Here is a 109,606-nt window from a genome sequence, read left to right on the forward strand (position 1 = left end):
AGCACCCTCTTCAGCCAGTCAACATTCATGGTGTGGACATTGAGGTGGTGCAGACCTACAAATACCTGTGCATCTGGACAACAAGCTGGACTGGTCCTGGAACGCAGACGCCCTCTGCTGGAAGGGACAGAGCCAGCTCTTTTTACAATTCACAATTTACAATTTAGTTATTTGGCAGACGCTTTTTGCCAAAGCGACTTACAATCAGTGCATCAGTTGGATTTCTAATACCTCGTGAGCAGAGATCACAATAAGACTGAGCATCAATTTGCCCCTTCGTATTGCGCCCCTGGAATATTTTGACAAACACAGATACAAGACAAAGTTTTTGTTCCACCACCTCGGGGCAATGGCAGAGAAGAGACGTGGTCGGGAGGAGCAGCTACCGGGTTCCCGAAGTGAGGGGACCGTTAGTTGTCCAGAGGTCGTAGAGCGGAGGGTCCTAGTAGGGGTATACGGAGTTATAAGAGACTGAAGGTATGATGGGGTGGAGCCTCTTGTGGCCTGGTAGGCCAGCACCAGTGTCTTGAACTGGATGCAGGCTGCTACCGGAAGCCAGTGAAGCGCAGTAAGCAGTGGAGTGACATGAGAGTGCTTAGGGAGGTTGAATACCAGGCGTGCAGCGGCGTTCTGCACGAGCTGGAGCAGCCTGATGGCGCAGGCCGGCAAGCCAGCCAGTAGAACGTTGCAGTAGTCCAGGCGGGAGATGACAAGCGCTTGGACCAGGAGCTGGGTCGCCTGTTGTGTGAGGAGGCTTTGGTCATTTGATGTCTGCAGTGACATGCTGCTCATGTTTTACCAGTCGGTGGTGTCCTCTTTTATGCTGCGATCTGCTGGGAAGACGGCATGAGGAAAAAGGACACTATGCAACTGGACAAGCTGGTAAATAAAACTGACTCAGTGCTTGGCAGGAGGTTGGACTCACTGGGGACTGTGGTGGAGAGATGCACACAGAGTAAGGTGCAGGCAATCCTGGACAATAACAACCACCCCCTCCACAATATCCTGGCAGGCCAGAGAAGCAGCTACAGCGGACGGCTCACCTTACTGCGCCGTAGGACTGAACGGTTCAGGAAATCCTTTGTCCCCACTGCCATCAGACTGTGTAATACCTTAGGAAATGGACAATAGCCAAGAGCCAATAGCCGATGATTACTTTTGCTGCTAAACAATTGCACTACTTCCTTTGTTGTGTACTACCTCTATTTCTTACCTTATTTTGTTGTCTGTGGTATTTGGATATTGGTACTGTTTGCTGTTTTGTTGTGTACTGTCTTTAATCTATATTGTGTGAGCTACAAGACACTAGAATTTCCTCAACAGAATGAATAAAGTACCTATCTATCTATCTATCTATCTATCTATCTATCTATCTATCTATCTATCTATCTATCTATCTATCTATCTATCTATCTATTTCTACTTTATCTTATTTGTTGTTCTATATTTGTTTTTTTAACCTATTTATTGTCTTTTCTGTAGCACTGAGTACGGAAGTTGGAACTTAATCTCATTTTACCGGTGCAGTGACCATTGTACTTGTGCAATGACAGTAAAGATATTGTATTCTATTCTATTATGGCTTTCCTCTTCCTGAGAACTAGATGAGCCCTTGTGACATCATCCCCGGGAGAGAGGGAGGTGCCTGTTGAGGTGAGAAGAGTCTTGTTAACTCTCGTCTGACGATGGTGTCGCCAAGCCTAATGGGAATAACCCTGTAATTTTTGGCCACCCTGCTGGCCGTTTTGTGTATTGTTGTGCCATGTGCCTTTGTTTTGGTTTTGCCATGTGCTTCTGCTGTCCCTGTGTACTCCTGTCCCCGCCCCCCACCTGATCCTTATTATTACCTGGTTTGTCTCCTCCAATAGTCTATCTCTGCTGTTTATTGTTCTGTGCATTTAAGTCCTGTGTTTGTGGCTGTTCCTTGTCAGATTGTGACCTTTAGTTCTTTCTGCCAGTGGTCCCTTCTGTGAGTTGTAAGTTTGACCGTGTTTACCTGGAACTGTTTTTGCCTAATGTTTTGGATTTGTTTGCCCTGTGGATCTCTGGCTTTGACCTTGTTTGTACCCTGTTTTTGACCAATCTTTTGACCAACGATTTGGATTTGTTTGCCCTCTGGATTTTTGGATTAGACCTTGGACTGGACGCTCTTAAGTTTGTTGCCTGATTTTTTTTTTTTTGAATAAAGAATTTAAACCTAATTCTACCCAGTGGGTCTGTGGTTGGGTCTTGATCTGTCAAAACCTCACAGTACAATCTGACCATTATGGACCCAGCAGACCTCGGTCAGGTGAAGACTTCTCTGGAACAGCAGGGAAGAATGCTGGGAAAACACCAGGCTCAGCTGGATTCACTAAGCAAGATCCTGGACTCGCTTGCTGATAATATCGCAGACTTGACAACTAGTATCCAGCCCCTCCAGCTAGCCCAGAGCAACCCACAAGCCCCAGCCATGTCTTTGCCTGATACCCCAGCACCGTCGTCTTCACCCTCTCTGTCTGTCCGTGAGCCTCATCTGCCTCCTCATGAGAAATACTCCGAGCCCGGCACCTGCTGCTCTGGTAGAATGTGTGCAATTACTCCATGGTCTTGTACACGTTAGTTTAATTTTGTGGGTTATGGAATTTCCTCTCAGCTCAGCATAAGTGTTGATTTTATCACCAACATGTGAAATTTCCAACGCGTGGCGAAAACATCTTTGGATCATGCTTACTCTCCGTTCAGTCAAGCCTACAAAGCCTTCCCTCGCCCAGCCTTCGGCAAATCAGATCACGCCTCGGTCCTGCTGCTGCTGAAGTGAAGCAGCCCATGACGCGCACAGTGCAACGCTGGACAGACCAATCAGATGCCGTCCTGCGGCACTGCTTCTGCACCACAGACTGGGATGTTTTCCAGATCACGTCTAACAATATCAACAAGTACACTGAGCACGTAACGGGCTACATAAACAAATGCGTTGATGACGTTGTACTGCGGAGAACTGTATGGACATATCCCAATCAAGTGACCTCTACAGTAAACTGTGAATTTAAAAAAAAAAAAAATTTAAAAGGGTTACATTAAATCATTAAAAAAATACCCTGATTCCAAACTTGAGCATTTTCGGACTCTAAATTATTCAGTTACATGGCTTTATGTATCCCCTTCACCCTTGGTGAATTCTTTTAGTCTACGGTGCATGATCTTTTATCAGCTAATTTCACCACTTCAGTATTATTTGTTTACCAGTGTCCAGTTCATCAGGGGCTTATGTTTTGTTATTTGCTATGTCAGGTAGAGGTGTCCTCAATATTCAGTGCCCTGTTGCAGGATGTGTACTGTGTGCTATCAATGGTATTTTTCCATATAACCCATGAGCCCTTGTTATGTAGTGTCACACTCATGTTCAGTTGAATGTGTTGTGAATAGTAAGAGCTGACACACTTTTTTTTTTTTTTTTTTTTTCCCCCCTCCCGTTCTAAAACATTAACTTCATTAATACCCATCCATATTCTTCTTTTCCATATCAGTGATACATTTTTAACCTCAGCTTTACAAAGACTAAGCCAAAGTTAGTTGATCATCAGAGTGTCACTTGTGAGAGCAGATCATCTGCTGATGGAATTCAGGATTTAAGGGACGGATGTATTCGGACTCTGTGGGAGAGAGGAAACAGACTCAACAGGTGAGATCAATCTGTATTACCCACATACTTGGGTATTCTGATACTCTCATGTTTTGGTGGCATACATCGCTAACATGCACATCTGGAGTATTTACACCACTGGTCTGCATGGCGACCATATTGGTCAACCTTGACCCCAAATTCTGGGATAAGGACTTCAACTAAGATGACCACAGTGGCATCTGTACAATTTCTGTGGGTTATGGAAAACAGAGGGTCTCCTGCTCGCTAAGCAAAGGCTCCCTTTGTGTAACTGTGACCTAGTCTAAGCTTCAGGAGAAATCCCAGTGGACAAACAATTACGAGAAATGGAGTCTCCATTGTCCTCAGTGTCCCAGAGGCTGTAGCCACAGCATCAAAAGCATCAATAAAAAGCTGCTTTTTAAGCACACTTTTGTATTATTCTCTTGTTTGGTTTAATTTGCTCCTAGGTACAAAGTTAAAAAAAAAAGGCCTATTAGTAATAATTCCAGTCATCAAGTTAATAACTGCAATATTGGGAGTGTGGACAAGGATTCCCATCACAAGATTCAGAAATCATTCAAAAGCAATGTCATAAGCACTGGACTTTTTAGAGTGTACAGGGAGTGCTCAAGTGCATTAATGACTTGCGTCTTGTGGACTCTTGTCTGACGATGGTGTCACCAAACCGAATAGCAATAACCCTAAAGTTCAAGTTCACTGAACTTGTAACTTTTCTTTATTTTACCATGTTTCTTAAATATTAATCCAAGTACTTCAACATTCCAGCAGAAAGGAGAGATTATAGGATTCAGAAGCATGGCCTGAAAACAATCCAAAATAAAACTCGACTATAATCTAGGGGACAGGCAGGGGGAAAAAGCAAATGTTGTAGAAGCCAAACTTCCAAAATAAACTGACCTTCAAAGCAGGTATTTACATTTACCAAACAAGTGCCAGCAGTAAACAAGTGCAATGCACTGAAAGTCAAATCATCTTAATGGCCAAACTAACCTGTTCATCTTCTAATGGGTATCATAGAGTGTAGATGAATGTTTAATCTGTTTTACATTTGGAAATCATGTTAGCCATTAAGGAATATGATAATTTAGCTACATATCTCTACATAACAATTCACACCTTTACATTTTTTTTAAATTTGGATGAACACTGACACCTGTTTATCTATTGCACTCTATTGATTACACAGGGCATCATTAGAGCAATTAGACCTTAAGGAATTCCATAAAATCAATATCATCCAAGTACCGTGGGGGGGGGGGGGGGGGGACTTTCGAAATAATAATGACCGTAGTTCCACATTAAGCAATAATAGACTTTGAACGGTCTCTGAGACATATATATATTGCTGCTCCAGTTTATGCTTGTGTTAAACTTCTCTCAACTGGATCAAATATACTAGATTAGGACAGCTCACACCAGGGAAACTAGTCATTTCAAAACAGCAGTGAAATTTTGGACACAAAGTGACAGAAACAGACCAGACTCCACAGGTAAGACGTCTCCCATTACGTTTTATGATTCACTTTTGAATTTTCAATCGTTTGGTAGTTTCCCAGACTCTCGCAGAAATAAACCAATTATTTTTTCTAATACATGTATTTTCAACAAACTACCACCAAAGTAGTTTTTACTGTGTGTGTATCCTGCATTTGCCTTATTTGTCGAGACTTGCATTGTGATATTCTGACTAATGAGTAATAACACACCCTGCACACCTTTAACTCTTTGTTTATTCTCTTGTCCTGGTTGTTGTATTCTCTAATAGAGCTCCTACCAGCACAGCTATGACTTTAAACCTGTCTCACTGCATGTACCTGTGTGTTCTAATGCTGTCTCACCTGTCGGTCGCCTATGGCTCCCACCTTCAGTTATGGGGCTTTCAAGCGACTAACCTTTGGGGTGATTACTGGTCTGCACCTGATCCCTATGTCATGGTGTGGTGTGGCTCACGTTTTGGAGGAATGAGTGAATTTCTTGCAAACACATACAACCCTTCGTGGTCAGTCAGCTTTAGCTTCCCAAACGCCAATGTCGGAGACAACCTGAGAGTGGAGGTTTGGGACAATGACCTTAACTTTGACGACTTGCTTGGCAGCTGTACCCATCCCGTGCAAAAGGGGAACACAACTATCACCTGTGCGCTAAATGCAGGGACACTGACTTTCAGCTATAAATTTGAATAAACTCTGCTTTTGTCCATAATTCTAACCAAGCAGCCTACAAAAGTCACCCTCTTTCTTGCTCACCCTGCCTTGTCTTGGAAAGTGGATTCACTCTCTGTGGAGAGTCAGACGTGATGCAAATATTTACTACGAAGGGCAGTGATTTCACCATCTCTCTGAGTGTATATCATTTTGCATTAACTGTAGCATATGCAAAAGTGACATAAACAAAAAGGCTTTTTAAAACTGCACATTCGTCTGTCGATGTATTTCCCTCTTTAGCTTGTTGTAAAGTAAGCCATATCAGCACGTGTAACACATTTATACATGTTACATCAACAGTGACAATGTTGTGAGCATGGACAAGAATCTCCATGACAACAGTGTTAAACAATCAAGAAGCTTTCGGATAGTTTTTCTTTAAGAACAACCTTGTCAGTATCAGGAAACCAAACGGGTTTATAATCATCAAGAAAAAACAAAAACCTCACTGAAATATCTGAGTATCGTTAAATGTGGTCATGTTGAAACTGCAATGAAAGAAAACTGTTCAAATGAGATTTTTCAAATATGAAAATAAGAGTGATATGATTCAGAGAAAAGGAACAGAAAACACATGAAAAGCGTTGCAGTCTGCTGAAAGCTGAGTGCTATAGGAACTGAATCCAACTGAACTTTAGTACATAACAGTGCTTTAAGAAATATATACATTGTAGTTTTCTTGTTTGTTTTTAACTAAACTAAGTCATTGCCTCTTTAGCATATCACCCCTTGAAGACGTTTGTAGTCGGAAGTGAAAGGGTTTTTTTAAAGTACAACATGGTTCCACATCTTAAAATAACATAAATTTCAATCAGAAGTGACACATGTAAACACAACATAAGTGTGTCCACTCATTATGAATCACTCCTACACACACACACACACACACACACGGTGTCAGAAGTATGTGCACCAGTTGCTGTCGTCATTTGGCATCAGCACTCCGGTTATCAGCAGAATCAGATCCACAAACCACCAAATGCCCAAACCACCCAGTGTCAGGAGCTTGCCCACAGCCATGCCTGTGTGGCCGGGACAAAATCTGTCCACTCCAAAACAGCCCAGGAAATACGAATACAGCAGTGTGGTGATGAAATAGTGTCCAGTGTATCTATGGTGACAAGACAAACAAACACATTCACAGAGACCACTCAGCATCTAATAACAACGGCTTATATGACAAGTTTTCCCTTTAACTCTTCATTCATGTTCAAGTCTAACACTTGAAGATCACCTTTATTTATTTATTTATTTATTTATTTATTTATTTATGTTACTTTTTCTCAGTTTGATAGTGTATATTTAAGACATACTCAGTTGGTCTCACTGGGTAGAAAAGAAAGAAACAGAAGGGAGCTGTTGTGTCTACAGACATAACTGAGACAGACTCCAATACTTCAGAATGTCATAGGTACTACGCTCCCTCAACAGCAGGTGGCGCTGTAAGATAGTGAATAAAAAAAAGACAGCTGTAAGAACACAGAAGAAGTGAGTGAAGTATGCTATGCGATGTACGTGACCAAAAGTTGTTGTTGGAAGTACAGTAAAGTACTCAATGGTTCACTCGTCTCCTGTGACTCAGTACCAACATAACAGGAGCCACTTCATAGATTTAGGCAATAAACTGAAATCAGGCTTCTTCCCATTCATTTGTCTCCGCTCTCGAGAGATTGCTGTGCCCACACCAGAAAATTGTATGGGATTGAATGCGGTCTGGTGAGAATAAACATCTAAAAACATGTACGGTTCACGTTTTAATACGTTTGTCCCTCAAACCGCAAAACCCTCAAAAAAGACAAAGACTTTTAAAACACAATGCAATGTCACAGTCTTTCTACTGTTTCCCACTAATGGCAAATGTATCAGGATCAGTCTCGGGCATCAATAAGGCTTATTTATCATATACTAAGCACTTTTGCGCTGTTATACAAACCTATAACAAGCTTAGAATTGCTAGCTTTGCAATTGTCTTGGGAAGCTGTCTTGGGAATCTCGCTGATATTGAGGTCCCACCTACATACTTCTTCTGATACACTTGCTTTAATTCTCTTAGAATTGTTTGTACTGCAAGTTGTCTAGGAAATCTCTAAGTGACATATTTGGGGATCAGTACGCTTGTGGGACAGCCCCATTACAACATATTTTGGAGGTTTTACTGAAAATCGTCTGTTATAACTGCTGTAATTCTGTGAAAATTTTTAGCATCATGTCAGCACGAAGTTGCAGTAACTGATTCAGTAATCAGGGAAATAGTGATGTACACAAGTACACTATGATTGAAGCGAACTACTGCTGTTTCCTGTTTATGCCACCTGTTAACTTGAAGTGCTTTGTTGTACCCCAGAAAACAGCCTCTTGCCATGGATACTTTCCGCTGTTATCAAGTAAAGAAGTAAGGCCCTTTCCTGCTGCCTTATCACCTCAACAGGCACCCCCCTCTCTCTCCCGGGGATGATGTCACAAGGGCTCATCTAGTTCTCAGGAAGAGGAAAGCCATAATAGAATAGAATACAATATCTTTACTGTCATTGCACAAGTACAATGGTCACTGCACCGGTAAAATGAGATTAAGTTCCAACTTCCGTACTCAGTGCTACAGAAAAGACAATAAATTGGTTAAAAAACAAATATGGAACAACATTATTGCTAACATTATCCCATTTGATCCCCTTAAGGAGGACTACTCTGTGGACTTATATCTAAAGTTAGTTGCTTATGTTACCTCTGCATTGTGTTCTTACAAACACAGTCCCGCACTGGACTCGAACCAGCAACCCTCAGGATGGGACGTGGGCGTGCTAGCAAGGAGGCTAAAACCCATGGGCGCGAGTTTCAGTCACCTCTTAACAAGTTGGGGGAGTGAGGTGTACTCACTGCGCAATACTCTACTTGTTGGCTACTGTTACACTTATGCTTCCTTCCTGTGGTTGAGGACAGATGAAGATAAATTTAATCTGTTGAGGCAATCCATGACCTTAGGTCCTAGAATCTGGGCTATCAGCTACCTCAATAATTACCACCCACATTTGATGAACTGTGTCAAGCTCTCCAGAGCAAACACCAGGCCCCTACCAACTTCCTGACCAAAGCAAGAGTGTTGGCACGGAGGAAACAAGGATGATATGAGAACCCAAGGGATTACCTAGAGGCCTTGTCAACATTTATCAGCAGGACTGCTGCCCCCAAAATTATAAGCAGAACCTGCGGACTGCTTTCTTAGAGAACCTTCATGATGATATTAAATATATCGTCACTGAAGTAACAAAAGTAGCAGCCATGCTGCTCCCTCAAGTAGTGGACACTGCCGAGCGCATATGGCACAGCCTTCTCCATAAGAAAATAGCAACACAAAAGCAACCAGAGGTGTTTGCTGTTAATGCTGCAACAGTATGTCTCGCCAGACAGCAACCCGCCTGCCGAGCCAAGGCAGCTGACAAGCCTCACAGCCCACTTTGAACAGACTAATGGATGCAGCCTCCTAAGGACCACTATGGACAGCCCCGCTCACTGCAGTGCAAGCGCCCAAATAACTGCAACCACCACCCTCAACAAGAGATGAGATCTCACACTGACAGACTGATGGCAATAGAGGTGTTACTGAGAGCTCCGTCACCTGGTAAGTCTCTTGGGAAAAAGAGGTCACCCAAGAAAAAGACTTCAACAGTTGAATCCAACTCCTCACAAGTATGGTTTCCAGCCTCTGCAACCACTGACACCCCCCCCCCCTTTGGATTCCTCAGGGGCTGAGCTGCCCCTGCTGCCAGCTAGAAATGGATTGATCCAGATTTGCCCACTGATAAGAAAAGGTCCAGCTAACAGACTGTATGCAAAGGTGAAGTTAAACAATGCCATGGAAGTGGAGGCCTTTCTGGACAATAGGAACAGAAGCCTCCTCCGTGACCCACTCACTCTTCAGTGAATGTCAAAAACAGGCACATGTCAAAGGTCTACCACTGCAGCTTCAAGCCAGTGATCTGAACTTCACAGCCTTTGGCAGCACAAAGTCACAACCACTCAGGGGTATATTTCAGCCCGAATTAACACTTGGGCAATTTTCAGTCAAGCACCGTGTCTATGTGTCCTTCCATGAGGACACAATGCTTTTGCTCGGCATGGACCTCCTAAGCCGTTTCCAGGGCCTTTTTGACTGCCATGAAATTGAACAGATATGGACAAATTTGTTGGTACCCTTACAGCTCATTGAAACAATGCTTCATTCCCCCTGAAAAGTGATGAAATTAAGAGCAGTTGTCTCATGTATACCTGCATGGCTTTGGTTTGTCAGAGTAAAGCAAAGAAAGTTTGGCCTGGACAGATTTGTTGGTGCCCCTAGAAAAGATTATAAATAACCAGATAACTGTTTTCTTTAATTAGTATCACACGTCTTCAGTCTCGTAATCAGTCATTCAGTCTATTTAAATGGAGAAGAGTAGTCACTTTGCTGTTTGGTATCATTGTGTGCACCATACTGAACATGGACCAGAGAAAGCAAAGGAGAGAGTTGTCTGAGGAGATCAGAAAGAAAATTATAGACAAGCATGTTAAAGGTAAAGGCTATAAGCTAGTCTCCAAGCAGCTTGATGTTCTTGTGACTACAGTTGCAAACATTATTAAGAAATTTAAGGTCCATGGGACTGTAGCAAACCTCCCTGGACGTGGCTGCAAGAGAAAAATCAACCTCAGATTGAAGAGGATAGTACAACTGGTAGACAAAGACTGAAGGAGAACTTCCATAGAGATACAAGCTGAACTCCAAGGTCAAGGTACATCGGTGTCTGATCGCACCATCCGTCACTTTTGGAGCAACACTGGGCTCAATGGAAGAAGACCCAGGAGGAGTCCACTGTTGAAAGACACAACAGCCAGACTGAAATTTGCTAAAATGCATACTGACAAACCACTATGCTTCTAGGAGAATATCTTTTGGGCAGATGAGACAAAACTGGAGCTTTTTGTCAGGTCACACTGTGTTCACAGACAAAAAATGAAGCTTTCAAAGAAAAACACCATACCTACTGTGAAACATGGAGTAGGAGTCTAGGTTATGTTTTGGGGTTTCCTTTACTGCATCTGGCACGGAGTGCCTTGAATCTGTGCAGGGCACAATGAAATCTCAAGACTATCAAGGCATTCTGGAGCGAAACATACTGCCCAGTGTCGGACAGCTCTGTCTCAGTCGCAGGTCATAGGTCCTCCAACAGGATAATGACCCACAACACGCAGCTAAAAGCACCCAAAAATGGCTAAGAACAAAACATTTTGACTACTCTGAAGTGGCCTTCTTTGAGCCCTGATCTGAATCCTATTGAACATCTATGGAAAGAACTGAAACATACCATCTGGAGAGAACACCCTTCAAACCTGAGACAGCTGGAGCAGTTTGCTCAGGAAAATTGGCCCAAACTGACTGTTGACGGGTGTAGAAGTCTCTGAGAGCTACACAAATTGATTGTCTGCAGTGATTGCCTCTAAAAGTTGTGCAACAAAATATTAGGTTAAAGGTCTCATTTTGTCCATGCTGTTTTCATTTGTTTTATTATTTAAAATGTGAACCAAAAGCAAAGTCTGATTTTTATTATTTATGGAATAAACAATGATGGATGCCAATTACTTTTGTCAGTTTCAAGTTATTTCAGAGAAAATTGTGAGTTCTTTTTCTGTGGCAGGGTACCAACAAATTTGTCAACGTCTGCAGTATGGGGCTCACAACCATCCACTGCCTTTCAGGGTATTTCCCTTCACTCACATTCCCTGATGTGCAAGCTTAGAGTGGTATCCTCCAAACAAACCACTCCAATTTCACACTGCATAGACACTGCTGTAATTTTCCAAGGCTCCTTTCCCCTGAGGACTGCCGGTGACAGTTCCATAACAGCCAACAGGTGCTTCCATCACAGCATGCCCCAGCCAAGGATGCCAAACACCTCAGAAGAGAGGTGAAAGCAGAAGAGACTCTATAAAGAAGGGATTGCTCAACTGTTCGCCCGCGCTCAAGGGACTGGCCAGTCACCTGCTCTAGCAAAGAAAACTGGTGACCAACAGCTCCACTACTAACTGTTGCTTGCCCTGGCAAATCAGCTTGTCGCTAATTTGCCAGGCCAAAAGGAGGGAGTGTCAGGCAACAGTTGGGGAGATTTTTTACATTGCACTACATGGGCTAATAAACGTTTCATTGATTCTTAGGTCAACCATTGCACCGACTCTCCCCATGTCCCCCCTGTTCTCTCTCTCTGACCCTCTCTTCCTTCCCCTCTGCTTCTTTGACCCTTTTTGTTGCCCAAGCCTCTCTGTTTTTGGGACCAATGCACACAAAAGCAAAAAACACTCACCTTAACACCTTAACAGACACCAGGCTCAACGTTTTAGAGCAACAACCCCTGTTCCAATTGGTCCCAAGTTGATTAAAATCACCTCAGAGGTTAGTTTCCCATGACATTGGAATTCAAACCATTCCTTCACTCACTCACAAACTAAATAGAAGAAAAGAAAATTAAACTAACCTGTATAAGACTATGGAGTAATTGCACATATTGAACCAGTAATCAGTGATATAGCTGTAAACATGCCATAGGGCTTTTAGATAACCACTGGCCAATTGATCAACAGCAAATTCTCCAGTTGTCAGCAAACCTTGAGTAACTGAGGTTGACTGTAGGGTTAGACCGTGAGCGAGCAATCATATTTGATATTGCATGGAAGCATAAAATATGATGGATACAAATAGGCTAATATAATTTTGGTATTCCTTAACTGGAAAAAGTTATGTAAAATTATTTAAACTGAGCTCAGATTAACTTCCCAAATTTCAAGGAGTGTCTCCTCCCTCTAGCTAGAGACACCCCCGAAAAGATAGCAGCACAACCCCATTTCCAAATCAGATACAAGGCCAGACCCCCTGGCCCCCTCTCACAGTTTAGCTCTGGGTTCAGTTCCAGTTGAGCTCTGGTTGTGTCAGCTGTAATGTAAGTCCGTCCGTTCCATCCTGCTCGTCTCTGCAAAGAATCGGCTTCGTCCCACTACTTCGCAAGATCCACAACGCTAATGGAGTCTCCCGGCACCAACACGAAGTCTCACTCATGGTCTTCTACTGTTATCCTCAGTAACTCTGGTCTCTCATACCTCAGTGTGGCTGGGCCTGCTGTTCTTCTTCTTCTCCTTTCTTCTCTTTCCCTCACTACCATTAGTGTAAGCAGCTCCACTAGAATATCCCCCGAATATATTCTTTTGGTTAGGCGTCCTTCTGCGTGAATAAGACTTCATACACGCATAGCTGTTCAGTCGTACATATTTAAGGTAGCAAGGATACAGTTACTGTCCACTATTAGTTGTGTTCTTGTGTGTAGTTTAGACACTGTTGTGTGCCTGTTTGTGTGTGTGTGTGTGTGTGTGTGTATAGCAGATGTGCCTTGGTTCCCAATTTATTCAACATTAAATTCATTCTGCACCACTTGAATGTCAGACTCCATGCTTCTCCAGATGTTATAGCTAGCACAGTTGCTAACATTATCCCATTTGATCCCCTTAAGGAGGACTTCTCTGTGGATTTATATCTAAAGTTAGTTGCTTATGTTACCTCTGTATCAGCATTAAGTCTAATGTTCACAGTGAACCATTAACCAGAATTTCTCTATACCATAGGCACGACAACCTGTTAAGAGCTGGGCATTTTGACACAATGTCATGAGCTCTGGTCTGGGTTTTTGAGGTGACATAGTACCATAATCAACACTGTGTTATGCTGAGCTGAGAGGAAATTTCCATGTTTTCTTTCTTATGAGTGAACCATCTGTGGAAGGGGATCCTTACCAAAAACCAGTGACTCTTCATCAAGTGACTATCTACAGTAAACTGCAAGAATTTAAACCTCAGACTTCAAAGAGTTACATTAAATCATTAAAAAAATGCCCTGATTTCAAACTTGGGCATTTGCAGACTCTAAATTATTAAATTACATGGCTTTATGTATCCTCTTCACCAATTTTTTTTTTTAGTCTAAGGTGCATGATCTTTTATCAACTAATTTCACCACTTCAGTATTATTTATTTATTTATGTTTACCAGTGTCCACTTCATCAGAGAGGGACTTATGTGTTGTTATTTGCTATGTCGGGTAGAGGTGTCCTCAATATTCAGTGCCCTGTTGCAGGATGTGTACCGTGTGCTATCAATGGTATTTTTCCATATAACCCATGAGCCCTTGTTAAGTAGTGTCACACTCATGTTCAGTTGAATGTGTTGTGAATAGTAAGAGCTGACACACTTTTTTTTTCCCCCTCCCGTTCTAAAACATTAACTTCATTGGGACCCATCCATATTCTTCTTTCCCATATCAGTGATGCATTTTAACCTCAGCTTTACAAAGACTGAGCCAAAGTTAGTTGATCATCAGAGTGTCACTTGTGAGAGCAGATCATCTGCTGATGGAATTCAGGATTTAAGGGACGGATGCATTCGGACTCTGTTGGAGAGAGGAACCAGACTCAACAGGTGAGATATCAATCCATTCAATCTGTATTACCCACATACTTTGGTATTCTGGTACTTTCTCATGTTTTGGTGGCATACATCACTAACATGCACATCTGGAGTATTTACACCACTGGTCTGCATGGCGACCATATTGGGCAACCTGATCCTTACATCAAGATCTGGTGCGGTTCCACATTTGGTTGGATGTCAGAGTGTTATAAAGACATGGCCAGTTCCTCTTCCCCAACGTCAAACATTACGTCAACTTAAATCAAATTCTGGGATAAGGACTTCAACTAAGTTGACCACAGTGGCATCTGCACAATTTCTGTGGGTTATGGAAAACAGAGGGTCTCCTGCTCGCTAAGCAAAGGTTCCCTTTGTGTAACTATGACCTAGTCTAAGCTTCAGGAGAAATCCCAGTGTCCATTGTCCTCAGTGTCCCAGGGAGGCTGTAGCCACAGCAACAAAAGCATCAATAAAAAGCTGCTTTTTAAGCACACTTTTGTATTATTCTCTTGTTTGGTTTAATTTGCTCCTAGGTACAAAGTTAAAAAAAAAAGGCCTATTAGTAATAATTCCAGTCAAGTTAATAACTGCAATATTGGGAATGTGGACAAGGATTCCCATCACAAGATTCAGAAATCATTCAAAAGCAATGTCATAAGCACTGGACTTTTTTGAAGTGTACAGGGAGTGCTCAAGTGCATTAATGACTTGCGTCTTGTGAACTCTTGTCTGACGATGGTGTCACCAAACCGAATAGCAATAACCCTAAAGTTCAAGTTCACTGAACTTGTAACTTTTCTTTATTTTACCATGTCTCTTAAATATTAATCCAAGTACTTCAACATTCCAGCAGAAAGGAGAGATTATAGGATTCAGAAACCTGAAAACAATCCAAAATAAAACTCGACTATAATCTAGGGGACAGGCAGGGGGGTAAAAGCAAATGTTGTAGAAGCCAAACTTCCAAAATAAACTGACCTTCAAAGCAGGCATTTACATGCACCAAACAAGTGCCAGCAGTAAACAAGTGCAATGCACTGAAAGTCAAATCATCTTAATGGCCAAACTAACCTGTTCATCTTCTAATGGGTATCATAGAGTGTAGATGAATGTTTAATCTGCTTTACATTTGGAAATCATGTTAGCCATTAAGGAATATGATAATGTAGCTACATATCTCTACATAACAATTCACACCTTTATATTTTCTTTTTTAATCTGGATGATCACTGACACCTGTTTATCTATTGCACTCTATTGATTACACAGGGCATCATTAGAGCAATTAGACCTTAAGGAGTTCCATAAAATCAATATCATCCAAGTACCGTGGGGGGGGGACTTTCGAAATAATAGTGACCGTAGTTCCACATTAAGCAATAACAGACTTTGAACGGTCTCTGAGACATATATATATTGCTGCTCCAGTTTATGCTTGTGTTAAACTTCTCTCAACTGGATCAAATGTACTAGATTAGGACAGCTCACACCAGGGAAACTAGTCGCTTCAAAACAGCAGTGAAATTTTGGACACAGAGTGACAGAAACAGATCAGACTCCACAGGTAAGACGTCTCCCATGACGTTTTATGATTCACTTTTGAATTTTCAGTTGTTTGGTAGTTTCCTTATTTGTCGAGACTTGCATTGTGATATTCTGACTAATGAGTAATCACACACCCTGCATACCTTTAACTCTTTGTTTATTCTCTTGTCCTGGTTGTTGTATTCTCTAATAGAGCTCCTACCAGCACAGCTATGGCTTTAAACCTGTCTCGCCGCATGTACCTGTGTGTTCTGATGCTGTCTCACCTGTCGGTCGCCTATGGCTCCCAACTTCAGTTGTGGGGCTTTCGTGGGGCAAACCTTAAAGGTGATCCCCTTTCCCCACCTGATCCCTACGTCAAGGTGTGGTGTGGCTCAAGTTTTGGAGGAATGAGTGAGTTTCTTAAAGACACATGCAACCCTTCCTGGTCAGTCAGTTTTAACTTCCCCAACGTCAATGTCGGAGACAACCTGAGAGTGGAGGTTTGGGACAAAGACCTTAACTTTGACGACTTGCTTGGCAGCTGTACCCATCCCGTGCAAAAAGGGAGCAAAACTATCACCTGTACGTTCAGTAAAGGGAAACTGACTTTCAGCTATAAACTTGAATAAACTCTGCTTTCGTCCATAACTCTAACCAAGCAGCCTACAAAAGTCACCCTCTTTCTTGCTCACCCTGCCTTGCCTTGGAAGGTGGATTCATTCTCTGTGGAGAGTCAGACGTGATGCAAATATTTACTACGAAGGACAGTGATTTCACCATCTCTCTGAGTGTATATCATTTTGGATTAACTGTAGCATATGCAAAAGTGACATAAACAAAAAGGCTTTTTACAACCACATTTGCCTGCCGATGTATTTCCCTCTTTAGTATTTTGTAAAGTAAGCCATATCAGCACGTGTAACACATTTATACATGTTACATCAACAGTGACAATGTTGTGAGCATGGACAAGAATCTCCAAGACAACAGTGTTAAACAATCAAGAAGCTTTCGGATAGTTTTTCTTTAAGAACAACCTTGTCAGTATCAGGAAACCAAACGGGTTTATAATCATTAAGAAAAAACAAAAACCTCACTGAAATATCTGAGTATCGTTAATTGTGGTCATGCTGAAACTGCAATGAAAGAAAACTGTTCAAATGAGATTTTTCAAATATGAATAATAAGAGTGATATGATTCAGAGAAAAGGAACAGAAAACACATGGAGAGCATTGCAGTCTGCTGTAAGCTGAGTGCTATAGGAACTGAATCCAACTGAACTTTAGTACATAACAGTGCTTTAAGAAATATATACATAAATTTTTTTTGTGTGTGTGTGGTTTTTTTTTTTTAATTAAACCCAATCATTGTCTTTTAATATATTACCCCTTGAAGAGGTTTGTAGTTGGAAGTGAAAGGTTTTTTTTTTTTAATATACAACATGGTTCCACATTTGGACTGTCTTAAAACAACATACATTTCAATCAGAAGTGACACATGCAAACACAACATAAATGTGTCCACTCATTATAAGTCACTCCCACACACACACACGTACACGCGCACACACACACACACACTGTCAGTAGTATGTGCACCAGTTGCTGTCGTCATTTGGCATCAGCACTCCGGTTATCAGCAGAATCAGATCCACAAACCACCAAATACCCAAACCACCCAGCGTCAGGAGCTTGCCTACAGCCGTGCCCGTGTGGCCGAGACAAAATCTGTCCACTCCGAAACAGCCCAGGAAAAATGAATACAGCAGTGTGGTGATGAAATAGTGTCCAGTGTATCTATGGTGACAAGACAAACAAACACATTCACAGAGACCACTCAGCATCTATTAATCACAGTTTACATGGCAAGTTTGCCCTTTAACTCTCAATTCAGTCTAACATTTGGATATCACCTTTATTTGTATTACTTTTTCTACTTCTCCTCATTTTGCTGGTATATACTTAAGATGCTACTCAGTTAGTCTCACTTGGTGGAGGAAAGAAACATAAGGGAGCCACTTCATAGATTTAAGCAATAAATTGAAATCAGGCATCCTTTTCATTTGTCTCGGTCCTCGAGAGATTTCTGTGCCCACACCAGAAAAGCGGGCCAAATCATGTTTGCGATCAGTACTTCTTACTTTATACACGGTTCGTTTTCTCTGAAGAACTCTCGCGGTCCAGCGCATTCGATCCCATCCAGCGCTGTGCACAACACTCGAGTATGGTTCACGTTTTTATGCGCTTGTCCCCCAAACTGCAAAACCCCCCAAAAGACAATAAAAATTCAACATGTCACAATGTTCGTAGTGTTTGCCTCTACTGGCAAATGTTCGTGATCTGTCCCGAACATCAATAAGGGTTATTTATTTTGTGCTATAGTACAAAGTAATATGACACATAGGTATTGATTACTAACCTTCACACATCCGTGTCCCATTTCCGAAAGGGCAGTAATATTTCCGTCGTGAAAAACCGGTTCTTGACAGTACACGAACTCCTCCGGTCTAAATTTAAGAAGAGTAACTAATTATTTTACTTACTAAAAGAACTGCTATAACAAGCCAAGACGTAGACCTTTGGTGACTGGATGCTACTTTCGTTGAACATCTCAGCACAAAGAAGAGTATGAACCTACTTACAAATAATTGCACAGAACAACCGGTGATGGTGGATTGTATTCAAATTGCTCGGAGTAATTTCCATGGTCTGGAGTTATGGGATTAAATGTCACGGTTTCTTGAGTTTGTTCGCTAAACGCAGATACTGTTGATGTTGCTGTTGTTACCACTCTGTTTCCGGGTGGCTCTGACGAATTTTGGGAATGAATCCCTTCCAAACATTGCAAAAGCAACACCGTAACAAGCAAGAGGAATTGTCCACATAATAAAATGTAGTTCACAGAAATGCGCGGCATTGTGATGATAACAAAAGCGAATGTATTGATGCACTTACGACAGATGCTACATAATAGAGTAAGCGTTACACTAGCTAAAGCTAGTTATTTTGTGCCGAGCGACGACACGTAAAGTATTCTAATTTGTTTCAAGATATTCCAGGAACTACTACAGCATCTTGAACTAACAACAGCTCTCTTATAACATCTTCGGGTGTTGGACGAACTTGTTCCTTACTGGCCTATTTATGACTATTTTATTTAGACAATCCATCCATACTGTGTGGCGCACGTACATGACAACCAAGGAAAAATACCCTCTTCTTCTTCGTTCGAATGTGTCGCCTGAAACTAAGACCGCCGCCAACTGGAGCGAACTGTGAATTACAGTTTAGTTTGGTAAACGTCATTAGAGAAGTCTCAGCGCAAACGGCCGTTGTCGAAAATAAAGATTAAAGCACAAAATTAATTTTATAAAACTTCATATTTGTATGAGTTAATTCCATCAGACTTTCTTTAGATTAGTGTCTACATTAAAACCGCCACATGAGAACCGCCACAACAACAGTGCAGCTTATGTGCAACATAGATTGAATTAAGTTGAAAATGTAAATTAACTGATAGAATTAAATATAAATTAATAAATGAAAGATTTAACTAATTTGGAGCAAATAATTAAAGAGCAAACACATGTGAATTATAAAGTTGTATGTATTTTATTTGCATTCCAGAAATACGTCAGACACGTCAAAGTTTTCCATTTAGGGATTTTTCTTAAAATGTTTTTTTTTTCGACTCTGTCTTTACATGATTGACACTATGATGAATGACATATAGATGTGACAAAATGTGTGATATGATCCATCGTAGATTTTGATGAACATAAATTCTGCGAACTACAATAAACCCCATGCGGCCAACACCCAAGTGTGAAATGGTTAATTGCAGGATACTGTTCGTCTGTTATTTTATTCCTTTTGAGCACGTGGTTATTTCAATGTAAGCAGAATCTGACAGTAAGGGACAAATTGCAACAATTTTTTTCATGCATCATTACACACATTATCCAAAAAGCAGTTACAATAGTTACAGTTGATAATTTTCATACATGTAATTAATAAATAACTTATAGCCACAGCTCCATATACTTTATAGAAAGTTAAAAACAAACTGTCTAGTAACGGATTAATGCCTTACCACAATCCGAGCTGAAGTTCGGGTAGCAGGTAGTTTCCAAACACTTGTCAGACTAACAGATTTAAAAACAACAACAGTTCAAAGTTATGAAATTTGTTTCTGTTTCCAGTAAATTGTTCACGTTGGTTTTATTTTTGTTTTAGTTTTCAATGGAAAATGTGTCGGTCGCTGAGATGAATTGCGTTGCAGTTCGCCAGGGGGTCTGAACTAGGCCTGCTCTAACTTGAGTCCGGAGACGGGCAGCCCAAACGTGACCCAGGTGATGATTTTTGGACCTCTTTCCTGGGTCCAAATCTCGCTGAATCCGGGCTCGTTGTGTTTGTGTCGGCTTCCATGTCAGTCTCGCATTTTGAGTAATTTGCTGCAGTCAGTGACAGGCCGTTGTCATGTACCCGTGTCGGTGGCGAGTAGGGTCTGCAGCGGGTACGGTGCCTGGCACTGATGTGATGACGGTGAATCTGGGCAGCTGTTGGACTCACATAGTTGTATGGATATGAGAAAATGCTTCCATACGGAGACACCATTAAACCCTATGGAATCAGTAACAGACTATTATTAGGCAAATGACACAACCTGAAAACATTCGATTAAATAAGCAGGCCTGACAGCCCTTGGCGCGAATCTCCACATTTTTACGCATATCCACAAAATCCAGTGGTCAAACTGTGTTACGGAAATGGTTAGGTCTATAAGTTATAATGAGGTGCTGTAGCTACATACCTGTGAAGGGTGTTGCGGGAAGTAAAGAGGAGTGAAATCCGACGTTCCGAGGAATCCTAGAGGCGCGGATGCGACTACACCTCTGTCCACGTTCTCCCCATTTTGTACACTTGATAACCAGGGACCCACCGCACCAGCCAGTATAGGAATATTTCCCATAATATTAAAACGATTTGGATTCGGCATAAAAAGTGGAGCACTTCTTATTGAATGTATGGGGTGGTGTCCGGATAAAGCAGATGAAATAGTATAGTTTGGTAAGTAACAGTGTCGCAGTTGAGTGTTACTAGTTGAATGAGAGCTTTCAGCTGTTAATTTAGGCGATTCCTCATTCCGACTGTAAAAATGAGGGTTATGAGTACGTCCGCTTCCATTCTCGCGGTCTAGGGATCCGTGGTCTTTTTGGCTTTTATCGAGCTCCGTTTGATCCAGCAGTTTTGTTTTGTCCGATAGCTCACAGGTGGTCGTGGAGATTTCTCTAGAGTCCGCTTCATCTTCGGGGATGAACTTTTCGTCTTGCCCAGTGCCATCAACATCACTTTCACCTGTCTCTGTCAAAAGAGTGTAACTAAATTAACTAAATGGACCAAATATTAATTAGCGAACTTTACAAATGCATTTCAAAACGATAATACGGTGATGTCTAAAGGCATATTATTATTATTATTATTATTATTATTATTATTATTATTATTATTATTATTATGGGGGAAATGCGCTAAATACTAAACTTAATGAATTATAAAAATGTATCAAAACCTTTTGATGTTGATGTAACGATTGTGGGTACTTGAATGAAATAATTTGATGAACTCTGATCGCTTGAAGAGTCGTCCGAGGATCCGAGATCTTTTTTTGATTCCGCACCTTTTGACCCCTGTAGGGACTGTTGCTTCCTTGGCATAACAGAAATAATAATCATACATGTTGAATGTTTCTATTTTTTTTTTTTTTTTTTTTTTTTTAGATGGACGTGCAAGCTAAGCCAGTTCGGATCTCACCTTTTCTCTCGTCTTCCATTTCCAGTATCTCGGAATCCCTTGGCGAATGGATTATTATCTATCTTTAACTGAGTAATCTGAAAAATCAGAGCAAAATAATTAAAAGCTATTTAAGTAAAAAAAATAAAATAAAATAAAATCCACGGGTTCTTTTATTTTCATAGCTGGCGCTGTAATTTTGTGTAGAAGGACTCCAGCTTTTACTAAACTTTATTGCTTTTTACTTCCAGCTTTTGATTATTTTAAAAGTTCACATATTCAATCACTTCACTGACTTTTTAAAAAATGATAAAAGAAAATAACGCTGCCTATTAAAACATGTATACATATGCATATATATATATATATATATATATATTACAAAAAATATTAGAGTTAACGTGCGATAAAACAGTGGGCATAGTAGAATCATTTTAGGCCTTAATCGAGTTGGCAAGTAGACTAGGCTACAAGTAAGCTAATATTACCAACTGAATGTAAACCAGAAAAAGCAGATTCATCAGCAAAGGAATTTTTCTCATACCTTATCATTTTGGTACGCTGTGACAGCAATAAATTCTGTTTCGGGAAATACGTAAGTCTTGAACGTGCTGTACGGAAGTTTGAGGATATCATTGGCCCGCACAATGTGAAACCTCGGCTGATATTTGTGCATGGAATTCAGAATTGTCTGAACAAAACAGAATACAACATTTAGCGATTTTGCCCTTAAGTTTAAAGCAAGTTTGATCGTATGAACGTGTTTATTACCATTTTGTTAACTTGTTGTGGGACTGAAACAGCTAACCAGTTTATCAAAATACTGTTTAACGTTTTGCTTGAGTAGGCTACTGGGCTTTCAAAGCTGCCTAGCAAAGTGAACTCTGAGAGAGAGAGAGAGAGAGAGAGAGAGAGAGATCATTGTTCCAGAACCCAAACTACAGCTAACATACCAAAATGATATGTAATTGACTTAATTCAGCTAAAGCGCGGTGACAGAGACGGTGGCAGAGACATGCATGCCATATGCCACCGCACTGCAAGTACAGATTCCAAAACAGCAACGTAGGCAGTTAGTCAGCAACAGTAAGAAATATCGAGGAGGCATGACTTACAAATCCATGTTTGTCTGAAATATTGTTTGTCAACTTCAGTTTGTGAAAATTGACAATTTTGGACATCCACTGTTCTCCAGTAGCGGGACTGTCAGGATGAATGTACATCCGTTTTGGCATCTCGGGGTCTGCCTTTCCTGCCACTATCCAGCGGGAGTTGTGGAACTTGTATCTTGAGTCGTCCGCTGCCACTATATCCATCAGCAAAATGTACTTTGCTTTCTTGTCAAAACCTGTACACCGCACTTTGAAAGGTGGAAACATGCGCCTCGGAGAAACGACACAGACAAACATTTCTTCAGTTCTCTGTAACAATGGCCTCTATTCAAAACAATATCAACAATATTCATAACAACGAAACTCGACGTTACTCAACAGAAAAAAACTAACATATAAATAAAGTTTTAAAAGTTAATGTCTTCAGGCTGGAGAAGCACAACACATACCCAACACTTTGAACGTGCCTTTCCACCTAACCTCGGTTTAACACGGAGCAATTGTACTCACTTTACCTTCCAGATTTAGTTATCACCATCTCAGTGCCGCTCCTGTGAAACTGTTCCCAAAGTTCTTTAGCTTCCAATAGAACGACGGGATCATCTTCAACTCCGGTTTCTGGCTCTACTGTTTTCAACCCTCTGATCTGGTTTGTTGTGGGGTTGTCTTTGACCCCATGAATGGATACGCTATATGCGTTTTCGCTAGAGCTCACTAGCTGATCCAGAATTGGTTTTCCACATCCAACCACCGGGAAAAACGGAGGCTGGTGTCCCAGCATTGCGCCCATGCTGAAGTCCGAAGCACTGGTAGGTACAAACGGGTGATAAGCCATTGATGAGTCTCTCGTTTAAACATCCGCAATATGCCGATAATAAACCTTTAATTAGTTTCAGAGTGAAATCAGTTGTCTACTGTCGACAAGAAATGTAGAGGATACTCCCGATAACTTTCCAAATTCATTTCACCATCTGTCTAACATTCTCCACTGTGACACCGTGAGTAACAAATATCGATATTTGCTCCAGTTCATGTTTTGCGGATTTTCTTGTTGCGCTCTTCTACTTTTCCTGTAGTTACAAAAACAAGCCGCGAGTTCGCCTATGTACGACGAGAGCTTCTTGCATTGCAGAGCTGAGATCATTCAATCAGTGCCTCTGCCTTGAACATTCTCGTGTTTGACAGCATGGATTGAGTCCAAACGGCAGTGCCCAGGTTTTGCTGATTGGCTCGATCGAAAGTACAGAACCAATTCAGGATGGCTGTGGGCGGGGTTTTTAAAAAATTAGTGTAAACTAAAAACTTCCAGGCGTTAATTGATCAGGTTGCTAACACGACTCTCTCTCTCACACACAAATGACAGGTAACGTTGTGTAAGCAAAATACACAAGACCCATATGGCTTTATTTACACAAATCAATCTCGTGCACACAAAATGAAGTCTGTACACTTAGAACATTGGGATTCAAACAGGCACAGTGCTTGAGTTCAAAAGCCATACACTGCAATATCAGTAGCTACCGATTAGGCCTATAATAATCATAATAATTGTAATGTTTTCTTCGCTGTCTGTTAGTTTGAACTGTTAGTCAACAGTTTCAGAACTGTAAAGAAGCAGATTATTAGTTTATCAACCTTTTCTAAATACAGTTATTTTAAGCTCTGTTTAGGATATGTGCTGACGAATATCTGTAAAATCAACTGTAAAGTGTTCGACAGTCACTTATAAACGTGTTAGTAATTTCCAGGCCGTCAATCATTCAATTTAGTCTCTGACATTTCAAATGAAATCTGCGAAATTTTCCTGAGGCTGCTGTATTCTATCTCGTAAATAACTTAAAATACGTCACCTTCTCAAAATAAAGTCACTTCTTGATGCTGCGAGTGTTTTTTTTTTTAAGGCAGAGATAAAATGCCTTTAAGAGGGGAAACTGCCACCTCACAGAACCACCACCACTGGGTTTTATTGCAACTGTATTACTGGCTAACACTGGGTACTCTGCTGAGTTTGTACTTGACTGGTGGATAAAAGAAATCAGCATTGTCAACTATGTGCTGTAATTTAGCACTATCTCCATTGTTAAAATTAAGTACTTTACAATGATAGCCCCAGTGAAAGTCAATTAGAGGATTATAAACTGGAATTACTCCTCCCACTCTCCTCCCACGACTCCACCCCCAATCAATCTTCATCCAGTTTGGTATAAACAACTCAGCCTGTATAAACCTATGATCAGTCCCTCTGTATTAACCGATTTAAGGGGCAAGATCATCTGACATAGCCATGTCTTTTAAACGTAGGTTGAAAATATGCTCTACAGTGCTCCGTTATTAAATATTTCTGTGTTAAGTGTAGTGCTTCACTATAAAGGATGAGTGCAACCACTTTAACGTACACACTTAACACCATAAACCGTAACAGTTCTTTCAGCGACGAAATCTATCACCACAATGATATAGATAACAGTTTCATTCTCTCTTCATTTCTTGCCGTGTGTCTCACTTTCGCAACTGTTAGTGGGGCTGTGTGACCGTGTGGAAGTCATATATACTCAGAAAAACTATTGAACTCAGATCTGTCCTATTGCTTTTGGTGGCAATGTGGTGTTATGTGTTTTGACGTAAAATCCAGTCACGCATACGTTTGTCATCGAGTGATGAGTCTCGTTTTGAACCCAAGATTGTGTGTGCTACCCATTACTGCAACATATTTTGTGTTGTTGAGGTCTGAACAGCTAACTCAGACAGGGTGGTTTCTCCTGGGAGAAAATTACGTGGAAAAATGTACAATCCCTTGGTACATTACATTACATTTATTTTGTATTACCTTTGTAGTTTGGTATTTGATCATTTCCCTGCTTTCGGTGATTTCTGTGGCTGTAGGGTTGGGGAAAACAACACTTGGGTCACGAATGTATCTTGTTGTCCAGTCTAGGACATGTCTTTCTTGCATTTTCTCCTTACCCAGAGACATGAGAGGCGAGGGGACGATCCACAGGGAATCTGTGGCGCAGAGCTGATGTATGCCAGTGATTGTCCCAGCTGGATTAGTTTGTGTATTCGGTTACTGGTTTTTATTGCGCGAGAGTTTGGCTGCGCGCTCCGCGGCGGGTGAGGAACGCCACTGTGGAACCGCTCCCTGAGTGAGAGCGGCAGGTTCAACACGCACACGCACACGCACACACACACACACACACACACACACACACAAACACACACACACACACACACACCACAACCTGTCTCCAGGGATTCCACTTTCAGATTCGGACAATCAGCTCCACTCTCATTAACTTCGACCAGCTTTGCTCATTTCAGCATTTACGTCTTCTCTGTAAGACAGACATATATTCCACAAAATATTTTAATGTCTTTGATCTTTAATGCTGTCACTTTGAAGGCGGTGGCCAATTTGATAGTCTGACTGGGTAAAGTCTTGTGTTCCACACACTTACAACTCTGCCCGTCGCAGATCTATTACAAGCACCGCGTATTCATCCACGCCTCTGGGCCCATCTGGGAGTCCGCCTGGCGTCACCTTTGTGTTGTTGTGTTTTTTTGTACAGTATTCAGATGAGAAATGCCTCGCAGCACAGCGCTCAGTTAGATAAAGTGACCCTGACCAAGGAGGGATTTAGTTACGTGTGAGCTGCCAAACGACCCATAGAACGCTTCGCCTCTATTCAGGAACACAACTATCGGTATGGCAAAAAAAAAACAAAAAAAAACAATATTAGTGAAAACAAGATAAACTCGGGTGGGTTTTTTTTCAGACGTGTGATTTGATAATGAACAAAAAACCCTGGTCCAAATATTGAAGATGAAAGCTAGGCGTGACAGTCTTTGGTCCACCTGACCCTGAAATGCAAATAATAAATCCAAATATTCAGTCGAAAAGTACAGCTGAGTGTTTGGAGACACACGAGTTGGGACGAGTTTGTTTCCGTGTGATTTATTTGTGTTGATTATTTCACGCCCAACCTATGTCAGGAATAAATCTAACAATTCACAGAAATGTCCTGTAGAGAGGGCTATATGTTCTGTAGTTCTCCTCACGGAGATTCGCGTGAAGAGAGCTTCATGGGCACGGGATTAGCAGAGATGCCGCATGCCATCTGCAGCACGACACTAATGATGACCCAATCGCACTCTGGCACACGCACACGGGGAAACCCCGCCTGTCCGTCAACCAGCTTCAAAGCAGGCCGATCGAAATGTGACTCTAGCTAGGCAGAGAAAGCCAGAGAGACGCCGGCGGGGTAGTTATTTGGGAGGGGGCTTTCAGAGGTTCTGAGTTAGCTCGCGGATTTCGACAGTGCCACCGCCCTAGTTCTTCTTAACGTCCATACACAGAGAAACATCTTATCTATGTTGCAGAACCTCGCGAGCAGGTTGGCCATGTCAGTAGAGCCACACCTCCTGTAAGTGCTTTAAGTAACATGTAAATGTGTGGCTATCTGGCACCGGACCTGGAAATCCTCAGGAAATCCTGTTACTCTATAAAATAAACCTGCTGTAGCCAACAGTTGGTGATTTCCAAAACTGACTGACAGATTAATAGATTCCATTTGAGCTCATGTTTAATGAAACAAAAAACATTTGGTTTAATGGAACAAACTAACATGGCATCTGGCTCAGAACACAGTAGACGTGGACAGACCACACAGATTTTAAGCTCTGAGCTCAACTCTCACCAGATTCCTGTATTCTTAAAAATAACTGAACTATAGATGCCTTTGTCAAGACCTTGAGGTCTCCTACCAACCTCACAGGGTGGATTCCCCCACCTGCCCCCTTTCCACGTGGACTGTGCAGCTACTGTACAATGGTGAGTCTTCAAACTGCTGTAAGGGGGCAGAGATGGCTGTGTAATTTCCCAAACACCTCTGCTGTTTGCACAGAGGAACAGCAAAGAACAGTCACCACTAGCAGGCTGGTGTGACTGGACATGTTTGGACTTCGAAGGTGGGGGGAATGTAGTTAAACAGCACAGTGCTGGAGGTGTGAGTGGAGAGAGAGAGAGAGAGAGTGAGAGAGAGAGAGAGAGAGAGAGAGAGAGAGCGGTTTCTTTCAATACTGCCATCTTGTACTGAGAGTGAAGATTCATCCAAGGAAATTGTAATGGCTGAGATAAAAATGCCCAGATGTGTTATCTCAAATGAAACATGAAAAGCTACAGAAAATAAAAACAGAAAAAAATATATAGGGAGATATAAAATATATAAGATATTATTCGTGATTCGCCGAACAATTATGACAGAATCCTGTACCCAAGGTCAAGGAACACAAGGGAGTGTAAGAGTATCAGACAATTTAACCTATTCATTCTGTTCCAGGGCCAATGAGGCTGATTATCTTGCTTGTTTTGATTATGTTGGAGGGCATGAAAGGAACCCTCAGGTTCCTGCCAGATTTGCTGAAACCCAATAATGTACAATAATGGATGCTATACTCTCATGTTAATATGTGGGAACTGAAGTGTTTCCTCAGACGGCAAGAAAAAGTAATTGAATTTTTTTACAGGTTTCTTAAGCTCCAGAGAAAAACCAAGGTAAAAAAGAAAAAAAAGAAAAAAAAAAAGGAAAGAAAAGAAAAAAAAAATCTTGTCAAAAATAAAAGACGCAAAAATGATGAAATGCATATTGAAGGATACGGTGAAGGGCTAGTGTTTGACCTTGCTATGAAATCAGAGAGGTCACTTTATAAGGACATTGTTTGTGCGGATGCTGTTTTCTACTCAATGTTAGGGAAGCTGAACAGAAGCTTACTGGACTCTCAAAGCTGATAAAAAGAAATCAATTTCTTACAGTTCTTTTACAACACTCCTTTATAAATATATGTATAAATATATATGTGTGTGTGTGTGTGTGTATGTGTGTATATATATATATATATATATATATATATATATATTGGGCTGGAATGGGCTACTCAGAAATATATTCACATGAGGAACAAACAGCAGACATTTATTTATTCTATGCCATTCAAGCAGTGCGGTTACTGCAGTAGAAACCATAAATAAAAAAGTGCGTTTTGTTTGTATGTTGTTTTGCACATTAAACTCGTACAGTCTCTTATCCTAAATGAAACTAGCCATTGTAAGCCTGCTGTGAGGTTGCACAGAATGTCTGTACCATACATTCAGCTCTTTCTGCCCAATCAGAAACCAGTATGAAGAGTCAAATGCAATGTACTGCCTGCGCTACCTCACATTAAGTTCAAGTTAGCAGTCGGTGCACTGTCATTGCCTGCTCTTCGGCAAAGGAGAATGTGTCGGTTTCCTGTCACCTCTGAGAGTTTGAGAGGGGCCATCGAGGGCTCCTAGGGGCCAGAGAAAGAGAGTCTTAGCTTCACACTCATTTCCATCAGGATGAATGGGGTGTTGGAAGGCAATTGTAGGTTGGATGATAGATTCACAGACAGACACGAGAAATTCCAAACGTTTTCTCAAGTCTACCGCTTGTTAACACAGAGAAATCCAGCAGTACCTACACATTATGCTTTTCTCACACATTGTGGGATGCACCCACTCACACCCACACACACACACACATAGAAACACATACCCTGAGTTAAGAGAGTTAAAAGGTGTGAAGAGGATACAGCCATTTTTGGGGTACCACTATTAGAAGTCAGTTCAAATGATGTTGCACACATGATTCAATCAGTCAGTTGTTTTGACATTGTTTTTTTGTAAGAGCTGATAAGCCAGGCAACAACAGTCAGGGTGACTAGCATGACACCTGACACACCTTCAGCTTTAACCACAACTGACTTTTAAAGGTCCAAAAGGCCTGAATTTACTTGACAGAGATAGAGTAAAGACTCCCAGACAAATAACACAGATAACTCTTTATAGCAAATAAATGTTCGGTTTAAGATGAACCTTGGAGAAAAGCACAGACACTATTGATACACATATCTTCCCAGTTCTTACTGCCTTGCTACGCTGGTCTATTGGCTCAAGCTGGGTTTGAGAGAAACACAATTCAGCAAATACACACGCTGTGGACGCCACATAGCTCACATAAACAAGACGTTTTATTGCCCTGCAAAATCAATTGGGACTTATCAATAACGAGGGAATAAATCACAAAGTGAAGGAGAACAGAAATACAGAAAAAGAATGAAAGAGAGGGGTGGGGGGACTGGTGGTGCACACAGACCTCCAGGTCCCTAGAAATCAATTTTCACACATTAGAACTATTAGCTTATTGAGAGTTGGGTGAAAGATGGATAGGGCTAACCGTTACTGGGGCTGCACCAGTAGAAACATCTCCTCAACTGGACAGTTGTTTCATGGAAAACTTCTCTGAAGGGAAACTGGAAAAATTTAATATAATATATGATCCTGTCTGGTGTTGACAGAATGGTTACAGAATGTGAGGTATGTATACAGCATAAGAATACTGATACAGAGAGAGAATAAGATAGAAGGGATGAAGAGAGAGGATTGTCGAGAAAATAACCGCTTGTTCTTCTGTGGATGAAATCAAGGGTCACATTTTTGGATTTTGGAGACCTCACTGACAACTTCAGGTATATTACAGAGAAAGTGTGTTTCCTTGGCATCTCAGACAAGTTTAATTTATAGAGTAAACAGCTAATAAACTTAATGAAGTAATTTAAGGGTGTGCAATAAATGAAGGTGCTATTGCTCCAAATGAGTCAGACCCACAGATGCTGTGTAAGCTCCCCTTGCCTTTTGCTCTGTCTGTCAGATTTAAGAAAAAGTGAACTAAGAATTTTAACTTTCCTCTTATCCAAAGTTTTCAGAAAGTGCATCTGCAGAGCTCTTGCCATCAGAGGCTGAGGGAGTTCCGTGTTACACTGAAACCCGCGACCAGACATGAAATATTTCCAAAACATGCTAACGCCGATTACGCGAGTTCCAAAAATAAACAAACACATACATCTAATTTAAAGAAAAGCCTATTTTATTTTACCTCTCTCTGTATTCATTACCTAGATTCATGTTTAATACTGAGAGGAGTGCATTGGGAGCCTTTAATCACCTTTTTACAGAGTCTGGCAAACGTTGCCCAATCTACCAGAGTAGCTTTTCACTGCCCTGAAAAAGTCAATACTGTCTTTTTGGAGTCTGAATTCAGAGGATTGGTTATGTTCAAAACATGATTTGACCCCAGAGTCCAGCACTGCTTCCCTGACCGCAGTGAGAACATACTAAACTATAAGAGACATGAACTGTGGTCAGATTTTAGTTTTAGTTTCAGTGTTGTGTAAGGGAGTCTGATGGTACCTTGCTGAACAATTGCCCCCCCCAACAAAACTCTCCAAAAAACAAGAAACAAATTAAGCATATATTGCCTCAGGTATCAGGTTTAAGGTTGTGGGAATGTTCCTATACAGTTTGGGGTGTTATGGGTGAAAGATATTGTCCATCTGGATTTTAGTGGAACACTGTAATGTAAGTAGAATGTTCTAAGGATGTTAGAGAGAGAACATTTCCATAGACAGCTCCACTGAAACATTATGCAATGTGTATTATAATATTTAGCATGAACTTTAAGACAGACTTCCCAATGTCTTAAAAACTTTCCCTGTTAGCTGAGACACTGCTTTGCGCATCCCAAATTTCTCAGGTGTTCATTTTAATACAGATTACCCACAGGGATGCCAGAATCACGATGATGTTACATTAGCTAAGAGAGATTCAGCACTGCTCTCATTCGTAGGATTGAATAAATAAATAACCTTAGCCTAGCCTAGTTAGCTCTTATGTTAATGAGACCCTATTGATCACAGTCAGCGGTAAAAATCGACAGGCAGATAATGTGTGAGTGGGAGCTTCCTCTAGAGCAGTAAATCACCAGCAGAGTGAGTAAGGGCTTTGCCTTATTAGGATAAGATGATTCCGGGCCAAGGCAAACCCTATACGGCCATGCACTGTGACCGTAGCTGAACAAGACCTCTTCTGTCTGCTTACGTTCATATGTATATATATATATATGACCCGTTTTACCGCAGCTATTAGTGTATATTTGAAAACTGTAAGCCTGGGACAGAAACACATGATTCCGTGATTGATGTCCGCCAAATGCTTTGGCCAATCACTGGGCACAATGAAGAAAAATGCACAAAGATGGATGCACTGCGGGTTTATCAGACTACACACAGAAATTGAAAAATTTTTAATGTTTGTTTTTTTTTAATAATCTTCCATTACCTATATATATATATATATATATGTGTGTGTGTGTGTGTAATATTTGCTATATATGTGTGTGTGTATATATACACGCTTTTTTCCAAACTTGAAGGTCCTTATTAATCATACAAAAAAAAAACGTCCTTGGTTGTTCTACATCAAAACCCTACACACATCTCTGAAATCAGTGTCAGTGTGAATTATTGATTTAAGTGCCCAGATAACAACATCCTTAATGGGGATTGGTTTGGAAATGAGCTATTCAATTAAGGAGATGTGTGGGGATTTTTTTTTTCTTTTTCATCCTCTCTACCCTCTTGTATTCTTTTTTGTCAGCACAAACAGCTGCGGAAGAAGAGGCCTTTTAACGACTTCCAGGGCCGCGCTCACCCAAGGTCTGTGATTTGAACAGCGCAAGTATTTATGTCCAAAGGTGTTTTTAATGTCCGCTGTCTACGATGAGACGGACGGGGCGGTTATTGCGGCTGTAAGAGGCGGTGGATTAAATGCAGTTTGATCCGCCAGAGAAAGCATTAAGGCGTCTTCATTATCTCATTATTTACAAGTAGACAATGACCGATGTGAAAAGCGGGTAATTTACAGCCAGTCGGATTTAACCCTTTCCTGTTTCCCTAATTCCGCAGAACTTGTATGCAACTGTTACACATTTACGCGCATTTTGTTTCGTCTCAACGTTGTAGCTTATGTGCGCTTCTTTCCCTCAGCATCTGAGACATGAAAACAGGCCACCCCTAACATGTACAAAAGGAACGTATTTGATATCTATTTATTCAAAGAGAACCCCTCCCAGATTTCACGTTTGCCCGTGGGAAAAAACCCCAAAACAAAACAAAAAACAATGGCTGACCGCATCTTAAGAATGCGTCTGCATTCAGTCAAATCCTGTCGCTTACCCACACATCTCCGATGAACAGGTGCAGTCTCACAATGTCCAAATGTCAGTGTCAGTAATGGATTGTATATTGGGAATGATCGAGAACGGGGACTGTAAACAGCAGGCGATCCGCAAACTGCTCAGTTATGGATTACATGAGCGGGCGCAATAAGAGCAGCTGCGGAAGGCCCCCCTCTCTCATCACTGGGACAGTGACACAAAATAGGATGAAATACAGCGTGTGACTTTTTTTCTCTCTCATAAGCAGCTAGATACAGTGTTCAACACTTTAGGTTGATAGACAGTGAACTACGAAGTCGGAATGTCCCACAGACAGCGTTTCCACTTACAGCTGTCTAGTCAAAGTCCGCAGCTTCTCCGGTGTAACCTATATTCTGCCCCATGGGATGCCTATAAAACAGAGGAAATGCTGGTGACCAAAAGGAGCTCCAAAAACACATAATCTATGGCAGGCTTTGCAGCTCCTAATATTGTCGCTCATTCTGAAGATATAGTTATAGATAGACAGACAGACAGACAGACAGATAGACAGATAGACAGATAGATAGATAGATAGACAGATATCTTTGCATTTCCTCTGTATTAACTTGTTTTCCTTAATATTTGGGATAAATTAGAAAACCTGTGCAGAGAAAAGGTTTAAAAAGGAACAGAAAAAACATGTGGGACTGTATGCTTTTGTAAGATACCTATGCATGCATAACTAATGAGATAAATATGGCGCAATAGTCCACATGGATTGTAAACTAACAATCCTCTGTCTGATGGGACACTGTCTTCTGAGTCCTATGGGAACACTATGTTGTAAACATCAGCACAGCATAACAGTGCCCTCCAGCGTTGAGAACTGTTACTTTGCGGTAGGTAACGACAGATTGAGTAGTGACAGACCAATTCCATCACTGTTATATTACCACAGAAACCGACTTGTGTCTGAGGATGATGTTTTACGGCTGTGTAATTAATCAGCAGCATTTTTCAGAGGAGTATGGTTAAATTTAACACATAATGTACCCTCAAAACCATTGCAACCTGCGAGAAGAAATCATTGTGGGAACGGAAGGGAGTGTAACCCGAGCTAGTGTCAACGGTCTCTCGGTCTCTGGGGTAATTTGGCGTGACAAGCCTAAGAGAGAGCAGATTTTTCATGGTTACAGCGCTAAAGAGCTCGTCAAAACTTGCGCCACACTTAACTCAGACACGCTCGATCGAGGGCGACCTGCCACTGTATACGGTTACGGAGATTGGACTGAGTAGAGAAATCCAATAGCAGTACTAATACCCATGAGCCAGACGACAAGTTTTAAAGATCTTCTAAGGAATTAAGAAGGAACTGAAGGTCAAAAAGATTTTGCAAACGTAGACTAATAAAAAATGAAGCGTTTCAGCTTATGTACAAAAATGAATTGCACGGGATAAATGAAGGATAGTTGTGCGCTATTCATTACTCCAGTGTCTCGATTCCTCTCGTATTAACTTTTACCAATATAATTTATAAAGGGTGGTAATAAGAGTCTTCATATCCAATTGCCAGTGTACGTTCGTTTTGATAAAAACATTTGCTAATATCATTCCTCTCACATAGCCCAAAAAATGCGGTGAACAGGTTACTTGATAGAAAAAAAGAATATAATTGTTGATTGACAACTAAACTGAAAGTTGTTTGCAAATGTAGGATCAGCTCATTAATGCATGCATGGATTCAAACTCAGCAGAAATAACCACATTTGAAATGAACAGAAAGAAAGAAAGAAACCCGATAAATAAATAAATGACCAACCACCAACAAACCCTAGAGGAAAAACATTGAGGACATGGAGATCGCACGTGACATTCCGCGCAGTTCTGCTTTGTGAAGATTGAACATAGATCCCATAGTTTGAGTAGCGTACAGTCTGGCTGTTTTAAATATCTGTGAATACGAAAAGCTATTCAGATATTTCTGAATAGGCTATGTTTGTAAAAAGCAGCCTCCAAAAAACCCAAACTTGAAATGGTTTCAGTGAACTGACATCTGTGTTTTGTCATTTCAGTTCAGTTCTAATTCTGTATCGTCAAGATGTCAGTTCCTTGCGATTTAAAAGGAAAAAAATAACCAGGAATTTTCAATTCAATACAGAATTTAAAACAACCTGAATCTTTCGAAACCCTGTCTTCTTACCGGGGCTTTTTTACCCATATGAAAGTTTGGGGGCCTTCCTTGCTGTAGATGGTATGTAATTGGTTAAGAACTTGATTGGCAGTAAGTACAGCAAATCATTGCTGTACGTGAAATCAAAAATCCCAATAGGAAATAGGGGAGGTTCTATTTTGAAGTAGGAGGAGTAAGATGGCCGCTATAATGAATAGGTCGGGTTGGAGTAGTAGTTCGGTAGTTCGGCAGTTTTTATTTCCGTCAATAAATTATATTAAAAAACAGCTTATTTTGGCTGTATTAGTTCTCTTGACACATCTGTGTCTGGGAAATAATGATTACGAATTGGACGAATTTCTCAAGCGGGAGTTTTCGCTGACCAAGCCCTACCAAGGTGGGTAACTAGCTCTGTTTCGCTAGCAAAGTTTTAATGGTCCCAAGCTAAGACTGACACCTGTTTGGGTAAACAAAGTTCCGTTACTAAATCAAATTTAGAAATAAACTGATGAATTTGCCGTGGATTTGCAATGAACTTACGTTTCAGAGAGTAGAGACCACATCATTTCCGATGAAATAATATTAGTACAGCTTTGCTAGCATACTGTCACTATTAAGAAAGAGTGATACTCCGTTGCGCAATTGTGGCGGAGCGGAAGCGAAGGGTAATTTTTAAAAAGAATGAAGATTAATAAAAAATTAAACAGAGCACGAAAAGCATTAAGTATACCTAGAAATCGGCAGTGAATGGTGTCCCCCGGTGTGATATTTCGTGAACACAGTAATTTCTCTCTCTCTGGGGTTTTAGGAGTGGGGTCTTCCAGTTTCTCTCATTGGGATTTAATGGGCACTGCCATGATAACTCCAGAATGCGTGCGCCTGACTCCTGACATGCAGAGCAGACAGGGAGCAGTTTGGAGCCGCCTCGTGAGTCCAACAGAACCTCTAAACCATCACAACGATGACTACGGTCAAACACACACGTTACGATTTATACACTTGCCATTTCTAGAACAACTACCCTGTCGCTATGACAGCAAAACTGACACATTTTCAGCACTGACAGAACTTCAGGGAAAACCAGTTTTCTTCTCGAGAATCCACTCTGCTTTTGGACTCGTTCCATATTCAGTCTAACACACCCGACTAATCTCATCACAGTTTAAGTAGCGTGTGAATACTTGAACAAGGGAGATCAGGACTGGTAAGAAATCCTAGAGGGAGAGCAGATCCCTGGGAGTGTTACACACACACACACCCTACCATTGCAGCACCACACTCTGCACTGACTGTACTGACTGGATTTATTGTTGCAGTGTTGACCAGTGTGCACTTTATCTGTCTAGCCCTGTTACCTACGAGACTGGGAGCTGAGAGTCCAGTTTAAGATCCACGGCCAGGGCAAGAAGAACCTGAATGGAGATGGAATGGCCATATGGCTGACCAAGGAACGCATGCAACACGGTACCATAACACACACACACACACACACACACACACACGTGCATGTATGTTGTGTGTTCCACCTCATTCTATACACATGTAGAAGTACATACAGGTTGATCATTGATTAGATTAACTGGTGGGGTTTGAAGCAGTTTACCAGTGAGAAATGATTTACTTTATTACGTGACTGTGTTCCTTCAAGCTCTCACAGGAATGAAGAGCCAGTGGATACAATGGGATGCTATGTAGCAGCTGCTGTCATATTAGTGTAATTGTGTTTGTGTTCATTTTGAAAGGGAGGTCTGTGATTGTTTGTACTGTTTGTGTGACTCTTGACAGGCCCAGTGTTTGGGAACATGAATCACTTCACTGGATTGGCTGTTTTTGTTGACACTTATCCCAACGAGGACAAACAACATGAGGTAGCTCATTCATATTCTTATCACACACACACACACACAAACACACACACACCCCTCTTCTGTAACTACACATAACTGGCCTGACCATCCTCCCTTTCCCCACATATGAAAAACTTGATTATATTGTTGTTCATGCTGGTCAGGATGTGTATGTGAATTGATGTTGTGCTCCTGTGTGTTGAATGCACCGTACGGAGCCAGGCACAGAAGAAGTACTCCAGTGGAGGGCAGGTAGCCTCCTGTTTCTGTCAGTTACATGCAGTACATCCACACCACACTGTCCTCAGAGTCCTGATTGAAAGCATTAGCGCTGTTGTAGGCAGTGGTCTGTCAGTTCTGATAGACGTGGTGATTTTAACTGGTGTAATGTCGTGACACGTGTTGCTCATAGCAGCTTCTGAGATTTTACTTTAGTTTAGATTTTGTTCTTGTTGTTGTTGTTGTTGTTGTTTTTCTTGGGGGGTTTTTTCTTCTCCCATTTGGTTCTTTGTGTTTTTACCATGTTTTCATCCCACTTCATTTTTTCACGTCAGCCTTTTACAATTTATTCTCCACCACTTTCCCCCCCCCCCCTTTCTCTTTCTCTCTCTCGCTTTTGCTTTCTTACCCTGGATTAATGTCTCTGTGTGTGTTGGACACCTCTTTTTCGTGCTCTGGTGCTCTCTCTCTCTCTCTCTCTCTCTCTCTCTCTCTCTCTCTCTCTCTCTCTCTCTCTCTCTCTAGCGGGTTTTTCCGTACATCTCAGCGATGGTGGGGAACGGTTCTCTGGCGTACGATCACGACCGTGACGGCCGGCCTACGGAACTCGGAGGCTGTAACGCACTCGTGCGCAACTCCAACCACGACACATTCCTGCTGATCCGCTACATGCACAACACACTGACGGTGAGAGACACTCACACACACTCACACACACACTCACACACACACACACTCACACATTCACATGAAGGTGAAAATACACATGCACAGCCCATATCAAAAATGCAGACTTCATTGTGAGAATGAGAGTCACATGTGCTCGTACACTCACACAGACACGTCTGTGACTTCTCAGTATATTTCTTACCTCTTTTAAAATATTTTATGTAATATTCATAGTATCACTGTACTTTGTACAGCTTTTGCACTGTTTTATGATCCTTGTTTGCTTTTCAGTACTTGTTGCTTTTATTACTCATTGTACTTTAGTGTTGTATTTGTACGGGACACCATCATACCAAAAAAAAGTCCTTGTAGGGGCATCTTATTTGGCAATAAACTAAATTCTGATTCTGTAATCAGATCCATTAATCAGTTTGTTACATTAAATGAGAACTGAACTGAAATTTAAAAAAAAAAAGGGAAGGTGATTGTTCTCTCTCTCTTTCTCTCTGACACCCTCTTTGATGTGTGTGCTGTGTGTAGGTGATGACTGATATAGATGGGAAGCAGGAGTGGAAGGAGTGTTTGGAGGTCCCCGGTGTCAGAATGCCTACGGGATATTATTTTGGTGCCTCCTCAGCCACTGGAGACCTGTCAGGTCAGAGCCGCTTAAAGCTACGAGCCAAAGCAAATGAGCTTTATGCTTGTTTTGGTTTTGGGTTTTGGCATGTGGTTTTGAATGATTTGAATTTGAATATTCTTTGATGGAGCAGTGAGGATCCGTGTTGACAAATTGTTATGCCTGAGGGAAAAATGAGCATATTTGTGTGGATGAATGGAGTTAAAGAGAGTTGTTTTGACAGAGTTGTGCTTTGTGTCTGTGCAGATAACCACGATCTGATTTCAATGAAGCTTTATCAGCTCAGTGCGGAGCGTAGTCCTGACGAAGAGGAGGAGGCCATCTCTCTGCCCAGCGTGGACAACAGAGCACAGTACACAGGTACTACAACACACATACACATGCACACGCAAATACACGCACACTCAAACAAACACACATGCACCAGCACTAAGCATGGTTACACATGATGTAAAAAGGAAAGTCATTCACATTCTTTACCACAAATTCACACTAATACAAACACACACAAACACACCATGCAGAGACAGAGTTTCTCTCTCTCTCTCTCTCTCTCTCTCTCTCTCTCTCTCTTTGCCCCTCCCCTCCATGCCAGCCATACATACATACATACATATGTGTAAACACACACACAGAATTTGCTGGCAGTTGTGGAGGTTTAGGAGTGATCACTTAAGGGTTTTTTTTTTTATTTCCCATCTCTTTTGTTTCTTCAGTGGACGTGGAGGAGCCTGGAATGAGTGGCGTTACTCTCTTCTTCACCATCCTCTTCTCCATCATTGGCCTCTTCGTGCTGGGCGTCGTCGGCGTTGTTCTGTACGGCCGATGGCAGGACAACCGCCGCAAGCGTTTTTACTGAGGAGAGGACAAAAAAAAAAGAAAAGAGAGATTCTACCACTGAGAGAGAGAGAGAGAGAAAGTTCTGCAGCTGTGGGAGATTTTACTACTGAGAGAGAGAGAGAGAGAGAAAAGAGGAGTGTAAGCATAAATGAGTATGAGTGACAATGTTTATAAACAACTCTGAGATAATCTCTGAGGTTCCTGACTGCTGCTGAATCCGAACACACCTGACTGACCTCTGACCCTGAAAGAAACTGACCTTTTGACCTTCGGACCTCTCTAAGAGCCATACGCCATCAACATCATGAGTCTAAACCTGTTCAGTCTGTGCGTCTGTCTGTCTGTCTGCCTGCCTGTCTGCCTTTCCAACTGGCTGTCTAGCTGTCTTTGTTCTCCTAAATGTCTGTCTGTGACTGGTTTGGTCACTAGAGGAGCTGATTTTTGTCTTCTCTCAGTCTCTGTAAAATCTGTTGTGTGATTTCTTTTAAAGCAGCTCTTTCTCATCCTGCTCTCTGATGTGTGGAAGTTGTGCACACCTAAATCTCACTTTTTTAGTCAACAGGGATATTTTCTTTATTGTGCATCTTCTCATCTAGCAATAATTAGTTATGTTTAAGAAATAATTTTTCTTTTCTTTTTTTTTCTTTTCTTTTTTTTAACTTTTGTACTGTAGATGTTCTGATGTCGTTGCAAAAATCAGGTCCAGATCTGTGTGTGTGTGTGTGTATGTTTCTCTCTCTCTCATCTCTGGAGTTAGAAGGTGCTTGCTAAAGTAATTTAAACCAGCCATGTTTAACACCACATAAACAGCAAAATTAAAATGTGAAAGAGGCTCCCGCGGCCTAAGAAAATTTTTCAAAAATCTAGGTTTATATTATGTTCTGAGTTTATACAGACTATGTTGTATTTTTTATGTTTGAGATGGAAAAAAAAGCACTAATCTGCACAGCGCTGATTGGGGCTAACGTCAAATGTATTCACAACCTTTTCAAAATTAGCCAATAGCAGAGTCCCAGCGCTGTGATGCGTGGGCGAGGTAGCCAATCATTTCTTCGATTCATGATGCATTGAGATACAGTTTAGACCGAAAGCACTGTTTCAATCATTTGTAATAATAACTCTTGTGTGAATCTGAAGTCTCTTTGTGTGCTGTTTTGAGTACGCAATGTGCTTTTTTTTTCTGAATTCATTCACATTCTCTAAACCAGGGTTTTTTTTGTGGGTTTTTTTTTTTTCAAGCCCCCCGCTTGTCTTGTTTGTCTAAAGCGTTTACAAGAGAAAACCAGAACAATTGGTGTTGACTCTTCATGGCCTTATTTTGATTCTACACAGACACATCAGAGAGAGTCAAAACATTTTTTTTTTTTGCTTTGTTTTTGATTAATGTGCTGTTAATTGTTGCTGCTTAATCAGTGTTGTTACTTTGTGATGAGTCTTATCTAACATGCTTTTTTTTTTATGGTGCAGATTTGCTGAAGCCTTTTTTGGACTCCTAAATGTTTTATGGAAATACTAACTTGAAGCCAGTAGGTTGAATAAAAGGTTTATATTAGACAGAGATAATGTTACTGGTTTTGCTTGGGCGGAAGGCGTTGGTAAATCTGTCCTTACATGCTGATGAAGGACTTTTGAGGTTTCGTTTGCTGGTATTGAGCTGTTTTGAAATTTTACAGGAGCTGTTTTTGGTTTTGTTTTGTTTTGTTTTGTTTGCTGTAAAAACTTATTAGTGTTACTGTGATCAGATAAACGTGTTTTTGTGAATGTCTTTATCAGAAACAACATGCCAGCCTAAATTCGAAATTCTCCCATCGTTTCGTCTGTCGTTAAAGTCTCCTGTTTTGTCAGCTGGAAAGAGACTCAAATTTTCTCCTTCTGTCAAATCCCCCTAAGAATAAAAGATTCTCCAATGATTTTTGCACAACTGGAAGCGTCTCCATCTTGTGTCTTCAAAAAAAAAATACATTGGTATTAACAATATTACATTGATTGATCAGAATAAGGTTTTTGTCAGGAAAAACAACTGTAGGCACCGCATTGCTCTCGTGGCTTAAACAGAACTGAAACGAATGTGGAAACCATCACGGCTTGGCTTATGAGCAAAGCTCCTGCAGTTGTTTGTCATGTTCTCCAGCCTAAACAATTCACTGTGTTTTTGTCCGAGCGACAAGTTTACGTTCCTTTTATTGTCTGCATATTGATGAAGTACTCTCTCAGATCACTCAGCCACACACACACACACACACACACACACACGGGTGCTCTGTATCGCTGACAGGTAAGTGTGAGAGACCCTCCCATTCTAGTGTAATTTCCATATGACTGGCAACTTGTCAATGCTTATTGTGTCAACGCTTGCCGTGATATCACTGTGACACACTGTGTAGAGTTGCTAGTCTTTCAGAGAATCGATTCATGTCAGAGGGTTCTGTCCTCAGGCTGTTTTCTCTCTCTCTCTCTCATAAGACACTTTAATGGTTTAAACACAACACAGGGGTCCGCAGATGTTCCCCATGTGACGTTTGGAGAGGAGGAAAGAGAGGGACAAAAAGGAGGACAAGTGTTATCTGTGTCGTGTTTTCTCCTTCGCAGTTACGTGCTCTTACACTCCACCATTGTCCTGGCATTAAGCAGCTTCTCGTATTGAGCAGGCGATCTCCAAAGAGAGACAGAGAGAGAGAGAGAGAGAGCGCGACAGACTTACTGACGTGTACTAGGGATCGTTTTCGGGTTTCAACAGTTCCAAAAAAAAATCATATTTAATAAGGTAAGTTTTTCAAAATCTCTTTTTTTCTTACAATATCTTCATTATTGTTCTCTTTTGCTGTTGTTTGGTCTCACATCTTAATTGAGGAATTTTCCCAGAATATTTTCTGACATTAGATGATCCTACATGTTTCAGAAGATCTGTAACAAAATTGCAACAGTTCAAACTGGATTGTAGTTTGTGATAAAACATTAACATTTGTCATTCAGATTCTAACATTTGTTTCAGTGTTTCATTGTGTATGTGTATGTATCACAGTGTTTCTGTGTGTGTGTGTGTGTGTTTGTTCACTCTTTTTTGAGACGGGGCCTAGTTTTGTCTTGATGATTTGGGCACTTGTTCCAGTGTTGACATATCAAACAGCTCTGTGCCATAAACATTACTAGCACGTCACATCTCTGGGCCCCCTCTCCCTCTTAGCAGGCTTCTCACAAAGTTCTCCAGCGCTTAAACCAGTTTAGACAAAATACAAGAGTATTCCCTCGGTTTAATCGATATCGTTGTTGTGATTATTATTATTATTATTATTATTACTTTCATTTTTATTTTCTGCATAAGAACAAGGGTGGCTGGGTGAGACATGAATCGTTCGTGCGTAAGCTGTCTGAAAACTTTGGTGACTTTCCTTCACTTCATCTGCTGGGTAAGTTACTGGAGAAATCAACACAGCATCACAGCTGCTATTGTTCGCCGAATGAACAAAATCACAAGGACTGCTGTTGGTCAATGGAAACCGATTTATGTAGTTTACTAATAATACCCTCACTGTCATAGGAGTAAACTGATTTTTTTTTTTTTTTTTTTAAATAAATAAATAAATAAATACGTGGCTTTGATTGTAACACAAACCTGTCCAGTGAGAATGCAAGATTAATTTAATCCAGGCATGTATAGCGTGAGCTGCTGTATTGGATTTTTATGCATAAGATGTGTGTGATTTATAAAGCCTAAGGTTAGAAAACAAACAAATAAACAAAAAACACATAATCAAACACTTGCTGATTATAGAGTAATCATGAAAAAACTATTTGGGGTGTCTATTTGGATATGAATCAAGAGTAATTTCTTTAACTGACGTTCAGTCCTAGACCTGTTTTTATCTGACAAACTAATCATATGCATTTAGTACTCATACTGTACCATGGCAAAACTATGTGTCAATGCTTCATCAACTTGTTTGTTACTCTGTGTGTGTGTGTGTGTGTGTGTGTGTGGGTCTGTCTGTCCATCCGTCCGTCCGTCTGTGTCTGTATCTGTGTGTGTGTCTGTCTGTTTTACAGCTATGCGGGGCCTTTGTGCAGGCGTTTGGTGTTTTCGGGATGTTTAAATCAAAGTTTGGCGCTGTGATCACCACATGGTGGCCTAATTATGCCTCAAACACTCTGATAGTTGTAGGAGCACTAGCATGCTGTGTGTGTTATCTGGGAATTCTTGGAGGTATGCAAGAGAACTATTGTATGCTAATCTCGGTGAGTCCAACAGTTTTTTCAGTATTTCACACACACACACACACACACACACACACTCTCTATCTCTGTCTCTCCCTCTCTCTGTCTTTTGTTATCCAACCCACACTAACAACTTTTACCACACACATACACTACAGAATCTGACACATTATATCACTTATTACAACATAGGCTCAAATTTTGCAGTTCTTGTCAGGTGAGGTGATACAAATAAAGGATAAAATTGTGGTCGATTGATTGGGTGTACTGGTGTGTTTTATTACAGTTTTATATCACCCTGTTTCTGCTTATGCTAGTGGAGTTGGCTATGTCCTGCATTTTCCTGGTGGTCGAGAGAGAGGTAGGAGACAAAACTTTGTTTGAATGAAAGATCAAATCTGTACTTTATTTGTTTTATCGGTGACTATGACATGACGGCTTATGTTATTGAGGCCTCGGTGTAAAAGGTGTGACACCGAATTTACAGATTGACCGTTATTTTGAGACGGACATGGTTCGGGCCTTCAACACGTACAAGCAGTCGTCTTACGGAGGAAACCAAACCGTCAAAGATGATTTCGACGCCATTCAGAGTATCGTGAGTGTCCAAGTCACGATCTTTTCAGCAGTTACTTTAGTAAAGTAGTCTACCTCTTGAAATTAACGTTGGTTGCGCTGTGTTTAGTTCAAATGTTGTGGCGTGTATGGAATCGGGGACTGGGAAGGGAACGTGCCGATCTCCTGCTGCGTTGAAGACCCTTGTAACATCTTTCCACAGATAAGCTGGCAAGGGGTGAGTCTGGCTAAACGGTAACGCTAAATGTAACGACTCATTTCGGCTGCTCTGACTAAAATTTAACGTTACGTTTTGGTTAGTACAATGCGTATGTTGGCAGTTATTCGTGATCAGGTCTGCGTATGAACATGTTAAAGAAGTTAGGCCTACTATACTGAACTAACAGACTGTGAATATTCTCTCTCAATTTTTTGGTCCTTTTTCTTTCCTTCTCTCACTCTCAGGGTTGTTACACGAAACTAAGAGCTTGGTTCAAGATGAACTTTCTCAGTCTAGGGGCTGGTGTTGTTTCCTTGTTCATACTGCAGGTATGTATTCAAATTTTTAATTTGATAATAAATATCTTTGACCAGTTTTATCCAACCCAGTTCTAGACTGCCATATTGTGAAAATTAAATCCTCTGCCCATATATATCTAGATATAGATATAGATAGATAGATAGATAGATAGATAGATAGATAGATAGACAGAGATATATACATATAGACGTGTGTGTGTGTGTGAGAGAGATTATTCATTTATTTATTTTTTCCATTTCTCAGTAGCCTATTAACTTTCATTATGTTTTGTTAATTAAGGCAAAAAAAAATTTTGAGCAGTGCTTGTCCTTTCATTTCTTGTAATGAATGGGGTATTGTTTGTTTTTCTTTCCGTAGTTCTTGTGTCTAAGTATTTCTGTTCCCATCTTCTGGAATTTCAAAGTTACTGGTCGTGGATACAAGTGAAACCAGCAGAACCAGAACAGCTGCACGGCTGTCAAAGCTCTCTGTAGACTAACTGCTGGAAGGGATGAACAATAAGGTCTTGTTTTAGGAATATGTTATCCGAAACAAATGTATAAACATTGAGTTTTTAATGTTTATTGGGAGTGGCTATCATCGAACACCTCTGAATCTTTCAGTCTTTGAACATCTTATGTATTATCCTCATAATCATTAAACCCCAATTTAACAATAAATGCGCTTTATGACTGATTAATTCAATTTGATGTGGTTTTCTTTTCTTTCGTAACAAAACCCGCCACTCCACTAACACACCTACATGAAACCTTTCTTGTCATGTAACTGATGTCAAAAGTGGTTGGGATCTTTTTTTTTTCTCTTTGTGCCCCCTGCAGTCCTCACCAAAGTGCATATCAACTTCCCCCCCTGTGGTTTCCTCTTAAAAATGAACTGCAACAGAAATAGATATGTTTGCCTATTGCTTGCACTATACTAAGTTAAAAGAACAATCCCTCATGGACAATATGGAAATGTATTGTAAATGTTGTATGCTTTTATATTGTTACTTTTACTAGAAATGATGAATTGCAACCAAACATGTTTTTCCCCTGGGGTGTCACCGTGGTATTTTTTCTTTTTTTTTGAGTTGATCTTTTGCAGACAATGTGTCATCTTTTGTTTGCGAAAGAGGAAGTGATGTGAACTGCTGTTACACTCGTGGCACTTTACTGAGATAACCAAATTGTCACAGCCGAGAAGAAGTGCTTCCACACTCCGTTACTGTGCACGGGGATTGTTAACGACCCTCGGAACCGAACAAATTAAGAAAGCGTTTGAGCTGAACTAAGGTAAGAAACCAATTTCAGTGACTAACTCATTTACTGTAAATGTTTGGTGCCCAGATCAACCTGTTTGTTTCCGGCATTCTGATATCCTGTATAGTTTGGCTCTTGATCAACATTTGCTGTCTGTCGAAATGATACATTTCTCTTCGAAAAGGCCCAACAGTATGAGTAGAATAAAACAGTTGAGGAGGAGATTTCTCTGGAAAGTTCGTCTTTTTCCAAAATGGAGTCGTGTTTTTTTTTGTGTTAACGCTTTCATGGTATTTCAGGAAGGAAGATTTGAACCCTTTATTTCCAAAATAAATGAATTTTGATTTGAATTTGGAGTCAAAAGGGAATTGGTAGGCGAAGCTTTAAGTAAGTATTGTAGAGAAACGTAAATAAGGAATAAATGGAACTAAATCCTGTAATGTAAGAATTAAAACGGATTTTTTTAATCTACAGTGAAAATTCTAAGCGTTTGGAACCGTATGATTAAGATTTTTGCATCGCCGATCTTATGATTTAATTTAACATCATGAGTTTATGTTTAAAATAATACTCAGCAACACAGATCTCACCAAATAACCTAAGAAAATGTTAATCAGGAAGGGTGGCTTGATTTTCTGTTCCACATTAACCTTTTGAAAGCCTATAGAAAAACCAAAAGAAAGAGAGAAGCGTACGTCATATAAAGCCTCTCCACCCATGAGCGGTCACAGAGAGGAAATAAAATGTAACTCTGTTTTTACTCTGTTCTCCTTACTGATGGGACTGCATTTAAGTGTATTTCTGTGATGTAATGGGTATATGTTACATACGTTTCAGAATGCATGTTATATTGTGTGTTCACAGATCCGAATACCACGGGCAAAGATGTCTTGCCTCAAGATTTTGAAGTATACCATGTGTGTGGTGAACTTCATTTGCTTTGTACGTATGATATGCTACATTTACACATACACGCAAGTTATATATTCAACCATTCTAGCAGAGCAGAGAGACTGTTTGCTTATCAGTGTTGCACAGCGATTAAAAGAAATAATAATCGCTTTGTATTTAATAATGTTTACTTGGGTGTCATCTGACATATCTCCCCCTCTTGCTAAAGATGAAGCAAAAAGACAGTGAAATAAATAGTAGAACCAGTGAAGAGTGTCTTAAATCATATTAAAATTGTAGTTAAATGGGTTTTTTTTCTACGTCAATAGCAAAATAAGTTTTTATAAAAATGATTTAAACCTTTCAACACATGCATTACCCCCCAAAAATGTTATATATATATATATATACATACACTCCCCTCTTTTGAGCACCCAGACCTGCAGTTCTCAGCTGTCCTCTGTGGTGTAGGCCACAACTGTTTAACAAAGTGGAAGAATCTTCAGCCATTATTGCATATCCTGAGCCGACAAACTTTTAACTTTTGGGTCATGTTTGGTCTTTGGCTTAAATGGTTTAGCGTTTTATCCGGCTGACGAAGTTAGAATTTAGATGATGCTCAAAACAACCCTCGGAACTAGCAAGTATAAAACAACTCAGAGATTGAGCATCATATCTGTATTTACCATTTTTTATATAAATGATGATTATATATATTATGTATATTGTCCCATGGCTGTTGCCATCAGTAACTACAATCTCTAACAGTGGGTTTTACACACGCACACACACGCTCATATGTGTGTGTGTGTGTGTAAAATATAAAAAATATATACATGTATATATGTATAAATATATACAGTAGGCGATTTGTAGGGGATGAGGGGTAATGCCATCCCCCTTGTTAGCAAAATGACCAAAACGCATCCCCCTTGTTAACCTGTCATCCCCTTCTATACTCTATAGAATGGTGTCAGTGACCATTGACCATTCAGTGACCATTGACCATTCAGTGACCATTGACCATTGGGCCATCTCCCCTGTTGGCCACTGGGCCATCGTCCCTGACAAAAAATAAAAAAATCACCTGTTGTATGTATATGTGTGTGTATACACACACACACACACACACACACATATTTTCACAGTAGCTATGAGGTTCATGTCCTTCACTCCACATTCAAACCAATCACTGGGACCTGGAACACAGGACCAAACAGCTCTGTTTGATTTGTCTCATAACAATATCCTTGCCCCAGTATCCAATGTCTTCTCCTATGTTTTTTAAATGTCATCAGTAAATAATATAGAGAGTGCTTGGGTAGTACAACAGAAAAGACACTAGGTCACCATAGAGTAGTAGAATGGCAGCTTAGCCTGGCATCCATAGAAAGCTGGTTGGGGATTGAATCCCCATTGCTGCAACTACAGCTCCCATGATTGGTTGGGGTGGGCGGAGAATCCGGGGAGCGTAGTGTGAACCTCTGTGTGTATTACAGTCTCCTAAAGAATCCCTCCATACTCTGGTGAGAGAGGTGGTTGGTGACTTTATGTGTGTGTCAGAGGGGACACACCGTAGTCTGTAACCCTCCTCAACCAGCAAGGAGGCTCTGCAAGGACAGAAAAGGAACTGCAAGGGAATTAGCAATGACTGAATTAGGGAGAAATGCAAAAAAAAAACCCAAAAAACAAAAAGTGTACTAGTTTTTTTGTTTTTTTTTTAATAAAAAAAGAATATAAAATTCTTAAATGTTTTTTGACTATGAAATACGAAACATAACTCATTACTGTTATTGATTTTACACAACACTCCTCTGCTCACCTTTGTTACAGGTATTAATGATTTTTGAGAGTTTCATAAAGAGTACAGGATATTAAAAAGCAAACAACCAACCAAAAAAAATGACTTTCATTCTGTGGCAATGAGATGTATACGTAAAGTTGAATAAAAGGTGGTTCATAAAATAGGCTTGTTACTAGGGTGATGATTAATTAACTGACTGACTGCCTTTATCCAATAACAGATATGCGGTGTAGCAGTGTTTGGATTGGGGATTTACATGATGATAAATTTCAAGTTTGCGTCTCTGATCCCAACCCTCCGGGACTTGAACATCGCCAACACCCTCTTCATCATCGGTATCATCATCACCTGCGTGTCTTTCCTGGGTTTTATGGGCTCTCTGAAGGAGAACCGTTGCCTTCTCATCTCTGTGAGTTCGTTAACCTCCGAATACCTTACATAAACAAATAGGTTTCTTGACATGTCATGTTGTTGTTACTTGACACAAAGAGTAAGTGTATGTTGAATACATCTCAAACTGTGCAAACTTGTGTGATTATGAGCAACAAGGTTGGTTTTTTTTTTTTCTTTTTTTTTTTTTTTTTAAATGTGCTGAACTGGGAAGAATGGAGGGGGGGTGGGGGTGGTGGGGGTGATACAGATGGGCCATTTGACCCACCCTAAAAATCAAAATACCCAAAAACATCATACTAACAGCCAGTTCAAATAAAACACTTAATACTGAAAAGAATCACTTTTTTTGGAAAAAGAACACCACCCCGTCTAGGAAGCTGGCTATAGCCCTGTTAAACATCCTATTTTTCCTCTGGGTTTGTTTTTTTTTTTTTGTTTGAGCGAGAGAGAGAGTTTGTTGATGTTTAACTTTTCTGAAAGTAGTGCTGAACTGATTTGTTGTTCTCTTTCAGTTTTTCAGCCTGCTCTTCCTTCTCATGCTGGCTGAGTTCACCATGGCCTGCACTCTACTTGTCTATGAGGACAAGGTACATAGTGGTTCATTAAAGAATGACAATGAACATAAAAAATTGGACAGTATTGGACATTTTGTACATGTTTTTTTTTTTGTTTGTTTGTTTGTTTTGTGCTGTCAGGTGAATGAGTTCCTTCTGACCGACCTCCAGAAAAGTCTGAATACGTCAAAATCTATGGGTGGGAGGAACAGGACAAAACATGACTGGGACATTCTTCAAGATAAAGTATAAGACTTATTCAAGATGGGGGTTTTTGTTTGTTTAGTTATTTCAATATATATTTGCAGTGGTGGCTTTTATTTTGGGATGATTTGGGATTCGTTTAAGCCTTATATCGTTTTTTGGGTGTTTTTCCCCATTCACAGTTAAATTGCTGCGGGATCCAAAACGTGACCGACTGGAAGCTGAACATCCCTGACTCGTGCTGCATTAGAAACGACTGTTCAGGCTCTCCACAGTACAAGACTGAGGTAAAGAACCACTCTTCCAGTTATCAGATGAACCGGCAACAGCTGCTACTCACAGCCATCACTTTGCTTAAAAAGAGAACAGGCCCAGAATATGGAAACCTTCAAGGTTATTGGAACCAAGATGTTGGATTTTGTTGTAATTAATGTGTGTTTTTTTTCCCCCCACTCATAAGGGCTGTTACACCAAGGCACAGAAGTTCCTTGAGGACAACCTTCTCAGCATAGGCGTCGGCGTGATTGTCATTTGCAGTATTGAGGTACAGAGACACTCTTTTTACATGTTTTTTTAGATGGCAACTCAACTGTGACTGTATTGGTTTTAAAAAAAAAAAAAAAAGGGTCTGAAAATATGAGTGAGTTTTGGTGACTTGGTAAGGTGGCCATGTTCATATTTAAATATCTTTAATTTGCAGATGAATGAGTATGTAGTAGATGAGGTGGTGGCAGGGTTACTTATTGGGGATATCTTTGACCTATGAAGAATTATCAGAAACTTCAGATCCTTGAAACTGAGCAAAGTCACATAATATTTCTAACAACATTTTGCAGTAAAACCCAATGTGTGTGTGTGGCAGGTGCTGGGCATGTGTTTTGCCATGACTCTGTTCTGCCACATCAGTCGAACTGGTCTTGGATATAAGTGAAGGAAGAGAGAGATCCAGTTTTTCTATTAAATCATCAAACCTGAGCACCATCAAGGCCGGACTCCGAAATCTTCACATGTAACTTTCATGTTCACATTTTAAAAATGTTCTCTCTGTAATCCCAAGAAACATACATAGACCTACAGTGTTATGTTATCAGCCACGATATGTTTTATCTGCTTTGCGGCAGGCTAGTCTTTCATAGATCCATCATATCACACCTTGTCGGTTATGTAGTGTTAGCTAAGCCATAGCATGTAGCAGTAGTATTATTTTAAGAGTATCATCACATTCGACCAAACAAAATCATTTAACTAAAGGATTGCAGTGAAGACGACAAATTATCGAGACCTGTTGCTTAAACTGAGCTAAAATTAAAAACCACATGCTATGTAACTTTGTGGACCAGTGTTATACACACTGAGGAACAAGTCGTATGTATCCTAGATGTAATGCATCTTTACCTATAACAGTATTTCCTTCTAACAGTTGATTTTTTTTTTGTATAGGAATGTTTTGTTGTTTCTAGTCTTAACCATTAGATTAATATTGGTTGTATCCTTAATAGTATTGTACATAGCTTGAGAAGTTATGCATTATTAAAACAACTTTGTGGCATACACCGTGTTAAACAAAACTGACTCTAGGGTGATGTCTAGTTCTCTCTCTCTCGCTCGCTTTTTTTTTCCCCCGCCTCTTATGTCAAATATAGGTTGTGAAAGTCACTTATAATAAGTCACGTAGTTTTAGCACCTCTCTGCCTGTAAGCATTTCTGGTTTCTTTTAGAAAGCATTTGTTGGTTTCACTTCAGTATGAAAATGCACTGCACCGGACAGACAAAATGGTCACAGGTTACAAGTCGGAAAAAAGGGATTTTCACAAATGTGACAACACAAAATTCAGCTGCACACAAACATGTGGAGCTGGTCTGCTGCTGAAGGCTGGAGAGACGCCATAATGAGTGTTCACAGAAACTAGACCTTAATCTTTCAATCCCGTCAATAACCGTTTTTTTTTTTAATCTCATTATAGAATGTGAGGGAAAAAAACAGAAGTTTCAATGATATTTAACGCACCCCAGGCAAGAAAAAGAATAAGGAAGACAAGGAATGTGAATTCATGTCAGAAATTCCACAATTTTATTTTAAGAATAAAATCCTGTCTCCTCATTTTATAACCAAAAAAACAAAACAAAACAAAAAACTAAAAAAATACTAAGATTTCCTTTACATTTTTAAAATAATTTTGTTCTTTTTGAAACCATCACACAAAAAATAGAAACAAGTACAATTTTGTCATTTTTTTTTAAAAAAAAAAATGTAACTGTACACAGCAGAATATACCATGTATTGCAAATTGAACAACCCCTTACACCACTTCAACTACGCGCACACACACACACACACACACACACACACAAACAAACACACAGGCACGCACGCACACACACACACACACGATTTATTGCAATCCACCTAAAATACGCAGATCTATCTCTTTAAAAAAATTGATCACCCCCTGTTTTCACAGAGAAACAGACAGTTATGAATTTGCCTACTCCACGCCTCTCTGCAGTTCCCCTGATGGTTGAAGAGAGTGTTTTATTGTTCCTCAGTGTGACTTGTTCAAAGCCTTTTAGTCAAATTCTGAATAATTTTACAGAAAAAAAGGACCGCTTTAAGGAAGAGAGCTGCTTTAGGAATAACTGCCAAGTTACAACATCTGTTTGTTTGGCGAACCCTTTAAGACTAATTAGTCAGCAAATGTCACAGACAATAGTCAATAACCTGTACTACATCAACAAGTCACTCATACATGAACTTTTCCAAATTTGATTTTGTAACTGTACAGGAAACATGTAACTTGGATAAGTCATCATACGTTAATGTGAAAGTTAAAAATCACTGCCCCGTCAATACATCCCTCACGACAACATAAACCGACCGTAAGTGAAAGTGGAGGGATGAAAAAAAAAAAAAAGAGTTTGTGCAAGTCCTCACGACAGGCTATGTCATGTTTACAGTAACATTACCACTTCACCAGAATTTTTCCTGTTCAACTAGTCTTTCGCTCTACTCAAAGTAGAAAGAAGAAAAAACACAAAATGCGCCAACGTACAGATTCAGCGTTCCCTCAGTCTTATGCCCGAGAATGGACGTCTTGGATCTAGACAAGAATCTCAAAGACTTTTCATCTCTTACAAATCTTAGAGCACAGTGTGGAGATTGTATGGCTATGAAAGCACTTTCAACAGAGTTTTACAAGAATGGACAAAACCATGAGGACAGTAAGCAACAGTTTTGCAGCTATTAGTATCTATTAGCCACGCCCACTGACCTCATTCGCACCCTCAGTAAGGCGATGCCAATGCATCGGTCAACTGCCTAACCACGTTTAGTTGTCATTTTAAGCCGTGAGACGCACTTTCCGGAAAGTACCATATCAACACGCAAACCGTAGATATTAAAATCCGCTGGCCACATGTCAGTTTTCGACACTAGCACACAGAGGGTAAAGAAAACTCCTATGATATGCAATTTCGGTTTGCACTTACTGTAATATAAAACAAATTAACGTTGCCTTTAATGACCTCTTTGTAAAGTGCATGAAAGCGTTAGAATGGCCGATTTCTGAATGGTTAGCGTATTCAACTGATATGTACACATCGGAAGACTCCGGCAAAACTAAACAGCTCCGAATCGGTCCAATAAGGCTGGTGTAGGCCAAAAGTGATCCGTAAACAATGTCTGCTTCTCTCTCTTAGATGCCAATTATAAATGATTAATACTTCAGTAAGACACTGCACTTATCGACCACCTCACCATAAACACAAGCATACGGTTTCCAGTAATTGTTCTTTAAATTACCTAGGCAATTAATTAGAGTCGGATCACGCGGCAACACGTCAGTGACTAGTTTTGGGTTCTGACTATTTCCATACTGATGTGCCACTTCCAAAACGTTTTCAATGCTGATTTGAGCACCTAAACGATAGTTATGAACTTTATTTATCTATTTGTCAAAATACATTTCTGCTTATTCTTAAAATCTGTCAGATTTATAGTATGACCACCGCATAATAATCTACACAACACTGAACTCAAAAACATCACAATTAACTAATTCCTGCTGATCTAAAGAGACTGCATGCTTTCCATCTTCAGTATACACGACTACTGACACACGATTCTGATTACTCAGAGTGTCTTGAGTTTGAGTCTTGAGTCAAAGAGTGATAAATTCAAAACTTTATCAAGTGCGTCTGAATCTGGGTGTTCTGATTTGATCGACATATAAGTTTTTAAAAAAATCAAACAGCAGGAAGCACAGTTACTGTTAAACAATGAGCTAAATCTTTTTTAGCAACCTGGACGCAATAACATCTCACTCAAGCAGCTTCACACCTGACATTTGATACTGCCCCCTGTGGACAAAAATGGCTTTACAGTATGCATCTCAACTTCCGTATGATCTGTCAGCAACGTTAAAAAAAACCCTCGCGTCATTTCACACCCCACTCACAGCAGCGTTGACACAGCAAAAGCTGCAACGGCACCAAAGACATACAGAAACAACATCGTTTGAGCTGGGACCAAGTTTCATCAAATATTCTTCACCTGTAAACTGTAAAATTGCTGTTCTGCAAAATGACTGGATTTCATATGATGGTGGCCAGACTGAGGGAACAGCTTAAAAATCTCTACACCACACAAAACCCACTGGTCCATTTAACAGGCTGTAATGTGAAAGGTGACAGACAAATGGAGGAGCATACGAGTTCCCCCCCATCAAAACAAAACAAAACAAAAATATGTTACTTATTACAGTACTGGATGCTACTGAGATTACTAAGAGAGGCACTAAAACTGTTAAACGACCTGATTCTTCCCTGACAATCACTCTTCCAGATGTGATGAGAAAAGTGAGACGTCAACACCACAGCACAGACTCTTGGGTTTTGTTTAAATCATGGTTTGCTGCAGTTTAGAGTCGGGGGGGGGGGGGGGGGGGGGGGCAGAGTTGAATGAGCTCTGAGAGAAAAACAAGGGAACTGCATATTTGCTGTGTGGCATGACCTCCTCGCAACGTGTATCTGAGGAAATCACTCTGCATCTCAGAGAACTGTGATTCCATGAGTCCCCTCCAAAAAAATAGAAAACTTTTGTCAAACAGTGATTGCTACTTTGTGTGGGATACCAACATGTGTTCATCTGTCAAATATGAACATATTTAGAGTTAGAGACTATAAACACTAAACATGCTTGTTGAGGTTAGCAATGGAAAACTCAATAGCAAAGATCTGAAACATGACTGCAAAACAAAACAAAACAAAACAAAACAAAAAACAAACAAACAAACAAACAAAAAAAACCAACTGTTCTTGTTCATTAAGATACGACCAATGTTGCGGGAGGGGGCGGGGGTGTTATTCTACTGATTGTGATTCCTCCGTTTTAGGTGAAAACAAACAAAACAAACAAAAACGGTTTGAAGATTCACCAAACGAACTGAAAAAGATCCAGGAGAAATATCCTTCGCTTACAGTGACGTACGTTAGAAGCCTCGGAGTTCAAAGTCAAGTGAGCGTGTGAAGGAAAGCATAGTTTGTATAGATAACAGTCTACTAGTGCTTTCGGGAGCATCCGTCCATCACCGTCCACATACTGACGTGTTGTCATTAGGGCCACGATTCGCTGCAGTGCACACAGGAGAGTCTGAGTGCAGAGGGAGAGAGGGACGCCTAAATGGACTGCCGGGGTGGGGGTGGGGGGGTCCACTGCAAGAGATCAGGGGTCATTTGTAATGGGGAGGGGGAGGAGACATCACCTGCAGGAGTCAAACGTCACCTGGGCGATGTCAGGGGGTCAGAGAGGAATGTTTAGACTGTGGGGCAGTATTTGGGAAACACGGTGCCGGAATGCCAGAATTCAGGGGGTTGTTTGGGGGGGTGGGGTGGGGTCAATGTTCAGGTCACAGGGGCATGAGGCGGGTGGTGTGGAACAGGAGCGGGTTCAAGTCCTCAGCGTGCACGGCGCGGTGCAGAGACGGTTCCGAGGCACTCCTCTCAATTTTTGGCAACAGGTCCTGGACCTGCTCGATACCCACCAGAATCTAGAGGAGGGACAAATAAAAACCCCAGCAAGTATTAAAACACTTACCTCACAAGAGCATCAAAAAACAAAACTCCCTGCAAGTGCTTAACACTGACTTGCGACATTAATCTCCAACCTAATTCAATCTTCACACACTAATCTCTTAAACATCAAACAATTATCAAACATCAAACCCTGACCATTTGCATGAGTGTGTGTGTGTGTGTGTGTCCGCTCTTCAGGCCAATTACACATATGTCTTGACACCCCCCCGCCCCCCCAGAGGAGAGGACTGTAGCGGTACGCGGCGTGACCTCTGACCTGTGGAAAGAGGGGTCGTTCATCCCGTTTGAATTTGAGACAGTCGATGATGAGCCTCTTCATGGATTTGGGGCAGTTGCTGTAGAGTTTACTGAGGTCTGGAGACAGATACCCTCGTCCCACCATGAAGATTATCTGGGGATTAACACAGGAGCCACAGTGAGCAGCATTACACGCCACCGATACGCCGTGACTAAGAGGGCATTACTCTTTAATCATTTCATAAAGCTGTATTTAATAATACAATACAATAAAAAGATGTTAGGTAATCCGGTTCCATTGTGCAATGTGTGTAATTTAACGTGTCTGAGGCAGCTGTGCGCGTGTTTGAGCAAGCAGAGGTTCCTCGGGAATTCCTCAATGCTGTCCCACCTGATCCCGGTTATTGATGTTGGAGTAAGGCAGCGTTCCAGACATGAGCTCGAACAGAACCACACCGTATCCGTAAACGTCTGACTGGAAAGTGTACGGATTAGTGTCCTGCATCCGGATCACCTCTGGGGCCTGTGGCAGCATCCCAAGAAACCAAAGAGTTCATTTGTCACTGAGACACGAGTGCCAGTGCCTCTCCATCCACCGCATGTATACAGTCTGTATAACTTATGGCATTTATGGAGAAAGCAGGATAATTATTTGTTTGATGGTTTAAGTTCAAGCAGTCTCTGTTCTCACGTTAAAGTCCAGATGGAAAAATTACACCTCCAAGTAAAATGGAAATAGAAGTCTTATTTCCAACACGCTACATTAAGGCTAAGTTGATGTACCTACAAGTACTTTAAAATGGATCAGTGTGTTGGGTTGGTCGAGTCAGAGTCAGGGTAACCGTGACAACGAGAGCTCACCATCCACAAAATGGATCCGCTGGGCTGCTCGACCTGCTGAGAGCCGCTCCAGCGCGATTTCACCGTTGCCAAACCAAAATCACCGATCTTCACCGTCCAACCCTCATGCAGAAAGATATCTGACAGCAGAGCTCAGGCAAACAGTGTGGGAATACAGACGTTGAACAAACAGACAGGTCATTATAATCTCTATGGCTCTAGGCTACATTTTACTTTATGTCTATTGCCTTGGATCTAGGGGGTGTAACACTTCGCCAATACGATCAGCGATTCGGTTATAACGATTCGGCGATTTGATGCAATCTGACACAGTTCTTCACATTTGTTTAATGCAGACATTCATTTTCCTTCCTTCTTAAAAAAGATAAAATGTCTTCCAAATTTTAAGTTTTAGATTTGATGGTGCACTGTAAACTGTGTCTGCATTGTCAAACATGTTGTTCTTGTTTTTACCCTGCAAGCAACACTAACATGACTCTCAAAAGGTAAAAGGTGAAAGGTGAGACGCTGTGCAGATTGATTAGCCAATGAGAGGCGGTCATTATTATTTTGAAAGTAATGTGACTTGTAACGTTAGATCAGCGAGTCCCCCACAGCAGCTTAGTTTATACTAAAGTACAATTAGCAGTAAAGCTTCAGTCAACCAATTTTAACTTGAGAATCGGGCCATCGACTGGTTCACGCTACATTTAGATCGATCCAGGGGTCCGCGTACTGATGTAGTCATGCCAGTTTCCGATTCGTATCGATAAATCGTTACACCCCTACTTGGATCACTTTCAACCCTGTGACCAGGTAGGGCCTGACAGATGATTGACAGTTTTAAGGCTCCTATCCACAACACTGAACATTAAAAAATCTAATATAAACTTTCTAGGGAGTGGTTCATTACACTGGTTTCTCCCTCGACATCCCTTTCCACTCACTCACATTAAAAAGCTGAGGGGCACTGGACATCTTACACTGGCAGAAAGGATACTGTTGGATTTCAGGTCTCGATGAATGATATTCTTAGCATGCAGATAACTGCAAATGCAGACAAAAAAAAAAAAAGTGTGTTAAAATATGTTTACAATACAGACAAAGATTCTTGCACCATTTCCCCAACTTACCAATGATATAACAGAGTTCCAAATACCTTATTAACTGTTTAAAGACCTAAGTACATGTGGAGAACGGGCACCATGTTTATCTCTTATGGTTAGTGATTTTCTCGCTATGTCTGGATGTGGCATAAAAGCTCAAACACTTAGTAATAAGTAATAATAGGCGTCTATTATACACAGGTAAAACTCAACACATTTATTACTCTATGGTAAACTCTTACTCTGCATCTTCCCAGTTAATATAGAGCTTTTTAACTCTATTATTGTACTTATAGTCCATGCCTTCTCATTTGTATGGTATGGAAAAACTCTCTTACTCCATGCCCTGGGCAGTCTGTCTGGCCACGTCGATTCGGCGCATGGTGTCAAACTTGGTCTCTGTGACATGAAGATGGCGGTACAAGCTGCTGCCTTCACACCACTGAGTGATGATGGCGAAGTTGGGCTTCGTCATGAAGCCCATAAACAGGAGGATGTTCACGTGGCGTGTCTTTCTGAAATTGAAAACGGGACAATGAGCCCCACATCAATCACACAAACACACACACACACACAAATGACACAATGAAAACATGTGATGCGCATCTTGTGGACAATTAATTGACACCTAAGTAAAATGGTTCTTGTATGAACATGCAGGCATGTGATTCATGACTCTAGTGTCTTCAGTGGGAGTAATCTGTTTGCTAGAAGAATCTTCACAAACACTGTACGAGCATGTACGAGCGATCTGTCGGGGTGTGTGTGTGTGTGTGTGCGTGTGAGAATATTCAATATGCGTCTTCAGTGGGAACAATCCATTGACTCACCGTAGAACCTGCATTTCGTTTTTGAACGCCTGTAGCTGTTCTGGCGTGGGTTCCGTCACTTTGAGGATCTTGATGGCGACGTCCCCGTGCCACTTGCCTTTAAAGACCGTCCCGAACGAGCCGGTGCCGATTCGCTTCAGTATCGTGACTTCTCGAGAGTGGACCTCCCAGTAGTAACTGGAATCCCTGTAGCCGCCGCGATGCTGAAGACCAGAAAACCCAGTATGGAGGAATGAAACCATCTTAGAGAAAGCACTGTTACTCTGTCACTAATGTCATGTCGTTTAAATCTACCAACAAGCTAAACGAGTCCCCAAGTATGGGAGAGCAATCCCTCCTGACTTCCTTTACATCTAAACCCCCCACCCCATTTTGGCAGAGGAATTACATTTTAATGCAAGACGACGCAGAACACTCACCACTTTCTTTTTGTCGTCTGAGGATGAGGAGGGCTTACGCTCCTTTGGGTCTGAGGGAGATTTGGGCGTCCTGCGACCAGGGGAGCCCATCTGAGGGGGGCTGGTGGAAGGCTTGGGGGAGGGCTCCGGGCCTATGAACAGCAATGCACCCGCCCTCCCATTTAAAAACAGCTACCAGACACACTATTGGGTTTTGGGTGGCTGAGGCGAGTTTGGAATAAGAGACCACTGGGAAGTGTATATGCACATTCCGACGAAATGACAAAATTGTGTCGAACATAATAATGTAAAATGTAATAGAGACAATGATTAACAATAAGAAAAATGTGTGGGATAACAAAACCAAACCAAAAAAAAACTTACCCATTGTGTTGTTGGTTTTTAATGCCTCCTGGATGAGAATGAGAGAAGAAAAAGTATAAAGGAATGGACATAAAAACTAAATAAAAAAAAAACTGAAAAGGTGTGAGGAGAGAGATGAAGGGGTAGACTCCTCTTAAACACTCTTGGGAAGAGAAGACGACCGAGAAAGTATAAGTGTGTATTCAATGCGCAAAAAGACACAGACGTGACAAAGTGACTACAAAGCGTGTATGGCACTTGCAAACGTGCGAACAAAGCACGGTCAAGTGATCAGCGGGTGTATGCGGACCTCGATGATGCCAGCAGCTCCCGGCCCCAGCGTGCTGACCATGTGGACGTTGGGAGTGGAGGTGGAGCGGTGCCTTTGTAGGGACTGGCCGTCCGCGCCAGGCATCGGAAAACGGAACGCAGAGGTCGGGGACAGAAGGTCCAGGCTGTAAACAGAAACGCGCGTTAAGACGCAGAGAGAGAGAGATACGGGCCTTTGTAATGGCACTCGCAACGCGCTGAGGTGAGACAGGTGTTAACGATAAGGTGGACAGGATGGAAGATGAGGGACAGAGTTTAGAGAGTCGGTCACCTGGCAGGCTCTGGTGTTAAGGCAATGTCACTCTGTGATATGGAATTGGTCTCGGGCATCATCAGTATGGGGATCTGAGGATCATCTTCCGCAGGGCCACACCTATATGTGTAACACACACACACACACACACACACACACACATGCACACACACGCACACACCCCCACAGGCAGACAGCAATCTTTGCATCAGTGATCCAAAAATCACATCACTGGTCATCAAGAGTTACAGTCTGCGTCACAGTATTTTATTTATTTATTTTTTAAAATGTCTGTACATGGAGACTCCCAAACCAGGACTTGGCTGTGTCTGCAGTACAAATCTGTCCCCTATGAACGACTGTGCTTACAAATCAGTGGGCTTCTCATAATAAACATTGCCTGGGTATTTAAGAGCATGATGGTACAGCAGTGCATGCTGATTGGCCAGAGGTTACTGAACGTGGGTATATGTCGCTGTCATCCCTGCAAAGGTCAGCTGGCAAAGACAGCAAAGAGAACACGTTCAGACACTCTTTCCCTCTTTTCCCTTGAAGTTTTCTCAAACAACAGTGATCCAGGTTTCCTTAGTGATCAGGTTACCCGCCTGTCTATTGATACTCACACAAAAGGTTAACGCTATCTTACACTCTGCTGTTGTCGCGGTCCATTGTTTTGGGCTAAGTCGATTTTTCTTTCTTTTTTTTTTTCTTTTTAAATCAGCAGTTTAAGAGGGCTTGCTCATTATTTTAGGAAGCAGAAACTCTGGAAGACTCAAAAAAGCGAATGAATATAGAACTCTAAAAAAGAAAACCTGCAAATTATAAACTAGGAATCAGACTGATGGATCAGTGTGAAAAAAATGACAGCAGTGGAAACAGCATTTTCCCATTACTAATCATCACAAGCCTGACCCCTGACACCCTCAGGTTTCAGCTCAGATACAAAAAGTTTTCCATTCGCATGTGACTGATTTGCGCTGAAATTTGAATCTGTGTGGTGGAATTTGTGCTTGAGCTAAAGCGATACTGACCGTTTTGTCATCGTTTCCATGTCCACACACACTGTAGGCACTTTGCTACTGCAGTGCTGGTGGAATTTGTAGCCACATGTCTGACACCTGAAGCCATTGAACAGAAACTTGTGGCAGAAGTCACAGTACGCTAACTTAAAGAAGGTTTTACGAACCTGAAAGAGCACAGAACACACACACACACACACACACACACACACAGGTAAGCATTTCATTAAGAATTCCATATAGCCTTGGTCATCTTTTCAATCACTTTAGGAACTTCCCAGGAGCTGGAAGGCTTGTGACACCCAGGTTTTTTTAGATGATTTCAACAAAATGATATTTCAGTGAAATAAAAGTAATCGGGCTCAAATATTTCGAAGGCACTCGGGCGAGCTGCATCCTATTACCCCCTCACCCCAAAATGATTTACCAAAACCCTCAAAATATCAACTAAATGCCATTTAGCAAAGCAATGTCTATCTTTAAACTCCAGTATACTACCAAGGAACAACCAGAGTGCCATATTTTATTGCATCTCCTGTCTTACTTATGACACGTCTGCACTGGGAACTCACAAAGTTGTGCATGGTCAGAGGAACATCGTCCAGCACTTCCACCAGCAGCTCTTCCCCCACCAGGGGCGTGATGTCAGTGTTCCATTCTGTCAGTCTCTTACGACTGCGTGCGCGCACACACACACACACACACACACACACACACACACACACACACACACACAGGACACACAGATACAGCTCAGATGCACTTCATTGTGTCAGTAACCTTACTGCGATGGCTTAACTCACATGCAAAAGTGGTTGTTAAGCTTGACATAAACCACTGTGACGTCTGAGATGTGTGGTTGTAAGATGATAAATCTTGGGCAGGCATTGCTCTCACGTGTTATGATGTGGACACTCACCCCTCGAGCAGTCTAAAAACCGCACAGCAATCTTGACTCAGTCCACGTACTTTAAGGGCTTTATCCAAGCTTTCGTAAACCGTCTGTCCTGGTCGCACATTCACCTGAAAACACACACCCCCTTAGTAATCACTAAACCATAGCAGATGATAATACACTGTACTGACACAGGGACATAGAGTGTTATGTGTAAACAGACAAAGGCAGTTTACAGGTCAATAAACCTCACCACTGTGCGTTGCTTGTTGGGGAGGTAGACTCTGATGGTGCCCCCACCACGGGGCAGATCGTCAGGGCTGGTCTCCCCTGAAGAGGAGCAGGAGGAAGAGGAGGACATGGTGTCTCCACAGGGAGGAGCTGAATGGAGCAGTGCTTAGACGACTTCAGCCAGGCCGGAGCTTCATTCAGCAGGAGGCAGTACAGGAACGAGCCCTAAACTGCAGCCTGGAGAAACCTTACAACCACGCACGCACGCACACCCACACAACGGGACTCAAACGTCTGCATACACAGACACACATGCACGCAGACACACGTAGAGACATACACAGACACACACGCATGCAGACACACGCAGAAACACACACACCGCCAAAATCTTCAGTCACTGTGGCAGGGCAAGAGTCAAAAACTAAAGATGCAATTTTAGAGAAGCAGTGAGCAAGAACAGTCACACCCCGACAACCACAGCAGCAAAGTGCAATTTCTCTGAAAAACCTTCTGCTCTCCCCGAGAAGAAATGATCTTCACAGAGACTGAACAGGTCACAACAATGAACACGGGGTTTGTTTGTTATTTTGGTTTCGCCTACTGAATACATACAACAAGCTTGACACGTCAGAGTGGACACAGTTTAAGAGTTAAGTTCTTTATTTGTCACACACACATTGGGAACAGTGAGCAGTGGTCAGGCTCAGTGTGTAGTCTCAGCCCAGGGAGCGGTTGGGGGTTAAATGCCTTGGTCAAGGCAACTTCAGTTGTGGATGTTGAGTGAAAGCACCGTTCATTCACTCTCCCTGCCCAGATTTTTCCTACCGGCCCAGGGAATCAAACCAGCAACCTTTCGGTCACAAGCTCGTTTCTCTAACCTTTAGGCCATGGTTACCACAGTCATATTCAAATATTTATCCATGTAACATTCATAAACTTCTCAAATAATACCAGCGTAACCTGAAAAAAGGTTTCATGTTTACTGTATAAATAAGGAAACCTGACACTCTGCAATACAATGCTCAACAACCAGCTTTAAGCAAGCGAAATGGAAATTTCTCAGATTTAGACAAGTAAATGGATGAGACCTATCAGCAATAATTCCATATTTCATCAAACCAACAATACTAATCTTCACATTTACTCTGAGTAGCTACTTGAAAGGTGTTTCTTAATTCTGATGGGAAAAAAACAGCAAAATGTTAAAAAGCCTGAGGGGAATCCCTGGGGGTGGTGTTTCAGAATCGACCTGTCCCCAATGAATAACCACTCTCTCATGCCATATTTCAATCATAGTTTCAGGGTATAAAATGTGAAAAGAGAGAGAGAGAGAGAGAGAGAGAGAGAGAGAGAGAGAGAGACCTATGTATCAACTTTGTTTATAGTTTTGTGTTTTATTGTTGCAGGATATACAGGAGCGTGGTATTGAAAATAATTAATTTGCATCCTCACTACGATCTTTTGCTTATGAGGCAGTTAAACCTGATTGATGCACTAATTGTAAGCCGCTTTGGTTTAAAAGCGTCTGCACAATGCCAAATTGTAAATTGGGAAAAGTTGAACACCTACAAAAAGGGAGGAAACATATCTCCAAGTACATTCCTCGGCATGAAACACGTCTTTTAAGTCACAGAAGGAATTTATAATTGATTAAACGCCCGTACCCGTGCCAGTTTTAAAGATCATAATTAAACAACCATTTATGTCATGTCTTAGGTTGACATGTTTATTCAAAGCACGACGGCTGTCTTTAGGCTTTCAGGACTATAATACGGCTTTCTAGACTTCTTGCAAGCAGCCACACCATAGGAGGTCTACAAACACAAGCTACACTTGAGCTTCAGTCAAGTGGAACGCGATTTTTACCATAATGCGTGGTGCATTCGGACCGATCGCAAAGACAGGCGTCCAAAAACTGATACAGACCAGTCACACAGGTGAAGAGAGGATGACCTGTACTGTGTTCATTCAACCTCAGCTGTGACACAGGTGAGGGTTTAAGCTTAGCACGCTCTCTTATCTTTGACTTTGAGACCGGCAACCAGAAAACTGCAACTTGCGAGCGCACGAGAACAAGGCGGGAGACCATAGACGAAAACAAATGTCTTGGGGTTTTTAACTCTATGCTATTACTGATCCTTCTCTTGATAGTTGTGCAACTAAGCTAAAACGAGGTACAGCTAGCAAGGATAGTCAACAAGTTAGCTAAGAAGGATTTGACTGCTCTATTACAGATAAATTACAGGGCCAAGTCCAAAAGGGTTATTCGATTAATTGCGGCACTTATATTAATTTTCACAAAATACCGCTTTTGCGTCATGGTTGACAACCTATATATGGTTCCGTAATCCCTGTCAGGTGTTTATTCGCTTTCAAAGTCAGGAAAGCTATTTTCATGAGGCGGAAAGGGATTAGGTGGCTAGCTAGCTCGCTAGCTAGCATTGCTAAGGTTAGCTAACCATTTTAGTTTTCGTAAAAGTACAAAAATGCCATTCTTTTTGTATATCGTTCCGACTGTAACTCTCTTCCTAACCTCAGTTTATAAAGAACCGTTTAGCAACGCATATAACAGTCCAGCAAGACATTTAACTTTGCAATTTTGTTTCTAGAGTAAATACTCACCTGAGGCAGCCATCTTGAATTCTCTCAATCTGAAGTCGGATCAGTAAAGAATTTCAGGGAAAGCGGAACACCTCCATAACGCGCTATGATTGGTTAATTTTACTAAAGGGCTACGTTGATTGGTCACCAACGTCAATAGTTCATTACAAGCGTACATCCAAGGGGCGGGTAGTACAAAAGTAGCGACAGGAAAAAAAGTTCTAAAAATTCCAGTATTTTATTTGCTCAAAAATGGGAATGAACCATCTACTTGTACATTTCAGTGTGTCTGTAGTTTTCTGTGGAAAAATAACTGCCCTGTTTCATTGCATTCATGATCTTCTTCCCAGGAATTGTGTGTTTTCATTTACAGTTAATTGCTCGGGGTTTTTCCAGTGGGAACTAGCAGTAGAATGACATTCTCTAATGAAACGCAAATCGAATCGAAATCCCTCAGCCGAAAGTTGGAACAATTACAGAAAGGCAGGAGGGATTTTTGAGGAGCTAGTACAGATATGCTGTACGACTTGAATCAACTTTATTCAACCTGAAGGTGGTCGATTTAAGCAAATCAGGAAAATACAGATACAACAAATAACAGCAAGAATTAGCTTCTATAATAATAATAGTAATAATAATAATGTTATTAACAACCACAACAACAACAGCAATAATAATAATAATAATAATAATAATAATAATAATATTTGTTAAGTGAATCTCTGGAGGTCTAGGATCTGTTATTCCAAGAGAAACCTGACAAAAAGGGTCAAAACAGTGTAATATAATGTTTAATAAGCAAACATTAGACAACACATGTAACAACAAGAATTAGTCTTGTAAAGCAACCAGACACAGGGCGTTTTAGGAATGAACATGAGGATTATGATTATCTGTAGTTCAAAGTTCTATAATAAAATAACAATAAACCAACAGCCTTACTATTTACTGAACTTAGACCACGGCACCAGTTTATTTCTCCAAGATAAGAAGGGTGTAAAGTAAACAAAACTCATTAACTCTTGTTTTCTGAAACAAGGGTAAGTTTTCTCGGCTGCTACAGACATTAGTTCAATAAAAAAAAATTAAAAAAACACACACACACACAATATGTTCTGATTGCTTTGATGTAGGACATGCAAAAAGTGTGTGCACAGTCATTAATTGCACTGAGACAATTCAGTGCAGAGTAAGGTCTCCGTGCCTTAGGCGGGCTGTTCCTCTAACCCAGCGCTTAGCTAAACTCTCATCACTGTGAGAATGAGCGTTTCGTTCATTCCACGCTAAGGAACTTCTTCTTTTTGGCTGTGCGCGTGTATGCGTGGTGTCGCCACTCCACGTCAGCGGTGTTCTCGTTCTCCAAGGTACCCAGCTTGATCATGTACACTAACAAGAGAAAAAATAGATATCTGAGTTTCATTCTCTCTTCAGTTTTTCATGTGTTTGTGGACCTGCTTGATTATTTGACTGTTTTCTAGGTCATGCTGGATAAGTATATGTTTAATGAAAACCTTTAGAGAAACGTAAAACAAGTCAACAAACATCTGCAAAATGAGATCGGCAAAATGTCTCCCGGCAAAAGTTAAATCCATCTCCAGCTATCTTTATAAACATTTGTACAAACAGTCAGAATTGCTTTATTACTTTTCTTTCTGTCCTTCCTCAATACCAAAATGCTTTGACTTTTCAATTATGCAGGAAATTGGCATTGTAACACGTAAATGTTCAAAAATCGGGAGGTTTTACTTACATTTCATTTCAAATCGGGGCCCCACTTCTGTCAACTCAATATTTTTGTGATCTGTTTTCTTATATGTGTGGTGTCTGTAAGAAGCATAAATGTCATTCTATGCTCAAAAGGAGTAACAGCTTTATTATCCAAAACAACAGATTTTTTTCCCCAACAATGGTTTCCACCCAAAACCAAAGATTCCATTAATATCTCTCTCTCTCACCTGAAGGAGATGAAGTCATCTTTGTTGGCAAATGTAATTACCCTCCTGCTATCTTCTTTGGGTACAGGGAACAGATACTTCAGGATGTTTGACACCTGCCATGAATATTTAATAACATGACAGAATTAGGACAGGCTTAAGAACAATGAACAAAAGGTGCATATAAAAGAGCAGCATCTTTGACTTCTCGAACGTGTTAACGCTGAAATAACGTCGCAGACTCCGAACCTTTTTTACCACTCAGCGATGTCTAAGAAAGCCGTACAGTGCTGCCTCTTACCCGTTTGCCCAGGCGGGAGGTGAAGCTGTGGAAGATCAGGTGTGGAAAAGCTTCCGACATTGTGCCTATGTCTGGGACGTCATGTCGCATCACTACATTGTACAGAGTGAAGTAGGCCGTAGGCCCAAACGGCAGGTGGCACACAACAAGCCCATCTATGGAGAGGAAAAAAATGATAAATTATGCTTTTTATATATATACACACACACACACACACACACACATACACACACACAAATCTAAGGAAAGCGGTGTAGAAGAATAAACACAGCTGCGTAATGATCACAGTTTTGGCTTTAAAAAACAGACTGAAATTCATTTCAACCAGAGCAGGAAATTAAATGATATAACGAATCCCCACAAACCCCAATACTAGCCCTTATGCTAACTGTAGCTGAACTAAAATTAAAATAAAACAGCATTTTAAGAAAAACTTTTGGGTGAAATTGGTCAGAACATATAAACTGCATTCCAGTTCAAACAACGAAACATTTCCTTATTTGGTTTTATGGGTATGAGGTCACGTTTCTTAGTACCTGGCTGTCCTCTTGTTTCCTGCACGATAACCAGATCAGTGACACTGTTGGCTTTACAGGCATGTACCAACGTGTTAACTTCATGATTTCCTCTGTTCATACGCTGTGCTCCTGGAAACAGCAGCTTTACTTCCTGGAAAAAAAGACATTTTGTTAGCAGGTGGCACTTGCACCCAGTTACTAGAATCTCAGATGTTGAAAACTATAGCAGGCTCATAAACAATAGGACCACCCTTTTTAGAAAACTAAAATGTGCTGAAAACCTGACAGAGGAACTGACAGAGGGAAGAACTAATTACCGTACGTGTGGGATGACAGGCTTAAAACAATGAGGAAGAAAAAAAACAAACAAACAAACAAACAAAAAAAAAAACACCTGACTGGCTCCCATTCTCACAGGCACCACTGAAAACTGACATTTACTGCTCCACCATGCTGAGTCAACATGCTCATTTTATATGTCAAAATGCAGTTATGCTACATTTAAGTAAGAAATGGCCCTATCTGCACAAACGAAGATGCTATCAAACCTTGGCAAACATCTTAAGCCTTGAGCTGGGGTCTCTGGATGTTGTGACCATGACTTTAGGGTCCTCCACTCCGGCCCATTTATATTCATCATCCATGTGGGAGCTGACACCTGTGTTTTTAGATTATACTGTCAGTCAGTGTCATAAAGAAATGGGAGGGGCCATATTAGAATGCTGTCGATCACATCGGACTCTGTCTCACCTTCTCCGCCCTCATCGTCAAATTCCAACAGTTTCTGCAGCTGCAACGCTTCTTTACGCACCTCAGTCGGGATGAGACGGTTCTCTGGAAGAGAAACGAGAAGTCAGCAAACAAGCCATTATGCAAACCACACAGAGACATCCTAAGGGGATACACTTCAAAGCAAGAAAAATTCAACACATCAAATAACCAAAGATGAAAGCCAATCCACTATGAAAACAGCTTAGCATTTGTCTCAAGTCACCTGGCTGACTGAGAAATCTTCCTTTGTGGAATCGTCCCCCAGGGCAACAAGTGAAGATGTAGGAAAACTAGATTTTGGCTTTGTGCTATCCTGTTGTCTGGGAAACTTAGTCTATGTTACATAATCCCCTCTGAACCAAAGCTTAGCGGTTCAGGTATTAAGCCCTTTTTTTTTTTTTTTTTTTTTACACACAATCTCTGTAAGATGGAGAATGAGCCTTACCATCCAAAGAAGATTTGAGTTTTTGTTTTTTGTCCTCAATAGAGCGCAGTCTATCCTCTTGCGCCTTCCGATATAGATACTCCTTCCTCAGCCTGATCTCCCGACGCAGCTGCATCCGTCAGCAACAACGTAAACAGATTAACACAACAAGACAAGTACACAAGACAAACAAAGCATTCCGTGATGACAGATCTATATGAGATGTAGGCTATATATACATAAACACAAGCACAGCTGGAAGAAGTCATACAAAATTAACTGGAATGGAGACCTATTCAAACTCATGTACATATAATAGAGCTCTCGTAAATAAGCTACTTCTGGCTTCTTTGTAAACAAAAAAAAAGTGCAGACAACGGGTAAAAATAAAGCATTACACTGTCATATGGCAAACTTTGTTGAGGCGTGTTAAACGGGCAATACGAGTACCTGCAATTTCAACCTCCATGGCATGAAAACTCACACCACATCAATCAACCTTTAGATGTCTCCAATCGATCACGAGAAGCGTGTTGCTCTACCACACATTTAATAACCACAATCTGTATCATATAGTTGACGTGTTACAGTATTCAACGTGAACTTCCACAGTCATAAGGAACGTTAGTGTTTAGTTCAACTTTGCTCATGTTAGCTAGTCACCTATCAACCTAAAACAACATTTAGTAACTTGCTAGCATCAATTTTATCATCTCTCCCTGTAAACCACAAGTCTAATATCGTGGCTATGTACAATACTGATTTTTCACACAGGATGCAAATGTCTGAAAAAGGTTTTATTAAAACATTTTCGGCTTACCATTTTGTAGATTCTCCTCTGTTCACACGTGCTAATATCATAGCCAATGCCAGTAGTTCCCGTACCACTGTGCAACAACACTGTATTTCATTGGACGTTGCAATCAGCCAATCAGTGAACACTGATTAATTTAAGCAACTTCCCCCAAGCCTCTGATCGTGGCTGGAATAGATATCTTTAAAACAAAAGTCACTGAACTCATGGAATGGTAAATAGCTGACGATTTACGAATCGCCATAGAAAATATGAGAAAATATATATGTGTAGAGAGCCTGTATGCAAATAATTTAAATAATCAAACAAACAGTAAAAAAATCTAAAATAAATACATACATACAGACATACATGCATACAAATATACATACATGCCACAGTTCCATTTTTCCCCTCTCTGATTACTCCATGGGGATTCCTAGCATCTAAAAAGAATGAGATAAAATGCCACAGAGGATTTTCTAAGTGGATCCACTCCTATTAGTCTTTTCCAGGTAATTACAAATTACAGAACCACAACAGAGCTGATATTAAACCAAGTCTGATTGTGGTGCTTCAGTATGTTTGCCCACAGGCATCACATTCAGACTCATGTATAATATCTCATTCCTTATTAAAACAAACTACTCATCTGAACCCAGTGCTTTGACACAAACAGACTACAGGGTCAAACTGTGGACCAACAAGCCACAATGTTAGTCACTGCTCTTATTAAAAACACTTCCTGTCATAACAGAAGAAAATTATAGCCAGGAATTCCAATCATTTCACATAGCACAGTTTTCCTCTCGCAGACCAACATAGAAATGAACAAATTTCTTGGTAGCTTTTAATCTAATTCACTATACCAACACAGTTTTCATGTTTGCTGTAATATTTCACATGTAATGCCTCTTGCTTAAAATGTGTTTTCTGCATTTGCACACTAGGTTGAGCTGTTAAATGGAAATGAACCACAGTCGGGCTGTTAACCACATCATGTGACGCCATTAGAGTTTACTCTCACACAGTTGCATATACTCACGTGCTAACACACACACACACAAACATATGTGCATGCACACACGCACACTCACATTTTCACATTTTGAAAGTGATCAAAGGATTGTGTGGTGCTGAAAGTCATGTTGCCATAAGCAAAACATGGAAAAAATTATAGTAGTAAAAACTTCACAAATTACAACAGACACAAACACATTTTCCACCTCTACCCAATCTCAACACTAAAAAAACAAGACAAAACAAAACAAAAACTCTTAAGCCATGGGCTTCACAAAATCGACATTTAGCATATAGCTGCTTTTCAGCAAGCACTTGATCAGTGAGCGACAACAAGTCATTTTGTGCAATGGGACAAAAACATTACAGCGACTACAGAAGCAGTGAGGAAAGCAGTGTGCTCTGTTGAGAGCTCTTTTAGTTAGTTTTCTTACATCTGGATGGGTCTATGTTTCCAGGAAGCCAAAGCAACCCTTCAACCAACACTGCATGTTCTCAGCTAATATGAACATATCAGTGGTGCTGATGTGTTATGAGTGGCAGTTGTGAGTCTAGTAATTAATCAGCGTGCCTGTATTACATTCTCGGAATACTTGTATTATATCCAAGCTATTGTAGATGTCCTGGTCAGATTTATGGTGAAAACATAGTTAAATTAAATTGTAAATTGTTTCCATGCTCAGAGATGGTAGCAACATCGTGAACCCCCTTAAATGGATTTAATATTGGTCCCATGGACACTAGAATAAAGTTAAGATCCAAACATCAATGCACCACTGCATGAATGTCTAAAGCGTATAATCTAGAGTGCGGATTAGAGTTGAACCTCGTTTATCTCACAAAGCAATACAGATTTTCCTACTTCAAAAACGTCTGTTCCCTGTCCTACTGCAAACACTTCAAAACTTGTGTAACAGTAATGAAAGAAGGACTGAAGCTATCCTGATTGGTTGTTCTGGCTGCATATGCATCATCAGAGATCTTCAGAGTGCTGAGTGTGAAAAGGTCTGTCTATGCGCACTGTTTCCGGCGAGTATTACTTCCTTATGCGAGACAAACGTCCTCTATACAGGAAATTACGGTCCTTCACACTTCTGAGCTTTTGAAACTCTCAAAAAAAAAAAAAAAAAAGTAAAATGTTTATGCTTAAACTTGTATTTCTCCTCGTCCTCACAGGTAAGATTACATCACTGCATTTCAAAGAGAATGAAAATAAATATGCAAATAATGTTTTTTAACAGTTAAAATGCATTTCGGTACCTTTTGATGTTGCAGTATGTCAAAATTGACATGACTTCACTAAGTAGTTAGAATGAAAAAGAGAAGTGACTCTCCTGTTTCTGCGGCGACAAAGCTACAAAGAAAAGATCTTTTTACATTTGATAGAAAGAAGAAATGATAGATTGAAATTGATTGTATGTTTAAAGTGTGCACTTTTCTTTTTATAAACAGACTTGACCGAAACTATCCAAGTCCACAGGCTTAAATGCCCTTATAAGAATGAACACAGCAATCTACCCAGAGTATGGTGTAAACAAGACTCTGAAGATTGCTGCACAGGTTTCTCCTTCAGACAAGGCAGTCGCTCTCTGGAGGAAGGCAATCTGATCATTCAGGATGAAGATGGAAAAGCGTTCACTGTCAACATAATCGAGCTGAAACAAGGGGAAGGAATGTACTGGTGTGGTGTGATGGGTGGGAACCAAACCATCATCAAACTGGCCGAGGAGTACTTTTACATCAGTGAGTCTGACACTCTTAGGTCTTTGTCTGATTCAGTGCACTTAAAAAACAAACAAACAAACAAATCAGAGCAGATAGAAGGAATGATACAAAATCATCCCCCGAATGCATCAGTTTTGATTAAAACAGCACCCGATGTCGGGGATAGACGACTAAATGGCCTATTTTAAATATCATATTTTCTTTGTCTTCCGTAACAAGACTCTCTGAAAGGAAGCGCTTGCCCCTTTGGGTTCTAGCTCAAAGGTAGCACGTTGCGCTCACTCGAAACTCAGCTTGGTTAACACGTTTCAATGGCTTGTACTAGAACATGTCATCCAGTGTGCTACTATTCAATCAAAAGCTGAGGTACCCCCGTTAGCAGCTACCATTTAATAAACAGCGGATGATTATACACTGGCAAGTCAGGACGGGGCTAAAAGGAACATGTGTATGGCTGACGAGGGGCACTTTAGGACTGGCCGGAGACACACCGGTCTGTTGGGAACCTCAAGATTGGTGTCGAAAGACTCTGTTCTACAGACAGTCTTGATTTTTTCTCTTTTTCAGGCCCACCGCCATCTGTGTGGTGTATCGTGCGCTGGGTTCTGTTTGTCCTGCTGCCCTTGGCTGTGCTGTCGACACACTTGTACTCAGCTAGTATGTACACAAATGTCCTCAAATCTTCAGAGCGGAAACATTACTTAAAAAAAAAAAAAGAAAAAAAGATCGCAGTGATAATTGCTGATCTGTATCTCTCTTCTGGTCTCTTTCTCTCTCTCTCTCTCTCTGACTGTTAGGTAAATTCAAAAAGGAGAAGGTAGGTTATGTCTCATATCAATTAATATCTCAGCAATAGTAATTATTCTCATAGGATGAGAGTAAAGGTGTTTGGGTAAAGCTTGGCTAAGACTATAACTGATAAACGACACATGAATAAATGTCATATAGAGTGTTAGTAATTTCTCATCTAAATATTACAATTATGTTTCAGAGACAGGGGAAGCTGAACTCAAGACAGATTGAGGACACATCAAGTCTTTGAAGAGTAGGCGGGGTTTGCATGCCTCAGTTCCTATTAAAGCAACTCAGTCCACATAATCAGGCTGAGGTCTTGTTTTTTTTTTAATTTAAAATTTTGTAACAAAATGGCTTTGATAACTTTCTCATAACCTGATGAACTCAAATTTTAAGTGTTGTAATTGTACAGTGCTGGACAACAAATAAAAGTATTTATCTGAGAATTTCATTTAACGACACGCATTTGTATTTAGCGTGTGTTTTCTGTGCGGATCCTGGAGAACATTCAGTTAAATATAGTGAGACAAAGGTTCAAGTTAATATCACAAGCTGCAGATAATAAAGTGACAGAGATCCGTGAATGTGAGGCGTTAGAAAATCTAAACCAAAGAACCATACATTGCGATTACCATCAATGGTATCTGAGCGTGAAACCACAAATCATGATGCAAGAGTCATAATCATTTAGTTCTTTTTTTTTTTTTTATTCATTTCATCAGTAATAAAGTTTTAGAGAATGAAAGAGAGGCAAGAGCATTTATCATCTGAAACATAGTGTGACTGGCATATCTGAAAAAAAAGAAAAAGAAAAAAGAAAACAGAATCAGAAAGCAGTTTTTGAGGAGTGTAAATTAGTTAAAGTGTTACAAAAAAAAGTCTAATATTTGCCATGCAAAGCCTGGCCTGGTTCCTGCTACTCCGCTTTCCAGAGCATGATATTACACGTTCTCCCACGACTCATATGTCTGAGAACAATCCCGCTTAAATTCTCCAGCAGACTTCCAGTAAACTGCGTGGTGTAGGTGTGAACAAGAAGGAAAACAATTACAGAAAAAAATTTTTTTTGCAGCAAATCTGAAGCAAAAGTTAAAAGAAGAGTCTAGCAGTTTTGATTTTGTCTTTGTCACATGTGGAGACTTTTTTTTTTTAAGAAAAAAAAAAGAAAAGAGATGAGTGTTTCAGTGCAGTAGCTACCCACACCCACAGATGGCGCCACACCAGACAGTTGACTGAGCGTGATGCATCAACAAAATCTTCTCATAATTACAGTATTTTCATGATTCATATAAAGAACATATCAGTCAGGGCTAATTTGCTGTTTTTGTGTGCTTTGCTTCTTTTAAGGTGTTTTGAAAAGCGAAGGAGTGTTTGTACAGTCAGTCTAGCACATGGGCCAATTCACCTCAGTTGCAAAAAGAAGCAAACATTTTGATTCACTTCGCCTAATTCTGAGGCAAAAGTGTACCAAAATAACGAAACAAATTTACACCAATATAAAAGAAATGTATTGACATACGTAGTGTAAAACATTCATGTCTGACTCACGAGCACAGCTTTGACAAACACGAGTCAATTAAAAAAAAAAAAAAGAAAGAAAAAAGCATGCCTTACCATCAACTTTGAACAAGGAAATCATGTTCTACAGCAAATTGCAAATTACATACAATGCAAAATGGATACACAACAACAAAAGGCTGAGTGGTTTGTTCCTACCGAACTGTGAATGAAAAAAAAATTATAAAACCAAAAAAATTATAAAAACAAAAACAGCAGGTAAATGATAAATACGGTATCCCCTAAAACCAGGTTTTGACACTGTGAGAATATCACGCAAAATGAGTCACCTGTCGATGGCTTATATTTTTTATTGCAGTTTGAGCACAGCGTGTGGAGATGCGTTTTTTTGTTGTTGTTTTTTTTCCCCATGTTGTCCTCCTTTGGCAGAGACAGGTGAAAGCTGCAGCTGTCTTTTATGGTCAATGGAAAGTCCTACGGTGTGGTTTTCAGTATCAGAGCTAGGCTGCTGTGGTCTTTGCTTGCCTCTGACAGCTTAGTGTGTATCAGCATCTCCGCTTCAGTATGTATTGCATATGTGTGAAAATGCTCTTCAGAGATGGCCAACCCCACCGAACACACACACGCAGACACACACACACACACATGCCCGCTCCCCGCGTTGTGGAGTTCGAACTTGGCGAACGTCCCCGCGACTTCTATAGTTCCTCGTAGTCTCCGTCCTCTCTCGCGGCTGACCCCTCCCCCCCTGCCAAAAATGCTTCCAGGTCGTCCACGTCGCTCGTTTTTTTGCTGCGTGACTTTTTCTTTTTCTTCTCCTTCTCCTTCTGGTCGCCGCTTCCTCCTGCCTCCTCCTTCTCTTTTTTCTTATGTTTGTGACGTTTCTTGCCGCTTTTGTCTTCCTCCTGGAAGAAAGGAAAAATTCCACGTAGTCAGGTTTTTTTGCACTCTGAACAAATTCAATATTTGTACTGCAATTTGAACTCTTGAGGTAAAACAGATTTCACACCTCTTTACTTTTCTTCTTCTTTTTCTTTTTCTCCTTTGTGGAGTGCTTACTTTCTCTTTCTGAAAAGGACGAAAACAGTCACATCGATATGAATAAAATAATGAAACAAAAATTCACAATTGGTAAACAATGTACCTCAATGTCAACGTACATCAAACAGCAACGGTAAACATTTTAAGATGATCTTAATAATCTTATTAAATGACGCAGCGTAAATAACTCACCATCTTGTTCTTCACTGCTGTCTTTGCTTTTGACGGATTTCTCCTCAAAGCCCAAACCGAAGAGGTCCCCGTCGTCCTGGCTTTTGAAGGAGCGGATGGAGGACTTTGGAGGCTCTGCGGCTTGGGCTGGGGTCATAGTGTCATCGTCGGAGAGGTCAGGGAGTTCAGCCCTCGCAGGGAAGGAGTCCTACGAGGACAGAAGGCCGGAGGTCGAAAGTCACAACCCAAGTGTCACGCAAAACAATCGCTCTTTCGCCCGTCTCAAAAAACAAACAACCAATAGGTTTCCACGCATTTCTGGTTTTCTCATGATTCAACAGAATTAGGTCCATAAGCGTTAAGTAGGTTACCTTTGCCACCTTCTGCACCTTGTCCTCATCGCTCTCAAAGTCGGGATCGTCCATGATGAAGGAGAGCATCTGCCGGGCGACTGGAACGTCCTGGTCGGTGTCGGAGGATTCAGCCTGAGCCGTCTCCTCTTTGCTGTGGCTCTGGTGTTTGGGTGGGGTTGGGGCGGGTGCTGCTGGGGTGGGGCTAAGGATGGGGGCGGAGGAGACAGCCTCTAGACTTTGGCTGCCGGCGTTTTCCTCTACCCGTTCTGTGGGAGGTGCTGTCTCTGTGGCACTAGGTTTGTCTTCCAGAGTGAGTGTGTTCATGGACTCCCTACAAAACCCCCCCCCAAAAAACCCAGCTGTCTTTACATCAAAGTAAAAAAATAGTGAATGAATACATTAGGGATTGGATTAAACAGCAGTTGAATGGGGCGGGATTGAAGATTTGAATGAAACTTTCTGAGATTAACACGTTTCACAGATCTTTACCCTACACTGTGCTCCACTAGGATAGAATTTGAAATTTCTGAATAAAACCGTTTCACAAAGGCTGGATTTAATGGTTCTGGATTATAAATTATGATAGATTACACTGTGTTTCACTTGGGCCAGATTAAATTTAAACAGTGCTGCTTTAAAATGCTACTCACAGTGGCTCATCAGTTTCCACATCTGGATCTTCATCTTGCGTTACAGCCGGCGCTGTCTCCTTCTCCTCCTCTTCGTCACTAGACAGGGCGATGTCCAGGGCTTTGTTCGGAGGTTTCGGTCCAGCACCGGGTGCGGTATCATCCGGATCTAAATCGTCTTGGTAACCAGCCACCATAGGGTTTCCTCCTTTCTCCTCCCCCTCACTGAAACAAACACAACGCGGATAAATCTCAACCTGCTTCCACTCAATGCGTAAAAACAGTCATACAAACGGTGAACACAACACGCCGCTTGTTTACATGTTTATTTTACCTGTCGCTGTCCAGGGAGGCAGGCACAGGCTGGGGGTCCATCTTAGTTTTGGTCGGGAGACTGTCCTCCAGGAAACTTCTGTCTAGTCCTCCATCCGGCACAAAGTCATCCACGCTCTGAACCACGGGAGGGTCGGCCGGGGCTGGAGGATCAGGCTCTGCACGGACAACAAACCCCCCCCCCACCCCCCCCAAAGAATTGTTCGACTTATCTGTGGCAAATTCAACGTGTTTCTTCTGTTAAATACGCCTGGCACTGAGAATTCGACTCCAGCAGACAAGCGACCTTATTTCTCAGCCAATAAAACAGCAGGATGGCTTTGTTGGCAGTGAATGAAAGATCCATTCAGTGACTGCACGCTTACGGCACTGTTTGGAAAGCTTTAGGAAAGGACTGGACTGTTCTTGCTTGTGAAAATCTCCCAGTGTCTTGTGGTACAAGGCTTTCTACTGGAATTCTCCACGTGCCTAAGGAATGTATAAAGTCTTGTGACTCCTTCACCCTCCAGTACACACATTCTACGCCGTGCGTTAGTCCTAATCCTCTAAATTAGACTCGACAACCAATGAAACGGAATGTAGTGACAAAACGACTCAGCGTTTTCTTTGCTGGGATACACTCAGTGTCTATGTGTTTCCACTGGTACACACATACCTGTTAGCCTACCAGGTCTAAACTCAAGTTCTCAAGTAGTCTCGGCCGGACTCACCTGGTTGGGTTTGGGCTGGAGGTTCTGGAGCTGACACGGATCCGAAAAGCCGTGCGATGAAGCCGCGTTTCTGTGGTGGTGCTGGAGCTGTTGCCGTGGTAACAGGCGCGGGTTGGCCAGGAGTGGAGGAGGAGGAGGGGGAGGAGGACTGAGCAGGGAGCTCTGGAGCGTGTGACTCGGTTGAGACTGGAGGAGGTGGAGGAGGAGGTGAAGGGGAGGGGGAGGGAGAGGGAGAATTGGATGGCTGGGTTTTAGAGGGGAGGGGTGGCTGAGGGCTTCCAGGACTGGAGCTGGTAGTGGAGTCTCCACTAGGGGGCACTACAGGCGACTGGGATCCTGAAGAAGGGCTCTGGCCATTAGTGGCACCAGGAGAGCTGTAGCCCTTACTGCGGGAGTCCAGCATCTCTAGGAAACTACACGATAAACATGGTGAACATAGCATTAGTCCAAGCCTCAATCTCATACCCTCCACAATCAACTCATGCCTTTGCCACAAACAACAGCTACTCACAAAAACTGTCATTACTGCATTAATACATACAGTCACAGACCAATACTAACAATACCACCAAATTAAGACATGCTACAACACACAAACACGTTCTAACACACACACAGCAGTCTATATACGTGTCTATAGGTGATCAGTTGAAGTGTACAGTGTATCATGTTTGCTGCACTGTCACTCTACAGTACAATAGGACTGTCTTATTGGGTTGTGTTACTGTGTGAGAAGAGCCTTACATCTCGTAGTTCTGGTCTTCTGTCTCCTGCTGCACAGAGAGCTCCTCCAACGTAGCGTCCATATCCAGCTGGTTCGTCTCCAACTGACGTAGCAGTGTCTCTCTCTACGCATGAAAAAAAAAAAAAGAGAAGAGGAACAAAAAAAACACAGCATTTAAGACTCACAGTCAGCACTGACTTATTGTTTCTGTTTCTCATTTACAAATGGGACAGGACTATTTCCTTAAATCTCATTACTACTGTCTCTAGAACATACCAATGAAAACTGCTGACTGTTACCCCTGCCAGAGCAGTACAGTGTGCAAGATATTGAAGAATGGACTTGATGCAACAGTTAAGTTTCTGTGCTTAATTTATCTGTCCTCACTTCTGTTACGGTTACGTTTGAATAACCTTGGTAGGCAGAGCTAACTGTAAACTAAGTGAGTTTGGGAGAGAAAAAGACACACCTGAAGCTGCAGGAAAGGGATGTTGAAAAACCGGTGTAAATATTTGAGACCAAAGCCATTTTTCATGGAAGACTCTGCATAATGGATGTAAGAGGAGCCTAAAGGCCTGCAAAACAGTTATAGTCAAAATGTGAAAGTTACAAACTCACACACAAACACACAAAAGAAAGGACGCAGAAACCCCACCTGTTGAGTCCTGCGATGAAGTCACGGATGTCCTCCGGCAGGATAACGCGATGCTCGCCCATGTCACGGTGGTTGCCAAGGACACACACGGGTACATGGGTGGGCACCTTCGGCAACTCTCGCAGAATGTAGTTATAAGTCCTGTGAGTAATCAAAAACGTTGTTTTACAAATCTTGCAGCATGTAGTTTTTTTTTTTTTTTTTTTACATTTTTCTTTTAGCTCCTTCTGGTCCCAAACTGGAAATGTACAATTCCCTGTGCTGTCAGAGCCATTGCACCACCCCTCCGCTACACTGGGAGTGGGGAAGGCTAGAGAAAAACGCCCAAATTAAATGAGCAGCATGAGCGTGTTCTCACCACTGCTTCGTGATGTCAAACATCATGATAACACCGTTGCAGTTTTTATAGACGTCCAGAAACTCAGCATCCAGAGCTGGCTCCGTATCCGTCTGCTGAAGAAACGAGAGACACGGCGAAACGCCCATCAAACAATCCCTCCATCCAGAAACAAATTTGATAAGACTTTTTTTTTTTTCCTCTCTCTCTTCACAAAGCAATATGCACTACAGTTCATTTTGATGTGTGTTACCTCTTGAGGTTCATTTTCCAGTTTTAAGGTATCACCCCATTTCTTCGCTTTGCCTGTTGAGGATTATGAGGAGACAAAGAACAGATATATTTCTGAACGCGCATCTGCTTGGACTGAAAAAAAAATTCTGCAAAACCCTTATGAGTAGCTTCACTCAAATAATTACACCTCAGTAACGGAATGGACGTGTTATTAGGGATGTGACAAGTCAACATTTTTGCTTAACGTTCAAACTCTCATTTTCAAATGGTTAACCGAGTAGTGGGTGGAAAGATCCATAGGGACATTTGAAATGCTTACAATTGACAAGATAATTCAGCACATTTCAGAGTGCACAGATGCACAACAGTCAGTAGTTAAAGACATGTATTTGGCTTGATTCGACCAGCTCACGTTTTTGCGCCTGCAGACAGGTCACTGTATAAGTTCTGCATCTGGGCCATCACGACATGACGTCTTATAGTCAGCTTCTGAATACGAAATTAGTTTACAGAACTGTAGTTCTTCAACGCCAGCAACTGGCTGCAACAACTTCAGAGGACTAGCAATGTAATTCCACTGTCCCTTGTTGCACCTATCCCGGGTAAGGGTAAGAGTGGACTGCTGTTGAGGGTTGGTGTTGCTAACAGTTGATTCTATAAGACCGATATTGTGAATCAGTAATGAAAGCAAACAGTTATTGTTCACTGAATATCATTTATTGTTATCTGTGCACAGGATTGTAACTTTGAAAAAAATAAAAAAGACTACCAGTTATCGGTTAGTATTTTTTTGGTAAACGTTTCCTACTCGGTTAACCGTTTAAATATTTAACCCTTCACATCCCAGTGTGTTACACTGTAACTGTTAAAACATGCAACGTTTTTTATAGGGTAAGTTTTACATTCTGAGAATCTATGCATACAATATGGAATGCAAAACGGTCAGAGTAAAATTAATACGTATTTCAAAGACTTATGTTCGTGCTATTTTTTTTCCGAAAGATATGACCAAACTCACATCACTCATACAGCAAACGCCTGAATATCATTAGTTGCATTCACAAACTACGGTTGCATTAGCAAGAGGTAGCGCATTGCAATATCTTTGTTCAATAAAAAAAAAATATTGCCAGGATACCTTGCTACAGTTATATGTATTAGTTTTTTTGGTTTTGTTTTATTTTGCAATCCAAGAAATCCTCAAAAGCACAGATGAACATTAGGATGGTAAACATGACTAAAGGTCAGATACATGGTTGAATTTAAGGAGCACACAACCTCCTCTAAGAAGACAAACAGTAATGTTTGCATTTGGATAATACAGCGCACACACAAACACACAGACACGCCCGAACAGCACAGGCTTCTTAGGGCCTCATGCTCTATGGAGTCTCACCTCCTCCCTCTGGGAGAGGGATTTTTTGGCCTGGATGCGTAGCAAGAGTAGAACAAGAAAAACACCATTAATACGAACCAGCACAAAACTGCATTTGGGGCAATTTAGACTTGGTTTTTCATGGTTCTAAAGGTACATCTACAGGATTCAAATACATGGATCCAAACAGAGCAGAATGGAGGATTTATCAGTTTAATATATTATACATATATATTAATCTGTATATATATATATATTGCTCTCCATTGTCAATAACGCTGTACATACTGTAAGATACAGCACCACTTATGCTGTAGCACTCACTTATACCTGCACTTATCTGTAAATAATACTATTCTTTTGCACTTCTGGTTAGATGCCAACTGCATTTCATTTGCTTTGTACCCATACTCTGTATGATGACAACAAAGTTGAATCTAATCTAATCTAATCTAATCTAATGTAATTGGTATCTTCTTAGAGAGTAGGGTAACCTGTGAACAGGTAACAGCATAGAGATTATCTGAGTAACTCACCTTTATCCACCACATCCCATACCTCCACCTTTACAACATCATCTGTGGCTGTAGACACACACACACACACACACACACACACACACACACACACACACACAGAGTTACAGATTAGACAAAGGAGCATGGAGTGCCTTTAAAAAAACACCATAAAACCAACTAAACTTCGGCCAATAAGAAATACTAGTCTGATCAATCTATAGGTACTGCATAGACATACATGCTCTCTCTCACCCCCCCCTCCCCTCTCTCTCTCTTTCTCTCTCTCACACACACACACACATAACAAATGAATGAGTTTCTGAAGGGAAAAAAAAGTTTCACACAAACTAGGCTTGTTTTCAAAGCCAGAGTAAGAATTCCATAAATTCCATAAGGGGTTAATTTTGTCTGATCACATGATTTTGGGGCTGACAGCTTTTTCAGGAGGCACTAGGAACCACAGAGGTCTATAAAGGGAGCTCTTGTCTACTTACAGCCACAACACCAACTAAAAAAAAAAACCACTATTAACCAAAGGAAGAGAGGACCAAAAAGCACTTAGCAGACTGATTCATGTGTGGGATATAGTCCATTACGTTCAACAAAAGCGATTGATCTAGCACTCTCCTCTAATCAGTTTTATCATGTACATTTATTCTGATGCTTATCCCACATATTTACCTTCCAGTGTCTCTATAAGCTTGCCATACCAACAGAATGGCAGAAGAACAAAAAAAAAAAGGGAGAAATTATAAAATTTTTTGTAGAAAAGCAAGATTCATTTCACAGACACTTCAGCTTGGAATGTGACTCAAAGACAGTGAAATGAAACGAAAAGATTCAATTATTCTAGGAGGAAAAACATCTGACGTTTAGTCACGTTTTTAATTAGTGCTCATCTTACTTTTGTAATTCCAGTGGATGCTGGTGACCTGGATCTCCTGAGTGGGAATGTATTCTTCTCGGAATTTCTTCCCCTGCAGTCTGTGCCATAGAGTGCTCTTACCGGTGTTTCTGTCTCCACGAATGACAATCTTCACTGGAGTGAACATGCAATATAAATGAATGCAATTTAATGTAACAAAAGATTGTAATGTGAGAAAGACAGTGACTTCACTCTCTACAAAGACGGCGAGTTTCAACAAGTTTTTTGCACTGAGGTAACTTTTTTTTTTTTTTTTTTTTTTACTGTGACCCATTGATGTGAATATTTAAGTTGAGATTTGACTTTCTGTATGAACACTGCAAACTCAAGAGACCATAACTCACTGTTGTACTGTACTCCTTTAGCAAAGCGTCTCTGAAGGCTCTGATTCATAGACTGCAGACCTGCTGGGATGGTTTTCTCCTTTACCTGGCCTGGCTCTGAGCCAACCAGCTTCTTCAGAGCAGACAACATCTTGACACGACTGTGTTTTCACTTAGCTTCACCAGAAATAATAGGTCTTTTTTTTTTAAACGGTATTTAAAACATACTGAGCTATGAACTTATACGGGATAACAGACGCTGTTATGGGCGCCTCTCCATCTCGAAAAGAATGGGTGTCAAAGCATTTTTTAAATGAATTTCACTGTTGAAATATTTCAGTGTTTAAACTTCTGGTGAAACATTTCAAGGTCTTAAACAATGCCTGTTTACATTTCTTTCAAAAGAAAAACAAAACAAAACAAATTCGAGCCCCTGACTACAACTAAAACATAAAGCTCTAAAACTCAACGCATTTCCCCCTCAATCGTGTATTTGCACTGCTTGATGATTCACCGATCTCGTCATCACCTGCAGAGGAAGCAAATACTATTAGTTTAAGGATCAGTGGTTTTACTGTCATATCCTAATTGTTCTATTTGTTTATTTATTTATTTATTTTTCGCAACACGTTCTTGTTCAAGAAAAGGACCTTGTCAAAGCCTTCATGTTAAGGTTTCTAAATCTGCTGTAACGGTTTGTGCTAGTTTGACATAGGTGAGACACGTAGCCCTGTCAGCGATGAAAATCAATGGGGAGGAAACGGGCTACAATAATGGCTAGGGAACTTAGCCCTTTAGTCTGTAGGCTTGCCGCATAATCAGTTAATAAATTCCACATCACAACAAATGATTTAGATGACATTCTAATATAAGGCTGTCCTGACCACAAATAAGTGACTATGACTGGCAGGGCGTGTAGTAATTTGCACTATGTACCGCTGCATGCTAATTTGCCGAGTAGAATTGATTGAACTCACTAGCGGTGTGCTAGCATGCCATCCTGGTAGCTATCTTATCAACCAGTATCTGCAGTCAGCCTCGCTGTCAGTTATGCCAACTGGCAAATATATTTGTACTTACACAGACGGGCACCACCATAGCCCGAACAGAGGACATACAGATGGTTGGTAAGATTGTGCTATATTGACATAATATGCATCCTGTTCCTAGCGGACATGCTCAACGACATTCTTCCACAGTAAAAAACCATCACTCTGCCCGTAGCGCGTGAACACAGAAACAGCACTTTCTAAATGGCTGCTAAGCGAACAGTTTTCCAAAATAAAAGTCTCAAACTTTGTGGACCGAAATATGTTACAAGTCTCAGGTAATTTGCATTAAATAATCTGTTAATTTATAGGTGTTATTTGTCTCACTGATTATACACATGATTATACAGACATATATACACAGCCATGCCAGAGCCATCAATATTTTATTGTCTTTGAAACATGGTATCAAAACTTAAACATTGTAATTTAGTTCTTAAAGCATATAGTATTATGACATGCTTTTTTTAAAGGTCAAATTCAGATGTTAAAAGCAAAAAAAAAAAACAAAAAAAGAAAAAAAAAAAATTGTAAATTCTAACAAAACTCTATTTAGACACACACTGAGCACTCAGTAACCAGTGTTTCTGATGGCGATCTTTTGAGCTGTCTCAATTTTATAGTCCTTGACACCTAGGAAGGAAATTAAAAGACTTTAGTTCCAGTCTGTAGAAAGAGAAACCTACAGAAGCACACAGGATAGATCACATGCATGAGGATGAATGCGTTTTAGATCTTACCTTGACTAAGAGCTGTGCCTTCTGAAGACAGATGCCAGTATCTACGCTTTGACTGCTGAGCCTGTTCACCATTTACTGATCTCAGAACTGGCCCCCATCGACTGGACTCTACCTCAAACCTAGAGAAGAGAGAGAGAGAGAGCGCGAGAGAGAGGGATAGAGAGAGAGAGAGGGACAGAGAGAACAGGTTTGGATACAAATATACACAGAGGACAAAACTACGACTATATGCACTCACTTGACAAGAAAAACAGCAGGGAGGGCAAAAACAGACTATGAAAATTTAGTGTTGAATGGACAATGCCAAATTTCTGATACTACGCTGTCATAGTCGTGTGTGTGGGCATTTGACTGATTTTTATAGCTGATATGAGAACAGTCCAGTATTCCTTTATGGTTATGTCAGGGGTCTAATGTAAAGTATAACAAGAGGAAAAGTGAAAGGAAAACTCACGTGAAGCCCTTCTGACTGTCTTGCAGAAGCATCAGCGCATCCAGGAGGGAGGAGCCAAAAGGCACATCAATCAAAAACGTGGTGGTCACATTGCCCAGTCTAACCACTTCCACTTGCACAGGAACAGTGGTGGACAGGATGGAGGTTGGCCCTACGGTTGGCTCCACCTCCACAACAAGGGAGTCTAATAACAAAAAAAAACCAAAAAAAACAAAATGAAATGAAAACAGTGATGTGTTCAACATATTATGAAAACAAAATTACTAACAAATTAGTCACATTTTGAAAACATAAAACAAAACAAAAAATGGACTTTTGCATGCATGTTCAGCAAGAATAAACAATGACATGTTTACAGTTTCTTCATTAGCTGTTCCTCTTATGAAAACCAAACTTGATGGAGTGTAAATGCAGGTCTGGTGTTCTTACCATCCTCTTTGCGGCACTCCTTCCCCCTCAGTTGTAGGTATGTGGTTCTCTGCAGTGCAGGCAGAATTTGGGAGAGGACAGCGGAGCGCCCGTAAGAGCCCTTTCTGGCCTCTGCCCTTAAGGCCTTCATAGGGGCAGAACAGTCATCTACCGGCGAACCCAGCGCCTCCAGAGCCTGCAAGACAGATCAGCAATAAAATACATTTTTCTGTCTTTCATAAAATAAAAAAAAGCCTTTCCTGGCTAGACTGCTAGCCCTGGAAAAGATAACAATAGGCAGTTTCACCAGCTCCTCTAAAAAAAAAAAAAATGGTGAAGGGAGTTGGTTCTCTCTGAGTTAAGAGACATTCCTTTGCGTGTAGTAATTCAGTGTTACAGTTGTTAGTCAATTTTGTAACATTTGGAATGACCCTCTTAAAAAGGTTTTGACTGCAACAGGACGAAGGCCTTCGTAAGAGCAGCGATTTGTGCCTAAAATTCTGATTCACAGCGGTTACAATCTCCCACTGTTATTCCTACAAGAACGGCAAAGCGTTCGCTTCATTCTGAAAAATAAAGCATGCCCCGCAATTTGACGTCTTGCCACGAGACACTACAAGACGTGACCTGAAATATCCGATAGTTGACTTGACTTGTTTACAGCATGTGTCAAGTGAGACAGACAGTGCATGACACAGCCACAGTTGGAGAAGTAACTCAGTTTAACGCTCTAACCTGTACAGCCAGGCCTGTGCTGAACTCGTTGCCCAGGTGTCCGTCAGTGCGTTGGGATTCGAGCAGTTTCTCTTTAATGGCGGTCAGAGCCCGATCCAGCTGGGCCTCGTCCTGCACTGGCGTCCCGACGTCCTTCAGACACTGCAGAGCCAACCCCACCATGGCGAACGCGTCTGTGGAAAAACCGAAAAGGAACCCGCTGCGACATACTGTAGCAGAAGTACTACAGAGTGAGTGTTTGTTGAATCTCTCTTCACATAACTTTATAGAACTTGCATGAGTTACAAGTTAAACCCTTTAAAAAGAGAGGGGAGTTTCAGTCAAATGTTTAATGGTGTTGAAAACCCCAAATGCTGGGGGGGGGGGGGGGCTAACCAGTGGATGGAGTCTTTCCCTGGTTGATGAGTCCACGGTCTACGGCATGGAGGAGTTTTTTTGTGACATGGGGGTTCACTTTGACTCTGCTAACACACAGTGCCAGGATGCCCAGAGAGTACTGATAATAACTGGTTGCTGGGTGTTGTTTGGCTGCACAGAAGAAAAACAAAAGTCTTATAAAAAAAACATTTTAGAATTTTGAATAAAACTGCATTACTGTTGTACATACATCCAACATACTGAAACGTGTTTTACTATGAGAATGAAAAAAAAATAGACAGAAAGAGATTGGTAGACAGAGAGAGAAAGACAGAGAGAGAGAGAGAGAGAAAGAGAGAGAGAGAGAGAGAGAGAGAGAAAGACTTATGCGGGAAAGTTATTGGTAGGTTACTGAATTCACGCATGTAGTGTGCAATCTGCCCTTTCTGCATATTGATAAACAGTGAATTAGATTCTTTTGTACAGGCCCATATATTCAGAGCTGATTTCTCACTGGAAATATGTGCTTTCTCCTCTTCTAACTGCCATTTCAGCTGAGTCAGCAGGCGCTCCTGGCTTTGATTGACAGTCAGGCTTAGAGTGTTGACATCATGGCAGGAGGCCCTCAGGGCCAGGATGTAGAGTGCGAGCTGACCAATCACGTGCTCCCCTTTATTGAGAGAGCTACGGAAAACCACAGGAGACAAGAGAGTTAATACAAAAAAAGGGCAAAACCATGAAGAGGACTAGTTCATGCAGCTACAATGTATCATGCACTTGAGGACACATTTTAGTGGACAAAGATCCAAGTCTCTTTAAAAAAAACAAACAAACACTTAACCATCACTTTTATGTTTTCAGTATACAGTTTAAAACAAAGCTGTTCACTGAAATTCACGGAACAGCCAATGTGCATGTGTCACTTGTAGAACAGCGTCCAACCTTTCAATCTCGTCATGGAGCGTTGATTTGAGGAGGTTCAGGTATTTGCTCTCAGCGATGAGGTTATGGTGGGGGGACAACCTCAGGGCAATGTGAACACTTGGATCTGGCAGAGAATTCTGGCCCTCAGTGGAACGCAATAGCCTCTTATTAAGGGACAGGACTAATTCCTCATGACGGGAATCTAGGAGTGCCAGAGTACAAACACACACACACACAGAAAATAGGTATACATACACACATAGATAGATAGATAGATAGATAGTTCAAAATATGTATTAACTTAGATATTCTGTACACCTGCTTTATGATAATGTCTTTTGTGAACAGCACTTAACAAATAAAACTGAGTTGAGCAAAGTGGAGCAGGTTAGTTATTGTGTGGTTTCAGACCACAAAACACACTAACTCCAGTCTGGCCACAGGAATCTTTCAAGATTAGCCAGTCCACTCAGACCCTAAGGTCAGTACAGTGTGAATCCAACTTGCTGTTAGCTTTCCTTCTGAATTTCAGGAAGCTTTGGTCAAACAGCCTCACCAAACAAACAGACCCATTTGACCTACAAATGGGTAACTGGTAACAGCACTCATCGAATTACAACAGACGTATATAGAGTCAGACTGCCACTCTCTCTTTTTCTGTCTCCTTCTACTCTGTCTATTCTCATTTCTCACTGAGGTAATATAACCGCTGGAGTCAGGGCTCCGTGACACGACAGTTATTAAAAAGAAGGAGAAGGAGAAGGAGGAGAAGAAGAAGAAGAAGAAGAAGAAGAAGCACGTGCTGGCGTTTTCTGTTCGCCTAAGAATGCAAATATACGTTGAGGTCAGCCAAGTGAAAGTTTTCTTACATTTCGTCAGGTCTCTACCCTACTGGGTCATTTGTCATAGTATCAGACGTGCGGCGCAAAGTCCAACACAAAGCGCTGTCCTACCACTTGGGCTAAATAGGTTCTCGCGAATTACTAAGGATTTTATCAAGTGTAGTGAGAGACAAAGTAGAGAAAGAGACAGCGGCAAGATGAGATGAAACAAGTTCAGGCAAGATATTTACCACATGTTTCTCCGACAACCAGCGCGAACAGCGCGTTTGCGATAAGCAGAGCCCCCTTCATTGATCTGTGACGGGATACAAAAGAGACATTTCAAACTGTTACTTAACCGCTTTAACTGTGATCAACGATATGAAGGTACATAGCTGGCTATCATCTTAGTCGTACAAATTCTGTTGGCTGGTGGTATTTCGCTTCTCTCAAAGTGCACTTCAGACTATTAAACGTCCTGATAATTGGGAAAGGTAGAAATTACGCATATACTGCAGTTCACTGTCTCACCATCCGACCTTTGGAAACTCTGATGTGATGTGCAATTCTGATGAGAAAACGCGCTGTATACCTCTGAATCAATGTTACACTCCTTCAAATTTAGTGGCATATCACGTGACTAACTGACAAACCACAGGATAAACCGTGTGAGGTGGTCCACAGAAATCCTGGAAGTGCCGTTACAGAACTGCATATAAATAAGACAGATTAATACAGAATGCATATTGCTCATATGGCTTCATTTGAGCTGTAATGTATTTCTATATGTCTCCGATCTCCTTAAATAGTACTAAAATAAAAATTCTGTTCGTGAACTCTCAACCATATCCCTAACCCGAACCCATACTGTTACATTATTTTGTACGTAATGTGTGCGCATGGGCACAAATAGCGAGAATCATTTTCCTATGGGTAGGATAAATTGTCAAGACATTAGCTTTACGGTCACTCTTGAGATATTGGCCTGGCATGTGGGTTTGTTTACCTTTTTAACACTGCCCGGATGAGGAAACAACGTGGTTTTGAAAAACTACAAAACATGGAGCAACCGTACATTAGACTACAGCGGCCCTAGGGGGAGTGTTCTAGAAATGCGTCGTGAGTTCTCGGCTCTCGCACACGTTGGGGTGGAACGTCACGCATTTTTCGCGATTTTTACCCAAACACTAGTACACCCTTGATGTGTGCAAGAGTCTTGCGACTTTGCATATGTGTTCGGTTGGCGAAGGGTTGGCACTAGATAAATGGTAGTTTCTTGATGATTAAACGACATTTTTAGCCTATGACGAGGATGTTTGCAACTTGGCATGGTATACAAACATAGTGGGCGGACCCAAAGTTATAGATAGATATTTTCATGATTTAAACCCGTCTTTGCCTTCAAAACTAGATTGACGTCGGCGGACGTTACTGTCTTTAACGTACTGTCTTTATAATTGTTAATGCTGCAAATAGAACAATATAAATTAGCTACGTGTGTTGCTTGAAAGAAAGAATAAGCCAATTATTACGGTGCATATCTGGTCACAGAGCTAGCTAGCTTGCTACAAGTTAACAGGTAAGTCGTCCAAGTTACATCTACTAACTTGTCCTGTTATTTTTATTCCCAGTGTTTTTAATTTTCAGTCCATTGTCGTTAGCCATTTTTCATGTAGCTGAAAGGAAAAGCTGCAAGCTAACTATGCAGCTGTCAGTTTGGCAGAGGTGTTGAGATGTATAACGATTGTATTACACTGCTACATTGCATTTCTTGAAAAATGAATGAGTAGACATATCTTAAGAGGGCATACAGTAGATTGCCTCGTATAACCTAGACAGTGAGTATTTTCGATAAGGTCTGAATTTGGTTGTTACATAGATATTTTGTTATCATACACGGCTTTGCTGTTTACCCAAAACTTAACCTTTATTCGGAATAGGTTGATGAAAACAACAGACTAATCGGTCTCAAAGTACATTTTAATCTGTCTAGTGGGTATAAACATTAATTTGTGTCACTGAAACAAAGTATCGTTGTTGCAAAATGGGAGGTACCACAGTTTTAATTCACTTTAAACGAAGGAAATAAATGCATTAAATGTTCTTGATAGAGGCTAAAGGGAGAGTAATATTTGCTGTTAATAAAATAATAATATGCCTTGTAATCTCAGTTCAGACTGTTTCCCATCTGTTCTGCTCAGACAAGCTTGATATGCACAGGCCTAACCCGCTAAGCGAGCTGGGATTCTTGACTTCATCGTATCCTTCCCTCCCACACGTTAATACCACCGATACCGGGTTCACAAAAGGACTTGCAAGTGCTTCACAAAGTCAGCCTGAAGGAATCATGACCAACGCGTGAGTAGCACCCTAGAGAATTAATAGAAGTTTTCATGGACTGCAATAGAGTCAAGTCAATCTCAGAAAAAACAGATTAGAGGTCCTGGCAGCTGCACTTGCTTTCTGTGAATAACTATACTTAGTTCATTTTAATTTTGTAGAGTTGTAGTTCTAGAGATTAAAAAATACTAGCAGATTACAAATTCAAGAGATTACTAAATACAGCATAAAAGAGTTATGTTGTTTTTCATAATAACAAAGGTTAGAACATGGATGAGGAATAGGACAACAGTTAGGATTAGTCACGTACACATTTGATTGTTCAAACTGAAATATGTTAATTCGTACATCAGTTTATGCAAATTTAAATGAGGGTTGTGAATTTGTGAAGTATAAGCAAAAAACAAGTTTATGTTGTGTTTGTGTCTTTTTTCTCATCTCAGGAGCTGGGAGAAGAGATGCGTGAGGAAGTACAAACGGAGAATGGATGATGAGTGAGTTTCACATCTATGTTTTATCCAAAGCACTAGAGTTGGCCCTCTTGGACCACTTCTTGGCCTGTCTCAGAGTGAGAGTACTGATCGAGGATCAGCTCACCTGAATCCATTTGAAGTGTTTATTAGTATTCTAAACTGATTGTAGATCATCACTCCTACTGATATGTTCAACACCTGATTGGTGTTTGCAGAAGCTTCACTGAGAGTTCTGTTAGTGCAGAAGTCCTTTTGTTTAATTTCTAATCGGTCTGTTTACTGACAGAGGCTGTAGCGCCAAGAGACGGAGACTGATGGGAGAAGAGAGTTTGGACCAGACGGCCTTCTCGGGTCCAAAGGCGACCGAGGCCTGGTCGCAGGACTGGAGCAGTCCAGCACATTCTGCCCAGCCTGGGCCAGCCACACAGCAAATGAGGCCGTCCTTCTCTCCGACGTGCGCCCCGCCCACGCCGCTCTCTGCGCCACCCCGGCCGTACGCGGAGACCTCCAGTATGGAAGTGGAGGCCGCTCAGAGGAGACTGCAGGAGATTGAGGACAGGTGAGGACATGGAGGACCTGGGCTGAATAGACAGTAATGGAAATCCGTTGTTTTATCCGTTACATCCATTGTGTTCTCCGTTATGTTTAACGATCTGAAATACTCCTTGCCTTTCGCTTTACGTTTTGCTGTTGCTGTTCGGTCAGTGGACCTAAACGGAGATCCCACGTTATTTTCCCCGTTGAGTTTACCGATGTGAAGCCCTCCTTGCCGTTTCCTGAATGTTTACTGTCGTGAATTTTGAGTGTGTCCAGCTTACTTTGAGATTTGTGTCTCAGGATAACTTTGGAGGATGATGATGATGAAGAAGAGCTGGATGTGGAGCCGGCACAGCGCAGGCCGGTGCTGGTGATGTCAGATAGCTTGAAGCAGGGCCTGCAGCAAGGCATCGGGGACATTCTCCCCCACAAAGTGGCCCAGTCAGTGTGAGTCTCCCCACGACCTCACAACACCTCTTTAACTGAACACTGAAGGACACCCCCATGACCTCCCGACACTACATCTATAGAATTGTTCACTCAACAGAGAATTTTCGCTCACGCCCTACATACAGTACATTGATACATAAGAATTTCTTAACCCTATGACAGCTTCAATACTTAGGGTGATACATTTTAAAACTGGGCCCTTAATGGTGTTTGGAACCGATGTCATTAGACATGGAATGAGGGATCAGTTGGGCACCTCATTAACCACTTTAGGCAAAGCTGACAAGGTTGCAGGCTCTGAGCCAAGTGTTTTCCAAGACCGTTTTTGAGGCACAGAGCGTAAACACCTTCTGTTGCTTTTTTCCTTTTTCCTTTCGATACTGAGCAACGTTTTTTTTCGAGTGTCTTGCAGTGGTTCAACCCACTGAGGTCCCTTTCATGAAGTTTATATGACTGTCGTTGTTATGTAGATTACACGACTGTTATGTGGTTTATCTGACCTTATGTAGATTATATCATTCTTATGTAGTTTATCTGTCGTTCTTATGTAGTTTATCTGAGTGTTAATCTTAGGTAGTTAGTCTGACTTTCATATAGTTTTTATGACTGTCATTCTTAATCAAATCAAAAAAAAAAAAAAAACGTCGCACACTCTAATATTTCTTTGGACTACCTTTAGCTTCGATTACAGCATGCATTCGCCGTGGCATTGTTTCGACAACCTTATGTGACGTTACAACATTTATCTCCGTCCAAAGCTGCATTAATATTTTGCAGAGATCTTGTTGACAACAGGAGAGTCTTAACTACTCCGTAAAGTCTTCTCCAGCACGTCCCAAAGACTTTCAATGGAGTTAAGGTCAGGACTCTGTGGTGGCCAGTTTATGTGTGAAAATGATTCCTCGTGCTCCCTGAACCACTCTTTCACAATTTGAGCCCGATGAATCTTGGCATTGTCGTTCTGGAATATGCCCGTGCCATCAGGGAAGAAAAAATCCACTGATGGGATAACCTGGTTATTCAGTACATTCAGGTACTCAGCTGACTTCATTTTTTATTGCCACATAACGTTGCTGAGCCTAGACCTGACCAACTGAAGTAACCCCAGATCATAACACTGCCTCCAGAGGCTCCAAATCCAAACGGCGACTTTTTGTTGGCCAGGCAGTGTATTTTAGATTTATGATGTAAGTGTGTTCGGTCAATGCTTATGACTCCCTCTCTGTTGACTTGAATGGAAGGCGAAGCATCTAGAACCGGATTCACAGTTACGCTTATCCCAACTCAACTCGTTTTCTTATTCTGTCTCTCTCTTCAGGAGTCGCTCCTGTATGGAACTGGTGCTCTGGCGCCCCCCAGAGGACACTTTCACACGTCAGCTGAAGGATTCGCTACAAAGGCAGCGCAAACAGCAGGCAGCATGCAGGCAGACTCCCACCCCTGTGCCCGGAACAAGCCCCAGTCACGCACCATCACCCGACCCTCAGCCCACAGACACCAGTGAACTACAGTTTACCCCCATGTATGGTATAACTCCCTCCCTCAGTCCTGGAGAGGAGGAGATGGAGCTGTGATAAAGCTATGAAGTGTAGCTAGCAGACGCTAGCAACACCTAAAAGGTCAAGCAGTTCTTTTAGTTTGTGTTTGACACAAACGTTCACTGAATGTTCACCAACAGTCAGTTTAAAAAAAGGAACGTGGAGACCATCCTTCAGAAGAACTTCAGGGTTGAGAATCATCTAGAATTTTGGTGCTACGCTTTGGCTAGCATCGACGAGGACTCGGCTAGCTACGGCGTTGGGGTCGAAACAGTTCAGTGGTCATTTTGAAAAGCTGACGTGGTTAACGTCTGCCCAGTTGAACATGGTCGTGGACTTTCCCAACGGAACTAATGAACTCAGACGTTTTTTTTTGGAACTGAAGCTGCAGAACATTCTTGGCCCAGTATTTCAGTGAGATCCTCAATGCCAAAAAGGCATTAGCGCCTGGATCACGCACGTATTCCTGGCATTGCACTACAATGGAGCTATCAGTGCCACCTGTTTTTAAGTTGCGTATTCCACAGTATTCTGCTCCAGTGGGAGATCAGTATCTGTTTAAACAGGGACCATACTGCCATATCCGTCTGTGACGAGCTTTTTTTTTTTTTTTTTTTATTTTGAACTGAGTTTTTTTTCTCTCTCTCTCTCTTTTTTCGTGATGAGTTGGAATGATCTTTGTTTTAGCTACCGGTTGATCTATTAGATCTGTCTTTCGGATCTGCTCTTTAAGGACGTCGTGTAGATTGTACATGCTTCAAATCAACATTTACTGCTCTGGTTCTCAGAAGTGATGCACGTTGACTATAATCTTCTACAGTTTGGACTGTGCCATTTCTTAAATAAATTCAGTTTTTTACCATCAGTGAAACAAGTGGCCATGTTCATCGTATGTTGACTAAAACCACATAAACTCTCAGACATTCATTAAACTGGGGGATATTGGTATTACTCTTTCTAAGAACTACTCTTTCTAAGAATTACGATGCTAAGAATGTTTAGTGCTATAAGCCTGTATTGGAGGGAAACAGGGAAGCCTTGTTTATAAACAATACAGAAGCCAAAAATAAATAAATAAATAAAACATCTGTGATGTTTTTTGTTTTTTTTTAGTTGATATCTTTGAGTTGATGACCTAGCCTATTCCCTGTGTTAGACTTGTAATTGTTTCAGTGAAAGCATTTGAAACAATAAAGCAGTTTCTTGCCATTTGTAATGACTGGGCAGTTGTCCATAACAGTTTTATAGAATCAACTGCAATAAGGCAATAAGGGTTAGGTTTTTCTGTTTTGGCTGCAGCTGGGGGGAGGAGGGGGGGGGGGGGGCATGTGTTTCTGGTTGTTGAATTTCGCTTCTGAATGATTTTTGTAATCATTTGTATATGCACCTTGACGTACCTTCGTGTGAAAGCTGTTTTTTTTTTCTTTTTTCAATAAAACAGCTCAAGCCTCAAGTTGGGTAAGCTTGTGTTATTTATTTGGCAAAAATACACACACACACACACACACACAAATCAGTCTATTAAAATACTGGTCATGATTTTGGCAGCTGTCTCCTTTCGATTAGCTTATTTGACATAAACCTGGGAGGGCAGAATCCTCACACACACACACTGATTTACTGATCTATAAATCAACTTCCTCATCTTTATTTTGTTTGAGCATTGCACATATGGTGTGCAGATCTGTAGCCAGTGATTGTTGCCGTATGGCAAACAAAATGCCCCCTGAAGCTTCACCAGGTCCTCTGGTTCCAAGCTGGTTACCTGACTTATTTAATCCCATAATTCCTGGGGTGGGCTCCAGTATGAAACATTCACTTAATTATACGTTTGACCTACAGCCCAGTTCTGGGAACAATTATATATTAACTTCACCATCATGCTTTCTTTTGGGCGCAAGATCTGGGTACAACAGGAGGGGATGAGGAAGTCCCTGATTTAAAATGCCCTGTCCTTCTGAAAATGTTCTATTGTAAAGAGGGCTCTTTTGGGTTAGTTGCGGTGTGGAAACTCATTGCTTTTGTACCAGGCGCTGTCCGAACGCCAGGCCGACTCCAGCTCTGCCTGCTCTCGTGTGACGACGCAATCTGGAGGGATCGGAGGGGAAAGAAAAAAAGTTTTGCATTATGACAACTGTAAACAAACAACTAATACGTTTGAAATACAGTTTTACCTTCATGCATCCCCTTCATTCTTAACTCTCCACAATGAAGATCAAAACAGGTCGTTTAAAGGAAATGTAGCCGGGCACGTTCGCACCAGTCAGACTATTCAGTTTACATTCCGCTCTGACTGGAGCTGCCAACTGAGCGGTCTGATCAGCAGGAACGTGCCAAAACATCCAACAGTACGTACTGTCTCCAGGTAAGACCCTGCCAGCTCTCTGGTTGTCCTCCCCAGGTAAGACAAGGTTCTCTCCGGGCGTGGTGTTGTGGAGGTCCGGTCTCTGCCCAGGTGCTCTGTTTTGAGGTTGTGGTCTATTGGTAGCAGGCCCGTGCTGGGGAAGAGGTCTCTCAGCACATGTGCTGAGGGAAATGAAGAGTCTCTGTCTGGGGGTATTGTGCTTGTAACAAGCTCTCTGCTCAACTGCGCTGTTTTAGAGACGTGATCGCCGCTCCGGTGTACTGTACAGGGGGCGTGGTCCCTGCTGAGGCGTGGTGTTTCGGGGGTGTGGTCTCTGTCCGGAGGTAACGTGCTGGTGGAGTGGTTTACGGGAAGGTGTACTGAGCTGAGTGTGTGGTTAATGGGAGAGTGTACTGAGCTGAGTGTGTGGTTAATGGGAGAGTGTACTGGGCTGAGTGTGTGGTTAATGGGAGAGTGTACTGGACTGGGTATGCGGGTCTGGTTCTCTGTCTGGAGCCGGCGGATTCGGCTTTGCAGGTGACGCAGTAGCTTGTAAGAGGACAGGTCTTGGGTGCTGGGGAGGTCGGTGGGATCTGAGACGTTTCGGGGTGGAGAGGTCACAAGGTGAACGTCCGCTGAGTCACTGCGCGGCTGGAGACAAAGACAATCAGAGAGGGATCACAGAGAGAGGGGGAGAGGTTACAACTGACTTAAAACACTAAACCCAGTTTACCATGTTTAGCTGCCTTACCTCTCCCTCAAGGCTTCTCAAACGATTCAGCTGCTCCGTACGAACTCTCTGAATCCTTCTGTAACACAAGTCACCAAGACTTCACACTACAATCAGGCACTAAACTGTCAAAAAAAAATCTACTGTCTACTGTACTAAATGAAGCATGCTCTGAATAGCACTACAGTATGTATGGTCCACTAAACAAATACTTTTAATTTACACTTACCAAAACACAGGAGTCATTACAAAACAACAAGCTATGCACTGCAGTTAGAATGAAATGACATGCTATACTATTCAAACTCAAATGAACTGTTAGTTTGGGGCTAGACAACTCGCCTGTACGTGGTAAGGTTACATGTGAGTTATGTTCGGTTCATGGCGAAGTATAGTACAGCGTTAGAATATTAGTAAGTTAAATGCTTTTGTTCTAACTCTCTGTTAGAAGAATTACCTCTTTCTCATAAACTCTGCCTTCCATCTGTAGGCAGTGAAACACACAAGTCATACAGAGACTCCTGTAAGACTCTCACATTTAAAAGGGTAATGGCTAGTTTTAATGGTGTAATGACTGGTTTTTTTATTCACTATGGAATGAGTAGGGGTGTGTCTGAAGCCAAACATCCTATTCAGAAACACACAAATAGTATCTTCAAAACATAATAATCAAATTATAAATAGATTCCTATTTTTTGTTTGTTTTTACAAGCTAGCCATCATTATAGCGCAATACTGCTGATTGTTATAATGGCTTAATTACATTTTCTGCATCTGAAATGACAGCATGAGGATAAAGAACAGGATGTGGGAGGGAGAGCGAGCCCCTGTGAATGTGTGTGTGTGTGCATGCGTGCGTGCGCGTGTGTGTGCGTGCGTGTGCATGCTCGTGTGTGTGTGTGCGTGTGTGTTTGTGCGTGTGTGCACTATAGCTCACCTCTCCAGCTCGGAGGTCAGCTCTTCCTCAAACTTGCGAGCAAGGCGTGCAGTGGTTTTCTCCTTCCATTGGCCCATGTTCCTCTGTATTTCCTTCAGCTCCTGGTCTTTAGCCAATAGCTGCCTCCGCAGAGATTCAGCCACACCCCCCACCTCGGCCCCGCCCTCCCGCATATGGGCTCGGTTAAGACTGCTAAGCTCCTCAATATGTTCCTTTAAAACACACACGCGCACACACGCCCCAACACACACAGACACACACGCGCGCGCGCGAGCGCAAACACACAAATGTCATACACTAATATATGGTTACCAGCCGAGAGGCATTAAAGTGATTTGTACCTGTATCAGTCTCTCTTTCAGTGAGTCCATAGCTTTCTCCTTCTCTGCCAACATCTGCTCCTTCTGAACACGCAGCTCCAGTTCCTGAAACACACACATACGTGCACAGACACACTATCACATTTGTATGTGTTTCTGGACATTTTTGCGTGTTCGGTTACTTCCAGTGTGTGCGTATGAGTGCGAATCTGTTGTGTACCATGTCTCTGGCCACTTGTTGTGCGTTGCGTCTCTCTGTGTGAAGCTCACTCTGTAGATCAGTAATGAGGTGATGGAGTGGTTGCCGTAGCGATTGTAGTGTCTGTACTCCCTGAGTTACTGTAAGACTGCAACACAGCATGACAACAGGCTAGTAAAGTCACAGCTCTAGCAATAAACCAAGGAGATCATTAGAGTGAACACATGGTAGTGTCTCTCTCGTGTGTTTGTGTTTGTGTGTGTGTGGTTTACCTGTCTGACAGAGACACTGAATTTAGTGTAACTCCATTCTGTCGAAGGAGCTCCTGAAGATGTTGACATTCCTGCAGTAACTGCTTAGCCCACAGAGTGTGCTGCCGCTGCTGCCTCTCTGTCGCCTCCTGGTGGACACACTCTTTCTCTGCCAGTGAGGCCCTAACTGCCTGCAGCTCCTCTTCTGAGATCTTCAGAGACTGCTTCAGAGACTGCCTCTCCTACAACAACCACAACAAAAACAATGACTGGCCATTGAAATAACAATGTACCAGATACCTTTTACTAAATATTGTTTATTTTAATGGGCGCAAGGGAAGAATAAAGCTCTAATGAAAAATTTCCCATTTTGTTCTCATGGGACTGTGAGCAAGTGTGTGTGTGTGTGTGTGTGTGTGTGTGTGTGTGTGTGTGTGTGTACTAAAAATTGGAGATGACCTGTTCTGTGACTCTGTACAGCTGCTGTAACTCTGCCTGGTGTTTTTCGGTCAGGGCTTCACGCATGGCCTCCTGGGCTCTCGTCTGCTCCTCCAACTTCTCACGCACCTCCTTCACCTCCTCCAACCTCTGAGAGAAAGATGATATGAAAAGAAAAAGCACAGAGAGAGGAGAGAGCTCGACGGCGATGAAAAGGACAGAACGGTTTTTCTGAGGACGCACATATCCTGAACGTTCTTCTCATACTAAAAAAAACACTTATGAGCGGCGTAGGATTCGGCAGCGGCTCACTGAACATCTGATACCACATCCCTGCAGTTTGTTTCCTTTCACGCAAAGTCTACGATTCCGCTTTGGAAACAGCGTTACCATGACGACCGCCTCGATTTTCATTTGTCTCTCACACGCGTGCCGTGCAGTAGTCCCATTTCAACATCATTTCTCTTTCAAACAGACACAGCGCCAGCTCCATCACACAGACCGGCGAAAGAATGCTTCTCCTTGGCTTTTTTTGACGTAGCAATGAAAGCACGGTCAGATAAGCTGCAGACATAGTTCTGAGAGAGACGCAGCAAATCCTTTCACACAGAGTTCAGTACTGATTAACGACTGACGCCAAAGCAAAATAACTCCAGATTTGCCCCCCGAACAGACAGGTGACATTTTATTGGCATAAAATGCACATAAATGTGCTATTACAACTACATTTATTTCCCTTACAACACATTTATTACAGCTCATGTCACTCTTGTTAAAGGGTTGTTTTGATTCCACTTACTCTCTGGAGCTCCTGTATTCTTTTCTGCAGGAGTACAGCGTTCCTCTTCTCCTTTTCCACCTCCCTCTTCCCTGTCTCCACAGCCTGATGCAGCTGGTCCTCCAGGTTCCCACGCTGCTCTCTGAGAGCCTCCTCTTTAAGCCCCTCCCATTTAATCCGCTCACACTCTACGGCACTACGAAGCTGACACCGTACATTATATTAAATAATAATAATAATTCTAATAATACATTTAAAAAGTACAAGATAAGGGATTAAGGATTAAGGTGCTCTTTGAGAATCTTAATCTTAGGCTTAGCTCCTCTAATGTGCGACATCCCGTTCTTAATCAGCAAAAGAGCTCACACACTAATAAGCTCATTCCCTCAGTGGGAAAGGAATAATGGATCAAATGAAAACAGATCAGTTTCATGTATCTGAATGTATTTGTATCTGAAATTTACCAAGTTTTGAGTTTCTCCTCTCAGCTCTTCTTCACGTCTCCTCATCACCTCCTGGTGCTGCTCCAGAGCCTCTTTTAGCCTCTTCACCTCCTCTTCCTTTAGCTGGAGAGAGAGAGGGGGGGGAGGTAGAAAATCGTCATGTTTGCTGTCTGATTTGTACGGTGTGAGTCAGGTGTGTGTGTGTGAGTTTTTGTGTGTGTGTTGTGTGTTGACTCTGACCTGAATGCAGTTTTTCAGGGACTCAGTGTGCTGAGTGTGGGTTAGAGCCTGTTCTCTCAGAGCCAATAATTTCAGCTCCTCTGCCTGACAATGCACCTAGAGACACACATACACACACAAACACGCAACAGTACTCAGCACTGACAGACTAATAACATGAGAAAGAGAGAGGGAGAGAGAGAAAGAGAGAGAGGGAGAGAGAGACAGAGGAAGAAAGAGAGAGAGAGAGAGAGAGAGAGAGAGAGAGTGTTTGTGTTGTTTTTCAGGGTCTGTGTGTGTGTGTGTGTGTGTGTGTTGGGGGGCGGGGGTTGTTCTCTCACTTCCTGAAGTTCTTCTTCATGCTTCTGTTTTAAATGAACTTTTAGCTGCTCCAGCTCTTGCTCCTGCAGAGAGACAATTATACAATAAACCCCATAATATAATTACACAAACACAACTACGCAGTCACACACAGGATAGTTATCTCTAATTATCAAGAACTATAGAATTACAGGGAAAAAAAATGACCTGTGCATTAAAGCAAATGAAAACACATGTGACATTACACACACGCCTCCTCCTACCTTCTCACTCTGGCTCTGCTGTAACGTTTGTGTGAGTGTGGAGTTGTGTTGCTCTCTCACACTGCTTAACTCCATCTGCAGGGTCTTCTTCTCCTCCTCCAGGCTCAGCACCTGCAGCTCCTTCTGGGCTACCCTCCTCTCCAGAGCCCCCAACTGCTCCCTCTGACCCTGGAGCTGTTTCTGTACAGACTAAACACACACAAAAACGTAAGCAAACACAGACAAACACACACACGCATGGACGCACACATACATCTCAGCCAGGACGGAGTGAATGAGACCAAAGGCGAAAGAGGGAGGATAACAGAAACACGACGTCGAATTGAAAAGAAAAGTTTAAACGAATCATCAGACCTATATACACCCAGAAATACGCTCATGTCATCAGTTAGGTCTTAACTCAGTCAGCTGCAATTTTACTTCTCAGATCAATACCGCATCAGATGAAGTGATACCTGTAATATCAGTTTCTGTGGTATATGGATTTTCACTGAGCTGTTAGAGAAAGAAAAAGAGGGGAAAGGTGATCTACCACTTTCTGTTCCTCTCCCAGCCTGATGGTATTTGTCAGTTTCTCTTCCAGACAATCACATTTCTCTTTCAGAATTCTCTCATTCTCCTCACGCTGTTCCAGCTCCTGGAGAGGAGAGAGGCGAGGGAGAGAGGACAGAGCTTGGGATTTGGAGATTTAGACACACAGTAGTCTTACAGTAGTCTTAGTAAAGCTTTTAGAGGAACAGTTCTGAAGTCTTAGACTAGTCATGATGTTTGTTAGTGTGTGTGTGTGTAGTGTTGTATGAGAATTTGCGTTTGTGCAGAGTGTTGTATGAGAGTTTGTGTGTGTGTGTGTGTGTGTGTGTGTGTGTGTGTGTGTGTGTGAGTAGTGTTGTATGAGAATCTGTATTTGTGTGGGGTGTTGTAGGAGGGTTAGTGTGTGTGTGTGTGTATGTGTGTGTGTGGTGTTTAGTTGTACCTCCTGCATAGCGTCCAGTTTGAGTCGACAGCGTCTCTGCTCTGCAAAGAGCTCTGATTTTGCACTATCCAACATTCTGACCATTTCATCTCTCTCCAACACAGATACACCACCAGCAACCACACACTGAGATACAGGCGGATTGACAGATGGATGGATACATGGAGAAAGAAAAAAAGAGGAGACAGTGGTTAATGTCACTCCACAGACTAGTAACTCCACCCTATGAGAAGTGAGTCACTGGTAAAAACTAAAATTCTGCCATCAATACAAGAGTAAAAATCCAAATCTGGCCCAAACTGAGGGACCTGTGTATGGAGACTGAAACCAGAACAGACCGGATGATGGAGTTTGTTGCGGCTGTACTGTGTAAGATGTCAGTGTTTTTTTAGTTCATGTAGTGCGTACAGAGTTAGTGCCGTTTTGATGGCTTTGCTGACACACTCTCCTCCTGCTCTGAGGGGTGTGTGTGTGTCTCATCGCTCTACAGGAACGAGGCCTGGATGACACACACTCTTCACCGTTCTCCTCAGCACTATTCTCCTCATTAGAGCTAGCAGTAGACAACACACACACATACATACACATGCACACAAACGCACGCAGACACACAAACGCAAAGAGAGAGAGGGAGAGAGAGAGAGAGAAAAGGCAGAGAACCATGAATAATGAGTGAACTCAAATGGGCAGAACAGTGTTATTTGATTTATATTCATTCATAAAATCAGCGAGAACCAACTAATGGTGATGATGATGAAGAGAAAGAGGCAGAAAAACACAGAGAGGGAGAGAGAGAGAGAGAGAGAGGCACAGGTACCTGGGACAGGCTTCTGAATAGCGTGCTCCTGTTCGTTTCGGCTGTCCTCCGTTTGACCCTCTGTTCCTCCACAGTCTCTGAGCTGCCGCAGGACACAAAAACCACAAAAGGATTTAATCATCAGCCCAGATCAGATAAACTCTCTCATTCTCACTGTATTCCCAGGCTGTCTTCAGACACTGACTCGTCATATTTCCCAAGGAACGTTCTAGGGATAACGATAAGCAGTTTTCACTGGAGCCTGCAGCGAAAATAGTCAGTTTTGTTCATTCACAATCACTACTTTATTATTATCACTGACAGTGCAATTTTATTAACAACAACAACAAAAAAAAACTAGGCAGAGAGATTCACTAAAGCTACCTACCTACCTAGGGACACCCAAAACGGCTGAGTTTACATAGAGAAACTCATTAGTTATAGTGTAGAGCAGGCAATGAGACAGGTGAAAGGAGACACGTACTGGTTTTGGCCTTGTGTTCCAGTGTTGTAGTGTTGTAATCACTCAGGTCTGAATCTGCACTTTCCACAAATCCTCTGTAGCCTACGCACACAAACACATAAAGCAACGCTCTCACATCTCATGTCAACTCCACATGTCTAATCCATTTTAAGAAAAGTCATTTGGAACCGTAATTTTGGAGAAGAGTAAATAACAAAAAAATGAAACCATCCAACACACACACACACACACACACACACACACACCCCTCGGTGGTACCTGGTTTGCGTCTGAGTCTGTTGCAGAGGTGTAGTCGGATCTGAGCGGTGCTTACAGAGTCCAGATCACTGTCTATGGTCACCGTATCAAAACTCTGCAGTGGGACTCCTGTCAGAGAATGTCACAGTATCACAACACAAACTCTCACTGAAGAAAAGTCTACAACTTATCAAATATTAACATGCATTTTAGTCTGGAGGACAAGGTTTCCATGGAGGGGAGCTGTAACTTTATTTTCAATAAATTATTCATAAATATTCGTTTCAGACAAGCAAATCAGGAGAACATTGTGTGTTGTATGGACAGAAATTGTCCATGAGTGGTGTCTCACAGTGTCAGGCACAATATGGCTGATTTGGAAGGGATAACATAAGGCATTGGTTTTCATTGGTCCCTGAGAAAATAAGCAGCCAATCAGTTTCATTTGAGATTTGAGTCCCTCCTGTGCCATCACTGATATGCTACGACGGCTGTCAGTCAAAACACTCAAACAATTCTTCCTCAAAAGACCTATGAACCAGTGAAACCTACCAGACACAGAGAATTAAGCATTTGGCTACATAAGAGTACAACATTGTACCTGCTAAATGTTTGATGGGGGAAGCTGGTAGCTGTGGTTTGGTGGTTTCGCATCCGATGTGGTCCTGGTTAAGACTGGATTTTGTGGCAGCTGTTGTGTCACTGTTGATGCTGGGTGGATTGGAAGCAGAGTCTGAAAGGAAGGGGAGAAATGCACCAAACGCACACTGATTAGACAGAGAGAGAGCACAGAGAGACACGTGCACTTACCAGAGAGAGCACTAGCCACGATAAAGTACTAATGAACGGACCATGATGAAACTGTTTGGGAAGTAAAGTGGCTTTTAGAATGATATTACTATTTATTAGAAACTAGTTAATGCCTTAATTTCAACCCCCATGTTGCTTTCCATCAGTTTCAAACATTGAAAAAAGCCAAAAACATCCATTTTATTGCTTTAACATTCCACTAGTTGCATTCCAAGACACCGTCAATGTCACACACACACACACACACTCATAGAGAACAAGGGAAAATATTCAATGTGTTTATCCTGTCTTTTTAAACTTCTGTCCTTTACCTGTTCTGTTTCTGCTGGTTTCTGGAACGTCCAGCATTTCCTGTTTGAAGCGGTTGGTGAAGTCTTCCGTACAGACGCTGCACAGAGTGGTGGGTTCACTGGCCTGCTCAGTACAGACACTCTGCAGGATGGTGCTGCTTTCTCCACCCACTGTCCCCTCATTAGCACTACCATGGCCCAGTAGCCTCTCCAGCCTCCAACGGCACTGTTCTGTTCTCGAGGCCAAATCTTCATCACCACCGTCACACTGTATGTGTAACGCGCTTCTCTCCTCTTCCTCTTGCTTTGCTGAGTTCACTCTGTTTGCTGAGAAAGAACCAAAGACATGGTAGAGAACTCGTGAAAACAGCCCTACTCTGGCATGAGTGAGAGATTGGAGCAGAGGAAAGGAAAGAGGGAAGGACAAATCCTGTATGGCCAATCACTGAATTCTTATATTAGGTACAACTGTTACCTTTTAAAGTTCTGGAACTTTTTACTGTTCTATAGAGAATGACAACAGACTCTTTTTCACTGGTGCCCGTAAAAACAGTCCCTTCAGTTTCGATAGGACGTGCTGTCCCTCTTTCAGTCACTTTAGTTGTTGCTCTATCTCGGCAAACATATAAAAAGAAATTGAATTTGGTAGATTTTGTTCTGATATTGTTTGACGGATGCTAAGAATGTACTGAGGACTTAGAGAGGAGAGGAGAACAGAGGAGAGGAGAACAGAGGAGAGGACCGTGTGGGAGCTAGCTGACCTGCTGACAGGCGTTTACTGTCAGAGGGAGTGAGGTGAGGAGTGCAGGGAGAGTTGTCATCGGTGGAAATGGTGTTGCCCAGACCGGTGTCATTACTGAGAGACTCGCCTCTGTTGAGCGGAGCTGGAAGAACACAGAGACAGAGAAAGCAAGTGAGAGTGAGAGCGTGAACAAGTGATTGAGAGAAAGAGAAAGAGAGAGAGAGAGAGAGAGAGAGAGAGAGAGAGAGAGATTGTAACTCACTGTGTAATTCAAAGAGGATACCTGAGAAAATAAAGTCTCCTCTTTTACAGTTCCCACGTTGCACTTGAGCCTGAAAACACATTACATAAGAGATCGGTTAGACAGCTTGACATCTTGTTAAATTGTAGCTATAACTTTTACCGCTGAAGTCTCAGTTTTACTAAAGGCCCTGGATAAATGTTGGAGAAGCGAGACTGCAGCATTAAAAACTTGTGACAGACACTTCCCTGAATTAAACTGAATTCTCTCTTTGCATGTTGTTCCAGATTCATTTGTTAAAGAACATTCTAAACATTCTAGTGCATACAACAGAATGTCAGTATGATCTAGAATCTAAATTCCATTCTATTTATTCTAATAATTTCTACTGAATTGGATGAGCACTGCAACTGACTGGTGACTATTGTGATCTAACAGGACCCTAACCTGCAATCTGTTGAGATGAACATCAATTGCATCTAGCAGAAGGTCACAGTGGTCTCGGGGTAGGTCAATGGGGTCTAGCCCAAACAGACTCGCCCCTTCCTCTACATCTGTGAGCAAGCAGGGACAGAAGACACATGAAAAACTTACAAATTTAAAGAGAAGACTTTAGCGACATTTGAGAGAGAGAGAGCATTGAGCATAACTGGGGCATTTTGGGTATTATTACGAGGTAATAAAATTAAGAAATAGTATTTTTGAATATGATGAGGCAGTAGGAACCTTCAAAAAGTTTTGTTAGTCATTTGCCTGTGATTTATCTACTAACCTGTACAAAGAAGTTCATCCGTGTCTTCGGCGTCATCCGCAGCACAGTTATTTTGAGTAGCTGCCATAACGTACGACCCCAGTTCCACACTATCAACAGACGCTCTAACACAAACAAATATGATCTTTTCTTGCAGTATTTTTAGTGAAAGGTTTTGCAAGCCGTTTCCAGAGACGGGTGGGCATAGGGGGTTGTAGGATTGTTGTTAGTGGTACGGTTGCCTGGAAACAGACAGCCCAGCCAAGGGGTCCCATAAGTAAACGTAACGGGCTTCCTAACACAATGAATATCGTCAATCCCACTGCCATTAACGTCTGAGTGCGTATTCACTCTGCGGCTACGTTTTATCGCTTGCATCAGCACTGAATGAACAGTCCCAGAGAAGCAAAGGTTGTAAGTCACCGCGCTAATTTTCTGTCAAAATTTCACTAATAGTGCAAGTTATGACCAAAGAACGACTGAGTAGCCTACATATTTTGCCCCATGTAACAAAGCTGACCACATTGTTTTTACATTAAATGCTATAAAACATCACCGAATTCATTAAGTTAAAAGCATTTTCCTCCACCAACGTGTACTGTGTTTAACTGAATTTAAGCGTTACTATCCACAGTTCCTAATCATTTTCCTAATCAGGTTATTTATACCTATTTATACCTTGATTTTCTTCTAAACAATCATGGCAGTGAAGTGCATTATAAATGTGAAATTTAATTTCAATGCAAAAAGGACAGCAACACTCCACTTACGAATCGCTTGAATGAGATTTAGTAGAATTTGAAGTTTCACCTGGATGCACGAGTTGAAATCAAAATCTGATTGGCGCAAGCGCGTACTAACGTTTCCAGGCAACCATCAAACAGATGACAGCAACAGTCCGCTGGCCGCCAAAGTAAAACAACAGCGAAGATTGGCTACGAGTGAAGCGGGAGCCAGGGCGGCAAATATTGTCGGAAAAAATTAACACCCCTTAGTTACAAATTTGACCGTGAGAGGAAATCAACGATGCCTCATCTACAACGTACAGGTCAAATTGTCCCAACTTAAAAACTCTAAAACGTAGAGCTAAACTGCAAATAACTATTAGAGGAACGTGAAACAAACCGAGAAAACCAACTACTGCACAGATAGATTCCGCCCACTTTTAGACATTCTGCAGCATGTCAATTTCACAACTGTCGTATAAAAAGTTTGCAAGTGCAAAAGTTTGCAAAATCGTAACAGCAAATACTATAAATAGTTTAGCAATAGCCTTTAGCTCATAATAGTTTAGACAAACACACAAATCCATCTTAGTTTCAACAAATAAAACCTTTATTATCCCATTTTAATTGTGTTGTGTCTGTCTTTGCGAAGACAACATGATCGTAGTATAAATTATGGGGGAAAAACAAACAAACAAACAACACAACTGAAAAAAAGAGGAACAATCCTGGCAGGAGCTGGAACACACCTTAACCCAGGTGAGCAAGACAGAGTGAGTCAGCAGTGGAGTGAGACTTTACCTCACCTGCCCTGGTGATAGAGTCACATACTTACACTGCCACTCAAACAAATAAACAAACAAACAAACAAACCAGGGCTGGGACCAGTTCTGATCTGAGCTGAGAATTTACAGCTAATGTTGATCAGCTCTTGGTAGGCTATCTGAATTGGGGCTGGAATTGACAGAAGTCTTGAGGAAATAAAACTGGAACTCAACTGAAATTACAGAGCAAAATAATTCAATATACTGACATTCTGTGAAATTCTACAACCAAGAGAGATGTTATTTGCATTGGTTAACACTGTGTTACATTAAATAGAAAGTCATGAAAATGAATTAATAAAATAAGATGAGATAAAACAAAAATAACCACTATTTAATTAAATTTGTTTATATAAGGTTAGTATTTCATCCTTCTATTTAACTTAATAATAAAAAAGACACTTGTTCAAAAATGATTTTGTGAATTCCATTTTGTAAATTGCATTTTATTTTTCGTGACATTCTCTTCTGCATCCTGTAATTGCAATTTAGTTCCAACACAATGGTTTTTCCAGTTCCGATTCAAGTTCCAATTACTGAGGTGGAATTTATTAAATGAACCCAACCCTGAAAGAAACACAAACAAACAAACAAATCGCCAGATGGCACAGAAGGTCTGGGTCTAGAGGATTCAGGAGTGAATTCAGATAAAATGTCATCGTCATTATTCCACTCCTGTATAAAAGTGCATTAAGCTAAATAAGAGGGAGGGAAAGCAATGTATAAATATTTCATATTTACACACATACCTCACCCTGCACACGTATGAATACACATTCACAAAGTACTCTGTGTTAAAGAGGAGAACAATGGCACTGAGAAACAGACAAAAAAAGAGAGAGAAAGTAAAATTAAAGCTAAAATCCAAGGCCTGTGGAACAAGTGCAGGAGAGAGAGAGAGAGAGAGAGAGAGAGAGAGAGAGAGAGAGAGAGAAGTCAAAATGGAGATGGAACTTAAAAGATGAGTAAGCATTCTGATTGGCTCAGGCATAGGAGGGAGTGGGTGTGGTTTATCAAACTACAGAGATAAATTCTTTGCCCTTACTTTGGTTACATCTGCCTGTCTCTCTCTGTGTACAGTACACAGATAGTCTCCCACCATAAAAAGAGCACAACCTCCTTTCCTCACACACACACACGCATGCACGCACATATGCACACACATGCACACACACACACACACACACATACAACCACAGCTATTATTGCTACAACTCAAGTCACTTGCCAAAAACTGATTTGCTCAGTATCTCAAAAGGCTAAACTGACACACCCAAATTCACTGGATGAAAAAGAGGTCCTTCTTTAAATTCTTACATTTAAGGTTCAAGAAATACATTAAAAACCTTTTCACATTTCTATCTTATGGAGATTATGAATATTAATCGTTTAATATCGAAAGAGGTGGGGTCATACTCAGCCAACTGAGCCCAATTCACTCTTAGTAAAACTTTACATTACACAACAACTGTTACCTACACAGCAACACAGTTTACATGAAAGATATTCTAACCAATCAGTGACTGTTGCAATGACCAGTGGCCAATCAGTGCAGAGTATGTATTAGAAATGGAAGATTGGTGACAATTTATGGTCTACATGAATTTATGGTCTACATGATCCATGCTTTGATATGTTTTGGTACTACACTATAACACCTTCTACACTGAGGTACATTCTATACTTTTAGTGTGTGCTTATGTTAGCTGAGGTCAGTGTGTCAGTGAGGGTGTGTGTGTGTGTGTGTTTTCGCAT

General features: G+C 41.4%; 10 protein-coding genes across 15 annotated transcripts; 4 read left to right on the top strand and 6 right to left on the bottom strand.

The window, feature by feature from the left end:
* Nucleotides 1-16,657: 16,657 nt before the first annotated feature.
* tm2d2 (TM2 domain containing 2) lies at nt 16,658-19,055 on the bottom strand. 2 transcript variants are annotated; one of them, XM_030791685.1, is made up of 5 exons: nt 18,672-19,055; nt 18,501-18,611; nt 18,278-18,365; nt 18,000-18,115; nt 16,658-17,655 (listed from the first exon to the last, which is right to left on the bottom strand). In XM_030791685.1, exons 1-5 carry the CDS (start codon nt 18,773-18,775, stop codon nt 17,442-17,444), a joined length of 633 nt encoding a protein of 210 aa, XP_030647545.1. In that variant the 5' UTR covers nt 18,776-19,055; the 3' UTR covers nt 16,658-17,441. The 2 variants fall into 2 exon arrangements, with proteins under 2 accessions (XP_030647545.1, XP_030647544.1); XM_030791684.1 differs by having other exon boundaries at nt 18,501-19,055.
* A 1,114-nt stretch (nt 19,056-20,169) lies between these two features.
* tbx3b (T-box transcription factor 3b) lies at nt 20,170-23,598 on the bottom strand. The gene is made up of 8 exons (XM_030791794.1): nt 23,279-23,598; nt 22,767-23,034; nt 22,196-22,342; nt 21,673-21,749; nt 21,431-21,567; nt 21,034-21,222; nt 20,672-20,727; nt 20,170-20,481 (listed from the first exon to the last, which is right to left on the bottom strand). Exons 1-8 carry the CDS (start codon nt 23,596-23,598, stop codon nt 20,170-20,172), a joined length of 1,506 nt encoding a protein of 501 aa, XP_030647654.1.
* Nucleotides 23,599-30,135: 6,537 nt separating this feature from the next.
* Nucleotides 30,136-41,092, top strand: lman2lb (lectin, mannose-binding 2-like b). The gene is made up of 10 exons (XM_030791795.1): nt 30,136-30,153; nt 32,272-32,330; nt 35,171-35,379; nt 35,791-35,909; nt 36,329-36,446; nt 36,768-36,850; nt 37,574-37,735; nt 38,258-38,372; nt 38,601-38,714; nt 39,071-41,092. The coding sequence occupies exons 1-10, from the start codon at nt 30,136-30,138 to the stop codon at nt 39,211-39,213; spliced, it is 1,140 nt and encodes a 379-aa protein (XP_030647655.1). The 3' UTR covers nt 39,214-41,092.
* Nucleotides 41,093-42,538: 1,446 nt separating this feature from the next.
* LOC115827894 (leukocyte surface antigen CD53-like) lies at nt 42,539-44,928 on the top strand. The gene is made up of 7 exons (XM_030791796.1): nt 42,539-42,601; nt 43,239-43,427; nt 43,693-43,767; nt 43,894-44,004; nt 44,092-44,199; nt 44,427-44,510; nt 44,860-44,928. Exons 1-7 carry the CDS (start codon nt 42,539-42,541, stop codon nt 44,926-44,928), a joined length of 699 nt encoding a protein of 232 aa, XP_030647656.1.
* Nucleotides 44,929-45,685: 757 nt separating this feature from the next.
* On the top strand, nt 45,686-50,948 carry LOC115827730 (leukocyte surface antigen CD53-like). Its single transcript, XM_030791640.1, has 8 exons — nt 45,686-45,773; nt 46,605-46,682; nt 48,656-48,844; nt 49,341-49,415; nt 49,524-49,628; nt 49,769-49,873; nt 50,047-50,130; nt 50,449-50,948. Exons 2-8 carry the CDS (start codon nt 46,626-46,628, stop codon nt 50,515-50,517), a joined length of 684 nt encoding a protein of 227 aa, XP_030647500.1. The 5' UTR covers nt 45,686-45,773; nt 46,605-46,625; the 3' UTR covers nt 50,518-50,948.
* Nucleotides 50,949-55,336: 4,388 nt separating this feature from the next.
* On the bottom strand, nt 55,337-62,463 carry araf (A-Raf proto-oncogene, serine/threonine kinase). Its single transcript, XM_030791039.1, has 15 exons — nt 62,201-62,463; nt 61,972-62,075; nt 61,625-61,727; nt 61,065-61,219; nt 60,052-60,153; nt 59,761-59,905; nt 59,472-59,499; nt 59,109-59,239; nt 58,690-58,892; nt 58,198-58,374; nt 57,754-57,800; nt 56,775-56,893; nt 56,305-56,436; nt 55,933-56,067; nt 55,337-55,630 (listed from the first exon to the last, which is right to left on the bottom strand). The coding sequence occupies exons 1-15, from the start codon at nt 62,306-62,308 to the stop codon at nt 55,490-55,492; spliced, it is 1,830 nt and encodes a 609-aa protein (XP_030646899.1). The 5' UTR covers nt 62,309-62,463; the 3' UTR covers nt 55,337-55,489.
* Nucleotides 62,464-65,898: 3,435 nt separating this feature from the next.
* Nucleotides 65,899-69,587, bottom strand: imp4 (IMP U3 small nucleolar ribonucleoprotein 4). The gene is made up of 9 exons (XM_030791384.1): nt 69,551-69,587; nt 68,752-68,860; nt 68,286-68,369; nt 68,084-68,193; nt 67,554-67,686; nt 67,018-67,172; nt 66,738-66,832; nt 66,533-66,606; nt 65,899-66,168 (listed from the first exon to the last, which is right to left on the bottom strand). Exons 1-9 carry the CDS (start codon nt 69,551-69,553, stop codon nt 66,056-66,058), a joined length of 876 nt encoding a protein of 291 aa, XP_030647244.1. The 5' UTR covers nt 69,554-69,587; the 3' UTR covers nt 65,899-66,055.
* Nucleotides 69,588-74,679: 5,092 nt separating this feature from the next.
* Nucleotides 74,680-84,040, bottom strand: rabl6b (RAB, member RAS oncogene family-like 6b). The gene is made up of 17 exons (XM_030791403.1): nt 83,990-84,040; nt 82,931-83,438; nt 82,566-82,700; nt 81,680-81,727; nt 81,165-81,194; nt 79,788-79,840; nt 79,556-79,650; nt 79,198-79,338; nt 79,012-79,117; nt 78,563-78,666; nt 77,819-78,231; nt 77,110-77,266; nt 76,797-77,000; nt 76,165-76,477; nt 75,815-76,001; nt 75,591-75,649; nt 74,680-75,486 (listed from the first exon to the last, which is right to left on the bottom strand). Exons 2-17 carry the CDS (start codon nt 83,058-83,060, stop codon nt 75,280-75,282), a joined length of 2,382 nt encoding a protein of 793 aa, XP_030647263.1. The 5' UTR covers nt 83,061-83,438; nt 83,990-84,040; the 3' UTR covers nt 74,680-75,279.
* A 426-nt stretch (nt 84,041-84,466) lies between these two features.
* tcn2 (transcobalamin II) lies at nt 84,467-89,460 on the bottom strand. Of its 5 annotated transcripts, none has more exons than XM_030791517.1 (10): nt 89,404-89,460; nt 88,649-88,713; nt 87,595-87,778; nt 87,167-87,336; nt 86,671-86,823; nt 86,296-86,468; nt 85,582-85,756; nt 85,153-85,336; nt 84,699-84,817; nt 84,467-84,591 (listed from the first exon to the last, which is right to left on the bottom strand). In XM_030791517.1, exons 1-10 carry the CDS (start codon nt 89,457-89,459, stop codon nt 84,530-84,532), a joined length of 1,341 nt encoding a protein of 446 aa, XP_030647377.1. In that variant the 5' UTR covers nt 89,460; the 3' UTR covers nt 84,467-84,529. The 5 variants fall into 5 exon arrangements, with proteins under 5 accessions (XP_030647377.1, XP_030647381.1, XP_030647378.1 ...); XM_030791521.1 differs by lacking the exon at nt 89,404-89,460 and adding an exon at nt 88,937-89,015; XM_030791518.1 differs by lacking the exon at nt 89,404-89,460 and adding an exon at nt 88,929-89,006.
* A 1,272-nt stretch (nt 89,461-90,732) lies between these two features.
* ccdc117 (coiled-coil domain containing 117) lies at nt 90,733-93,771 on the top strand. Its single transcript, XM_030791797.1, has 5 exons — nt 90,733-90,755; nt 91,181-91,231; nt 91,497-91,769; nt 92,048-92,194; nt 93,516-93,771. Exons 1-5 carry the CDS (start codon nt 90,745-90,747, stop codon nt 93,769-93,771), a joined length of 738 nt encoding a protein of 245 aa, XP_030647657.1. The 5' UTR covers nt 90,733-90,744.
* Nucleotides 93,772-109,606: the final 15,835 nt, after the last annotated feature.

This window comes from Chanos chanos, chromosome 14 (genome assembly GCF_902362185.1).
Source record: "Chanos chanos chromosome 14, fChaCha1.1, whole genome shotgun sequence".
NCBI classification, from domain to species: domain Eukaryota; kingdom Metazoa; phylum Chordata; class Actinopteri; order Gonorynchiformes; family Chanidae; genus Chanos; species Chanos chanos.

Bases quoted from the DNA above. Each gene is read 5' to 3' on its own strand.
- tm2d2 (XM_030791684.1), bottom strand. From the start codon at position 18,775: ATGCCGCGCATTTCTGTGAACTACATTTTATTATGTGGACAATTCCTC. The intron at 18,366-18,500 runs GTAAGTAGGTTC...TCTTAAATTTAG, and splicing joins GTTGTTCTGTGCAATTATTT to ACCGGAGGAGTTCGTGTACT. The intron at 17,656-17,999 runs GTAAGAAGTACT...TTGTCACCATAG, and splicing joins GAAAACGAACCGTGTATAAA to ATACACTGGACACTATTTCA.
- tbx3b (XM_030791794.1), bottom strand. From the start codon at position 23,598: ATGGCTTATCACCCGTTTGTACCTACCAGTGCTTCGGACTTCAGCATG. The intron at 21,750-22,195 runs GTATGAGAAAAA...CTGATTTTTCAG, and splicing joins CAGCGTACCAAAATGATAAG to ATTACTCAGTTAAAGATAGA. The intron at 20,728-21,033 runs GTACTCATAACC...CCGCGCCTCTAG, and splicing joins CCGCGAGAATGGAAGCGGAC to GATTCCTCGGAACGTCGGAT.
- rabl6b (XM_030791403.1), bottom strand. From the start codon at position 83,060: ATGTTGTCTGCTCTGAAGAAGCTGGTTGGCTCAGAGCCAGGCCAGGTA. The intron at 77,001-77,109 runs GTAAAATAAACA...TGTTTGTTTCAG, and splicing joins GCCTCCCTGGACAGCGACAG to TGAGGGGGAGGAGAAAGGAG. The intron at 75,487-75,590 runs GTGTGAAATCTG...CCTTTCTTCCAG, and splicing joins AGAAGAAGAAAAGTAAAGAG to GAGGAAGACAAAAGCGGCAA.
- araf (XM_030791039.1), bottom strand. From the start codon at position 62,308: ATGTCCTCCTCTTCCTCCTGCTCCTCTTCAGGGGAGACCAGCCCTGAC. The intron at 59,906-60,051 runs GTGACCGACTCT...TTCTGTTTACAG, and splicing joins TTAACACCAGAGCCTGCCAG to CCTGGACCTTCTGTCCCCGA. The intron at 58,893-59,108 runs GTGAGTGTTCTG...TCTGGTCTTCAG, and splicing joins CAGACGACAAAAAGAAAGTG to CATCGCGGCGGCTACAGGGA.
- LOC115827730 (XM_030791640.1), top strand. From the start codon at position 46,626: ATGTCTTGCCTCAAGATTTTGAAGTATACCATGTGTGTGGTGAACTTC. The intron at 46,683-48,655 runs GTACGTATGATA...ATCCAATAACAG, and splicing joins TGGTGAACTTCATTTGCTTT to ATATGCGGTGTAGCAGTGTT. The intron at 49,416-49,523 runs GTACATAGTGGT...TTGTGCTGTCAG, and splicing joins TACTTGTCTATGAGGACAAG to GTGAATGAGTTCCTTCTGAC.
- LOC115827894 (XM_030791796.1), top strand. From the start codon at position 42,539: ATGAATCGTTCGTGCGTAAGCTGTCTGAAAACTTTGGTGACTTTCCTT. The intron at 43,768-43,893 runs GTAGGAGACAAA...CCGAATTTACAG, and splicing joins TCCTGGTGGTCGAGAGAGAG to ATTGACCGTTATTTTGAGAC. The intron at 44,005-44,091 runs GTGAGTGTCCAA...CGCTGTGTTTAG, and splicing joins TCGACGCCATTCAGAGTATC to TTCAAATGTTGTGGCGTGTA.
- ccdc117 (XM_030791797.1), top strand. The intron at 91,232-91,496 runs GTGAGTTTCACA...GTTTACTGACAG, and splicing joins AAACGGAGAATGGATGATGA to AGGCTGTAGCGCCAAGAGAC. The intron at 91,770-92,047 runs GTGAGGACATGG...TTTGTGTCTCAG, and splicing joins CTGCAGGAGATTGAGGACAG to GATAACTTTGGAGGATGATG.
- imp4 (XM_030791384.1), bottom strand. The intron at 66,833-67,017 runs GTAAGAGGCAGC...TATTCATGGCAG, and splicing joins CCTCCCGCCTGGGCAAACGG to GTGTCAAACATCCTGAAGTA. The intron at 66,169-66,532 runs GTAAGTAAAACC...TTCTCTTGTTAG, and splicing joins GCCCCGATTTGAAATGAAAT to TGTACATGATCAAGCTGGGT.
- tcn2 (XM_030791517.1), bottom strand. From the start codon at position 89,459: ATGTTTTGTAGTTTTTCAAAACCACGTTGTTTCCTCATCCGGGCAGTG. The intron at 86,469-86,670 runs GTTAGCCCCCCC...GTTTTTCCACAG, and splicing joins GGGAAAGACTCCATCCACTG to ACGCGTTCGCCATGGTGGGG. The intron at 84,592-84,698 runs GTAAGATCTAAA...TTTCCTTCCTAG, and splicing joins AGGCACAGCTCTTAGTCAAG to GTGTCAAGGACTATAAAATT.
- lman2lb (XM_030791795.1), top strand. The intron at 35,910-36,328 runs GTGAGTCCAACA...TTATCTGTCTAG, and splicing joins GAGCAGTTTGGAGCCGCCTC to CCCTGTTACCTACGAGACTG. The intron at 36,851-37,573 runs GTAGCTCATTCA...CTCTCTCTCTAG, and splicing joins ACGAGGACAAACAACATGAG to CGGGTTTTTCCGTACATCTC.